Consider the following 144,179-nt stretch of genomic DNA (forward strand, 5'->3'; position numbering starts at 1 on the left):
GTATTTTATTCTGGAAGTTTTAAAGTTTTATGTTTTTAAAATGGGTCTATTGTGCATTTCAAGTACATTTTTTGCATGATGTAAGGTAAGTTGAGGTTAATTTTTTTCCATGTGAATATTCAGTTCTAGTTCCAGTTGTTGAAAAAAATTATCTTTTCTCCATTGAATTACATTATTACCTTTGTTGAAAATCAACTTCCTATGTATTTGGGGGTATAATTTCAAACTCTATTTTGTTTCATTTATTTTTGTCTTTCCTTACAATACCACACTATATTGATCATTATAGCTTTATATTAAGTCTTAAAATTAGGAAGTATAAGTTCTTCAACTTTGTCCTTTTTTTTTTTTGAAGTTAATGTGGTTATAATATGACCTTTGCATTTTTACATGATTGAAAAGAATCAGCTTGTCAATTTATTCAAAATATCCTATTGGGATTTTGACTGGAATTGTGTTGTCACATTTACCCCTAAATATTTTATGTTTTTGAATATTTTTATAAAATGATACAACTTTTAAAATTCCAATTTGATTGTTCATTGCTAGTATGTATACAATTGATTTTTGATATTCTGTGACCTTGCTTATCTGTTTTATTAGCTATTTTATAGGTTCCATATGTAGGATTTTCTATATATTTAATCATGTCATCTATGAATAAATATAGTTTTATATCTTTTTTTTCCAGTATGTGTTCCTTTCATTCATTAGTGTTGCTTTATTGTACTGGCTACAACCTCCAACACACTACTGAATAGAGGTAGTGAGAGATTATTTCTGCCCTGATCCTGATCTTGGAGACAAACTGTTCAGTCTTTCATCATTATGTGTGATGATGTCAGGTATAGATTTTTCGTGGATACCCTTTATCAGATCGAGGTAGTCATTGGTAATTTTCTAGGTCATTGGTAGTTTTTATCAACAAAGGATGTGAGTTTTGCCATATGCTTTTTCTGTGTCTATTGAAATAATAATATAGGCTTTCTTTCAGTCTGTTAATGTGGCAAGTTCATTAATAAATTTTGAGTGTTAAATCACCTTTGCATTTTCAGGGTAAACCCCACTTGGTCATGATGTATTTCTTTTTATGTATAACTTGACTTGATTTGCTATTTGTTAAGAATTTTTTATTCTATGTTATGGAGGATGTTGGTTTGTGGTTTTAATTTCCTGTACTTTTTTCCCTCTGATTTTGGCAATCAGGATAATGGTGGCCTCACAAAATGAGTTGGGAAATATTTCCTCTTTATTTTCTGAAATGTTTCTATGTGGAAAGTTTTTTAAACTACAAATTAAATTTCTTTAATAGATATAAGGATATAATAATTAATTATTCTTGAGTGGGGTTTGATAATTTGTCTTTTTCAAGAAAACATGATCTCTGTGTAAGACCTTGTCCAAGAGCTTATCACTGAACCCTAGAAGTCAAGGAAAAGAGATTTCATCAGAATTAGATACAGCTAAGAGAATGAACAAAATACATTTTAAAAAGTATTGGATTTGACATTTTAAGGTCATTACTAAATTTCCGAATATAGTTTCTGATCTTAACTTTCTGAGATTAACGTGGTGTTTTGTTAGCTGTCCTTTTTAAATTTCTGGACCCTGTTCCTGAAGGTCAAATTAATTTATATACCACATACAAATACCTATGATTATGAACATATTTATTACTTAATGATCATCTTATGGATATAAACATAGGCAGAATATAGGTTAAAAATTAAGGCATATACAAGTTTAGAACAATTAATAACATCAAAATCAGATGCCTTCTCTGTCCAGAAGCCAATGACTCCCCTGTGTCTACAAAGTAAAGCACTTCAGGAATCAAAGCTTTGCCTTTGGAGCTTTCAGTCCCAAAACTCTGCATGTCCCAAACTAGGCATCCACCCTGGGCACACCTATTCCTCCCATCTGCGTGCCCTGGCCTACCCCTCCACTTACACTTTCTTTGATGCATTCACTCAACAAGTATTTAAATGCCTTCTGTTTACCAGGTATGGGGGTTACTATGGAAACTAAAAGGGCTATAGTCCCTGTTCAAGTGCACCTTAACATCCGTGGGAGAAGAAGACATTAAATAATAACATATATAATCATGTAACTGTAGACTGTGTGCAGAGAAAATTGATATAAAAATACAAAGTTTACATGAAAAACAGGCTGGACCCAGATTGGGAGGTTAGAGGAGGTGTCCCTAAATCAAGATCTGAATGGCGTGCAGGATTTAATTTGGTAAAGGGTGAGGGAAGTGTCAGAGGCAGAGAACAATATGAAGAGCCTGGAGGGAGCCTGGGGCAAAGAAAATAAGGACAGAGCAGCCCAGGACGAGATGGTGAGGAAGGTACAAGGCTGATCACGTCAGGGCCTGGGCCAGAATAAGGCTTTTGATTTCCTACAGGAAATCAAAAGCAACTGAAGGGTGTAAGCAGAAGAATGCCACAGTTAGATTTATGTTTTAAAAGATTGTTCTGGGGCAATATTTGTAAATCAAAAAATACTTTTATATGCCAACAGTAAATATAATTTTTAAAAATACAGCATCAAAAACTATCAAATATCTGAAAACAATATGACAAAATATGTATAAAACCACTCTGCAGAAAGCTGTAAAGCATTGGTGATAGACATTTTTAAGTCTCAATACATGTTTATAGATTAGAAAGCCCATTCTACTAAGTGATGTATCTCAAGAATGGAAAAACAAGCACCACACGTACTCACCAGCAAATTGGTATTAACGGATCAACACTTAAGTGGACATATAGGAATACCATTTATCGGGTGTCGGGTGGGTAGGAGGGGGGAGGGGGGAATGGGCCATATAGCTTACCTTAACATTTATACCCCCATAATATGCTGAAATTAAAAAAAATATATTGTAAAGATGGCAAATTTCTCCAAACTAACCTACAGATTTAATGGAATCCTGATAACTTCACACCAAAGGGTATCCAAATGACCAGTAAACCTATAGAAAGGTGCTCAGTCTCATAAATATTCCAGAAAATGCAAATTAGAACCATAGGGAGATCCATACCCTTCTGCAGTGGTACCCTTGATGCCCTGCCAACCCTCTGGCCCACCTCTTCCGGGCTGACCGGAAGTGCAGTAGACAATGGGTGCTACAACTTCCCCACTAAGTGCCTGCAAGTCCAGACTGCTCTGCTCTGGGGCCTTCCCAAGCACCACAGGGTGCTCCGTCCACAGCCTGGAAGTATGGGGGGGTCAATACCCCATGAGGAATTCTCAATCAATACTGGGCAGGAGGCTATGGATAAATGCCTCATCTTCCCCTCCTGTGACAGAAAAGTCCAGAGGTGTGTTCCTCAAGCTGCAGCGCCAACTGTCTCCAGTATCAGTCTGCTCTTTAAGGCACATTACCCACTTGTCTTCCTTCCCTGCCTCAGTTTCCCCACTCCCTCACTTGTTGTTCCCAGGGTCACCTATCCAAGTCTTTGTGTAGGGATCTACTTTGGGAGAACCTAAACCAACACATGCCAGGATGGCCAAAATTCACAGTAACAAAAAAATGTACTAAGGAAGCTGGAGGAACCCTCCTGTACTATTGGTGGGAGTAAGTAGTAAAACAATTTTGGAAAAGTTTGGCATTTTCTACTGAAGTTGAAGATATGCATACCTCGTAACTCCTAGATTACAACCATAGGTACATGAATATTTAGAGCAGATTCTTAGTGATGACTCCAAACCAGGTATAGTCTAAATGGTCATCAACAGTAGAGTGAAACATTTCTCTGCACTGAAATGTGATGTGTTCTTAGAGTGGAATTCACTACTGCTATGAATATGAGTGACCAACCTGGGTGATTCTCATGAAAACAGTGCTAAGTAAAAGAAGCCACATTATAATTGTATGATTCCATCTCCATAAAGTCCAAAGCACAGGCAAAACCAAGCTATGTGCTTGTGGATGTGTACTTAGATAGTAAAGATAAAAAGGAAACTAATTAAGGTGATTTCCCTAAAAATCAAGATAACAGTTACTTCTAAGAGGAAGGAGAAGTTGGTGGTGTTTGGATCAGGGAGGCTCAGGGGGTGCTGGAAATGCTCTTCTTTGCACCTAGATAGTACTTAGGTGGGTGTTTGTTTTATAGGTGGTTATTTATGTTGAGCTGCACATTTGATAATGTAGATGAAATGGATTAATTCCTCAAAAAGTACAAACTAGCCCAACTCACTGAGTATGAAATAGATAATTTGAATAGTCCTATAGCTATTAAGGAAATCTAATTCGTAACTTAAAAACTTAGCAAAGAAGAAATCTGTAGGGCCAGATGATTTCACTAAAAAATTGTACCAAATATTTAAATAACAATTAATACCAATTTTAGACAATATCTTCCTAAAAGCAGAGGGAGAGAAAATTTTCCCAAATCATTCTATGAAGCCAGTATTAACTTCATACAAAAACCAGACAAAGACAGTACAATAAAGAAAACTTCAGACGAATATCTTCATGAACATAGATGCAAAAGTTTTAAAATAAAATATTATTAGCAAGTTGAATTTAGCAATATATGAAAAGAATTATACACCATGATCTGCTGAGATTTCTTCCAGGGATTAAAGATTGGTTCAATATTTGAAAATTGGTCAATGCAATCCACAATATTAATAAATTAAAGAAGAAAAATCATATGATTATATCAATCAGTGTGGGAAAAGCACTTGACAATATCCAACACCTACTCATGATAAAAACTCTCAGCAAAATAGGAGTGGAGGAAAACTTCCTCAATCTAGTAAAGAGAGTTCATTAAAAGAACCTACCACTAACATTGGACTTACTGAAGAAAGACTGAATGCTTTCTCCTAAGATCAAGAACAAGGCAAGGATATCCACTCTCATATCACTATTCAGCGTAAGACTATGCACATCCATACCACAGAATACTAGTTAGTAATAAAAAGGTCAAACCACAGGTAGATGCAACAATTTAGATGGATCTCAAGAACATCATGTTGAGTGAAAAAAGCCAATCTGAAAATTCACAGTCTATGATTTTTATGTATATAACATTCTTGAAAAAACAAAATTATGGAAATATAAAACAGATTAGTGCTTTCAGGGGTTAGAGATGGCAGGGGACAGGAGGTAGGTGTGACTATAGAGTTGCAGCTATAGAGGTAGACTAGAGAGAGAGACCATGAGGGAGATCTCTGTGGAGAGGAAATAATTCTGTATCTTGACTGACTCAGTGGTGGTAGCTACTCATGTCTATACATGTTATAAAATGGCATAGAACTATTTGCACATATGGCATCAATGTTGAATATCTGGTTTTGATATTGTGCTATAGTAACGTAAGATGCATCGGTTGGGGAAGCCAGGTGCAAAATATATGGGTCCTCTCTGTACTGTCTTAAAAAGTTTTCTTTAAAAGGCCACTTTGCATGTGGTACCCAGAAGAGACTGAAAGGGGAAAAAGGTGGAATGGAGCAGGTGCCAGAAAAGGCAATAAGAGATGAATTAGGAAGTTTCCCACAGTGATTCATGAAACTGCAGTCATTCACTCTGACCAGGGGGTAGTGGCAGAAATGGAGAAGAGTGGATGTGAGATATGTTTAGATGGTAACATGGGAAGTATTCCCTTGGTGATGGTTGGATATAGGACGAAGGAGAGGAAGTTGTCAGCAATAACTCCTGGGTTTCTGGATGGCACAAGTACGAGCATGGTGGTGCCACCCAATGGGCCAGAGAACAGGGGAAAGAAAAGATAGATGTAGGGCCTTGAGTATGGAGAGTGAACTAATTTTACACACATCGCGTTTTAGGTGCTTTTGAGACAGCCAAATAGACCCATTGAGTTGGTAGCCTGGAACTCAGGGCTAAGTATTTGGAAGTCCAGAACATTGAAATGGTATGTAAAGCCATTGGATGAGATGGCCTGGAGAAAGAGTGATGAATAGAAGAATTGAGTTCCCAGGGTCCAGTCTTAATAAATGCCAACATTTAGTCGCTGGGCAGAGAAGGACAAGTAGACAAAGGATATTGAGGAGGAGTGGTTAGAGAAATAGGAGAAAAGCCAGAAGTGGATGGTATCAGGGAAGCTGAGGAAAGACAATATTTCAAAGACTGCAACTCACAGCGCCCAATCGTCTGAGCAGCCCAGTTTGATTAGAACTGACAATGGTCTGGGGTTGCATGGTGCAGAGGTTATTGGGGGCCTTACTGGGTGTCTCCCCACCTCCCCGGCAGTAGTAGAGAAGATTAAGGAGCCAGTGGAAGGGGAAACGATGAATATAGCTAATTTATTTAATTTTTCCTGAAATTTGCCTGTGAAGGGATACAGAGAGCTATGAAGGAAGGTTTTTATTTGTTTCTCATTTGTTTGTTTCCAGCTAGAAGAAAAGAGACTTAAAAATGCATAAATGCCAGTGGAAGAGGATTGCAAATGCAGAAGCGAAAGGCTGTGACCCAATGTCTGACACGCTAAGAGGCCACGGGTCCGGGACACACAGGTAGAGACGTGGCAGGTTATTCTTCCCACCTAGAGAGAGACCTCTTCTCCAGCAATGCCAAGATTTTGGTTGCAATGGTCGTTGTGGCAATTGCTTTTAGTCTGTATTCATTTGAATGAATAGTCTTTCTTTAAGTCATAGTTTACTAAAGTTAGACGATGTGTTAGAAATTACCTTGCTCAACTACCTACTTTTACAAATCAGAAAACGTGGGCTTGGAGAGGACGGGATGGTCCCTCCTTCTAGTGATGCGTTGGCCTTGGGTGTAAGTCACTGGGACCCCTTTCATCTTCGAACATCTTATGCAGGTCAGTTAGCTTCTTTGAGCCTAGGTTTGTTTCATGTAAAACATGGACCATAATTGTTTTGGAAAGAAACAATCTAGTTTTTGTTGATAGTACTTTGAAAAAAGACTTTATTTCTCTAGCCCCTAGCCTTTCTGTTTGAAGCTTATAAGCCTTAAAGGTAAAATCGGTCAAGCAACTTGATTACAGTGCAGCAGTGGAAGCACTAATGCTATATGTGAACAATCAGCGTGTGACTGGTGTTTAGGTGTCTATTTGGAAAGGATTGGTAGCTCCCTTTTCCTTGGGTGGACAAGCCCTGGTGCCCAGCACTTTTGCTAAGACTTAGGCCTTCACCCAACTGGCCCCACTAGAATTGGGGCCTCTAGATCCCTCTGCAGGACAGGCGCCTGTTCTGTGCGTGCTGCTGTGCATCTGCTGGGACCAGTGAGGTGGTTCTGCTCTTCTCCTCTTAGATGACACAGAGCTCAGTTTTCTCGAGGATCTACAGGCGAATGAATTCATTCTGTCTTCCCCTTACCTTCTTCATTGTGTTTTGAACCTTGCCTGAAATTTTAAATCTTCTCTATGCTCTTCGCATAAAAATTGTTTTCCTCCTCTTTATTTATTTATCTCTCTGGTCTTTTTTTTTTTCTCTTTGAAACAGAGTCTTGCTCTGTTGCCCGAGCTAGAGTTGAGTGGCGTCATCATAGCTTACTACAGTGTCAAACTCCAGAGATGAAGTGATCCTCCTACCTCAGCCTCCCGAGTAGCTGGGATAAAAGGTGTGCACCACCACACTTGACTAATTTTTAATTTTTTTGTAGAGGTGAGATCTTACTGCATTGTTCAGGCTGATCTCTAACTCCTGGGTTCAAATGAGCCTCCCATCTCAGCCTCCCAAAGTGCTAGAATTACAGGTGTGAGCCACCTTGCCCAGCCTGGTTTTTTGTTTATTTATTTATTTTAGGGATGTTTCCAACATTTACTATGAAATAACTTCAGATTTATAACCAAGTTGTAAAAATAGTCCAAAGAGCTTTCGTAAACTCTTCAACAAATGGAACCATAGTGTAATCGACAGACCTTATTCAAATTTTGCCAGTTGTCGCACTAACATTTTTTACTGTGATTTAGCATCCAAATCAGCATACCCCAAATTGCATTTAGTTTTCACGACTCCAATAGGGGAGTCACTTTTTTCTCGTTCAGGACCTTGACACTTTTGAGAACTGCTTTTCAATTTGAGTTTGCCTCAAGTTGAGTTTCTTTATGGTTAAATGCAGGTTATACATGCTTTTCCCTTTTAAGCACTGGGGTCTTGGGAGTTTGGGAGCTGGTATTCGTGTACTACCCATTTGCCATGATCCTTGGTTCTTTGTGAAAAGCACATTCATTTAGAGAAAAAAGAATTTGCTTCTGGTTTCATATCCGGAGCTATAACATAGCCTTTTATGTAACTAATACAACACTTACAGTTCACCTCCAGTGTGTTCATAGAATAGCTTTGAAGGCACAATGAACTTTAGGTGTTATATTGTTTTAATGTGCTACTTAAAACAGCTGAGTACCTGGGGGTGTCTGTTCTAAATCCCTATCATCAGTCACCCAAAACTAATGCTTAGAACAATTACTGGATCAACCAAAGTTCCTACAGACTAGAATCACCCATCAGTAACTTCACAGCCTGGCAGCTCCATAGGCCACATATGGCAGTAACCAGTCATGGGACACCAGTGAGGGACCAGCTCCCCAGGAGGTCTGCTGAGCATCATCACTAACACCCCCAGAATGAATATGAGAAGAATTTGACAGCAGTCAAAAGGTTCTTTGAAGCTTTTAATTCAAATTCCACATGAAAATGTAACTGGGCCAAGAAACAGAGCATGATTCCCATGTCCCAAGTTGTTACTATGTCACTACAGTCAAGTAGATTACCCCCTCTTTCATTCATTCATTCATTCATTCATTCATGCTAACAACTTACAGAATGTCTTCTATGTGTGTAACTGTGTGTCAGGCACTAGACATCTTACAGTGAGTCAAAACAGACAAGAAATTTATTTGCCAAAAGAGGGAAGGAATAGTGTTCTAGGTGGGAAGGAATAGTGTGAACAAGAGCTGTTTAACAGAAAGAGGCAAGAGCTCTGAAAAAAGACCACGGTAGCTGGATGGCAGAAAAAGGGGCAAGCAGAACAGAAGCGGAAGCTGTGGGGTGGGCAAGTGTGAGACCAAGGAGAGCACCGTAAACATGTTAAGGAGCTTTGTCTCACCTAATAGGACGAGGGAAGCCACCGCTGCATGTTAAGCAGTGCAATGATGGAATCAGATCCTGGGTTTGAAAGACCACTCTATCTACCATCAAGAGAAGAGTTTGGAAGTAGACACAGCGGTTACATGGTGGCTCAGGCAATGAAGGATAGTTATTCTGAAGAGATGGGGGGTGGGGAGGGAATGAGGAAAGCCTTACACATGATAATAGCTTAACCAGGGTGGTGGTTGTAGAGACATAAGGAAGTATATGTATTTGAAGAAAGGTAGTAGTGCTTCCATGGGATCTTGTTCAGCATGCCAGTTTTCAACCACTTACCCTGTGACCTTGAAAACTTACTTTACTTCTTCGTGCTTCAGTTTCCTCATCTGCAAAATGGGGCATAATAATGGTTCCTACTTTATAGCATTGTTGAGAAAATTAAGTTGAGTTAATAGAAGTAAAATATTTAGAAAGGTACCTTGTATATAATAATCACATGTGCTACATACTAAATATATGTGTATGTATATATGTATACATACACACACATACATAAATTTATATGATTACAATTAAGATATTTAAGGAATAAAACTGAAAGGAAAGGGAGAGCTAAGGCAAGGGAGAGGTAGATGTGTATCTGTCAGGCATTTTATTTGCAAGCGATACTGACTCTGTGTTATTTAAGTCGAAAGAAATTGCTAAGAAAGGAATTGGCAGACAGAGTTTCCACTTCCTGCCAAAATGGAGTAATGGAGACCAGATTTTTCCTCCTGCCTGAAACAACTAAAAAATTGGACATAATACATGAAGCAACAGAATTAAAGACATTGGACATTAGGCAATGAAGTATGGCTATTCTTAAGAGATTGGGAAAAATAAGCAAATCCCCAGCTTACTGCCATGAGAGAATTTCTAGATTGCAGTTCAGGGAGGGTGAACCCAGGAGGAACCTGCTGGACACACCAAGTTGAAGAAATGCAGCTCCCAGGGGGTCTGAGGTAGTTTGAGTTTTCAGAGTATAGTACCAGAGAGGAAAGAGCTACACAGAGTGATAACTCTAAAGACATACATAAAGACCCCCTTGAGTAGTCATCTGAGTACTGAACAGCATACATGGGTAAGAAAACTTATTTTTTAAAAAAACATTTTCAATTTGTGATTGGTTGAACCCACTGATACAGAATTTGTGGATATGGATGGCCAACTATACATTATATGGGTTTAATGGTAGATTAAACATTGCAGGAGAAAAGAGTAGTGAGTTTCATGACACATCAATAAAAAGTACCCAAATGAAACTCAGAGATAATAAAAGACTAAAAAGAAAATGAACAGAACATCACTGATGTAAGGGGAAGTTTCAAGCAACAGAATATGTATGTACTTGGAGTCCCTGAAGGAGAGGAGAAAGAAGGGGAAGAGAAAAAATATTTGAAGAAACAATAGCTGAAAGTTTCCCAGATATAATGAAAACCATAAACCCAAACGTCCAAGAAGCTCAGCAAAACCTGCACTGAAATACTGTGCAGTTTTCAGCATAAATGTAAAATACTATTCTTAAAATCCATAAAACTTTGGAACTAAAGTTTTTATGGTCAACATAAGCCTTAGTAGAATAAGCAGTAGTTCCACAGCTGAGAGAGGAGTCAACCCGCTGAGCAAATGGTAGGAGACTCAAGGAGACAGACAGAAGGCCTCGACACCAGATACCAGGTTGTGACGCAACCAGCTGGAGACACCAAGGAGAGAAAGACGGGTAAGTGACACCCTCAAGAATATTCTTTCTCTAGCCATTCCTGTAGCTTTAAAATACAATTAGGACTGCTGCCTTAGCAAAAGCATAATAGTTCATACATTGATACATCTTGTATGTGTATATAACAAATAAGTTGAACAAAGATACTCTTATAGTTGTCATAAAGTATTTTTTATTAATCTGTTTGCATCTGTATGACACATATTACCAATTCAAATCTGGGTAAAATGCTATTGCTTCCAACCTAATTTAATTGCTTGTTCTACATCATTCTACTGCATCATCTTGCTTCCCCATCCTTGAATAACAAAAATAAAACCAAAATGCACAACATTTGATTAATCCAACTGAACTGACTAGATACTTTGAATCCACATATAACTGTCTTTTCCCCTCACTTGTTAGTCATTTTTTGTACTACAATGACCCATATTGAAAATGAAAGCATTTATTCTATAGAGATACACAGATAAAGATCTTACAGTTGCATTTAAAAGGCTATAAAGTCACGTAGCACTTAACGACAGGAATATGTATTTCATAATTTTGTAAACATCATGGAGTGTACTTACCTACATGATATAGCTTATCCACACCTATGCTATATGGTCTAGCCTATTGCTGCTAGGCTAAAAACACATACAGTATGTTACTGTACTGAAGACTATAGGCAATTGTAGCATGATGGTAAATATCTGTGTATCTGAATGTAGAAAAGGTATAGTAAAAATACAACATTATAATCTTATGGGACCACCATCATAAATGTGCATGACTATATATCTAATAACACCTGTAACATAATTATAAACTAATATTAATTACTTTAGGTAATTATTTGCTATGTGTTTTTTAAAGTAAACTTTTAATTCTAGAACAGTTTTAGAATTACAGAAAAATTGTGAAGATTGAACAGAGTAAATACTCCACACCTAGTTTCTCCTGTTGTTAACGCCTTAGCATGGTATGTTTGTTAAAATTAATGAACCAGTATAGATACATTATTATCAACTAAGTTCCATACTTTCGTCAAAGTTTTTAAGCTTTTACCTAATGTCTCTTTCTATTCCAGAATCCCATCCTGGATACCACAATGCGTTAGTTATGTCTCCTTAGGCTTCTCTTGGCTGTGATGGTTTCTTAGACTTCCCATGTTTTTGATGACCTTGATAGTTTTAAAGTTTACTAGTTAAATGTTTTGCAAACAGTCCCTCAGTTGTGGCTTATCAGATGTTTTTATCATGATGAGACTGGGGTAATGGGCTTTGAGGAGAAAAGTCACAGAAGGAAGTGCCATTCTCATCATAACATATTGAAAATACATGTCATCAAACGTGACTTATCACTATGGATGTTGACCTTGCCCCATCCCCCAAGTTAGATGTGCTCTGTGTAATGTGTAGTGTTTACTTTGCTGTGGCCACTCTATGCCACTTATTTTTTCATTTTCTTTGTAATATTTTATTATGAAAGTTTAGCAAAATTGAAGTTTAAGTTTTTTAAATAATGTTTTACATGTGCCCCCAACATAGATCCTACAATTGGTCTTTAACTACACACACTTTTATCACATAACTATCTATCCATTTTTCCATCCATCCCATCAATCCATCTTATTATTATTTTTTTGATTCTGTCATTTGTTTTGGATACAGGCAATTTTGTTCCATAATAGAAGTGAAAGTAGAACTGGACTTGCTGCAAAGAAACAGAGGAAGAGGATCATGCTGAATTGTAGAGTTCAAGTTTTATAGATGTGCAGGCAGGGGCACATTTAAGAAAGTATGGGAGGGTAAAAATTAGCCTGCAATTTAGGAACTGGTGGAAATCCTTTGATATTATGTCTTATGTCTAATATATCACTGCAACCCTGAAAACTGCCAAACAGCTGTATGAAGGATAGCTGGAGGAAGCCATGGGCAAGGCGGGTGTGACTTCAGGGGATTTGAAGGGAATGAAGGAGCATTTGCCAGATTGGGGTGCCAGGAACATGTCTCCAAGAGGATTATGTCAGAAAGGCCCAGAATTACATTCCCATTTCTAAGAACTCATTCCCAGCACTAAATAGGGATTGCTGGGAGACTACGTTTTGTTTATTCATTCCCTAATGCAAAGAACTCTGTAATGAATGTCCTTCTACACTTTCCTCTTCTGTGAGTAGGAGAGCTTCTCCAGGAGAATGCTCTTTGTGTAGTTTGTTAGGGTTGCCATAACAAATTGCCGCAAAGTGGGTGGCTTAAAACAACAAAAATTTATTGTCTTAAAGTTTCTGGAAGCCAGAAGTCTGAGATCGAGGTGTTGGGAGTTGATTCCTTCTGAAGACTATGAGGGAAGGATTTATCCAGGCCTCTCTACTTGGATTGTAGGCGGCCATCTTCTCCATAAGCCTCTTCACATCTTATTCTCTCTGTGGAGAGAGAGAGGGCCCAGTCCTATTAGACTGGGCCCCACCCTAATGATCTCATTTTAACTGGATTGATTTTCTCTGTAAAGACCCTATCTCCAAATAAGGCCACATTCTGAGGTACAGGGTGTCAGGGCTTCAACATATGAATTTGGGGGGTGGGGCACAATTCACCCTATTTATTTATTGAATAATCTTTAAAAGAATTTGGAACTACTATGTACCCCTAGCACATTTTAATACTCACATTTAATAATTTGAATCATAGGTTTAGGCATTTCCAAAGGATAAAATTTCTGGCATTTTGTAATTATATTGTCTTGAAATAAAATGGTTACATCACTCTTTTAAATGTATCCAAAGAAATCTAAATACCATAACAATTTGATTCAATAATCATAATTCATTATTAAAAATGCATTGCATAATTTCCTGTGGAAATTTTATACCTTTATTTTTTCTCATTTTCATTCCAATTCCATCATAGAGTTTTATCCTATTATAATATATTTTTGTGCCAGAAAGTCTCTTTTTGACCACCCTATTATACTTCTCTTTGACAAAATTGTGTATAGAAATTGAAGTTTTAAAATGTTTTATTTTCTCCATAAGGCTATGTTAAAAACTTTCTTCCGGGTTGAGTTATCATAACTATTGTTACTCAATTGGTCAAGATAACAACCTGTACTGTAAAACAATTATTTTATAGCTTATTAAACAGAAAAAGTAAAATTTCATTGAAAATGATTCTCTTAATGATACAAATGGTGCTTCTCCCCCTAGTTAGTTCATGTATCTACTGATGAAAATGAATGCTAGAAAAACACAGACTTCTACATAGATTTTATCCCTCCCTCAGCTTTATAGAAGTAACTTCTGAGAAAACTTATTTATGCTAATAAATAAATGGGAACAAAAGGCATTTCTTTTAGCAATTTCATCCAATTATCTGAATTCCGTCCAAGTTAAATGCCAACCAATCCCTAGTAATTTATTGTCAAAAAATATTTTTAGTGCTGTCTCTGCAAAAAACTCTATTAAGTTCATCTTCAAATTCATGAAAGTATTGAAAACCATCTGACACTAAGAATGTCAATTACCCAATTATAAGAGCTATTCACAGTCTTGATTCTGGGAGGTACACCAAGAAGAGTTTAGCAGGACTTACCAAATAGCTCTTAATTATATCTGTTGTTTTTTCACCTAGAGGGAGCTGTTTATTTAGGATGAGTTGGTATCTCAGTTTGTGTTCCCACAAAAACAGACCCTGAGATGAGGTCTTAGGTTCAAGAAATTTATCTAAGAGGTGATCCCAGAAAGTACAGCTGAGGCAGTGAGGAAAGTGAGACAGAGAAGGGAATAAAACAAAGTGTAAATGAGTTAGTGACTACGTTCTTACTGTGGGCAGCTGAGCCCAATCCCACTTTCCGAGTGTCCTGTAGAATGTACCTCAGAACTGCCGACCAAAGAAGAGAGAGGTTGGAAAGTTGACTTCTGTCTTTCATTACTAGCCCCTGGCACTTCTGGGTTGCTCTATACAAGACTGAGGACCAGAGAGAGAGCGAGTCCTCCTTAAATTTAGAAGTAGACAGCCTTGGGTGCTTAAGATTGGAAGGTACAGTGAACTCAGAGGCAGGCCACTAGGATATGCAGTAGGACATTAATAGTGTCTGAAACAGCTGGAAAATGGAGATATTGTTAATTTTATTACTGTCAGATAAACATTTTTGTCAAATCGCATGTTATTGTGTATTGTAAAATATATTTTCACAAAACTTTGAAACTGTGGATTTACCTCATTTAATTTATTTAAAAAATTCTCTATGTATTGACAAAGCCAGTACCTTTTGTCAAACTTATCAGCAAAATATAACCTTTTATTCTGACAGAAATAGTCTGACTTCATTTACAATTCAAATAAATGTTAATATAAAATTTTAAAATGTCATCAAGTGTTTCCTGAATTTAATTTACATTTACTGTTGAGTAAATATTAAATATTGCTAAAACAACTGAGAAATAAATTTCAGAATGCATACTGTAAAAAGATTAAAATGATGTAGATATGATAGAAGTGATTTATCCACTTTTTAATAAGTTATAAAAATAAAAAATGAATTTAGATACTTGATCTCATTATAAATCTCATTATTTAATTTAGAATAACATTGCTGAGCTAAAATGGTAAGTTATACTTGAACTGAAGTATATGATAAAAAACATTGGTGTGTCTTTGGTAAATATTTGTGTATATATTTATTGTTGGTGTTCTAATTTGGTGAATAATTAAATTAAAACCTAGTATAAATATCATAAATAATAAATATTATTAATTTCTAGACCTTAGGATAAAACTTTCCCTAGTATTTAAAGGAAGAGAAAGCTACCTAATGCTAAAACTCATTAGTCTGGAAGCAAGCATATAATTTTATTTATGTATTGGTTCACAGGAGTAGAAAGCATTAAGAATTTTATAAATAAGTTTAGATGAGGATTAACTTCAATATGAATAGATGTTTAATGATATGCTTTAATAAGGTGGATTTTAACTGCCTTATTGAAGAGCATACACGGATTCAGAAAGAAATTATGAAAGCATTTTATTTGTGGATCTTATCCAACTTACTCTGGGAAATTTGGTAGTTCCAGAAAACACTTCAGGGATGTTTAGAAGAATCAGAGTCACTAATACATATGTCATTGGCTAGTCTTTGCAGCTAAAAATATGTTTGAGGCATAAATACTGAGGATAGCCAAATGGAATTGCCTACACTTAAATACCTGAAAAAAAAAGCCATAAAATTATTCAGAATATTTCACTCATGATTTGCTTTAATGGACTCCCCTCATACCACAATCAATAGAGTTCAATTTTTGACAGTAGAATGTCATCACTTCTGCCCCTCTCTGCCAGGTAACTGAACATCCCTTCTTTATGCAAAACTTAACTCTTCACAGAAATGTGTATCATATAGAAAGGCTAGAACTTCACAGTGTCCTAAGTAATCATTAAAGGAAGCATCTCTTTTTTAGGTTACTCAGAGGTTTTTGAACTCAGGAGCAAAGTAATGAAGTAAGATTTGGATGAACGTGAAAAGTGCTTTTGTGAACATATGCAAGCTTTTAGGCAAATTCAGTGAAATTATCCATGTTCAGGAACCCCTTGGATAGCCCAGCTGTGGGACCACCAGGTTCTCGTATATGTACTTGTTCAGTTTTATAAGTGGTTGTGCCAACTTACACTTCCACCACCTGTATATAAGAATTCCTCTCACTCTAGATCCTTGCCAACATTTGATATCATCAGAGTTTGAAATTTTTGCCAATTTAGTGGGTGAGAAATATTATTTCATAGATTTTACTTTATATTTTCCATATTATTAATGAGTTTAGGCTTACATGTCTGTTGGCTATTTGAGTTTTACTGCAGTGAATTGCTTTTTATATATTTTCCTCATATCTTTTTCCTCATATCTTTTCCTTTCTGGTGTTTTTTTAAATTAAATTTTGAAGTTCTTTATATATTCTATATGTTAATCATTTTTCTGTTTTATATGCTGCAAAGAATATCTCCCAGTCTGTCACTGTCTTATACTTAAATTATGGCATTTTCATCATCACCATCATTAACCTGTCTCATTTTCTTCATCATCCTCATTTTGTCATTATTTTAATACTACTACTAATAACAGTATAATTAAAATATATCAAGTACTTACATTGTGCTAGGTCTGTTTTAAGTATCTTATATGTGTTGTGTCATTTAATTTTCACAACAGCTCTATGAAATAGGTACTTATTATATCCTCATTTTATAGATGAGGAAACTGAGGTGTATAAAGGCCTAAGGAAGGAAATTCATTAAGACTGTTCAGCCAGTAAGTGGCAGAGGCAAGATTTGAACCTAGACACTCTAATTTCAGAGCACTCATCCTTAATCACTGTGCTGTCACATATGGCTTCATCTTCATACAATATATTATAGTCTTCAAATAACTCACGTTGGTTTTGTGGAAATGGTATTGAGTTTTATAGCTAAAAGCTAAAGTCCACTACACTTTGATAATTAAGTTTTCACAATGGGTCATATATTATGCTAGACTTGTGGACTAAAAAGAAAGAGAGAAAAGAAGAAAAAGACACACAGTCTCTGCCCTCAAGGAGCTTACAAAGAAGATAAATAATTACAATACTTAGTGATGAGCATTATATTAATAACGGAACTTACCAAAGGATGCGATTAGAGCTCACAGGAGGGCTCCCAAGCCTGCAATCATGTGTGATGACAAAGATAATCACAACATGTGAATGATTTACATTGAATCTTCAGTGAATAAAACTGCCAAATCTTTCTTACATGTACCTACCTTCCCTCACCTTACTCATTAGTTTGGACCTAAACGTCCTACTTAATCTCCCTGGTCTGCTTTTTGAAGTCTTTTTGGACTCTGATTTGCTCATGGAAAGCTTCCGCCATCATGCCATTTACAGCTCGCTTCGAATATTATTGATGTTATTATTCAAGCCATTGACCTCCTCCAAATTGGTGACCCCTAGGATAGATTTTTCAGACAACTCTACAGGCAACAACCAGGCCCACTGGTCAGCATTCTGAAGGTTGTTCCTCCAATTCCCTATTTGCTTCTGGAACATAGAAGGGTGGTGAGGGTGGGGTGGGGGAGGGATCACGATGAGCAACTCGGGCACCGAGGCGGGGGCATGGGTGGCAGCAGCCACAGCGACTGCTTCTTTTCCTTTTCCTTCTTCATCCTTTACCCCCCAATGAAAGTTGCATAATCTCTTCAAGAAATGAAGCGTTAACGTTTTAGTTGAGCTGAAAACGACAAGATATCACTTAAGCTGCTGGCACCGCAATTTATTCCTTTTTAAAATGGAAAAAGTAAGGCTGGACACTAAAGGAAAAATTTTAATTCCTTGGTATGTTTGGGAGGGCAGAAAGATTACACAATGCCAGAGATTACTTTTATTTTTAAACATTTGTGGTACAGAAGGGGCAAAGTGCATCCAGCAGCGAAACCGGTTGTGACTTCATACCAGGGCAAGTGTTGTTATATCTGGATTTTTCCCATGACGTCATTGCAGCTTGGTTATTTTTAAGCGCATGGGCACAAATATTTATTTCTTGGCTGCTAGTTTTCTGTCTCACCTCAGTTGCTATTTTAGCAATTGTCCTATAAACGGACAGTGCTGTGATCTCCAGGTGCTGGGAAAGGGGGAGGAGAGAGGGCAGAGAGGAGCCTGACAATGACATGACTAAAGACAGGCAGGGAGTCTGCCCTGGGAGCTCTTAGCAGGCAGAGGGTGCAGGGGAGTGAGCAGAAGCAAATCAATGAAAACCCTGGTCCGCAGGATGGGCTCTTTGCCATTTGCAGGATAAGAGTGAGGTTCTATAAAATTATGCACTATAAAAATGCAAAAGTTGCCTTAATGTTTTTACCGACTGGGGGTTTAGTTTTCTGCATGACACTTTCAGTGAAGCCCTGAGAGATCTAAATATTACTTGTTCCCCAGGGCAAAGTGACTCTAATAAATGGCTGCAGATCCCTCTGGAGAAGGCTTACAGGGAGATGCACAGTGTGTGCTATGTTGCAAGTGCCTTCCTCAAGGGGACCTGGCCCTCCCTGAATCATGAGGGTCTGGATTTGTGAGCTGGCTTGGATCTAGAAGCTGGGTGAGCAGCCATGATTTTACATAGTGTGATGACTCACGTCAAGTTTTTAGTTCTCAGACCTGGAGTTTCATTATATTGATTAGAGTTTGGGTGAATTATGGTTCATGCACAGATCTGGCCTGCCACCTGTGTTCGTGTGGCTTATGAACTAAGGATGGCTTTTACATCTTTAAATGGATGGAATAAATCAAAAGGAAAATATGTTTGGTGACAAATGAAAATTTTATAAACAATGTTTATAAACTTTGTTACTCTCATTTGAACTTAGTTACTCTCATTTGGTTACTTGTGGTCTATGAATGATTTTATACTACTATGATGGAGTTAAGTAGACACAACAGAGACTGCATGTGCTTTCATGGCGTATAAGGTGACACTCAGCACACTACAAATTAAGGTGATACAGTTATGACTCAACAGCATGTTGAGAGCCATATATATCATTATACTGTGAAATATTTTCTATTACCAGTTTATACAATCATGTTATGACAAGAAAAAAAATAAGAGAAAATGGACTTCATATGTGTGCTTTTAAAGCACAGTGAAGGGTGGGTTATTTTGTTACCAAATTAAATCGCAAAGCATTGTGTTTATTATGCAATGACACTATGGTTTCCAAGTGGCTCATATGTTAGCCAAGTAAGCAGAGAAAGCCATTAACTAATGGTGAGTTAATTAAACGATGCTTGAACATAACAGCCAAAGAAATGAGTCCAGAGAAAATAAACTTGTTTAGGACTATTAGCATTTCAGCAAGAACAGTCGCTTGAAGAGTTCAGAACATTGAAAGTAACATCAATAGTCAAATTAAAAACATGGCAGATGATTTTGAGTGGCTTTCTTTGGCTCTTTATGAGTTGACAGATGTTTACAATACTGTTCAATTATCTATTCAAGGAATCAATACTTGACTAGTCTGAAGTGGCTAAAGAATTAGCCTCTATGAATAGTCTGTGTGGAACAAATTCAGGTGAGTATATTTTCACAGAAGTTGAGAAAACACTAACCCAATATAACCTGAAGTGGAATCTGCTATGATGTGTTAACACTTGAGGGTAGTAAAAATATATGTGGAGCAGAAAAAGGCTTAGACAAATTTACAGAGCTTATGGAAAATGTAAAAATTTATCTGTAAGTATCTTGTGAAAAATATGTAAATCTATCATGTGTTACTAAACCAGTAGTGTCAATGGTGAACTTCATTTACTTTTGCACATTTAACTATTTCCAGTTTCATGAATTTTTTCTTTACGGTTTAACAGTGGTAAAGTTTTGTTGTAATAAATATTTTGAGTGGAGGGCTGACATTAATTTTTCCTGAAAAACAACTGTTGTAAAGCACTATTCTCAAATACTGAATGCTTTAAATAATGTCTATTAGTGAATTCAACCTAAAATTACAAGGCAAACGACACATGTATGTGAAGTTTAACTACAGTAAAGTTACTTTAACAGCAACTAATGTTTGCATTACAATTAAAGTCAAGCTGTTTTATACAGTTTCTGAGCTGTCAATGGTTAAAATAGGAAGTAAGCTCTCCATTCCCACATAAATTTGTAGTGGATACATTTCCAAGCTCAAACTATGCTTGTAGCAATATTCATCAGACCATAATGCAAGTGTGAGGGGGATTTCCATATTTCAAAATTGATTCAGCTGTACAACTAAGGAACTTCTACTGTCCTTCTACTTGAAAGTGATTAATGTACAATGTAATGACCTGCCAAAAAGCAAGTATAAGAGAAGAATTTAATATAACTCCATAAATTCTTTGTAAGCAATAGATATGCTCAAATAAAATTTTATGCTCCAAATTTGATGTTAATATTTGGCAATAACATCTGTATAAAAAGATAGTTTCAAATATTAGATTAAATGCACAAAAGTTCATTAAAGATCAGCATTCACGGATGATATTGACAAACAATTTTGATGATAGAAAACTGTAAGTTTGAACCCAAATTAAGTGAAATGATATTCCCATTTCCCTCCAAAAATCCTTTTTCCTTATTAGTAGACCTATATTACAAAAAAGTTGTATTCAATTAGTAGTATTATATTTTAAATTCCATTAAGAAAAATTTTGTGGACATTTGTCTTTTATCATATAAATACTTACACATTATCTGCAATTTTGCCTCTTGGCCTGCAAAACCTAAAATTTGGACCTTTATAGGAAAAGTTTGGTAAGTCCTGACATAGATCAAGTAACATTTTCATAGGTAGCCCATCCATTTTATTCCCAGGGACACTGTGATCACCACCAAAGATCATTATAAGTCAAAAACTTTCTAATGACCACTTTATCTCTGTGGCACTTTTCTGTAAATGCATTCCATGTTGTCTTTTGGTGGTAAACACTATGCCACTCAGGGATCTCATATTCCCACTGGAATCTCAATGGCAGCTCCTCACCATGGTATAAGGCCTGCAGAGGACAGCCACCATATCCCTTACAACTAACTACTCAAGAATATTGATACTTCTTTCACCAACGAATTTCTCAACACTTCGTGAAGGAAGTGTCTTTGGGCTACCTTGGGATGTATAGAGTGGGGGCAGGATGTTCAGGTGGCACGTTGTAAATATTCTTTAACATTCATGTATTCCTGAGACTTTGGATTCCATCACATTTCACCAAGGATGCCCAGGCATGCCAATCTCACTAAACATAAGCCACAGTTGAGTCAATCTATCAACCAAGAAAACTGCTAAAGCCACATCCAGCTGCTTGAGATAAAATACTTAATCCAGGATCTCTGGTAAGTGCACCCATATCCATAAGTTTGATAAAATCCAGTCCACTGTTCTAGTCTATCCTTCTTCATTTAACACCCTTGGAGTTCATGCCCACACATATTGTTCAGGTTTCTGCCAATATAAATCAACAGAACTTTCCAACTCTTTTAGCATTTAAGCTGTTTCCTCCTGCATTGGACTTTGTACTTGCCCTCAGGGAGCATGGGGAGAACTGGTCCTAGCCATGGGTATACTGGCAAAAGGAACAGTTGGGATGGGTCTTAACAAGAAAAGTTATTTCCTTCCAAGGCAACTGCTCCGTTATTAAAGTTTATCCAAAAGAGAGAAGGCCAGTCTCTCTAGATATTTGAGGATAAACGTCTGCTGGCAAGGGAGGCTCAAGTGACTCAGGGGTTCAGGATTCTACACTTCATCTGAGTGTACCCAGATGTCCCTATTCCAAGTCTCAGGTTCCTCATCTTTCCCAATTGACTTCCCAAGCTTTCCTTGAGAAACTTGAGAATCTGTGAATTCAACTTCAATTATAACTCGTTGATCTTCACAACTAACTTTTGTGTCTTATTTTTTGCAAGCAAGTAAGAGAAAGAAATGAACTTTCAGGACTGTCCTGGAAGCATCCTGATTATTGAACTATAACTTGAGTTAAGAATTAAAAGATGCAAGCTTATTTTTTCTTTCTGTAAGTCCTCCAGGGCATTCAGAAAAGGCCATCTCATGCTACAGTCCATGTAGGCTTTGTCACTGCCATAATAGTCAGGCGGACCAGTCACTTGGTTCCCCTAAGTCTCTTGTTTTAGTAAGCCCTTCAAAATCAACCACACATGATAATTGGATCGACTGTGATGTCAGTGCATGATGTTGGTTACTAGAATTCTATTTACCATTGTCAGGGTCAGGGAGCTCAGCACTGCTTTCAAGATCAAAGACACAACTGAAGCAACCCCCAAATTCCATTTTTAATGTTCTATTTCCTGAGATCATTTCTGTTATAAATTTCTGTATAAGTGAGTTTCCAGTGAGAAGACAGAAGACATTCTCATTTTTTTTCATAGAGAAATTCAATATAAATAATACTAACTAGAGAATACTATGGAATCACAAAAGTAGCTTCTTTTTTTTTTCCTGAGACAGTCTCACTCTGTCACCATGAGTAGAGTGCAATGGCATCATCATAGCTCACCGTGGCCTGGAACTCCTGGACTCAAGCCATCCTCCTACCTCAGCCTCCTGAGTAGCTGGGACTACAGGTGCCACCACCACGCCCAGCTCAGAAATAGCTTCTATAGGAAGCAGTTACCTTTCCCAGGGCTGAAGGTAAAAAGCCACAAGGTGGCAATTGTTAAAGCAGAGAAGCTTGGAGAGGGGTCCTGTGGATCTTAAAATCAGACCTCTGAGAGGGGGCATCTTTTAGCTAGGGCTGCTGTCTTAGAGCTTGGAGGAAGGGCCCCAGCAATCTGAGTCCTGGACCCCCAAGGACAGGGCACCAGCCTGCCAGAGTTTCTGAGGGGTCATAAGGGTTGGGAAACTACAAACTGGGATCAAATTCAGCTGCTTCATTAGCTGTCACTACCAAGGGGAGGAAGTGAGGCTGGGTGAGGCTGACAGCAATGGTGAGCAAACAAGAAGAGCAAGTCCCTTCTTGTTCTCCAGCCTTCCAGTCTTCCTCATCACCCACTATTGGAAGAGGCACACTTTCAAGGAGCTGGCAAAGCAGGAATGGGATTTGCAGAGTCAGCCCCAGAATCACAAAGCTGAGTACAGAAGCATGAGTTTGAGGCTGAGAGATTAGCTTAATAACTGGCTCACTAATAAAGTGCACTAGGATGAAGTCTTAGCCACTTTTCATTTAGTACACTTATGAGGCATGGTCAGAGCCATGATGGTAATTAAGGATGTAGGGGAGGACATATATTTTCCCTAGGAAAGAAAAAATATTATTGGTTTCCCTATGAAAATATTTCTTTTCAAAGCAGCCTCCATTGAGTTATTCATTTATACTACAAGCATTATTTGCTAGCTCCTGCATTTGTGTAGCATGTGTCAAGATGTACCTGCTAGGTTTATGGTGCTTGCTGCCTGGAGATTCTGCAGATGGAAAAGAAGCCTTATTTCAAGCTAAGTTGAGTTTCCCACTGTGCCCAGTAGCCAATTTGTTTGAAGCCAGCCAGGGTCCTAGGCAATTTTCTTTTACCACGGTCCATTCTACATCACCAGCAGGCTGTGTTAGAGAGAGAGAGAGGCGAAAGAGAAAAAGAAAGAGAAGGAGACATAACTTTAAAAATCTAAAAACATATCATTCTTGCTACTTAATGCCCTTTCACAATCTCCCTGGGATTTAAGGAGAGAGAAGGAAGTTTGAGTCCTTCTCTTTAGGCACTGATTATATAAGGTGAGATGAATTTTCCCACATGGTGTATGGAATCCATCTCTCTGCTTGGCAGTCATACTTCTGCCTTACTTAAGTCTATTTGCATGTAGCTCATCACACAGAGCAGGGTGTAGCTTAGAATAGAATTTTGCCTTTCAGAAGATTCTTTGGGAACTTTTCAGGATAATGATAAAGGAAACAATATGGTTAGCTTGATACCTGCTCACGTTTCTTCTGCAATAAAAATTGAAAGTGAGGGATTGAGAGAAGGGAAGAGACCTGGCTTTCTCTTGGTCATGCTGGAATGCACTGCTGCTTTTCGGTGTTGGGAGTGTTTTAAGATAGTAGACAGCAGGGGCCAGGTGCAGTGGCTCATGCCTATAATCCTACCACTTTGAGAGGCCAAGGCAGGAGAATCACTTGAGGACAAGAGTTCAAGACCAGGCTGAGCAACGGTGAGACCCCATCTCTACAGAAAATAGAAAAATTAGCCAGGTGTGGTGGTGCAAACATGTAGTCCCAGCTACTTGGGAGGCTGAGGCAGGAGAATCACTTGAGCCTAAAAGTTTGAGGCTGCAGTGAGCTAGGATGACACCACTGCTCTGTAGCTGGGGTGACAGAGCAAAACCCTGTCTCAAAAAAATAAAAAAATAGTAAGGAGCAGGGACAAGGCAAATGGACCCTCTGAGGAGGCCATCTTTTATCCTTTACTGCAGTTAATTAACAGCCTAAGGGAGAAAATAAAGGAAACGAGAAATGCTTTAAAAATATATTAATAAAACATAAAACGTAGGCACAGGGCCAGCAGTACTCTCCCTGTAGACAGATGATTATTGTTATTAGTGGTGTTGCATGTGGATCATGCCAATTTGTGAAAGCTCTGGGGGTGGAGTATTTCTTCTACCCTCTCTTCCTATGGGGCTCCGCTATGTCAGCTACTCCCCTCTGTTAACCTGCTTACTAATGCTGTCTTTGTGGTTCTGGTGTGTGTATGTATGTATGTATATGTATATATATATACACACACATACACACAGACACAGACACATATGTGCATATGTATGTGTGTATGTGTGTGCATACTTCTAGGTAGATGTATATATGGTATAGTAAATAGTTCTACAGTGGGCAAATATCCCCAAATAACAAAAAAACCCAGATAATGTTCTTAGTTGAATGTGCTACAAAATGCAATCAAGTTCATGGTTGCCTGTGATTAATGTGAACTAACCCTTATCCCACCTAAAAATGGGAGGGGAGGATTGGGACACCTTAATAGTCACAATTGCTCATTATCTAGCCTATCAAAGAATCACCAATTTTTTTTTTTGCAATCACACAAGAGGAGGTTTATTTCCTGGCTAGCCAGGGTCCAAGCCCCAGAGCACCAACGCAGTGGCCACTCTCGCAGGCAAGGACCTCGACCGGAACTACGGCATGCCTTTATCCCCATGGTGCACAAGCTGCGCACAAGCTGATCACGCATGGATCATGCGTTGACCTTTAAAATGATTGGTTGCCCACTATTGCCTTTTGAAATAATTGGCGGGTTGGTTGCCCTCTATTGCCTGATGGGCCAGTCGCCCGTGCTTCAATGACCTCATCCCATAATTCCCCATACAGCGGCGTAGCGAGCAAGCAATGACCAGAAGCAAAAGTTTGCGGTTAGCTCATTGCCCCACCCAAGTAAATTCCTGACAATTGGAAAAATTCCTCTGCCCTACAAATTCCTCTGCCCTTCCTTTGCCCTACATTCCCCCCTTTCTCTAGGTAGCAGACGAGCACTCCTGCTCGTCCTCAAGGTCTCTTAGGTGCTCTAGTTCTATAGCACTTGACCGTAGCTGTTGATGTTGTTGTTGCAATACTAGCAGCTGGACAGTGTTTATCCGTTCTTTCACAAGAGCTACTAGTCTATTAATTACACACGGCCCGAAAGTAAGGACTAAGATTAGCATAATGAGTGGGCCTAGTAGGGTGGATAGTAGCGTTGTGAACCAGGGGGAACTGTTAAACCAAGACTCAAACCAATCTGCTTGCTGTTCATATTCCGGTTTGCGGCGGGCAAGCCCTTCCCTGACCTTAGCCATAGATTCTCTAACAACTCCTGTATGGTCTGCATAGAAACAACATTCTTCTTTGAGGGCAGCACATAGTCCTCCTTGCTGGGGGAACACTAAATCTAACCCCCTCCGGTTCTGGAGCACTACCTCGGATAGGGAGGTTAGTGACTTTTCTAGGTATGAGATTGAATCTTTTATCTTTGCAATATCTTCATCAACAGCTGCCCTCAGAGTATTAAATCCTCTTTGCTGCATTGCCAGAGAAGAGATACTAGTTCCTGCTCCTATTGCCCCTAAGCCAAAAAGAGTAGCCAGGGTTATGGCTGTGAAGGGCTCTCTTTTTCTTTCAAAAATTAGGTTGGTGACTCTTCGCCCTACTATGCCCTCATACATTGTCTCCTCAGTGTGGTATATTATTTTTGGGAACACTAACACCATTATACAGTAATCTTTAGACCCATGTAAGGTTATGGGGTTGGTGGGGGTTCGGGGCGGTAAGTACAGCTGTAGGTCTCCATCCCAAAAACATTAGACCCACAACAACCAACCCCCACTGCAACCTGTCCATGTTGTCACCCAGTTCAATCCTTAGATGCCACAACCCCAGTCCAAGTCTGTGTCAGCAGTCCTGGGCTGGGCTGTCGCCGCCATGAGGGTCAGTCTGCTCTTCAGAGGAGAATCACCAAATTTTAAGGTTTGAAGGGTTTTTAGAAATCAAATTTTCTAACTTCTTATTTTCACAGATAAGAAAACCGAAGCTTAGACAGGCTGATTTATGTTTCTAAGGCTAGCTAACTGGACAGTATCAGGGCTGGATTGGGAAACAAAGTTTCCCAGTAACTGTATTGTTGCTCACTGTTGCAACTAGAATAAGGTAGACACATTATATATGGGTTCAGATACATTTGAATATGATATTTTTAAAAAATATACTCTCTACACCACACTTATTTTTTTTTTCATGAACAGACATAGGTTCAAAGACCTCTTAAGCTTTTACTCTTATCTTCTTAGACAAAAAGCTTTGTTATTTGTTGAATATCAAACTATACCCTTAATAACCTCACCTGTTTTATCTTTCTATATCCTGCCTCTCAAAAGCTGCTCTGGGAAATTTTCAGGATAATGATGAAGGAAATAATATGGTTAGCTTGACACCTGCTTAAGTTCCCTTTGATAACCCTGTCTAAGGGAAGGCCCCTCAGGAGACAGGGCAGACTCTGAACTGTGAAGGGAAGAACAGGAAGCAAAGAATACACGCAGGAACAGGGTAGATGTGGCAAGAGGAAACTGCAGGGCCTTGGCAGTGATCTCTAGCTCCTGTTGGCCTCTTTTGGAGACCTTTGCTACCTTGCATATTTACCTTTGAAACTTTCTCTGAAATGTTTCTTTTACCAAGAGCAATCGTGTTGTCAATGCATATAATTCTCTCTGACAGCACACAGCTCGTGTTCTTTGTTGGCATTGTTTCCCACAGCTCAAGAACAGCCTCCAGTAGCAGGCATGAGCTCATGTGTCATAATTTCCCATCTCTATTCTGCCTTTCTTAATTTCCACCAGAATCTGCACCATCAATTGTCAAATCACTTATTCGTGTAAATTTGTGTATATTTGTTGCTATCGATTTCCACTTACCTTTGAAAAGAGCACCACCAAAAAAGTTCTGATTTCAAGTTCCTATGCGGCCACTTCTTAACTGTATGACTATGAGCAAATCATGTGACTTCTCAGAAACTTAGTTTCTTGCTCTGCAAAACCAGAAAATGTATATTTGATCTGCTACTCTAATGAGCTAAAATGGGAGGTGCTAGTCATTTTTCAGTAAGTGTGGCAGGCAGAAATCAAAGATGAGCCCCAAGATTTCCACCCCCTGGTATATATACCCTGTATAATCTCCTCCCTTGGAGTGTAGGTGAGACTGCAAGTGAATATGATGGGATTTCACTCCTACAATTAGGTTAGTAATCAGCTGACTATAAGTTAAGCAAGAGGGAGATAATTCTAGTGGGGTATACCTGATCCAGTGAACTCTTAAAGAGGAACTGGACCTTACCCGAAGGGAGAGATGAAACCAGAGAGATACTCCTATAGCTCTGAAGAAGCATAACTTTGCAACAAGTCATAAATATTGCAACTATCTTCATGCAAATACAACACAGCATTGTCAGTTTAGCATGTCAACATGCTAAAGTTGAAGGATGAAGTATTCAGTGTGGATTAGCTGTATCATTTTAAAGTGTGTTGGTTATTGCAGGGACAGGTGTTAGCCAAATTTATCTCTATGAGAACAGATAGTTAAATTTTATGAAGAACAGAATCAGCAATGTGAATTACTGAAAGAAGATTTCTATAGGAATACATCATTTCTGTGTGATACCATGTCAAATCAAAATGATTTGAATATTTCTTTGCAAACTAAGTCTATATATGATATGCGGCAAAAACCCTAACCATTTAAAAAAAAAAAGCTATCTTTTTTCAAACTACCACTTCTTCAAAAAGAAATTTCAGATGAGCCTTTTCCCAAGTTAGCAAAGATCACTGATGAGCAGGATGCTATATGCAAATCATTTGAAGAATATCCAGCGGTTATAGACATATTAATTGTAGAATGCAATGAAAGGTTCACTGACTTTGAGAATTATGACATCACACTCAAATTAGCATTTCAGCCTCACCTAATTGATATCACCAAGGCACCTAAAGAAGTGCAGATAGAATTGATTGAGCTCTCAGTAGACCATATTTTAAAGTCGTTGTTTGATGCTAAGAAAGATCCAATTGAAATACGGAAAAATGCGGTAGGATCCCATGTCTTGGGCAACATGCCCGAAAAATGCTTTCTTGCTTTTCACCCACTTAACTGCTGTGCATCTACATTCTTCTACCTAACCCAAGTCAAGATGCCCTTAGGGTCACAAATGACTGATACCCATCTAGAAGATCAAGTGAAACTATGGACCTCTATGTTGCAACCAAATATTCAAACACTTTCCAACAAAAAGCAGACACAGCAAAGTCATTAAAAATTAGTTGAGTTTAAAATTAACAAGTAGTTTTCATTTTTTGAAATTATTAAGTACATAGTAGTTAGATTTTTACAAAATAATGTACATTTGAAAGTATATCTAATTGAAGTTTCTGGAATATAGACTTATTTGATTACAGCTGAATTATTGTGGACATTCCATCATGAAAAGTTTCCCAGCCCTGAGTTAGGATGTTGTGTGGTGCTTTGCTGAATAGCTTCCCCGGGATAATGACAAGGACTTCATTTAAGTCCCTAAACAAAGGAAATACTGTCAACGTGACCTCAGCAGAAATAGCCGTAAATAGCAAGCTTGGGTAGCAGTTTACCTGTAGTACTTGGAACAGAAATGGTGACCACACCAGAAAGTCAGCTGCCACACGACAGTGGGAGAGGTGGAGTGCATCGGTAGTAAAAGCAGCTGCCGCAAGAAGCCTGCCCACCGACCTCCCGGCATCAGACCCAGACTGGGGAGGGGCACGCCTAGAGAGGACCAGTCTGGAGAGCTTCCCCAAAGGCAGGGCCATATATGTCCTGGAGGAACCTACTGCCCTACATTGATTCAGCTTTAATGGTAACTCACTTAGCACAGGAGAAGGCAGAGTGTGGCCAGGGGACTTGGGAGTATTTCAGTCCTATGTCATACGTGGTCCTTTGAACCTTTTATTTCGGACGCACAGGCTTGGCTAGAAATGAGGGTGGTGTACCAACAGATGCAGCAGAATCAACCTGGCAGTCAGCCCTTTTTAGTTAATAAGAAGTCAGAAAATCTGTGCCTTTATCCCTTCAGTTTGCGTTTATGAACATGGGCTATGATTTAGTGAGACATTAGAACTTTTGAATTTCCTGCAAAAGTGATGTCTCCAGTGAAGGCTAATATAATTTCAGTATTTCAAGGCTCAATAAGATAACAAAACAAAGCTTAAATTATATGCTCTGGTTTATATAAGATGAATATGAATTTTCAATGTATAAATATGTCTATAAGCTATGCACTTCATGTTTAGAAAAATTGATTACTAATTAATACACATGGTTCACTTTATTTAAGTTACTGTAAAGTCAGAGCTGCAACTTTTAAATTAAAGTCTTAAGGTTTTATGACAGAACAAGAGACATTGATACTTGCAATTTCTTTGACTTATTATTGGAACCTGATGTGATTGATACCAGGGACTTCTCTAATGTTGGTTGCATTGGTTAAAATTTCGGTGTGGCCAAGAGAAGGAGGATCATGAAGACAGATTAGGAGCCCTCCTACCTATGAGAGAGCGATGAGTTGGCCAAGAATGAAAATATGAGCAAAACCATGATGTGAACAAGCCAAGCAAAAGCAGTAGCAGCTCTGTATTGAGCATTTATTCATTGCCAACTGCTATGCTGGGATTTATATATATTACATCTTTTATCACAACAAGATGGTTGGTATTATTACCCTCATTTCACAAGTTAACAGTAATCTACCTAAGGCCATACAGTTTGTAAATGGTCGACTGATGATGATGATGATGGTGACGGCAATCACAAGATCTCACCAGGCATCATGCTTTTCTGTTTACAGGATGAGTTAAAATAAATGATTGCATTTGATCCTTATAGTATGTACGTGATATAGATATTGCTGTTATCATTTTCATTGTGTGTATGAGAAAACTTGGACTACAAACTGCTTTCAAAAATAACATATCAAAATAGTAAGTCCAAATTTCTTCTTTGTATTCACTGCAGGAGCACCACCTTTTAGCTGTGTAGCATTAAGCAAGTTACTTAATTTATGTAAGCCTTGTTGCCTTGTATTGACTACTCAGAGTATAAGGAATGAATGCAATGATCATCTTAAATTGTTTAGTATGATTAGGGTTCAATAAATATTTACCATGTCAATATTATTAGTAGAGTTTCCCATTTCCTTGGGCCTTTTCCATGGGATTTATTTTACAAACTATCCAAAAAACTTTATAGAAAGGTGATCTTATCCTTGAAATAGTATCATAGTATAACCAAGAACAAACTGGATTGAAGATGTATTATTTGCTTATGTCTTCTCTGAAAAGAATATTTATTTTCTCTTCAGTATATTGACTTAAGAAATATATAGTTAATGCCCCCTGTGTGCCCTTTATTGTGCAAGACATTGGAGATAGGCCAAGGAACCAAACTTGGTCCCTGTTTTCAAAGAGCTTTCAGTTCAATGGGACAGCCATTTAGGTGGATAGTACCAACACACTATAATGAGTGCATGTTGCTCCAGCTGTTCCACTTCTAAGTATTTTGCCAAGAGGAGAGAAAACATTTATCCTCCAAAGAACTTGTACAAGAATGTCCATAGCAGCTTAATTTATAATGACTCAAACTTAAATTGACCCAAATGTCTAACAAGAAAATGAATAAACAGATTGTAATACAGCCATACATACTGTAAGCAATAAAAAAGATGAAACATGGGTGCAAAATATGGATAAGCCTCAAAAACATCACACCTATGCCAAGGTTAAATAAGCTAGGCAGCCTATGCACAGCCTATGGAATTTATGGGAAATTCTATAACAGACAACATTAATCTATGGTGAAACAAATCAGAACAGAGTTTGTCTTGAGTTGGAGGTGGAACAGGGACTGACTCAGGAGGCTTATGAGGGAGATGTCTGGAGTGATGGAAATATTTCATACCTTGATGAGCAGAAAGGGATGTGAGATAGAATACAAGGATATATGCCTTTGTCAAAACTCATCAAACAAACATTACAATCTGTGCATTTCACTGTATACATATTCAACCTTAATTAAAAAAATCCCTAAGTATTTTGTGTGTTTCTATTATTATAAATAACATTTTTGAACATTTTATTTTCCAAATTTTTGCTATTAATATGAAGCAATACAATTGATTTTTAATATCGATCTTATTTCTCCTGACATTGATAAATTCACCAATTATTCCTAGTAGTTGGGTTTTTAACATATAACTTTCTTTGGATTCTTCATGGTAGACCTCCTTCAATCTTCCATTTCTCCTAACTTTTCTCTTATATTTCCTTTCTTTTGTCTCTATTGTGTTAAAATAATTTCTTTTGATCAGTCTTATAGTTCTCTCTACTTCTGTCCATTCTGCTCTCAAACTCATCTCACTTTCTTTAATTTTTGTTTTTATATTTTTATTTCTAGAAGTTTTACTTATTTCTTTTTTATATTTGCTAGGTTACTTTTTTTTATAATTTCTTGTTTGCTGAAGATATTTTCAATCTTTATCTTTTTAAGCATTGCTATTTTATATCTGGCATCTGATTATTCTCATACTTGAAGTCTTTCAGGGTCTGTTTGTATAGCCTATTATTGCTACTGTTTCTTTCCCATTATAACTTACTTTCTTGTGACTTGGTTACCATTTACTGTGCACTGATCATTGTCTAGGAGACAAGATTTTTGTTGATTTGTCTGACTTAGTTGAAGCTGCCATTCTCTAGACAGTTTTACCTTTGTCTCTGTAAGGCATTTAGTGGCATTACCTCTCTGCAACCAGTTTAAATTAAATTCATGGCTTGAAGTGTTATGAACCACCGATGGGTTTTGAATTTAGGCTGTAAATTCTCAGGAGGCTGGTCTCTGGATAAAACTACTCACAGACAGATTGTATGTGTGTTTGTGTGTGTGTGTTTGTGTTTCTCCTTTACTGAGCATTAAGACCTGCTACCTTGGGACAGTTATTGGAGTGGGTGGGTGGATGGTTTTTACTTTTTTTTTTTTTTTTTTGAGACAGAGTCTCACTCTGTTGCCCAGGCTAGATTGCCATGACATCAGCCTAGCTCACAGCAACCTCAAACTCCTGGGCTCAAGCAATCCTCCTGCCTCAGCCTCCTGAGTAGCTGCGACTACAGGCAAGCACCACCATGCCTGGCTAATTTTTTCTATATATTTTTAGTTGGCCAATTAATTTCTTTCTATTTTTAGTATAGATGGGGTCTTGCTCTTGCTTAGGCTGGTCTCAAACTCCTGAGCTCAAATGATCCTCCCGCTTTGGCCTCCCAGAGTGCTAGGATTGCAGGCATGAGCCACTGTGGTTTTTACTTCTTAAGGGTTTTTCCTTTGGAACTCTAGGTTACTGTAAGGGGGAATTTAATATCAACCTTCCAACCTGGTTGGGTTCTGAGCTCTGACTTCTGACCCTTTAACTCTGTGAGGTCTTCTAAACTGTAATAACTCTCCCAGCATATGTCCTCAGGGCAAAAGCCTTTGGTTGCTTTTCTTGTCTTTCTGCATTCCTGGAGTCTCTTAAACCTTGGTCTGGTAGTTCTTTACAAGGTAGTTCTTTACAATCTTGTCATTTCTTTGATGCTTTTAAGGGGATTAGAATATTATTTTATCCATCATTTTTAGTTAATTTTAGTAAGAGGGTTGACCCAAATAGTCTAGCCCTTTGTGATTAGAAACAGAGGAAAATAAAATTTAGAATATTTTTTCATAGTCTCTTTTTCATAGTGTCTAAGTATAAAAGTAATCCCCCAAATCGATAAGTTTCATTATGTAAAAATTAAAAACAAAATCTGTATGGCAAGAAAGAAAGTAAGGAAGAAAGAACAAGAAAGACAAGAAATCACAAAGAAGACCAGAAAATAGACGTTCAACAAACAGGGGAATGCTTGAAATTCCTATCAAGAAGCTCAAAGTGAAGAGAAAGGAATGGTTTTCTTAATACATTAAGAACTCTATATTCTTATTGATTAATGTATAAAACATTGCCCCCAAATGTAGCAGCTTAGAGCAATGAATATTTATAATCTCAAAGTTTCTGTGAGTCAGGAATCTGAGAGCAGCTTAACTGGGTGGTTGTGGTTCAAGGTCTCTCAGGAAGTTGCAGTGGGGACATCATCCAGGGTTATCGTCATCCCAGGCTCACTGGAGGCTGGAGGACCCTTCTGAGATCATTCCTGCCATAGTTGACAGGAGGCCTCTGCTTCTCATCACTTCCCCCAGGGCAAGTGCTCTAGAGATAGCCACCAAGACGGAAGACGAGTATCTTTTATAAGCTAATCTTAGAGATGACATACCATCACTTCTGCCATACTTTATTGGTCACAGAGACCAGCTGTGCACAAAAGATATAAAAATATTCTCATAGAAAATACACACAAATCAATATACATTAAGATACATCTTAAACATAGAAAGCTGCTCAACATAACTCAAAATAAGAATAATGTAAGCCTAGCACTTTGTTAGGCTGAGGTGGGAGGATCGCTTGAGGCCAGGAGTTCAAGACCAGCCTGAGCAACAGTGAGATTCCATCTTTACAAAAAATAGAAAAATTAGCCAGGCGTGTTGGTGTGAACCTGTCAGTCCCAGCTAACTGGGAGGCTGAGGCAGGAGGATTGCTTGAGCCCAAAAGTTTGAGGCTGCAGTGAGCTATGACACACAGCACTCTAGCCAGGGTGAGAGAGCAAGACTCTGTCTCAGAAGAGAAAAAAGAAAAGAAAAGAAGAGAGGAGAGGAGAGGAACTTAAAACTATATTGCGATACCATTTCTACCCATGATTGGTGAAGATAAAACACAAAGTGATAACTCCCTGTATAGCTGAGGATTTGGGGAAGCACAGCCCTGTATTTTATCAGTGAGTGTAGACTTTGATAAAACCTCTGTGAAGAGTAATTTGGCAATAACTATCAAAACTAAAAATATCCATACCCTTTCATCCAATAATCTCACTTCTAGGAATTTATTCTAAACATATTATGGCACGTGTGCAAAATGATGTCTGTATGAGGATATTTATTGCAGTGTTGACTTGCAATAGCAAAGGGTTGGAAACCATCTGAATTTCCATCAATAGATAACTGATTAAATAAATTATCGTAATATACATGATGAATAATAGAATTCTATGCATCTCTTTAGAAAGAACGAAACAGCTCTCTTTACACTGATTTGGAATTTTCTCCAACATGTACTGAAGATGTGAAAGCAAGGCACCAAACTGCATGTCATCATTTGTGAAAAGAAATATGAATATGCTTGTACAAGAACAGAATATCTGTAGAAGTTCTTCCAAGAGATTGGGCCTTGTAGCTGATTTTGCAGAGGGGAACTGAGTGGCGAGGATAGAGGGGTGTGGGACAGATTTTCTTGTTATGCCTTGACTATTGTACATTTTGAATTCTGTAGTATGAGGATGTATTAACCACTCAAAAATAATTTTAAAAATGTATTTTTAAAAAGGATATTTATAATAACCTGAAATGACGGTGCCTTAAGCTAAGTAGATGTCAACAGAAATAAAGAGAAGTAGAATTGACAGGACACGGTGAATAATTGGATCGGAGAGTGGGAGAAGAAAGAGTTCACAGTGGCATTCAAGTTCTCTTCGCAGGCACATGAGTGGATGGAAGATAGGGAACCTAGGAGCCTCTGACAAGAAAATTTATGTATTAGATAATGTGATTACATTTTATAGAAAAGCCACATTTTTAAAAAGTCAAAGCCAGGCACAGTGGCATGCACCTGTAATACTAGCTACTCAAGAGGTTGAGGCAGGAAGATCCCTTGAGCCTGGGAGTTTGAGATCAGCCTGAGCAACATAGCAAGACTCCATCTAAAAAAAAATAAACAAATGAAATTAATAAAATTTAAAAAAAGTCAAGGCTATTCTTCTCTGTACCATAAGCTTCTTGCAATTAGAGATTATATTTTAAATTTTCCTGTAACTCTTCCAGTACCTAGTATGTCTGACTTGTTATGGATGCCCAATAAATATTTGCTAGATAAATATCTGAAAATCAAATTTCTAAAGTGATGTTTCATCTTTTCAGAAGGTAGATCAAAGATGTGCCTAAAGGCAGAGCGTCAAAGAGATTGAAAATGTGTCTCCTCTTTATTCAAGGGTGAGGGGCACAGGTAGAGAAAAAATGAAGTTCATGTAGCAAATTGCTAATTGGAACAAGGCACAGGACTTTCAAAACACAAGATAATTTGTTTCGATGTCTCTAAACAAAAACAACAACAAAAAGGAAGAGTCAATTTAGCCACCAGAGGGCTCTCATCCTCCCATTTAGTAGTAGGCCTAGACCCAAACATGAGGTAATGAAAAATGCAGTTGAAGACCAGAAGAGAATATATAAATCTGCATTTTATATATTAATATTTAATACATTGATGAATATTAAATACATTTAATAAATATACATTTATATATGTATTATTTCCCCTCTTCCCCCATTAAATTTATAGCACCATTGTAACGACATCCTGCCAAGTGATCTTATTGCAAGATAAGGGGATTGAAAGTCAGCAAATGTGCTTTAAATACTCCAACTTCCAATGTCAAGGAGGGCCTCCTTGTCCTTTATTAACTGCAAAATGAATTTACCTCTAGCGTGCTCTAATGCAAGGGCTGCTTGGGAGACACTCCCATGGGTGGGGTGGGAAGGAGGATGCCACCATGAACGGCTTCCCTTCAGGTAAGCCTGCCAAAGTTGCGTTATTTGTAGAAACTTTAGCTCTTTACATGGGCTTAGAAGGTTCTGAAACATAGATTTCTAGAGTCTATAGTATTTACCATTTTTCATTGTATCCCCTCATTTTTATTCTGTCTGAATTTCAAGTCAGGGAATGGATGTTGGAACATGATGTGGGACCCTCTTGTTGATTTTATGAAGTTGTGCAGACAGTAAAGGGGTTTTCCTCCCATTAACGGCTGCCACCTTCCAGTGCCATCACCAGCTCCTTTGTGCTCTATGATTTAACACCAAATCTGCCAGGCTCACAAATTGTAACCTGTACGTATCCCTCATCGGATCGATTATTTGAGCCTTTGAGTTAAGACAGCAGAGAAGGAATGGATGTTTATTGGAGGCCGACACTGGCTGAATGTTCTTGGTTCGATATTATTATTATCCATCCTCACAGGAGCTCTAACACAAGATAAGTATGGCACTCCCCATTTACGTTATATGAGGAAACCAAGCTCTGAAAGGTTGAATGAGTCACCCAAGATGGAAAATGCTGTGCCAATGGGACTAACTGAACTCAGAGCACCTATAAACCTTGTGTTCTTTGACATTTTAGTAGCATTCATGATGTGAGCATATACCCTGGGCTTTATAGAAAGTATTTGATACCATTCTATCTCTAAACCACTCAGGGGTCTCTTGGGTAGTAGCTCCTTGGAGGTGTTCTGAGGTAGCATGTCCTATGGCCCTGCAGTGTCTGGTGGGGTGTGGGTTAACACTGCAAAGGTGATGCGCCTCCTCAACCCTTCATCATCCGCAGTGTGGGGGAGGGGTGAGGCTCTTGCGGGTCTTCTGCAGTAACGATCATGACCTGGCCATGGCTACTCTTCTCATTCCAGCTACTAATGGCCTCTGAACCTGGAATGCAGGTGAACACAGGTGGGGTTTATGGGCCACCAGACCACTGATGGTGCTCCTTGTTGTGGGCTTTTGATATTGATCACTCATGTTGAGCGTGTGTAAGAATGGCCTTGCTCTAGGAGGAAAGCACAGGGGCCATTGCCCAAAAAGACACATGTTTATGGATTTTCTCTGATACCTTAAGCAATGTCATGTGGGCAGGATGGCGGGTTGGCTGTAAAATCTGTAGTTGTGAAGGGCAGTGGACTTTAGCAGCTCATTCTGGAAGCCACACCCAAGACCGCAGCCTTGGGAGCATCTCAAGGCCCAGGTGAAGATGTGCCCAAGACAAACCTGTGCAGTGCAGACCTTGCAGCCTGGCCTCTGAGGCAGAGAACTTTAAACACTAATTTTAAAACACTAAGTCCACTGTCATGGGTAGAGCTACCTCAAAACTTAATTTTCAAAGTAACACTCACACATTAGGGTTTCCTTTCTGAAATCTGTTCCACTGAATGGATTCATCCTAAGGAGGACAGACTGTTGTTCCCTTGACTGGATGAAGTAGGATTTTGGGAGGCTCTTGAATGAAGAAAGGAGAGAGAGTTTGGCAGGCAGAAGCGAAAGGATTATTATAGTCCTATGAGTCACAGGGCTGCAGGCAGACAACCTGGGGAGGGATGGGCGGGCACAGTGCAGGGCTGGAGGGCAATCCCAGGGAAAGGAGGTGAGGCCAGGGGAGCAAAGGGAGAGGAGTACATCAGTCAGTGACGTCCAGAGAAACAGGACCGGTAGGATGTGCGCATACATGGAAAGAGATTTATTTTAAGGACTTGACTCATGCTTTTATGGAGGCTGGCAAGTCCCGGATCACTCGGGTGGGCGGGCAGGCTGGAGACCCAGGGAAGGCCCCACAGGCCTGGCTCCAGCAGGCTGGGCTCCTCACTAGGTAAGTGCACTGCGGTCGTACGTATACATGAGACAGCGTGACCAGAAAGTTCTGCAGAGCCCTCTGAACCATTCCCAGAGCCAAACACGCTGCCTCAAAGTCCCCTCTGCTGTTGTGCCCAAAGGAACCAGGAAGTCGCTCATGCCACCAAATCTGGGCACTTGCAGGGCTGGGAGGAGGCTCCTGAATACAGCCAGGAAAGAAGGCAGTGGCTCTCCCGGGTGATGGTCAAAACAGCCTGAAGACCTCAGCTGCTGCCGCGTCCAGGGAAAATTAAAGGAGAATTCCCATACAGCAGGATCCAGGTGGCTTCCAACCTTGGCTGCACCCTGGGGTGACCTGGACGTGCTTTTAAAACTTCCAACGCCTAATGTGTAGCGCAGACCGATTCAGAATCTCTGAAGGAGGGATGTGGAACAAGGACTTGGATAAGCTCCCTGGCGACTCCAAGTGGCTCTGCTACATACCCCTCAGCAGCAATTTGTGTTCCCTTTTTCCTTTGAGGTCCCCCTCAGTGTCCATTTAACCCGCTTTCGTGCCTGTTACAGTTGCAGGGGCTCAGGAAAGAGGGTGTTTTTCCACAGTGATAAGGTTTTCCCTCCGCCTGCACCCTTCCCATGTTGCCTCCAAGATTGGAAATGAAAACGTGTAACGTTTTGACCTTGAGGAGACAGAGGACAGATTGATCTTCCAGACATCATGAAGGAAACTGAAGCAAGATTTGGTAAAAGTTGTGTGGTATTTAAAAAAAAAAAATTGGGACTGGTATCAGAGCCAGTCAAAATGAGCTTTGGGCTCTGTTCTTGGGTAATTCTTATTTATTTATTTTTATTTGTATATATTCATGGGGTACAAGTAGGATTTCGCTGCATTGATACATTGTACTGTGGTGAATTCAGGGCCTTCACGTCACAGTGATGCACATTGTACCCACCAAGAACCTCCCGTCATCCTCCCCCTCGCACCCCATCTTCTTGGGTAATTCTTCACTGGGAAAATCCATTAACTTTGCTGAGCCTCAGATTTTTTTTTTTATCCCTAACATTGTGATAATGATGTCTATCCTTCCTAGCTGTGATGAGGTCTAGGGAAAATGAATGGCAAACGCCTGGGCTGTAGTAGGCACTCAGTAGATGGTATAAATTATCGGTGAACTAGGACAGACGCATGGGAAAAATCAAAAGCTGGAATTTGGCATCCAATGACCTCTGACCCTCAGTGCCCTCATGTGTTACATAGGGATAATGTGTTGGGTTGAATGGCGGTCCCTACATCTTCCAATATTCACGTCCACCCGGAACCCCAGAGTGTGTCATTATTTGGAAATAGGGTCTTTGTAGACGTGATTAGTTAAGGATCCTGAAATGGATCATCCTGGACTTAGGATGGACCCTAACTCCAATGACTGATGGATTTATAAGAGAAAGGAGAGGGAGATGTAGACACAGATTTCAGAGTCTCTGTAAGGTGAGAGACACAGTGATGCGCAGGGAGGAGCACTATGTGACGACAAGGCAGACACTGGAGTGATATAGCCACACACCAAGGATTCCTGGGGCCAACAGAAGAAAGGATGCTGCCCTAGAGACTTCAGAGGAAGCAGAGGGCTGCTGACACTTTGATTTTAGATTACCAGCCTCCAGAACTGTGAGAGGATACCTTTCTGTTGTTTTTAAGCCATCTGGTTTGCGGTAGTTTGTTACAGTAGTTCTGGGAAATTAACACAGGTGATAATAATAATAGCTATACTGCTTCTGAGTTATTGCAACTATATTGAATTTATATTGCAAATATAATTAAATTTATTGATAGTAAAGTTTTAGCTAAACGTTAATTTGGATCGTTTAGGTGTTGGGTAAGCAGTCTAGTATGATCATTGTCTGTGCTAGGAGGCACAGCCACTGGCATTTGGAGGGTCTTTCAAGAATGACAAGGTAAGGGATAAAGTTAAATGGCAGGTGTTGAGTGTGGAAGGAGGCAAGGTGAGAGGTAGGAAGTCAACAGCAGAGAGCACTCACCTTGGGCACCTCCACCCACCAACGAGGAGAGAAGGGCTGGCCTCGCTTTGATCTCCAGATCACAAGCATGACATTCGTACACACATGGCTTGGCGTTTCATTGGCTCCCATCTTGGAGATCCCCCCTGAAGCTGTGCTTTCATTCCCATCCCCAATAAGCAACCACAGAGCCAAGATTTACATGTTCCTGATGATTTCATTAAGCTTCCTAGAAGGAAAAGGTAAGTTTTCCTTTATCATTGTTAATATAGTCTTGCAAATAACCCCTGTCTTACTCATGCCCAGGGTCTACAATGGGGGTTCCCAAGTGAATTTAGAGATGTTCATCTATGAGTTGGAAGGACATTTTTCAACAGTTCTTTCCTTTCCCTTCATCTGAGGATACACAGAAATCCACACTGCTGAGTGCGGAAACTATGCCTGAACTGGGGGCCAACAGTTCTTTTGGCCTCTTCCTCTTAGTGTGGTGATATGTGAGGGCAAGATAAAGTCAACGATGACAGGAAGAGTCTAGCCGAGGAAAGCACTGGCAGTGTAGATGCACTCTATTTTACAAGAAAGAGAAGCCATGTGATTTTTAAAAATTGGCAAAGTTGAGTATTAGCACGTACATAAAATGACAACGTAAGTGCATTCTATAATGTAGTTAGAAAAATTCCATACGGGATAAAACATGTCTAGATTGAAAGTCTTCAGAATCACGTACCGGATTCCTGGCAAGGTAAAAGCCATACATTGCATGTTTTCCTACCTCTACGTCATCTAACTTCATCATTAGAATCTTAATAAAATTTAGTGTTGAGTGAAAACAAATCCCTAAAGTGTAACCAAATATATTTGCTCAGGCCAGACTTAAGCCTCAGCGGAAGGTTTTGTAAGCTCATGTAGTGGAAGGGATTTTTCTCTTCTTCCTGTTAGCATCTCAGAGGACCTGAGTCTAGCAGAGCAGCTGCTAACAGAGGAAGCTGGGAAACCCAGGCTTGTTCTGCCTTCCCAAAGGTACTGCAGGATGAAAGAGCAAACCTCCAGCCCCAACGCAAATGGCCAGGCAGATGGACGCCACAGTCCCACCCGCCGGCCACGGCATGCACGTGGCCAGGACATCCACACCGGACTCTCTTTCTGTTTGTTTGTTGGATGAATTAATGAGTTCTATAGTATGGTGGAGTGCAGTGTTGTTCAACTGACTGAATTAAGTCGAAGCCTATTATTATAATTGGATTAAGAAATCCATTATTTCTTAATATCACTATTATTAGATTAAGAAATCAATTTAATAGTCACAACATATTTTAAACAATGAAATAGGAAACCGTATCATAGAAAATGAAGGTGTGTATTGCATATCCTAAAAATGAGTATGATTTTATGAAACTTTTCACAGAAGTATGTGTGTGTGTGTGTGTGTGTGTGTGTGTGTGTGTGTGTGTGTGTATGTCTATGTGTGTTTCTATTGGGCCATGTTGTAAAAGGTGTTTCTGAAGATTGAAAGGCATTGGTGAAGTGGAAACTATTTGGGGCATTTGGATCATATAGGTCTGCCTTTGGATTCCAAAGCCACCATAAGGTACTGAGCATTTTACTTAAATAGTCTGAGCATCAAATATGCATTTAAAGTCTGGTAGATATTATGCACTGTGCTTTGTGTGTGAGGATACGTGGTAGATAGGAGATACTCTTCACCCTCAAAGAAACACACAAGATGCCCTTACTAAGAGTCATCTCTCTTCAACACTTTAGGCTTTCTGTGACTGGTGGACGAGACAGATGTTTGGATAAGGAGGGATCTTGGGAAAGCTCAAAGCTGCCTGTGGGTCTTCAGAAGCCAGTGGGATCCAAATGTTTTTCTTTGCTCTGTGTCCTCTCTTCTGGAGAATGGTGACAACCCAACACTAACTTCTCTCTCGTGACATAGAGCAAAGTTTAAATTCCCACAGTGCCCACCAGATAATCAGGACTTGGGGACAGAGTGGCATGTTGCAGCTGTGTCTTCTCTGTCCACCCCTAACCCCAAGGGCATGGAGAATTCAGTTGGCCTATCGTCTGCTGAGACCACTGGCTCCATTCTGGTGTTCTTGACCCACTAATCAGCTCTCTCGGGGAGCGATGGGCACAGCCAAGACATGCCAATCCATCTCTTGGCAACCCGCATGTTTCGTCCCTGGAGTCTGCAGCTGACCCTTTCCATACCTGTTCCTTCTCTCACAATGTCCCCATTTTCACATTGCCAAGCGTGGCCCTCCCATATTGAGACTTGCTTTCAAATCATTGAATATGCTCATCGATCACTGAACATATATGAGTTTAACGAGTCACTTCTCTCAGAAATATTTACATGCTAGATTTATTTCTCCATATAAAGTGGGAGGCTTCATTTTTGGCAAAACGCTTTTGTGTAAAATAGCAAGACATTTGGGATGGCAGGAAGAGCAGAGGCCCTTCCCATTGCCCCTGAAGATGCCAGCAGGTGAGAGAGTGACGATGTCATGGGTCGTGGGGATGATGATGTTGCACAGTCAGGCTAGACCAGGCCCTGATGACAGCACTTGCCATCTGTCAGGAACGGTGAGCAGGCACCTAAGGTGGAATAAATTCTGATGGCAATAAAATTCGTCTTTGGGGCTCCCCTTCCTGTTTAAGGATCAAGCTCCCTGGCTTGGACCTTCACACCCCATGGGCCCTCCTTTGGACCATCAAGGCCATCTGATCATCCATTTCAGAGCTCCACCTACACGCAGCCATTATTTATCCCCCAGGCCATTCCTCCTCTCCTTCTCCTTTTCATCAAAATTCACCCTGCGTCCCATTCTACTAATGTTCTTGTCGTTGCTAGACCACATGGAACTATAATTTGATCATCACTGTTATTATAATAGGATTCTGGCATATAAGACAGAGAAAGCATCTTAAAGGAAATGACCACTCTAATGTTGAGAATCTCAGCTTTTGGAGATGCCTAGGATGGAAGATACTTGGTGATGATGCCCATACAATTAAGAAGCGTATAAGGAATCCTTGTCAGTCTCTGTGTTCAGCACTGTCCAGTGGTGCAGAGTCAGGCTTTGTTGGGATGCAGACAGTAGACGTGCCCCCGGCCATGGAGTTTGCAATCAAGCAGGGTGGGATGGGGGCCTTGCATGCTGGGCACTCGCATCCACCACCTTAAATCTTCTCATTTAAGTATGGTTGGTATCATCCTCTGACTTTACAGATAAGGAACAGGCTCAGATAAGTATACTATTTTCCCCAGGTTCAGTACAGATAGTGGGTTGTGGAGTCCAAACTTGAACTCGAATCTGGTCTGGTTCTGAAGCTTCTCATCTCTCCAGCTGTGAGACAAAGCAGCACATGCAAGAAGCCCCGTCTCCTTGTTTCTCTGTGCCAGCAGATTTTCACAAAGCCCCTGCCTCTGTGATGGGCAGCTCTCGGAAAGACACTTTGAAGACAAAACAGGATAGAGCACACCGCCCCCCCACGTCTCCCGCCTGAGTCACTATATTCCTTAAAAGATAAATGAACCCAGGCTTCCCCTTTTCCTACAGGTAAAATAACATCTGACCGGGTCAGGGATTACGCCTCTGTAATCTATAACCAGATGTGCTCTTGCACCCAAACCTTGATGCGATTCTGCTTCGATGTAGCTCCCAAGCAAGTTGCATGTGATTTTGCACGGACTGAACCCCGCCACCTACCGGTCTGCCAGCCGCGGGCTGAAATGCTACTGGGCTGGAGCAGGAGGACAAAGCTGCTGCCAGGCTGGGGGCCTCCGTCTCTGGCCCTCAGTAAGACTTCTGAGTACAGCAAACTGTCATTCTTTAAAAGGTTGCCTCTCTTCCTTAGTCGACGCAGCATTCCGTACCGTGGCAGAAGCAGGAGCCGGGCATGTGTGAAGGGGAGAGCGAGGGAACACTGTGCAGCTGGTGGGGACAGCCTGCCAGGGCAGTTTAGAGGGGACAGCGGGCCACACACCCTGGGAGGGGGCAAGACAGAGCTTTTGGGGAGAGCTGGGAAGTGGCATTCCAGTGAGGTCAGAAGCCATGGAGGACAGCTCATTTGTTCCACAGTAGCTGGAAGAAGAGGAGTCTGTGCAGGTGGGGTGATGGATTTAAGCAAAGGCTTGGGAGCAGAAATAAAAATGTGCCGGAAGTTAGAGCTGGGAGAGCTTGCTAAAGGACTGGAAGCTGTTCCTTGTGGGCCACCTTCTCTCTGACCTCATCGTCCAGCTGAGGACGGGAGAGCCCGAAGCAGGAGGGGGTTTCCCTCTAAGGGGACAGCCCAGCAGGCCCGGCCTTCCCCACGTCTCACCGGGAGCCCTGCCTGGGGGGGGGGGCGGGTTGAGGCCACAGCACCTAGGCCGAGGCCTTTGCAGGAAGCAAGGGCCGGGCAGCAGAGGGGTTCTCTCTCCCCGTTTTGGAATCCTGGCCAGTTTCAATTTACATAACACAGCTTAATCCGCAGAAACAGGAGCCACAAGGCAGGTTCTTTCTTCTTTTTTTTTTCCCTCTCTAAGACACGGAAACCTTTATTTTCTCCCTACACCACAAACCGGTGCTGTTAAATAATATTGGATAATTGCACCTGTCGTACTCCCCATATTGTGCTGAGGAAAAATAATTGCTGGTTTTCTGCTTTCCCGTTTAGCTGTGACTCCGTCATTTGACTCGGAGCATGTCATTTTCTCCCATTTTAGACTGTGTACAGTCAAACCGTGTGAAAGGACTCACAGATAGCGGCCCTGCGTGTGTGAGTGGGCGCGGGCCTCATTCAGCAACGATTTCTAATTTATACAGCATTGAAAATCCACAGCTATAAATAAACAGTTCTGACTGGCTTTGCTGCCTACTCAAATGCTTTATTAAAAAAAAAAAAAGACAGCAGCAACTGCATGAGAAAGGAAAACAAGGCCGTCTGGAAGTAGATCCTGGTTGCTGAGTCCAGGCCTGGGAGGGAGGACGCCCCGCCTTGGGAGGGGCCCAGTGCTGGGCCCTCCCGCCCCCCACGTGTGGGCACAACGTGTTTGGGGATCACAGTATATGAAACTGGCTTCCTGTTATGACAAGAATTGCAAGCAGGGAGGTGCAGAGGAGCTGAAAATAGCTTGAGAAGTGCCGGACCCTTTTGGGGGGAGGATGGGGTTAATGTGTTGTTTGGGCAACAAGTCTTCTACCCAAATTCGAAATTGGTTTCACATGTGAGATAGCCACACGGACACATAAGCAAGCGTGGGGACAGGCCGGTCTGTGGGGTGCTGGCGGTGTTGCTCCTCCTTCTGCCTGTAGGAAGGGTAGTTTCCACCAAGTTGGGGTCCCCTGACCGCCTTCTTTTGTCCAGCTTTGCAAGATGTGAATGCCTTTTTGGTTTTCTCTTCTTTCTTTTTTTTTTTTTAAATAAACGCTTTTGGATGCCCAGTTACTGCTTTGCTCTATAATAAAGAGGAAGGAAGGTGAGCTCTAGAATAACTATGTGTGTGGCCTTGGACCTGTCATTTCTCTTCTGTGCACCCAGAGGTGTGCTGGAGCCAGCTCATCCAGGCTCTTGAGGACCAAGTGGTCATGCACATCTCTTCCCAGCTCTGCATTCAGCAACATGTTGGTACCAACATGGTGAGAGTGTTTACACCATGGAAACAGACAAACACTATCAATCAGGGCTTTAATATTTTTTTCTCTAGAGAGTTGGCTGGTAAACATTTCCCAGCATAGCACTGTCAGAAACTCAGTTTGCTTATTTGTAAAATGAAGGCATAATACATTTCCTACTTACAAAGAGCCTGTGAGGCTAAAATGGGTGAGAGTAATTGTAAATTACATGACACTATACCAATACTATTGCTGGTATCATCATTTGGTTTCTAGATTTGTCATTTTCTAACTGTTAAGGGCCTAACACAGCCCTACAGAGGATGCAAATGCTATCTACCTCTTAATGGATGTTTAATCAGCATTCATCACAGGTGTTTGGTTGCTTTTCCTTTCTTAAGCTACAGCAGCACTGAAGACGCACTTGTGTGCTTATGTTTGTGCTTAATGGGAATGGTGCCGAGATATTTCTAGTGTTGGAATAGATACTTCACCGTGGCCAGGCATGCTGCAATCAAGGTTTAATTTGGTCCTAGAGACAGTAAAGCCACAAATAGAAATATGCAGGCTTATCCCAGCCAAGAGCTTACTATGACTCTGAGAAGTATGTAGCCCGAGTCATCTTTGGCGTGTGGAAAAACTTGGGTGATCCCCTGCAGGCTTCCCATTTGGGGTATTTCCACTGTGACAACTGCTTCTGGGCGCCTGCTGGGACCAGGTGCTCGGAGTGGTTAAGAGGCAGCAGCAGGTGTGGGGAAAGAGGTGGTGTTCCCAGCTCAATGTGAAAAAGACTCGAGGCTCATATTAATAGAATAGTGGAAAAGGAGTAGGGCTTGAGCAGGATTTTTGGCACCTGCCCTGGTTGTCCCTTGGACTGCCTTCCCTGGTGAGATATCCTGCCCTCCTCTCCAACCCCTCAAGACCGCTCTTGGGGTCACTTTTTTACCACATCTCTCCTCCATAATGTTAGGTTGGGAAGCCCAGGTACAATTCACTCCAGTGTCCACACCCCAACCCAAATGAGCCTGGTGACATACTGTTAGATCCAAACACATTTACCCACCACTCGACATTTGTCATTTGTGTTCTTTTAAAAATGTGCCTATAAATAAAGGCTAGGAAAAAGCCACTAGGAAAACCAAAACAGGGTTTACGAATTATTGTTCATCATCTGACATTCAGCTTTGTTAAAACATACACTAACTCTGCAACGTGCTCTATGCAAAAGCAATCTATCTCACCAGCCTTCATAATCATGTCACTTGTCAACCAGGGTCTTCTCCAAGTAAAATGTACAATGTTTATTTGATGAATTTATCAGTTTGAATGGAAGAATCTGGCAATGTCACTATGTTCAATGTTTATATCTGCTTGAATGTTTGCTCCCAAGAGAGGCAGATTTCCCAATACTTTTTATAACTTAATTTCTCATTGATCCTGATAATTTCCAGGTAGACAGACAACTTCAGTAGCAGTCATCTCCCTATATTTCTAGATTGTTGAAAAAAATGAATAAACAATCCATGAAAATAACTAGCTTACAAAAATGCTTGGTGGTTGTTTTTTTTTTTTTTGGTTTGTTTTTAAAGAGAAGTTGAAATTATTAAAAATGTGCCAGGACTGGGAGTTAGAAAATCTAGGCGACAAAAGCTGTTGTCTTGGCTCTGACACCAACTAACATTTTAGTCTCATGCAGGTAACTTCTCATCCAGGTCCTCAGCACCTCCTCTGTGATTTGAAGGTTTGAATGACCCTAAATTCTTTTCTCTGTCTCTAAATGTTCTCTAACACCAAGTTTATGTGAGTTTCTTTAGCTATTGGCCAGATTTTAACCAGAGACCATCTTCCATGAAAGTCAGACAAATTCTGAGATGGCAGGAGTTGTTTTTGGTGTGTGCAGTCAACCTTTAAAACCCCAAGAGTTCTCAAGCCGCCTTCCTCATAGTCTTATTAAATTTGAATACCACTCCTTGTCTTATCTACCTTCCTATATTGCTCCACCATCTCCCCCATTCAGGGGGAAAAAAAAAAGATGAGAAAAAGCTCTCGAGATTTCTTCCTTCTTGGTTCTTGGAAAATGGTGTGAAATCACTTCCTCTTTTTCTGTGGCTGCATCATGTCACCTGTAGAAACGAGAGCAGAGAGAGACCTCAGGCTTCAGGGTTTCCCTATTGGGTATTTTTGTTTAGCTAGAGATTCACCCTGACTTGGGGCAGTGGAAAGTCAAGCACAATTTTCCCCAGGTGAGAAGATGTATTTTAAGGAGTTTCGAAAACCAGCTACCACTAGTGCATGGGCAAGAAACAACTCTGCTGCCCTCCTGCCACGCTTGGCTCACAGCTAGCCAGGTACCCAGCGAGGCCGTCTGCCGTCATGCAGCTCTGCATATTGGACAGGAGGCACCTAGCTGTCGCTCTGGGGGGTGGGGGGCAGGTGTTTGCAGGCTGCACTCCATCCATCAGCAAATGTTGAGACTTTGCAGGTGGAGAGGTAGAGACCACATCAAATTAGAGAGGAAACAGAAGAGTGCGTGTTCACCTAATTGGGGTCATTCTATGACCTCTCACCAGATCAATTTATCAGCCTGGGTGGAAAAGCACTGGTATATGGATTAGCTTTTAGTAAGCTCGTTAGAGGGGCATTATTCATTGAAATTATAGCCTTCGATCTCTAGAATGACTTCCGTTCAGCCAACAAGTTGGTACTTCCATGTTTAATGACCATAAATCTTCACGTACGCTCTGAAATTTATAGAATTTGATTAGCTCATTATCCGTTGTGCCTGTTGGCCAAATACTATCAATCCTACTCTGAAAACTTTCCTCAACTCAGCGTCTTCTCTTCCAGTCCAGAAGCGAGAGCCCAGGTAGTTCCGGTATGGTATTGCCACAGCAAACTCATCCTCCTAACTCCGTGGTTCACCCTTCGAACTCGGCCACCTCCATCAATTTGACCCTTAACAGCAAACATTAAGTACCTTCTACTGTTTTGCTGGAACTCCCTTTCTCAGAGGCTACAGTGACTGGTGACGTGAAGTCCCACTGGTGGCCCCTTTACCGTGCTGATTTTCTCCGACTGCCATCTCCTGCTCACACAGTCCTCGTGGCCGTCCTTGTGTTGATGTCCCTCAACATCTTTAAGGCTAGTCCTCTCCCTTCTTCTACTCCTCATCAGTCCAGACTACCCCAGTCCATCCAGCAAAGCCTTAATACTTATTTGGCCAGCCTTATGGGCTTTGTGTCGTTTTCATTGATGTGCCCATCTATTTTCCATTTCTGATGTGAATCTTCTCCTCCCCGGTTAGGTCTTCCCTGCGTTAGGTGTGTAAGTACAATCACCGTCCTTTCTCTTTTCTGCAGTGCGTACTTGGGGCCTTTAACAAATTCTGTCTCAACTAAACAACCAGCTAATTCCCTTATGTCTAAGAGCTTGGTCAATATAAACTTCTCAAATGTGTGCCTTCTACATTCACTCTGAGGGCTCCTAAAATTTTTTTATCCACGTTGTTTACCAAGGCCCAGCCCTCGGGCCCAACTACAATCCTAACCTCTCTCCTTCAACCTTGAGTGCCAGGGATTGGAGATTCTTCTCTCCTTTTCAGAAACTCAGCAGAACGGGAAGGCTGACAGAGAAGCAGCCCAGGAGCAGAAGTGAGGTGTGAAGTTCTGTGGAGGGGGGTGAGCAGGGGGCTCCTTCTGCCGGGTCAGAGTCTCCTTTCTGAAACCAAGTGGTAGGTGACACTAAGAAATCCCCACATACCCACCAGCATGCTAGAGAAGGCACTGTCCCCAAACAGGTCTCCGTGTGAACCTCCCACAGTCACTTTACTCTATAGAGTATGCCATTTTATTCTCACATGGTGTGAATACCTCAGAAATCATGTTGTTATTTTTGGTTCTATCAGGCGGGGACAAGTGATGGGTTCTTAATCTTGTATTCCTACGGAGCTGAGCTGTTTCTGAGCTTCTTTGACTCTTCAGAATTTCTGTCTGACCATAGGGCGCATAGCTGGAGATAGAGGAGCCATTGACCTAGTAATAGTTCGCGTATGTCACCCAAACCAAATGCACACAATACATTTAAAACTCTGATTGGTAAATAATATTGTTTGTTATAATTCTTTTCTTAATTGAGGTGAATTTTTCCCAGTAGAAAATCTCCTAGTTGGCAGCTAGGGAGTTAGGTCCCCCCCCACCCCCTACTTATTTTAGTCCTTTCCCTACACTCTGTCAGATAGTATGAAGGCTAGAGATATTCTAGGCCAAGCATTTAATGTTCATCTGTGCCACATTCAAACATTTGCTACTGAAAGGCAAAGAAACCATTGTTTCAATCAACGTCACTCTGCATACCATTTGTAATTATTTACCTTATTATTCCAATAGTTAGAACACAGGATAAATAAAAACATAGTATTCCCAAAGGTTCACACCTATGCACCTACAACCACAAAAGCTACTGATAGACTTTGAATTGAAAATTTGGAGAACATCTGCCTAGTGTCAGTGGGCTGCCTTGGGGAAGGGCCAGAAGGCCGGTGGCTGGTGGGATGTGAGGTGTTAGAGGAATGGGGTTTGCACATGGATGAGCATAAGTCCACATTGCAGAAGTCCAGAGAAGGGATGAGGCTGAGGGCTGGCTGGAGAAACTCTTCCAGGGAAAGAGGCTAAGGAAGAGAGAGAGAATAATCCAGAATGCACTCTCTTTGAGCTTATGGAGATGAAGTTAGGACAGGAAAAGCAAAAAGGAGATGTGTTTTTGTTATTGACTAAATCAGGGGTCCTCAAACTTTTTAAACAGGGGGCCAGTTCACTGTCGCTCAGACTGTTGGAGAGTGCGCACTGTGGGCCCGGGACAAGTCGGCTGCTAAGCAGGACAGGCAGCAGCGGCAAAAACACCCAGCGGGCCGGATAAATGTCCTTGGCGGGCTGCATGTGGCCCTCGGGCCATAGTTTGAGGATGCCTGGACTAAATGCTGCCCCAATGGGACTATGCTTTAGAAGTACCCGTGGAGTCAGCTATGATACAATTCTTTCATAATGAAATGATCGGGGATAATATGCAAGACAGGAATTAGAAATTATCTAATTTCTTCATGGATAAAACCACGGAGGTAGACTAGAGCAGTGGTCCCTGACTTTTTGGCACCAGGAACTGGTTTCATGGATGACAATTTTCCCACAGACCAGGGTGGGGGTGGGGTGATGGTCCGATGTGGCCATAAATACAGATGAAGCTTCACTCCCTGGCCGCAGCTCACCTCCTGCTGTGCGGCCCAGCCCTGTTCCTAACAGGCCTCCGACTCCTACAGGTCTGCAGACCGGGGTTGGGAACAGCAGGACTAGAGGGCCTCTGGCCAGCTTTCAACACCAAAGTCATCTCTTTAAAAACCTGGTCTGTGGCAAATAATATTAAAGGAAGGTTTTAATGTCTTTCTATCCAAGACACCATCACAAAGGTACTTGGCTGTACTGGAATTTTCAGCTTATAAACTGTCCTTAGGAGCAAAAGGGTCTATGGTCTTGGGCCCTGACAAAGGATAGCCCGACCCCTGGCACCTGGCCCTCCAGAACAGAGGGAAGGGAGTCGGGGCCTAGGGTAAGCCACTGTCTCTGCAGGCCTGGGGGTGCTCACCCCCTTTCCGTGCCTGCTATCTCCTGTGGGTTGGCCTTCTCTTCCTGAAGGACTCGTGCCCTGGCATCAGCAACCTTGTGTCCTGTCACCAAGGGAAAAGAAATGAAAATTAATCACTTACATGGCAGAGAAGGGGCCCTCCGATGGGACACCCTGACTGCCCCTTTCCTCCAGTCGGGGTGGAAGAGAATCTGCCAGGGGCACACCTAGAAGTTCAGACATGGTGGGCCAAGCGTCCAAGGGTCTAGCAACTGCTCCGATCCCCACCCCTGCCACCTGCTTCTGTCATTGTTTGAAACCAATGTTCCACCTAACTCTGAAATTGAATCTTTTTGGTTGGGTGCCTGGTCCCAATAGCTGACTCAGCTTGTTTAACCCTCTGTTCCATGACACATAAAAGCCAGCACAGGGCAGGGAGTCAGACAGTGCCAGGTCTGACAGGGTGGCCCTGTGGACACTCTTGAGAGCTGTTTGAGCCTTAGCATCTTCCTGAAGGACCTTCCCAAGGGCTGCAACAGCATTTGCCTCCCTGACACTCAAAGCCAGTTGTCTGCAGCTATGTGCCCTGGGAGGACCTGGTCACATACTCTCCAGGTTTACATCGGATGCCTGCTGTCATTTCTTCTGACTGCCCTCTGGCTGCCCTCTCATGTTCACCCGCGGGCGTGACACACGAGGAGGGGGCCAGTAAGTGGACATTCAGCAGCTGTGGCCCTCACCGCCAACACCCTTGTCAGTCCGGCAGCTGACTCGGGAGAACCCCACATTGCACGAGGGTGCCTGTAGGCACAATTATCCACACCGGGAGGCGTCCAGAGTCCTGTGGTGTAGACGGCTTGTCCTCAGACCAGCAGCATCGGTATCTCTGGGGCACACATCAGAAGGGCAGAATCCCAAGCTGCGCCCCAGATCCACTGAGTGAGAATCTACATTTTAACAAGATCCCCAGGTTCCCCAAGATTCTGAATTTTCAACAAAATTCAGAGGCCTGCTCAGGTTTGAGAAGCATTGCTTTGTGCCAGTGGCTCTCAACTCTGGCTGCAAATTTAAATTATTGGGAGCTTTAAAAAATGCTCACGTAGGCCGGGTGTGGTGGCTCATGTCTGTAATCCTAGCACTCTGGGAGGCCGAGGTAGGAGGATCGTTTGAGCTCAGGAGTTCAAGACCAGCCTGAGCAAGAGCGAAACACCCTGCCTCTACTAAAAAAATAGAAAGAAATTAGCTGGACAACTAAAAAAATCATATATATATATATATATATATATATATGTATTAAAAAAATTAGCCGGGTGTGGTGGTGCATGCCTGTAGTTCCAGCTGCTTGGGAGGCCAAAGCAGTAGGATCACTTGAGCCCAGGAGTTTGAGGTTGCTGTGAGCTAGGCTGACGCCACGGCACTCTAGCCCTGGCAACAGAGTGAGACTCTGTCTCGACAAAAAATAAAAAATACCCACACCAAGTCACAGTACCCAGAGATACGGATTTAATTGGTCTGGGGGTAGGTCTGGGAATTAGTATTTTTAAAACACCCCTCGTGTTTCCATGATGTGAAACCACCGCTAGAGAGATCTAGCATCTTTAGTGGATCTTAACCGATATTTCGTCTGATATTCTTGACCACTCATGCTTGGCTGGTGACTCCAGTCAGGCCATACTGTGTCTCAGACATTCAGTAGCAGAGATTCTAACAAACTCCAGCTTCGATTAGCCTCACCTCCCATTTCACTGTAAGTTCTGGAGGATATGCATAATCTCTGTCCATGTGCACACATAGTCACTTGCGACAGTCTCTGTCACTCACATGAACATTAACAAATGCACGATGTTAATGAGCCTCCACATGATGATGCCGGCTTATTTGCTCATTGGGACCTAACTGTGGTGGAAAATCCGATATAGCGCTTAAATAAGGAGGCTTATAAGAAGAGCTCTGTGTTGAAAATGGTGATTTCAGTTATGATAAACACAGTGAAAATTTTATTTTTTATCAATGGATGTTTAAAATTCATTGTAGAGTAGCAATTTAAAAATTAACTCATACATTATTGAACTCAGTATAATTGATTTAAAAAGTTATTGTTCTCTATGCTCTAAATAATCAGGTTGTTCTCTATACTTCTTATGTCTTCCAAATTTCAAATAGATCTTTCTTTCTTTCTTTCTTTCTTTCTTTCTTTCTTTCTTTCTTTCTTTCTTTCTTTCTTTCTTTTCCTTCCTTCCCTCCTTCCTTCCTTCCTTCCTTTTTTTCTTTCTTCCTTTTCTTTTCTTTTCTTTCTTTTTAAAATAGATCTGGGAAAGGCATCAAAAATCTTCACCCAGAACTTCAAGGAGCCAAAACCTAGTTAGAATTAGATGTCAACACATATGAGATGTCAACACATTTTTTTTTTCTGGATAATTTCCTTTGATTTGGAATCCTGATATGGGAAGTAATTTTTAGTACTCCATTTTATAAGTGTTTGCTTTCAGAAAGAATTTTGCCTTTGAGACTTTCTTAACCAGTCAACTCCTCCAACAGTAGAAAACACGTGACAAATGCAAGTTGCATGCTTATTTCTCCAGAGTCTCAGCTTCCTCTCAGAAATACACACTCTGGTACTGAACCTTCTGAAACTGTCGGGTTTTTTGGATACACGGACTTATGTTTTCACACCAGTTCATAGATTGGGCGGAAGATGGCACTTCTGCTGTCTCTATTTTGATAGAACAGCACGGTCTGTGGGCGAGTGATGTGGGGGGCTGCCTGTGATCCCTGCCTTCCTTCCATGCAAAATCAGGGCAGAGTTCCCGCACTTCTCCCTGGGGAGGGGAAATAGTCATGGGTATTTTGCAACCTGTCTTTCTGGTAGTTACTTTTCTAACAATAAAAACATATATATATTCTGGGGGTGGGGTGGGGAGAGAGGAAGTGGAGAGAGGATAAAACCTTCCATTTTAAAATCGACTGAAGTTATGATGATTTTTTTTTCTTGTGAAGAAGCAACATGGCTCTACCCACCTATAATTAGAAAGCTTAGCTTACTGACATATTCTCATTGCCCGAGACTCTGAATGAGAAATCCAATCGCAAGTATAGGATGTGATTTTGTCTGGGAGATGCTTTGCTGAAGGTTGAGACGCAGCCTAATGAGGGAGGCACGGGCACTCTCGGGAATGCACTTCTGAGGTTGGAAGAGCTAAGAGGGTCCTCTGGACTCATTCCTTCCAAAAGGAAACTGTGGCATTTTCACAGCTTGTGTCCCTGGAGCCCTCACTCGGGTTGGGGGAAGAACTTGATCTTACTTTTTCATGCTAGGGATGGCAATACTTTTGTCTCTGGGTCTTCCACTTTTTAAACAAGATTAATTTTATCTTTAGAGTTAAGTGAGATATTTTGGGGGGGCAGGAGGGGACATAATTTGATAGGGTCCTTTGAAAAAGTGTCAACTTCCCCGAGGCTTTTCCCTTGCCTGCTTTGGTAGGGCCTCGCTGAGTCCTTTGGACAAAGGCATGAAGCATCATTGCTTTCAGTTTTGGACTAGCTTTTCCTTCTGTTTCCAGGAGAAGCATAGAAAGGGCAAAGAAGAAATGCATTTGTAGGTAGGAGAGAAATACACCAACCCCATTTCCAGTGGTTGAGCTTCTCTACAAGTAGGTAGAGGCTGGCACTAAAGATTTAGCTAAGAATGAAGAAGGCTGCCAGGCCCAGAGGGCTCAGTTTGGCAAGCACAGGATACCCCCAGGTACCCGTCTCAGAGTAGATCCATAGAATCGTGCAGAAAACAAGTCACAATGATAGGACAGGAGGAGAAAAACAAGCTATTTTCTCATCAGGATCAGTGGAGTGCCGGAGCCCAGGCAAGTGAAAAGAAGCCATTGGTGACATTTGTCAATAGCTGAGTTATTCCCACAAGCCTATAGAAATGAGTTTCTTCTGGGTAAATTGACTTGATTCAATAAGACATGCTGTTTTATGGGTTGGGCTGGGCTGGCTTGTTTTACCTAATCCATTAAAATTCAATGTCGGTGAAAGAATATGGGAGAACATAGGACACATTAGCCAAAGGGAGTATGTAAGAACATGAATTTCCCTTTCCCTGAGAGGTGTGGCCTGCTGAGACATTGAACCTGCTAAGATGGCACCCATTTGCTGGCTCTCAGCCAGAGAAGTGGGGTTTGCTTTTTTTTTTTTTTTTTTTTACACCAAGAGTCAAGTGCAGCTTTCAATTAGCTCTTCAAATCTGCTGGGATACGAGGGGCAGAGATGGAGCATTATGGCTCTAATACAATATGCCTGGGATTTAATTGTTGGCCTTCATTTTCACTCATGCATATAGCCATGAAAAGAATGTTAAGCTGGAATGGATGGATTTACAGGGAGGCTCAGATCTTGCTCATGGGAGGCTAGACTATAAGTCATTTCTGTAAACCCAGAGAAGGAAAAGAATCGCTAGGAGAGGAGGCATGATGTCCAAGTAAAACCTAAAAATGCGGTTTGCTGGAAACCAACTGCACTCACTGGAAGGTGCCAAAGTCTGAAATAACTTTTAAAAATTAAATACGGGGAAGATGATGCATCAGCTACAGTTCATAATTGGGTAAGAGTACAGAATCTGAAACCAGGCTTCTGTGCTTCAAATCCGAGCTCTGCCACCTATTAGCTATGTTACCTTCAGCAATGTATTCAACTTTTCTGTCCCTCTTCCTTCATGCATAACGTGGGACCCAAACAGTGTGCACCTTCTAAGGCTGTTGTAAGGATTAAGGGAGTTAACACGTGTAAATTACACAGAACAGTGCCTGGCACGTCGTGATTATTTGACAAGAGTTCAAAGGCTTCTCTCTTTACTGGGGGAAGGCACATGGGAGTGTTCTCAGAAAGCCTTCTTTGAAGCTGGTGATCTCTTTTAACAAGTAGGATAGGCTAGGTTATGCTTCAGAAACAACGTCTAAACTTGGATATACCAGGTTGTCAAAGGAATTCAGATGGAAAAATGAAATTCTGTGCTTCATTAAACTTTCAGAAACCCAAATGTGATCTCTGTCATGTCAAATACTTTAAGTTTGTTAAATGTTTTGTGGAAGAGACAAGGACTAATATTCAGAGCCAGGAGTAGGGGGAGGCACCCAGGCTGTCCAATTTAAGCTTTCATCTCTGTGGATCAAATGACACAATCAACAGCATGAAAAGGCAACCCATGGAATGGGAAACAATATTTGTTAACGTATATCTAATAAAAGGTGAATATCCAGAGTACATTTAAAAAAACTCCCGTATGTCAACAATAAAAACAGCAAAACCCAAACAATCTAATTAAAAATGGACAAACACTTGTATTAATATTCTATAGAGAAGATATGTAAATGGCCAAAACATAAAAAGATGCTCATCACTAATAACTAGGGAAATGCAAATCAGAACCACAATGAGATATTGCCTCACAACCCATTATAAGGGATACTATCAAAAAAATGGAAAATAACAAGTGTAAGCAAGGATATGGAGAAATTGAAACCTTGTGCACTCTTGGTGGGAATGTGAAATGGTGCATCTGCTACAGAAAACTGTATGGCAGTTCCTCAAAAAATTAAAATAGACTTACCATATGATCCAGCAATTTCACTTCTGGGTATACACCAAAAAGAATTAAAAAGAGGGACTTGAAGAGATATTTGTACACCCATGTTCATAGCAGCATTATTCACAATATTCCAAAAGGCAGAAGCAACCCAAATGTCCATTGATGGATGCATAGATAAACAAAATGTGCCATATACACATACATTAAAAAGGAAGGAAATTCTGACTCATGCTACAACATGCATGAAACAACCTTGAGAACATTATACTAAGTGAAATAAGCAAATTACAAAAGGAAAAATGCTATATATGATTCTACTTATATGAGGAACTTCAAGTATCAAATATATAGAGAAAGAAAGCAGAATGGTGGTTGCTGGGTGTTGGCAGCAATGGGGAGTGCTATAGCTCGGATATGGTTTGTTTGTCTCCACCAAACTCATGTTGAAATTTGATGCCTGCTGTGGCTGTGTTGGGAGGTGGGTCCTTGTGGGGGAGTTTGAGTTATGAGGATGGATCCCTCATTGATCGTTTGGTGCTGTTCTTACGGCAGTGAGTTCTCCTGGGAATGGAATACTTCCCATGAGAATGGGTTGTTATAAACCCAGGACGCCCCTGAAGTTTTCCCCTCTTCACATGTGTCCACTTCCCCTTTGACCTTCTCTGCTATGTTATGACGCAGTACGAAAGCCCTGACCAGAAGCCAGCAGCATGCCCTTGAACTTCACAGCCTGCAGAACCATTAGCTAAATAAACCTCTTTTCTTTATAAATTACCCAGTCTCAGGTATTCTTTTATAGCAACACAACATGGACTCAGACAGGGAGTTAGTGTTTAATAGGTACAGAGTTTTGGTTTGGGAAGATGAAAAAGTTCTGGGGACAGATGGTGGTGATGGTTACACAACCATGTGAATGTACTTAATGCCACTGAACTGTACAATTAAACATGATTAAATTTTATGTTATGTGTATTTTACCACTATTTAAAAGAATCTAAGGAGATGCCAGTCATAGTGTCCTACAACTGTAGGGTCAGTCCTTGGTTCCCAGTCCTGGCCTGCTGCTATCACACTGTTCTCCCAAACCTGTCTTGATGCCCCTCCCAGACCATTGAGGACTGGAACACACAATAAGTATCATCATTATTACTAATATTGGAATTCCTTGGGTTGTGCATCTCATGGATGCACTCTATAAGGATGGCCACAGTGCCTCCTGCCTGCATGCTTGGTCTGCACGGCAGGACAGAGACGGTATAAGGGGCAGAAAATAAATATCTTCAAGGAGCTAGGGCTAGGGGTTCAGGGTCACTGAAGAGATCTGAATACCCTCCAAGCCAGTTGCATTACTTGGTTCACTTTGTTTACTTTATATACTTGAAACCAGGCCTTCCTAATTCCCATGCACATTTATGTAAAATACTCTACAACTAAGGACATCCCCCTAGAGCCCTGGAAAGTTCCTGTTTACTTCATTTTTGTTTCCTTCAGCATAAGGCTCATAAAGGAAAGTTCCCAAGGTAAGTTAATGAATCATATTTTCACAGAGAAAGTGCAAAGAAAGTTATGGGCATAGTCACTGGTGATGGGAAGAGTAACAGAGATACAAGCAGATATGAGGTGACACGATAGTCGTTTAATGAAGGGCGCTCAGCAGAGAGGTGTGGGTGAGGGGAGAGCCACGCTGCCAGTTGCCATGATATGAGAGAGAGAGAGAGAATGATGGAAGAAAGAGAGAAAAAGAAAAGAAAGGAGGAAGGGAGGGAGGAAAAAAGGCAGAAAGGAGAGAGGGAGGCAGGGAGGGAGAGAAAGAGGCAGACGGGGACAGTGGGGTGGAGGAGGGCGGGTACTTTGCACTCAACGTGTCCTTCATCTCAGTCACTGTCAGCTCTCCACTCACTGTCACCCCCATGCTCCTTCCTTTTAAATGTTTCTCCAGCTCAGATCCTTCATGTCATCTGGGTTTCTGTCATTGTCTGCTGGCTGTGCTTTCTTGCTCCCTTCCACTCACCTTCCAGACTGCCACCCAGTAATCTTTCCAAAACTGATCACTGTCCCCAGCACTCCTCTGCTTCTGGCAGGTTCCCACGGCTTTACGAAAATATCTCAGCTGCTCACCTCGCCACCCCGCCCTGCGCTGCCCACCTGTCCATGCACAGATCTGTAGTCCATCTGCATTGGACCTCTTTGTTTCTGGAATGAACCAAGCTCTGAGGTTTCTGAGCCTTCACCTGTGCTGTTGCCTCTGCCTGGAACACCTCTGACCTTTCTGTTTCCTGGAACATACTCCTCATTGCTCTGTTTGGGCTGAATCTTACTCATGCATTGAGTCTCAGCTTAAAATTCCATTTTCCATTATGGAAAGATTTCCTGAACATCTGTCCTCTAGCCCCATTCAGTTAGGTGCTTGCGTCAGGTGTCCCCTGCCCTGGAACATGCCTTTGTTTCTTATCTGATTGCTTTTCTCATCAGCATGGAAGCTGCACAAGGGCAGGGACTGTGCCTGTCAATGCACATCAGACCAAATCAGTTCTTTATATTTTTAAGTGACTGGGGTGGCTCTGTTGGACACTGCTGTCTATAGCTGCCTGATCTCCAAGACCACCACAGCTTCTCTTTCCTCTCTCTTTCTCCACCAATCTCAGCTCACCACAAGGGTTCAACTACCTGGATCTCCCCAGCCCCACCTCTCTGGGGACTGCCAGGTCTGAATTGCCAAACGGAAGTTCATCCAGGCAGGTGGTTCTCAATCTTGGCTGAAGATTAGAATTGCCTTGAAGTTCCAATGCCCAGGGCATATCCTGAAACAATTAAACCAGAAATGTATGCAGTAGCCTTCCAAATTATGGTTAATCTCATGCTCACTTTATAAATACTTTGAAGAGGCCAACGATACTGCCCCTCAGTTCAAAGAGCAATTGTCTGCTGCCTTGAGCCGTCCGCTCTATGGGAGCCAGGCTGGATGGGCACTTAATGGCAGCCAAAAGTTAATCTTTCAGAGTCTCCTCATCCCAAATCTGGTAGCATCAAAATGGCTGTCAGGGAATTCATATCTTCCGTATCTTATCAGTAGGGAAATGTGGAAGTCTGTGGGTTAGCGATAAGCAGATAACAGGGTTTTGTGGGCTTTGGCTTATAAAGTGTTAACCCTCACATCACATCTTTCTCACCCAGCAGAATAAATCAAATAAAAAAGGTGGAGAGGAATTGTGAAGCTGGAGTGTCACACAGAGGCCTCACCTGGGTGTTGAAATATCAGCCATGCTGAGCCGTTGGGGTGGCGACTCCTTCATGGCATTTCAAACTGCTGTCCAGCCCCTCCCTGAAACGCCCTCTTCCGGTTTGAAGCTTCCTCTTTCCTTAGGGCCCGTGGGGTTCTTGACTTCCGTGGTTTTCTACCAGCCCATCATTCCTTGCCATTTCTGCTGCCCTCTTTCCCTCCTGCCCTCTAGCAGAAGGGCTTCCCCAGCCACCACTTCCCACTCCTGCCCTCTTCCGTCTCCCCCTCTCTTTCCAGCAGTCTCGGCCCACCCACCACAAGCGTCCACCTGCCTGGGTCTCCCAGCCCCACCTCTCTGGAGACAGCCGGGTCTGAATCGCCAAACGGAAGTTCTTCTAGGCAAGTGTTCTCAACCTTGGCTGAAGGTTAGAATTGCCTTGAAATTCTGATGCCCAAACATATCCTGAACCAATTAAACCAGAATATTTTTGGAATGAGAACTATATATGGGATTTGAAACTGACTTTTGTTTTTTCTTATGCCCCAAACTATTTCCTTTGTAATTTATCTTCATCTACTAATGGAATCATCATCTTTTTAGTCCACTAACTTAAAATTCTTAGAATTGTTCTTAAGTTTTTATTTTCATTTGTCTGGTACCTGTCAACTAATCCACAAACCTATCATGTTTCCCCGAAAATATGACAGGGTCTTATATTTATTTTTTCTCAAGAAGGCACCATAGGGCCTATTTTCAGGGGATGTGTTATTTTCTCCTCAAAGCTTCAGCTGGCAGCACGCATAGGATGGCCTGGACCTGACAGGGGGAGCCGACCTTGTTGGTGGAGCTGCCCCCACCTTTCCGGTCATCTCTGGAATAGTAGCTGTCATGATGGGGCAGATGAGAAGGGCTGCTCGTCTTCTTTACTGCTCCGAGACAAAATGCATTGGTTGTGCAGATACATTGAGTAGCCACGCCCATCACTAGGTCTTATTTTCGGGGTAGGGCTTACATTGTGCAAAAGCTTAGAAATCCTGCTTGGGCTTATTTTATGGGTAGGTCTTATTTTTGGGGAAACACGGTATTCTGCTACTTCAACAATATGTCTCAAGAAGGTCTCTCATGACTGATTATATAGCTTTTACTCTATTCAGACTGTCATTACTTCTAATTTATGTTACAGGCATTTTGGTTGAACAGGAGCTGAGGTTTGGACAGGAAAGATGAGAAGTATAGATAACTCTTTCCTCTCTCAGCCCCCGAACCCCATCCCCCTTCAATTTGTACCCTGGCTGGGCTGAGCCCCAGATGTTGACAATAATGGCATAGCATCCTTGTATTTGTTTCCCAATATTAATTGATATGGGGGCTAGGGAATCCTTCTGTAGAAAATGGGGCTGAGAAGCCAATCTTCACCGACATTCAAAGGTTATAAAACTCTGGCTAACCTGGTCGTGGTGCTCTGGGGAGCTCACCGAAGTGCACTGGTGGGGGTAGGAGGCAGTGTGGATGCCGGGGAGGGCAAGGTGCCTGGTCCTGCCACGCAGCTTCTTCCAGTCCTTGGCAGTTTTTAATGCATTCTCAGGGTAAGATTTATGAGCATGGTTGTAAATGGGGCCTCAATTTAAAGGAATTGTTACGCCTGGGAACTCAAGAAGCTTTGCTGACCTGAACATGTATAGTACAGAAGGAAATAATTTTCTTTCTTGCTTCACAGAAACTGCAATTGGGAAAAAACTTTACAAACATCTCCCCCAAGGCCAGGTGAGAGCCGCATATCTGTGGGACACTTGTTCTGGATGTGCAATACCTTACCCACTAGCAGAGACACCCACAGCACCCGCAGGTTTCTGGTCTACGGAGAGCAGGGTGATGGTGCACTGCGGGCCAGCTGGGACCCTGGCTGTGGCAGGTAGCATTGTTCTAGCTCTACAAATGGAGGGGGCTAATGGGCAACGGCAGTGTTGGCATCAGCAGTGCGTATGGCCCGCTCAACCTTAACACAGTGCCAAGCGGAGATGTTGGGCCAGGGTGGGTAGAATCGTGGCTTTGCCATCTGTGTGGCAGAGCAATGTTCAGAACAGTGTGCAACATGAGCTGTGCAGTGCCCGGCAGGGGAAGGTATGAGCACTCAGTGGATTACTGGAATTCCTTAGGGATGGAGGTGTTGGAAGACTGGATCACCTACAGCCAGGTAGAAGGGTGCTCCAAACACCCGAGCGTGGAATATCACTAGAACTGAAAAATAAATATGAAGAATAAGACTATGATTAAACAAGATAACTTAATACTCTGGCTAATTTTTATTTTTATAATGTTTTATTTTGTGTCCCATCTCTTGTCACTCCAATCCATTTTAAGTGCCATTGTGAAGATCAAATTTGTAAAGCATACTTCTCTGGCCAAGTTACTAACACTTCTCACTCTCACCTCCACCCCACAGAAACAAACAGACAACAGCAACGACGAACGCTCCCATTGTCTGTGCTATGGTACACGACACCACCCATTCCAGTGTGCCACCCGCAAGCGTCCACCAGTGTGGCCGCAGGGCTGTTCCTATCAGCCCCTCACCAATAGGTCCCGCTAAAGAGAATTCCTGACCACTGATCTCGCACGCTCTGCACTCTCTCTGCCTTTGCACTGTGCACCTGCGGGTCACTTTCTCCCAGGTTTTGCGGCTCCCATGCTGCCATTCCTTCAGGGCCCAGACCCGATGCACACCTCCCACGACACCCTTTCTGCACCGCTTGACTGAGGCCACCTCTTCCTTCTCTCTGCACCCGTGACTCTGCGTGTATTTTATGACATCTTTTCACTTTCCATCTTATGTTCTCATAATTCGCATGCAAGGCTCACCTCTGCTTATTAAGTATAAACCCCCTGCAGGCTGGGGCTTGGCCATATACAGCTTTGCTTTTCAGAGGAGGACCACCCTTGTGTTGGGGGAAATATTTGTTCAATAAGAGAATGAATAAAAACCCAGCAGAAGGCACACTCCTATTTTTTTGCTCATCACCACTGCCTCAGAGAGAGCTAGGTGATGTGTTTCGGGGTGAGAGAGAAGGGAGGAGTGAGTGAGCTACCATAGTTATAGGTGACTAATGCTTTCCAAAGGAAATGAAAGATTTGCAGTCATTACTACTTTGCAAAGCTTTATTTTCCTACTTAGGGGCCAGCCCTTCAATTTTGCAATCTGAAAAATAACTAAAAGCAGGCACCACATGTAAGGCAGTCCCCACGGTCTCAGTGGCTATTTTTAGGTCATTGTAACATGGTTTCGGCAGTGAAATGCTTCTCTAGCTCAGAGCTCTTGCCTTTGCTTCTGACTCATGTTTGTTTCTCACGCTCCCGCTGGTCCGAGCCCACGTTCTTTACCTCATTCCTACTATGCCATTTCCCCATGTGACCATCCAAATTGGTACCTTAACAGCTGACCCAGAGCCACTGCCCTAAGACATCTCCATGGATAGCCACAGTGTGTGGAATTTGTTGATGGCCTTCTGTGGGCCCGACGGAGCTGTGCGAGGGTGGAGACGGCAGGTAGCCGGGCCTCGGAGCTGCCCTAACAGGGAACGGGCAGAGATAGGGCAGCTTCCGTCAATATGACAACATAAAATGCTGCCTTCATGTAAGGGTGTGCATTGGATTTGTTCTAGAAAAAGTCAGGTTTAATAAACCAAGTGATGATTTAGTACTGACCATTAATGATAACAAGAACCAGACCTCAAACCACGGCAGCTCCCCACTGGGCACTGGGTCCACCCCGTCACGTTCCTGCTGGTGGGTCCCTGTCCCTGTCCCTTTCTTCCACTCCCTCCCTTACCATGACTTCCATGTGGCTGGGAGCAGCAGTATCAGGCAGGATTTTAGTGTGCAGAGGCTGGGAGATGCTTTCTTGCATGTCCACCCACCCGGCATTTAGCCCGGCGGCTTTACACACACTGGGAGCTGAACAGACACCTGGCCTGTGAGCACCATGGAGAGAAAACTGGATTTGGAAATAAAAGATGTTGTTTTGAGTTGGTTCACGTCCCATTTTGTTCCCCCCAACCTCCACCTCCACCATGTGACCTTGGGCACATCATCTACCTCGCCGGCGTTCCAGTTTTCTAATGCTAGGTGATCTCTAAGTTACTTACCACTGGTCACACTCTCTGGTTTTATTTGTGGATTGATTGATATTGTCATCACTGCCTAAGATTGACTCACCCGAGTTACCACAAATGCCACCAATTGGCCCACCTGTCTTGTTCCCTTTCAGTCTAATTTCCACACTCCAGCCAGAATCATCTTTCTAATTACATTTCTTACATAAGCCATATCATCTCACCCCTCTGCTTTAACATTTACACAGAGAAGCACTGGTTTAAAAGTCTGAGCTCATGGAGTGGATTTATGACCTGGCTTTTCCCCGTCCCCCAACTCAGCCATAGCCTCAGTGCTGCCAGCCCTTTGCAGAGGCTCTTCCCTCTGCCTGAAGGTCTTTTCCATGTCTCTCTTGACTTATTCCTACTCACGCTTTGGGTCGCAGCTTAAATGACTCTTCCCCTTTCGAAGCCAGCCCTGAACATCCCTATGTGTGCTACGGGCTCATCGCCTGCCTCCCACTGCCTGTGAGCACTCTCTTTCCCAGACAGCTGCTGGGGGCAGCAGACTTCTTGACCATCGCTGTACCCTCGGTATCACAGCACAGTGCCCCGCCTGGCACCGATAAATAAGTGAATGGACACAGGATGGGCCCGTACCCATTCCCACCTGGCTGTACCTTCTCCAACCCCCAATTCCCTGCGTCACTGGAACACACACCCAGGTACTGATAAGCCAAGCACCTGGCCCCTACTTCAAGTCCTTAGACAGTCTCCCCTAATAGTAGCAGTGGCCTTAGGTGCTCTTTATCCTCTGGGTCTCCAATGAGGAAAAGAACCAGGGTCAGATATGCAAACTGATGATCAACTCTCAAGTCCTTAGGTAGAAAGCATTAATATGCCAAAGGTGCTAACTTATAAATGAACTCCAGAAATTATACTTGGCAAGAAAGTATGAAGTAAAGTCTGAAAAAAAAAAAAAAAAACTAGAGCATACCAATTCATGTGTATAATCAGCCAGCTTCTTCTTTGCTTCTCTTCAACATACACAACAGAAAAAAATATCTTAATGTGTCTATACTCTTACCCCAGGTCCCAGATACTCTGTCTTTAGACATTTACTCCTTAGAGTTAAGGCAGATACAGCAAATACATGGCATAGATCCTGCTCATGCTATTGAAAGATGTTGCTTAATAATCACACCACATTTTCTTGGTAGGGCCTCAGGATCCTTCTCAACACAGCGCGCCAGACATCAACTACCAGTAGGTCTCCAGCTCAAACCTTGTTCTCTAAAAGTGTCCTTTGTTAAAGAGCAGAAGAGGCCCCAGGGGCTGGAGAACAGTGTAGGGCACTGAAGTCTCGGGTAGAACTATTGGGCAAGTGCTTTCTTCAAGACAGGAGAAGTAAGAAAGCCTTTGGGCACTCGGGGACAGAGGGGTGCGGAAGGATGGGACTAGACACTGCAAAAGGAAGGAAGAGCTAGGGAGGAGCCCGCACCTAAGTTCTGGGCACCACTTTACTTGCTCTAAGACAAACGCTGGTGGAGTCCATGAAACACTTGGGCACTGCTGGAGCCCAAGTCCTTTGGAATGGCTCTTTCTCTTGGCCTCCACCCCTGGCAGAGCACTGTTACTGAATTAAACTCCCCACCCCGCATGGGGACTGAGGGGTTCCACACAAGAATGGCTCATGTGACCTAGAGAAGGAGCATTGATTAGCTTCCAGCCTGCGGGTCCTGTGCTCAGCATGCCTCTTTCAGTAGCAGAGAAACCATGGTGCTGGGTGAGAAGGCTGCCGAGTGGAAAGGAGGTTTCCAAGTCACCAGGTAAAAGGTCAAGCACATTCCCTTGGTTACAGACCACTGGGTGGCATTTCTGAGAGGGAGTGTCGGCAGGTGGTTGAAGGATGAAATCTAGACCAGAGTGATGAAATCATCGCTCACGCAATTGGCCAAATGCCTCTGGTGCCAGATGTTGATGCAAATAAGCTCACAACGACACAGGCAACGGGAGTGGACAGATCTAGCACGCTCCACTCGCCAGATGCCTTCTTAGATGGAATGTATTTAGCCCATTCAGCCGTTCAAACATTTTAATTGCAAATGGAACCAAAGAGCAACACTTTCTTTGGAAAGCAAGATGTGTAGCTTTGCAATGACTAATTCTATGTGAGAGGGAGAGAGGAGCAGTGCCTTGCTCTGTGTGTGTGTGCGGGTACAACTATGTGTCCCTGTGCATGGGAGGTTTCCTTGAGTATTAAAATCAAGCAATAGAAATTCTTCTTACCTAGAGATGTAAAGATAGTCAAATCCCCATTAAACCAAGATAAAGGGACTCTGACAGAACAGTACACTTTGCTGGAAAATATTATTATGCACTTGTCAGGGCCTTGAATGACAAGCCTACGTTGACTTTCTCTGGGCAATTCTTAACTGCTGATGGAAGCAAGGCTGCCCGCAGTCAACAAGGAGAGTCCATTCTTCTCTGACGGACAGTCACGTGCCCTGAGGATGACTCCGGCCAATGAGAAGGGCAGTATGGAAGTGTGCTGGAGAAAAGATGGCAAGTCCTAGCAGCACGGTGGCTTCCCCCTCCGACCCTCCAAGTCCTTACACACTTCCAGGTGAAACTTCCCAAAGCTTGCCCTGGATCATGTTGCTTGGATGCCCAAGGACCTACGGTGGCTCCCTATTGCCTGCCATGCTGGCCCCATCTCCTCTGTCTGGCTACTGAAGCTCTTTGCAATGTGCTATCACCCTCTCTGGTCCTGCTTATTGCTCACTGCTCCCCTCCCCTAAAACACACACACACATGTGCACACACACACACACACACACATGCACACACTCTCCCCTTGCACTAGAACAAGGCTGTTCCTCCACTGCCCTTTGTACTCAGTGTGCGCGCTCCCACTGCCACCCTCTTGCCCGTGCGACCTCGCCCCGTGGGCACTGCCTTCTCTCCCTGTATTCAAAGCCCTGTGTTCTGTGCAGCCAATGCAATCCTCCACGCTGCTGTCTCTGAATTTTCCTCTTGCTCATTTCTCTCACTCAATTCCAGTGCATTTATATTCTGCGCCATGTAGTCTAGCACTTACGGTGCATATTCCTAAGCTCTGGGGGGCCACAGAACACGTCCTACCTCATCTCTGCACTTGGGACCCAGCTTGGTCCCGCTGAGGCCCGCGGGCGTGAGGGGCGTGCACGGGCCTCCCTCTGAAACCCCTGTGTGCTTCCCTCCTTCCCTGCATCACCCCTCTTAGAACCATCTGTTTTCTCAGGTCTCCCAAATCCTCCCAACTAGATTTTAAAAATGACATAATCAAGGAAATAAACCTTTAGGAATAGTGGCATTTTCAGGAGCAAAGACTGGTGGGGCCAGCTCCCCTCTTCATCACGGAAGCTGGCCCGGGAAGGGCCACTGGGGTCTGTGTGCAAGGTCCTTTCATTGACTGAGAACGTTTATAAAGCCCTTCTGCGACCCTCTGTGCTTTTCGGTAACACCTAACAGTGTTGTTATAGTATTTTGTGTTTTTATGGTTCCGCCATCATTCCTCCTTCACCCCTCAGCTCTTGGCTGCCTCTTGCACCCACAGTCTCCTATTCCTGAGCCCCAAGGCAGCTGTGTCAGCACCTCAGCTCCAGCTGTCTCTGGAGCTTGGGGATGTCACCATGCCCCCATGCCTAGCGACGGGGCTGGAGCCCAGGGCACTGGCTGCCAGTCACATAAGTCTCTCGTTTGGAAGGCAGAGGCTTCCTCTCACCCAGCTGAGCGAGCCAGGGCACAGCCAGGAGAAGACGACCATCCTCAGAGGGAGAGAAATGTGACGAGTTTCGGGGGGACAAGGATGGGAGGAGAAGGCCTTATGTATAGGGCATCGCTGGGTGGACGGGCCTCCCAGGGTGCCCTGGTCGAGGCCGCAGCAGGGTGGCACAGAGCAACTGGGTATCTTAAGGGCCCTGGGTGCCCCACATTTTGGTAACAGAACGTGGAGGAACAGCATAGCAGACAAGCTGTAGCTTTGACGTAATTTGATTAAGGTTGGCCCTGAACATACTCACTGGCTAGACAGACAAATGGAAGGACTCGCAGGCCCGCCGTCACACCTTGCACCTGTCTTTGGTCTGATTTCAGGCTGCAGCTTTTGTGTCTCTCCCTCCAATAACAGAACACGGTGTTTCAGGGCACGCAGCTTTGAATCTAACCTCGGGCTGGTCACCGATTCTCTCTGAACTTCAGTTTGCCCAGGTATAAATGGGGACAGTGACTAGCACATACCCCCCTGGGGGTGCAGCAATGGGATGGAGGGAAATACATGTAACATGCTTAGTCCTTGGCCCAGAAGAGCTGCCGGTGATCATTAGCTGCGGTTGTCATTATTATCAGTGTGACTGTCATCCTTCATCTCACTGGTGTGCCCAGGGTGGGGCAAAGGCGTGGGGCTGGGGTAGCCACAGCCTCAGGTCTTGGGTGGACTCTGGCCTGTGGTCCACAAGAGGCTGTGCCATGAGGTAGCAGAGCCCCCGGGGCCATCCCGTGGCCCCTCCCCAGCCCACAGCTGGTGCCCACGTGCCCGGCTAAGGCCCTGGTGGCACTGAGTGACTGCCAGGGCTGTTCTCTTCATCCAGAGGCCCCTCTACAGGCAGGAGGTGGAGCTGTCTGCCCCGAGCAGCCACTCTGCGGCAGCCAGAAAGATCCAACTTCTACTCGAAACCATTACAGGCTCATTATATTGGCCATTGATCTGACAGATTCTATTGACCCTGCCCATGATCAGCAGCTCCCATCCTTTACACTAACGATCGTTTGGGATTCCTGTGGAATAATGCAGTGTGTGCACGTTAGGAGTAAATGAGTGCACGGTGATTAATGCTTTTACAACAAACAACTCAGGAATGCATGAGTGCTCAGCCTGCCCTTTGCAAGTGACATTCAATTGGATTTCCAAATGAATTCTCCCTGATGGCTTCTGGGAAAGGTACTTCAGCGATGTCATTACTGATGGGCCATGTACTGCGGCTTCGTACTCGCTAAAAGGTCTGTGCAAGAAGCACATTTTCCAGTCAGGGCTGGGGGTAGGAACGAGGAGAGGAGAAAACCTGCATACTGTGAGCCTTTTAAATACTGAGCTAGTACAAAGAGCCAAGCGTGACGTAATAAACCTCCTGGTATTTCAAATGTACTGGTCTTTCACCTTGTGTTGACATAAATCATATAACCCTTTTCAGACAGCACAAATTTCCAAAGAAAGAAAAAAATAATTCAGTAAGAGAAAAGTCAAATATGCTTTCTGCTTCCAAAAAAATCTAATAATTAGGCTGGGATTGACACAAATTAGAATGCTGCCAAAAATTACTGAAAACAGTGACTCATTCTGTATTTCAATTAACAGTTTCTCAGTTTCCCTTATAAACAGTGAAGCTGACAAAAATTAATTATCTCAGAGGGGGTAAAATATTTCCTTCCAAAGTAAACAAAACATCACGGGCTGAAACAATAGCATGTGTAAACAGAAGGGATGTAGTGAAGCTATCTTTTCTTGTCACTAAAGTCAACATTTTGGTAGATTTTCCTTTCAGTGTCTCTTTCCAAATGCACTGGCGATATGGACACCATTGTTCTTCTGCCATCTTTTTCTACTCAATTATACCTCCCCTTCCTGTCCTGCATGCAATGCCGACTTTTATCTGAATATCTTGGAGACAGAATGACAAACACAAAATACTGATTTAAGTATTAGTTTAATGATTGCACTTTAGCGTCTCTGGTGGCAAAAGAGCCTTGTAGATAAGTATTACTACTAAAATTTACCCATAGAAAAATTTTGCAAGGTTGCGTGAATGACAACATGGAAAATAATGATAATGACTTGAGCAGAAGTGGCTGCTGCTAACAATTTCCCTGCATACGAGGCTAAATTTGCAATGGGATGCATTTTGCCTGACTCTGGAGAGAGACGCAAGCCTTAGCCACTGAGATAGCGGTGAGCTGACAGGCCCTCATTGCTGTGGTGAAGCTCCCAACGCTGAATCCACGAGGCCAGGCTGGTCACGCCCTTACCCTACTTTTCCTGGGGGGGCTGCAAGCATTTCATTTTCTCCCCTAAAAGAAGTTCAGAGACCTACACATTTTAAAAATCAGATGATAATATTTACGATGTATGATCTCTGCTCCTTTCCTTTATTTTACTTCCCTGCTATTTATCTTCGTGTTGAGTTGACCAAGATCAACAGGCAGCTCCTGTCCTCTCAGATCTGTCACCAAGAGGCTTTTGCTTTCAGGTGTCAATGAGCTCACATCGTATTGCCAACTTCATCTGTGCCTCAGCGCTCTCCTCCTTTCTTCTGTTCAGGCAACATCGGATCTGAGTTTCTGATACTGGCTCTTCCCAAGCTGAGGTCCTTTCCCCACGTCTCTGAGACGATGCCTCTGGTTTGTTTGCGGTGCTGATGGAGAGGTATTTTTGAATAAAGTTTTAGTGTGCTAACAAGATCTCATTTCTGGGTACATTAAGGGAGATTTTTTTTTTTTGCTTATGATATATTAAATATGCCATTTTTTATTTTTTTTTTAAAAATGGAAGGCTTCGCAAAATCTCCTCAGGGACAAATATGGTCAAAATATCAATTAAAACTTAAACATAAATAGAACAGAGATGGAAATGGAGGCAAAACAACACTTAATAGAATGGCATTGTAGCCAGGCCTGTTATTATACTGCTGGATCATGGTCCTTAAGCCTCAAGACTATATGCAGTAAAGACTCGCAGTAATAGTTGTTTTGAAAATTCCAGCAAGGCAATCTCTGGTCTTGATAATACCATCCATTTTTCAGCTAAAACCCATTTATCTCACTTCTCTCCAACTGTCCCACTGACGTTTCTGCCTCTGACTCCCTGCAGGGAGGGACAATGGTGATGGTCTTTGACACATTTGGGGGAACATTTTACATGCAAAAGCAGAGACCATCTGTATTCTCTATGTCCCTTACACTGTTAAACATACAGTTTTGTTTTAAGTAAATCTGGCACGGAAATCCAGAAATGTATGCACAGTATAGAGCTTCCCTCTCTCTGAGACTTTTTAAAAAACTCTTCCACCTATGTTGCTTACAGGAGTCTTTCCAGTCTCAAACACTAAATCTTTAAAGAGAATTGGATTTGTTAAAATTCCCTTTTCCACTTTCTAGGAACTCACGTGCACAGGCCAGACACCACTGTAATTAAAGAGTCGTGTTAAAGCGCCCAGGGAGGATGGGATTGGGGAGATAAACCACCCACAGAAAGAGCCACAGGCTTCGCTTTGAGCCCACTGTCTACCTAGGTGGGCTCACACAGGTTGCCCAGCCTGCAAACAGAAGTTAAAAACCAAGTCTTACTCATGGCAAAGAGGAGTAATGTCTGCAAGTTACTCTGAAATGCACCAAAAACCAGGTGAATTAATGGATGGAAAGGTGGATAGGATTATGATGAAGCAAAGAGTAAACTATTAATAGTTAAGTGGTGGGTGACCCCAGTTTTCACCATAAAATTCTTTCAACCTTGCTTTGTGTTCGAAAATTTTCATAATAAAACATTAGGGGGGAAAGTGAATAGTCCTTACTGACCTGGAAAGAGAAACAAATGCTCCTTTGGGCCAAGGAAGAAAAGCACAGTGTTGTTGATGAGCTCCCCTGTGAACTGAACAGATGGGTAAATGGTAACTTTTAAAATCTTCTGAAGAGGATTTGCAACTGATCTTTTACCTGCTACACTGCTGTCCTTTGGGTTAGTAGGTCATTTAAGCAACATCTCAAAGCATCGTTTGTCTACCAGGAAGCTCGTTGGCTTTGAAGGAATCCAGCCTGGGGGAGGAGTGGCAATTGGGACTTTATCCATTTAAGGGTAAGACAAAAGAAATATATGGGATCTTCAAACCCTATAATCAGGAATGTATCTGCCTCTTCCTGTCCCTGTCCTCTCTCTCCTCACCCCTCCAACAGTTACAAATCCCTTCTTCTTATTGAGCTCCCTCCGGCAAAAGTAACACCCTAGACATCTGCCACAAACTCGGGCTCATTCCTTTACTCCCCATCCAAACTTTATTCACTTGTCTCCCTAAATGCTTCCCTCTTATTCTTCCCTCTTCCCAAATAGCACCTCCCTAACTTTTCTCTATTTTGGTAGATACAATCAGGTACATATTTTGGTACTTGCAATCAGGCAAACCTTCTAAAACAAGTTTTATGTTGCTACTCCCCTGCTCAAAAACCTTCTGTGGCTCCCTATTGCCTCTGTCTATGATCTGTACTCCTTCTCTCATCTCATCTCTTATTTCCCAGAGCATATCAACATGCTTCCTCCCTTCTACTCAAACCAGTCTCCTCCTTATCCTTTTGTTTCAATCTGTTTCCTTCCCTTTTCTAATTTTCTTAAATGTTCTTTAATTTTTTTTTTCTCTTCCAACCAGCCCCACACACCTTTGAGATACCTTAGGAAAGGCCTTTCACCAACATAGGAAGATATAAAAGAAAATTAGGACTCGGGAGAACAGGGAAATGCAAATACACCAACCAGAAGGCTTACTGGGCTGCTGTGGTTGAGACTCAAGGTTAGCAACATGTGTCCAGATAGGGAAAGTAAAAAGAGAGAGATGGAATGTACACATTTAATTTTTGGGGAAATGAAGTTTCCCCCTAGCAACTAGTCCTAAACGAAATTTCCACCATTGCATTTCACATAGGGGCACAAGCCTCACAGCGCAGTGGTCTCGAAGGCACCCGCATAGCAAACTGCTCAGCGTTCTAGCTTCTATAAGCTGGTAACATCTGACGGCAAAATTATAAAATACAATCGAGTGAAGGCGGTTCTGCCTGTCCAGAGGGAACATTATGTGATTATATATAGATAGTCTTCAGTGATCAGAGCAGTGGATGGACCCCAGAAGTACCATTCTCCCCACGGGTGTTTTTGTTTGTTTTTGTTCCATTTGGGAATCAGACACCAGCCAGGAGTTCACTGTTTGTTTAAAGCCTGGCGTGCAGATGCTACCTGCTGTTAATAGCACAGAGATCTAAACGCTTGGAGAAATTAAAAGAGTTAATGGTAATGCTGACACCCTTGTATTGCACATAAGAAGTCTCACCAAGGATACCCTCCCCACAACCCCGCAAGGATGTCCTCCTGCATCTCTGGAAGCCACGTGCCACCTCCTTCTCGGGAGATGCTCACTCTCCTGTCGTCCTGGAGCTCCCTTGCTCTCACTAGACCCTTCAGTGCTTAATGATATTAAGTTTTTTTACACCATCGATTTCATGTATTTTTTTTTCTCTTTCATTCTCAATGAAATTAAAAACCCTTTGAGGGCAAAGCTCTCGTGTCCTGTTTTCTCAGCCTCTGCTTAACAAATGTTTTGGCTGATCTCCTTGTTACCCAGGAGGATCAAGTCCTTAATACGGCCTGTAGAAGCCCTGGTGATCTGGTTACCCGTCCCGCCTGCGGTCCGTGCCCACACCCTAGTTACTCTGCACTCCCACCTGAATGAAGACCACGTTCCCTGGGTCACAGCTGATCCTCCCCTCGCTTGTCCTTTTTGGCCTTCATCTCACCTTGCAAGGGTCAGCGTGGAATCCCGAGGCTCTGGCCCGTGCCCATCTTCATGTGGCCGGAGGCCCCTGACCTCACTTCGGTCATGACATCACACTAGCGCGCTCGCCTAATGCTGGCCAAAGTCTTCCAGAGACGGAAGCAGCTCAAAGCTGAGGGCTGTCACCATGTTCTCTCCAGTGCCTACCGCAGTGCTTAACCTACTCTGGCCACTTAACATCGGCGGCATTAGTGAATGAGGCAGCGGAACAATAAAGTGGGGCAGAAGAGAAGGAAGAGGTCTTCTGCGTAGCCCTGGAAGTGAGCCCAGACCAGCTTCGATGGGCTACAGCAGCCACATGTCGGGCTACATCCTAGATTTTAGGGTTGCAGAATCAATCCCACTTCCAGCTGCTCACCTTTACCCCGTCTCGAAGCTGTGGAAGGCACCCCAAATCCTGGAAATGGGTGTTGGGGGCTATAGGAAAGCCTGTGAGCAAGCGTGACTCCTGGAAACAGCCAGCGGGTGCCCACGCCATGGCAACCAAACTGTAGGCTCAATAAGGGGCACCGCCACACGGAGCCGGCAGCCCTGCAGGAAGGTGGAAGGTACGTAGCCAGCAGGGGCTGTCCTTGGTTCATGTTGGGACTTTCTGCTCTGCGGCCCTCCACTCTGAGATTGGGTCAGGTGGGAAGCACTCTGCCCCCAGGTGTACTTGATATCTTCTCTGCATGTCCTCCCCTTCCTCCATCTGTAACCCACCCTTCCTCCATGCCTCTGTGCCTGGCTCCACATGGTGCACAGGGAGACTTGTTTTCAAGACAGAGACAGATGGGCAGCTCTCTAGAAAGCTGCTCCAAGTTGGAGGAAGGAGACTGTTCTTTTTAAGAAAGAGGAAGACTCGGAAGCAGGAGGCTCTACTCCTGCCTTGGAGGCACGGTGTATCAGGGCACCTGCCCCTCCTTCCCAGTGTCGCATGGCTGTCAGTGAAGGGCTCTGGGTGTGCAAGCAGCTGCTGTCCCTGGGAGGTAGCTATAATTCTGGAAAGCACCGTGTAAGCACAAGCTCTGGGGCAAATTTCCAATCACTCCGTGTGACCAGTCCCATGAGGGACCACTTTCCACACTTTCTCCTGCCTGCCTCCGCCTTCCCTTGCTAATCCGCAGGGTATCTGAAGGGAGTCACCAACTGCCCTGTGATGATGACGGTTGCTCACGGGTGGTTTCCCTAAATGCATGTCATCAGCTGATTCAGGGTTGACTGTGTGTGTGTGTGTGTGTGTGTGTGTGTGTGTTGGGGGCATAGGTGCTCACTGTGGGGGTCTTGCCAGTGGAGAAGAGAATGGCTAATGGCAGGGCCCAAAAGTAAAAGACAAGAAGTTTTCCTAGGAAATGCCTTTATTCAATGTCCATCAAATATCTCAGGAGAGGGAGTTCTGTTGGAGCACTCTAGGCAATTGAAAGGTATAGAAGACACGATCTTTGCACTCAAAGAAATATTGATAAATTTCAACTTATATTTATTGCTACCCTACAGTGCCACCGCAGGGCAGCACATTATCTGCAAGTGTTAGACAGTTGGGTGGAGCCCTTGGGGTCCACAAGAAAAGAGAATGGGTCCTTGCTTAACTCAAAGGGCTACTTTCCTTTTGCAAGGCTCACTCTGTCAAAATCTTTCTGTCCTAAAAGACTCAAGATTTCTCTTAAACAGCTTTCATGGCACTTCAAGTGTGTCTGTTTTTCCCAGAGTGTGCCACTAAATTGTGTTTTGTTATTTCAAAATAAAAGTTAATTTTAATTCCCTTTTATTAAAAACAGATAACTACATATCACAGATTACTTTTCCAATTACAAATTTTTTTTTTTGTCTTTTTGCTGAGAAGCCAAACCAAAACAGAACAAAAACAAAAGGGCTGTCCCTAGGCTATTAAGCTGAAGATGTCCAGTAGGATGGCAGATGTATGAGTTTGGCACTCAGAGATAAACGTAGCTGGAGACAGAGGATTGGGAGCCATCAGAGTGTCGATATGACTTTGTTAAGTGGCAGTAGCTGAGATGACCCACAGACAGTGTGAGAGTGAGAAGAATATTAAAGGATCCGGGAGTAAACACTGGAGAACCACGGCAGTTAAGTCAGAGTTTCTAAACCTCTGCACCACTGACATTTTAGAATAGATAGAAAATTCTCTGTGCCGGGTCCTGTCCTGTGCATTGTAGGATGTTTAGCAGCATCCTTGGTTTCTACCCAGTAGCACACCGCCCCCCCTCCAGTTGTGACAATCAGAACTGTCTCTAGACATTGCCAAATGTCGCCTGGAGAGCACAGCCAATCCCAGTTGAAAATTTCTGGTTTAAATGATACATAGATGAACAGCATTTTGCAGAGACAATTGGACAGGAGTGGTCAGAAAGTCTGGAGGGAGGGAAAGGAAGGGAGAGATATTTCAAGAAAGATGTGGCCCAGTGTTGCAGAGACTATTAAGACTTGACAGAAACGCTGTTAGTGGGCACGCAGGAGCTCGCTCCTTGTGTCCCCAAATTGCCCATCCTTCCTTGCAGGTTGAGGCTTATATTCCTTGTCCAGTCCCGGGGACCTTTGAGGTTCAACCTCCTATTCAAGGCATTCTTGGACGTGGACCTTGGAGCCTGGGCACAGGGGGAAGGTCAGCATGGAGTTGCTCCCCAGAGGCCGTTGCTGTCTTTTCCGCACTCCTGAGGGTGGGCAGACACCCTAACAAGTCTGTCATTGTAAAATCTGGGCCCCTACATGCAGGACAAGTTGGTGACAAGTTCACTTGCTCTGGACCTCTATACTGATGAGAACGCAGCCTGGGGCGTTGGAACAAACTTCCCATGGCCAAGAAACTTGGCTCACTTCCTTATCATGGTTTTATTTTGGAAAACCTAAAACAAAATTTCTCAAAAGGTCACAAAATTCCTTCTCACCACAGGACAATAAAGTGTGGCTTTTAGGAGTTTCTAGACATGTTTGGAGAGAGATGCCAAAAACACACAAGATTTTATTCCTAACCAATTTGTACCAGGAGAGTTCTCCAGAACACGCCTCTGAAATAACTCCGCATATTTTGGCTTCCAAACTCAGAAAAAAAAAAAAATAAAGCACTAGGGTTTTTTGTTTTGTTTTGCTTTCTGTGTGCATGCGTGTGCGCTTTAGTTTTCAAATCTGAATTTTCACTGGTAAAAATCAGTTCCTGCTAAGGGAAGGGAAATTCTGAAATCTCCCCTGCCTTTATGAAGCTTATTTTCTTATTCTTCCCTCAAAATAAGAAGCCTCTTGGTTACTACTGGACTATTAAAATTTTAGCTTTCATGGCAGCCACCATATAACTTGTTCTATTTCTATTTATGAAGTTCCATAGTCACAGATTTACTTTTCACGTACATAACTAATGACCCCCACTACTGGCCTCTGTGCCCACCCCTAGGAACCCTCACTTGGGTGGTATCAAGCACCCCAGGGCCGGTGCTGGCCCAGCAATAAGGAGGAGGAGGGACATCGGCCCTTCGCAGACTTTCACAGGCTAGAAAGAGGCTGTTCTGTTTTCAGCCATTTCTCCTCCTTATTCTCTTGATCACCCCTCTCTCATCAGCTACCTCCATGGTCTTTTCTTCATTTCTCTTCTTAATTTCAGACTCTGCCACCTTCCTTCTCTGAGTCAATGGCTTGACTCATGAATACACAGTTTCCTAATTAGCATCTGACAACGGTGGTGACAGAGGAAAGTGGGAGGCCGAGAGTGACAGCACACATCGGAACAAACGTTACTCTCCTGAAACAAAGTGTATGGAATTACTGAGACTCTATGCAGCTCTTTGGACATAACTCAGGCATTATTAAACCACATATATCAGACATAACAACCAAAAGTCCCATAGATATTTCAAGATACCAGCGAACTCTCTAGAATAGTCCTCATTATAACTCTCTGTACGAAGCAACACTCCAAAGTGTCAAGACAAATAGTGTCTGCCACAGACGCTGGGCAGAGTTGCTAAAGGCTTGCTTTCTGCCTCCAATGTCCCTCGGCCCCAGCACACCCCACTCTGCCCCGATGGAAGAGGAACCCTGGGGTCAGTCAAGGTCATGAAGAAGCTACTAGAGCAAGAGGTGGAACCTTCATTCATTCTCTCATGCAATAATCATTAAGTGCCCACCACATGCCAGGAGTTGTGTGAGGTGCTCAGGATTAAAAGGTAAAAAAGTGTGGTCCCTGCCCGTGTAGACCTTACTGTCTAATGGGTGAGGGTTTGGAAACATATAGATAACAATCATGATACCTGCTGTGAAGGGAAACAAACAGGAATCTCTGTGTCAGAATGCAAGGGAGGGACTTAATTCATGGAAGGCTGTCAAGGAAGGCCATTCTGAGAGGGCCACATCTAAGCCGAGTCCTAAGGGATAAGAAAGAAGCATGGAAGAGCAGGTGTAGAACATTCCGGGCCAGTGGAGCAGCATGTGCAAGGGTCCTGGTGTGGGAAAGAGCTTCAAGAGTTGCAGGAGCAGAGGAAAATCTGGAACGGATAGAACATGGCATGCCAGGGGGAGAGAGGCTCCATGTGAGTCTGTGTTGTCAAGTTTGCTGGGTTTGTTTGGCCATAGGAAGGAATTCAGATTTATTCTAAGTGAAATGGGAAGCCACTGCTGGGAATGAGAAAGGGGAATAATATTTCCAATCTGTTTTGCCGTTGTAGGAAGAAGGTTGAAAATGGAATCAGGAAGACCAGTTTGGAGGTATCGCATGGCTTAGGTGAGAAGTGAATGTAGCCACCAAGATGTTGGCAGTGGAACTGGAATGTGATCAGATTTGCAAGGTAATTCACAGGTAGAATGGACAAGAGTAGCTAACGAATGGACCTGAGAACGGTGGAATGGAGATGGCAAGGCCAATGCTGGTTTCTGTCTTGAGCAACTGGAAAGATGGTAGATGGTTGTTCCATGTCCCAAGATGGAGAAGCCTGGAATAAGTTTGGCAGTGAGAGTATAATATGTTCAGCTCTGCACATGCTGACTTGGGGATGTCTATGATGTGCCTATAGACGGGTCTATAACAGTGAGGTCAGGTAGGCAGTTTGAGATTCAAATCTGGAACTCAAAGGAGATTTAGCACATGGAGAGAGCCAAGGCCACGAGAACGAAATGCTGGGCATTATTGGGGAAAGAGCAGTGGCAGAGAAGAGGGCCCAGAAAGAATACCATCGTTTAGGGGGCAGGGAGAGGAGCCAGGCAGAGACTGAGATAGGAGGAGAACAAAAGGAGTGTAGTAACATAGGAGCCAAGGAAGCAGAGTTCCAGGGAGGGAGAATCCACGGTACCCAGTGCTGCTGAGAGGTGAGTAGGAAGGGGCAAAATCACGAGCCCTGAATTTGGCCATGTGGGGACAAGTGGGGACCAGAGGAATGAGCAGAGTGAGCATGGGGAGATGTTCAGGTCTGGGACAGTGCCCGGGGCTCTGTTCCACTCCGAGAGGCATGCTTGTTTCTTTCCCATGCGGCCTGAATAGCAATGTCTGCCCTGAATGAAACTCCTAATTAGCCAACCTGACTCTCACCCTCAAAAATCCTTGTGAGGATCAGGGCAGGGATCAGAAAAATGAACTTATGACGTGAGGTTGGCCTCTGCTTTGGGTGCTAGGAAGGGGAGTTCTTCTTTCCACATCTGTCCTTTCAACTTCTCGTAAAGCGGCTGCTTCCGAAGACTGCACGCCAGGGAATAGGCTCAGGGATGTGCCCCGGCGGCAGGCTGCCCTTCTGCTTCCGGTGCGGTGGGTCTCAAGCCAAGGGGCAAGAGGACCCAATCTAGTTCACAAGAATAGAGGGATGGGGACACTGGGGGGAAGAAAGACGCCGCCCCGATGTTGGCAGAGTCCCCACCTTGGGGTATGAGGCAGGTAGCACAGGCCTGGGGGACACCTGGGAGTTGGGTTTCTACTAAAACACCTGAGCGGGGGAAATCCCAACTAACAAGTAGGACTCGCATTTCTCCCCTCCTCAGAAGTAGGCCCAGGTGGGTCTGTAGGTTCGCGTGTATAACTCCCAACAGCAAAGTCAACCCGGCAGTCCTGGGTGCCTTAAAGCCCAACCCTGAAACTGTAAAACTATACACACTAAATAAACAGCATGTGCCAGAATATAGAGAAATACAAACTTGTGCTTAATTGTTACACGGCCCAGCATTAGAGGCATGCAATTTGAACACCTCGAGAGATCACAGTATGGTCAAGAGCCTTTTCTTAATTGCCAGAAACCCTACGGGCCTCTCCTTCAGGGACAGCTCCCAGCACCAGAAAGGACAATGCTCTAACAAATGCATCTATAATCACAATTTATTTAATAATATTATTACAGAGAAGCCTGTAGAATAAGTCTTAGGGAACAGAGCTCCTGTCCCCAATAAATGGATAAAACAGAATGGATTACTTAATCATTAGTTTTCTTTCTTTGCTTACGCCTATCCCTTTAAAAGGAGTATTTTAGAAACTTGGCATTTTCTTCTCAAATGTATTCTGACCGCCCGCCACAATACCCTCCCCAAGTCTGACTTTGTTATTAACTGGAATAGCTCAACTTGGGCTTACTTGCATAGAGTGGAGATTTGTGCCTTCAAGAACAGAAGAGATGCTTCCAGCAGAGAGACAACGTAGGACTGCATGAAAGGCTTTTCAGCATAAGCTACTTCCTGTATTAATTGGTTCGAACCTACCCCGCACCACTTCCGGTTCCACTGTGTTCCTAACGGTCAAAATAGCCTCTGACCGTGGATTCAAATTCCCATCAGATTTTTTTTTCTATTCAATATTTCATCTTCTACAGATATGGAAGTCATGCACCCCATGTTTATTATGATAGTAGTTATTCTAGAAATTATAGCATGCTTTTTTAGCTTGGGAATGGCTAACATAAGTCATTGCCTCCAGCCCCTCCCTACTAACAGCCTGAGGGAGCCTTAGAATATTCAATTCCAATCACCTCTCTCCCAATTTACACTATTTTTGTTCAGTATTTTTGTTTTTGATTTTTTAATCACCCCGAGTTGGACAAATTGCTTTGCCATTGCTTTTGGTTGTCCAAACCTCCCTTCTGAGATCATATTTCTTAAGTATAATCTTTAGCATTGCTATCAGAGAGGGTCTGTGGGTGGGAAAGTCTGTTCTGCTGTGTGTGAAAATGCCTTAACTCTGCCCCTGTTTTAAAGACACTTTCAGTGAGTAAACAGTAAGCAGGTTGATGGTTTTCTCCTTCAACACTTTGAAGCTGTTATTCCATCCACTGGCTTCTTTGTTGCTATTGAGAAGTTAGCTATGAGTCTAATCGTAGTTTATTTTTAGGAAATCCATCCTATTAATCTGGCTGCTTTTTGGATTTTTTTTTTTTTTTGTCTAAGGTTTCTGCAGTGTCACACAAGTGGCTCAATGAGAATGGCTTTTGTCCGTCCTTTGGTGTATGTGGGATTTATTTTGTACTTCTTGAATCTGAGGATTAATTGTGCATAAATTCTGGGAAATACTCAGTGCTTATTTCTCCAAATATTGCCTTTACATCACATTACCTCTCCTTCTGTTTTATTTTAGCTTTGGGGGATTTCTATTACTTTCTTGCTGTAAGCAAAGCGTTTAAAAAGCATTTATTGAAACCTTAAAATCTGTACCCCCATAATATGCCAAAATAATAAAAAAAAATGAAAAAAAAAAAGAATATTATTCACAATAAAAAAAAAAAAAAAAAGAGTTCTAAAAAATATTCCATTCACTGTGTTAGGTGTCTTGTCATGAAGGACTTTCTTCAGGCTTCTGTTCCAGCATATGGCCAGAAACGGAAGTCGCTCAGGATCTTGCTTCCTTGGGACGGGTGGCTTCTTCCTCACGTTAAAGGTTGTGGACGTGAATCGGAAGGAAGCGTGAATGTCATGGTCACGTATCAGCGGGGTTCACTCTAGGAAGCAGAAGCCCATCCAGGGGTTCCAACAACAAGGCTTTCGGGGCTAAGGCAGCTGTTGAGAAGGGTAGGAGCGTGGAAATCAAGGAAACTTCTGCTAGAAGTGGGTGGTTCATGGGAGCTTGCCAGGAAGCTGCCGTAAATGTCAAAAGAATCGCCACTATTGATCTCAGCTGCTTTAGCATGAAACGTGGGATTCCCAGGTGCTTGTGCAGAAGCCACTGCTAACCTCGTGTCTACAGACTCCCCGCACATCTGCTTGACACTGACATTAGAGAATAATGGCTTCTTCTCCTCCACATCTCAGCAAATGCCTGTCACTGGCTGACTCTTGCCTGGAACCACATGGAGAAAGGGATTCCAGGAACTGTGTGTGGCTCCAGGATTAGCCCCTGCGATGCAGAGGAGAATGGAGAAGAGGCGATGTGATTCCAAGCTGATAACGATTTGCCATAGGTCATGACGCATCACTGGTAGCACTTCATGTTGCACGTATAGTATTTTATTTGCACCTACCAACAACACTGAGAATTAAGGATGGTAAGCCTGCCTTTGCCTAATTTAAGGAACCAAATACCCAGAGAGGTTTATTAATTTTTCCAAAACCGCACAGCAAGACAATGGCAGAAATGGTACCAGAATTGAGGTTTTCAGGTACTTAAGCCAATTCTTTTCATGAAATCAAAGACAACTTTGTAGAAAATTTCTGAGATCAATCATTTTTGCAACGTGGACATATGGCTAACAAATTGTGCTTCCCCCACCCCAATCTGACTGTTAAGGATCCAGTTTTAACACCTTTATTCCTAGTCATTTATCCCTTTCAACTTTTTAGCTCAAGTAGATGTTTAACAGACGGGAAGGAACATTTATGAAGACAGAATTTCATTCACTGGGTGGTCCATTTCCTGTATCTGGGATGACTGAATTATCTGCATCATTCCCTAAAAGTCACCATATCAAACAAAACAAAACAAAACACACCAAGTGTCATTCCCATTGGATGTACAACTCAATATTCTACAAGAATTGTCAAATATCATTCAACAAATATTTCTTAAGCACCTTTTTTGCTAGGCTTACAATTTCTGTGATCATAATTTAATGCTACTGACTTTGACATTAGGTTAGTGAAGTATTATTTTAAAATATGTCAGTAAAATTATGCATATTAATTAAAATGTTCCCATATATAAGTCTTAAACTAAACTCCCTGTGCCAATTGGAGACAAAAGACCTTTATTAAATACTATTTGATAGGTTAAGTATTTTAATATTTCTGCCAATCATTGCTACAAAAGAATATTCATTGTCGAGCGTGAAATAGGTAAAAAAGGAAATCTCACCGTGTTATTGTCTGTTAGAGTCACACATCCTGAGATAATAGAATAGCAAAAACAGCATTTGCAAACCACAGCCACGGCCACAGCTTACTGTTCCTAATCAGTGGGCCTGTTACCATCAGGGCTTCATTCTATTTCATACTATCGTGATTAGATAGCTGGTTCTTTGCGTGGGGAGGGAGAGTGTGTGCCAACAGACCTGGAGATTTTTTTTTTTTTTGAGACAGATCTCACTTTGTTTTCCAGCCTAGCTCACAGCAACCTCAATCTCCTGGGCTCAAGCGATCCTCCTGCCTCAGCCTCCCGAGTAGCTGGGACTGCAGGCATGCACCACCATGCCCGGCTAATGTTTTATATATATGTTTTTAGTTGGTCAATTAATTTCTTTCTATTTTTGGTAGAGACGGGGTCTCGCTCTTGCTCAGGCTGGTTTCGAACTCCTGACCTTGAGCAATCCACCTGCCTCGGCCTCCCAGAGTGCTAGGATTACAGGCGTGAGCCACCCCGCCCAGCCTAGACCTGGAGATTTTTGTGTTCATGGGGATACTTTCAAGTGGCATCTGGGGCCTTTTGGGTTGTCAGCCACAGTTAGAGGTTTGCAGGTATACACTCAGCACTCAGAGTAGAATCAAATCACTGAGATTAGTGATTCAAGTGAGAATTCACAGAATAATCCCAACCTTGGGCAGATCTTTTGCTCACACTTGTGTAGACTCTGGCAGATGCCTCTGTCTCTCACACAGCTTAACATGCACGAGATGCCTAGAGAAAGAGTTCTCTTCTGCCCCCGTTTCCTCCTTCTCTTTAGCTTTGCACCCGTGTAAAACTTTAGAGGAAATGGATGCATCCAGGGAATATGTGGAAGTGATGGAAGGGACTGAAACTGGGGTAAGCAAGGCTGGAGGTAGGTTGGAAGAATTGGTGAGATTCAGGAAAGAGTTGGCAGAGTGTGGACCTTCTATGAAAACAGACTTGGCTCTCGGATTGGGACAGGGCAATGAAGGACAGAGCTGAGAATTTACACACTCAAGACATGAAGCCTCTGGGGGCTAAGAATCCACGTGAGGAATGTGTGATACCTGGGCAAGTGTAATTCCACCATCAGAAAGCCTACTAGACAATGCCCTGCAGAACTATTCCCCTGGCTGGTAATCTAAGGACCTGGAGGTGGGAGGGATACAGAGGAGTAGGACAAACTCAGATTCCCAGTTAGGCACCGGCGGCTGCTTGGTAGGCCGCAAAGATGATGGCCAAGACGGGGACCAGGAGATGTGGGGGCTGGTTGAGGGCCTGTCAGCGTCTCCTCGTCCAAGGCAAGGCTGGGGCTCCGCAGCCGTCAGAGTGTCTGCCTCTGGGGTTATTAAGCAACTAGAGGCGCGGTGGGAGCTTTTCTGTGCTGGCAGTTTAATCAGGAAGAGGAGTGTCAGATTGAACTTGGCAGAGAAGGCTTCCCCATCCACCCAGCAGGCTGCTCTTGGGCATTCTCACATCTGTCTTGAGATCATGAGACTTTAGCTATTTCCTACCCACTTAGATTTTAATTTTTTTCTTCTCTTGGTGTCTCGGAGTGATTTAGGGTCTTCTGTTATGAGTTTCTCCACCCTGGTCACTCCCCAGCGTCAGGTCATCCTTCCCGCCGGGCGGTACACACGGTTGCCATGGCAGTGAGGGCCGGGTGATTCAAGCAGGAAGGGGACTCGTTGCAAACCCTCAAGGGCGCTGAACAATTCCAATTACTAAAATTCCTGGTAACTTCTCAGAAGACAGCTATGCTTTTTTTTGATCACTAAAAACCTTTGACCATGATTTAGAAATTGGGATGTATTTTCTACTGCTATCCTGTTTAAAAAGCAGCCCGTCAATAAACAACAGAGAATCACTGGATAATGGAATTTTCCACGGGATAATAGAAAAGAAGGCTACTCTCGAGCACAATTGGAAGTTCTTTGAATTGGGATTAAAAGAAGAAAAGAAAAAGGCATACTTTTGTCTTCCTGGTCCCTGCATTCCAGAGTTGAAGAAAGCAAGCACACGAGGGCTTGGCTCTGGTTATGTAAAACCTTAAGTGGACTGTAATCCTGGGGCAGTTTATTATTAGACTCCCTTCTGTTTACCTTCAGATTTCCTGGGGGACAAGGCGGCTTTAGGGTCATTTTTCAGATAACTCTGCTTCCTAATCCCAGTCTAGCTTCTGGTTTTACTGTGGAGTTTTAGGCATTCAACTCATTGGTGTCTCCCACGTACATGCTGCAAGAGATTCCAACCCACCTTGGGATAGGAAGTGAATGGGATAAAACATAAAAAGTGTGTCTAGAAAGTGTTTCGAAACAACGAGACAACCCATAAATAACACCGTAGTGATTGCACCTGAAATAATAGCCGAGCACTGTTCATCGGGGTGCGGGGAATCATTCCATTTTCCTTCCCTCTCAGGGACTGCAGTGGGTGTTCAGCAACACTCTGAACAAGGGTCTTTCGCTCTGTGTGCCGTGGGAGCATCCCTTCATTGGCTTAATTAACGTGCTCTATTAGGGTCACATGAGACGTTATTTCCCAACACCATGTGGTAGTCGCTGTTGCCGCATCTTCTCGGTCTAACGTAGACCTGGTCAGGGGCAGAATACGGCCACAGCAGATTTTAGAACGTCATGGTACAGTAGATGAGATCAGAGTTCAGTGACTTGATGTGAAGTGGTTGCTTCTGAGATTGTGGCTTCAAAAACATTTCACATGTCCTGTGAGGGGCGTCACCTTAAAAATGCGTTGAGATGTCACCCGTGGGGGAAACTGCGGAAAGAGTACCCAGGATGCTATTATTTCTTACACTTCCATGCAAATCTATAACTATCTGAGAATAAAGAGCTTAATGAAAAACGAGTTAAAGAATAGAGTAAAAGAAAAACTATGTGGACAGTAGATGCTGGATATATGTTCATATAAAGATTACGGAGGGAAGAAACTCACTTTCTTTCTGACTGTGGGACGGGGCTTGCCTTGAGCAAAAGATGTTTTAAGCAATCCAGTATTAGAGAAAACACAGGTCTATGACTGAGGATCATATTCTAGATCCAGTTCTGGCACTAACAGGTTCTGCGGTCTTGAGTAAGTTGAATCAACTACTTGAACCTCAGTTTTCTCCTCTGCAAGGTGGGCAGTTTGTAGAGACTGCAGCATTTTAGCTCTATGGATTCCAGGTGGATATTTATGTCTCCAGGAAGCAACACAAGGGAAGGCGAATTAGGGTGAACTGCTGATGTATTAGGGCTAACATCGACTGAGCTCACTGTCAACACAGAAAAGAAACAATTTGCAAATACAACATTCATTGAACCCAAATGGGTATGTGAAGTATGTATTGGAAATAGGTTTTTACTCTTGACTCCTTTTGCCTGGAAAACAGGACTTAATAGAGGAAAAATAAATCTATGGTATCTTTCCAGAGTTCCCATAAAAAAGAAATACAGAGTCTGAAATTAGGGAGAGCTTCTTATTTTAAGTGATTCTACACCGTATGATGGCATCTCCCATGATACTCACCCCCAACCTCAGCATCTTTTACTCTCCAGTCTGATTATAGCACTTAAAGGTAGGGACCATTCCAAGTTCAAAACCTTCCACCCATCTCCTTTGCCTATAGATAAAAACCAAATCATTAGCATTCACACTCTTCAACATTTGACCCCACATGTACATGTCTGTCCTGCTTTTCCTCTCTTTGACACTTCTGCTCTTGCCAAACTGACTGTTCTGGGTTGAATAGTGTCCTCCTCAAAATCACATCCTTCCTGGAATCTCAGAATGTGACCTTATTTGGAAATAGATGCAGATGTAATTAATTAAGATGAGGTCCCACGGGTAGAGTAGAGGGCCTTAAGCCAACCCAACTGGGGTCCTTACAAGAGAGGAGGAGAGACACAGAGGGGCATGCGCACAGGGAAGATGACGTGAAGATGGACACACACGTGCACACACACACACACACACACACACGAGACGACACCATGTGATGACGGAGGCAGACTGGAGTGATGTGTCTATCAGCCAAGGATTGTGGCACCACCAGAAGCTAAGAGAAAGGCATGGAACAGATCCTCCCTGGAGCCCCCTGAGAGCCTCTACTGACACCTTGATTTCAGAGATTTCAGATGTCTGGTCTCCAGAATGGTGAGGGAATCAACATTTCTGTTGATTTAAGCCCCCTAGTCGTACTCTGTCATGGCTCCCTAGGCACCCATACACTGACCTGCTTCCTCACGGTACCCTGAGCCGCCTTGGGCCACTTCTCTGCCTTGGCTCATTGTTCCTCCTGCTTGGACATCACTCGCTGTCTTTTTTATCCATCCTTTGAAAGTCCATTCACATCTCCACCTCGTGCACCGCCCTTCCCAATGCGTGCAGTGGGAGGGGACCTTTCCCTCTAAAAGGAGGCTCATACCACTTGTTGGGGCTTATCCTATGCTTGTTGGTGGCACCTTGTGGCTTGTTGCTTGATTTTTTATTGTTTTCATGATGGGGATCTCGTCACCTACCCTCGGCTAGCCCACATGGTGCCTGGTCCGTGACTAGCACCTTATCAGATGTCAATGAATATTGGTTGTTGGGCTGATTTGTTAGTAGCGGAGACCCAGCACCATTCTTTAAAATAAGAGCCCCCTATGTGTGGCTGCATAAAGCACATAGCCCCCTGGTTTCCTCCAGTCTCTGAGGAAAGTGGCTTTTCAGTACCCACAGAAGCACTTCAGGGCGGAGTGTGGGAGAGCTGAGGGCGTGGGGAGAATTTGGTTTGGCCGTGAAGAGTAACATGTGGTCACAGCCCGTCCGTCCGTCAGTCTGCTCTGTGATGGTTCAGAGGGCGTGCTCGCCACGTCTGGGGCAAAGCCTTCCCTCTCTCGCTTCTCTCTTTCTGATCACTTTGCCCTGCTCACGCTCCAAGTCAGCGTCACAGAGGACAAAACTGAGGCCCATATTCCGTAAGACAGTGTGGAGGAGGGGCGACCCTGCTCACCGGCAGGGAATGAGGTGGGCCAGGCGTGGTGACTCACGCCAAGCGACATTTACAGAGGGAGGCCCATTGCTCACCAGCAAGATGCCAAGCAGAATCTCTTTGTTGGGCCCTTTGCAAGGCTGACACTTAGCCAGCGATTCCCTTTAAGGGATTGGGGCAGGGCAGAGAAGTAGAAGGACAGAAGGAGAGTAGAAGCTTCTGGAAAAACCTAAATAAAGCGCTGACATTATCAATATTTGGGAATGTGCTCTCACCCTTATCAATATTGATCAATATCCTTCCAGATCTGAATCTCCTTCTCTGACCAGCCATCCTGAGCTTTCTCTTTTCTATTACCACACTTGTCACCCGTATCATACAATCACTATCACATTATATGTGTTTATTATTTCATATTTTATATATTACATATCAAGTTACATGTAGTGTATATATGTAGGGCCTTATTGTCTATGGATGGATACTGCAACACTTTTCACAAAGGAAATACTCAGAATACAGCCCATTATTACATGAGCTTAAATAGGTTATTGCCACTTTTATACAACGAAACAAATGGAATCCCTCGTAGCATGGAGTGTCAGACAAGCCTCTCAAAATGAAGGGAATGAAATGCAGAGACTAGATTTGCATTAGTTGGTGTTGTCGTACAGCACGGTGGGCTGAGTCTCGGTCCCCAAAGATGCCCACATCCTAATCCCTGGAACCTGGGGACTTGTCACCTCCATGGCAAATGGGACTTGGAAGATGCAATTAAATTGGGGACCTTGAGAGGGAGCGGTTATCCTGGATTGTCTGGGTGGCCCAGTGTAATCCCAGGGGTCCTTCTAGGAGGGAGGCAGGAAGGGCAGAGGCAGAGAAAAGATGCCGTGGAGACAGACGCCGAGCGGGAGGAGCTGTGATGGCAGAAGCAGAGGTGGGAGTGAGGCGCTTTGAAGACAGAGGCAGGGGCCACGAGCCAGCAAGGCAGGCGGACTGCAGACGGAAGAGGCACGGAAACAGACTCTCCTGTAAGGACTCCAGAAGGAACGCAGCCCTGCTCATCATACCTGGACTTTATCCCTTAACACCCATTGTGAACTTCTGACTTCCGAACTGTAAGATAATAAATTCGCATTGTTTTTAGCCACTAAGCATGTGTTAATTTGTTACAGCAGCAACAAGAAACTGACACACACTTTGCACACCCTTAAGACCGCCCTTGCACAAGTCGCCCGTGAGTTCCACATTGCCAAGGCCAGTGGAAAGGTCTGACTCCAGTCTTCTCACAAGCTCATCTCACCCAACCTCTCAGCAGCTTGGGACATAAAAGACTTCCTCCTTCTGGAACCATTTTTATACTGACTTCCAGGAGACTAAGCTGCCCTGGGCTTCCCTAGAGCTCACTGGCACCTGACTCCTTTGCCGGGTCCTTCTTCTCTTCCTTCCAACCATGGAAGATTTGAGTAGTCTAAGGCTTAGTCCTGGAATGGTTTGTCTAACCACAGCTTTCCCTAGGTGATCTTATTCAATTTAACCTTAAAACCAATCTTTAGGATGAAGACAACCAAATTTATGTCACCAGCCCAGATATCTCCCCTAGTTAATCACACCTTTTCCTTGGGTGATTTCATCCATTTAACTTTAAAACCAATCTTTAGGATGAAGACAACCAAATTTATATCACCAGCCCAGAAATCTCCCCTAGGTGTGTCCAACCTAGGGCATTATGTTAAGCTGCCTATTCCACATCTTGACATCATTGTGAATAAGCATCTCAAACCAATATCCAAATAGAACAATTGATTTTCTTATCCATAATCCTTGTACCTCCCTAGCATCTCTATCTATACTGTTTTCCTATAGCTTAGGCTAAAAATCTTATTTCTTCTTCTTCTTCTTTTTTTTGGGGGGGGGCCATATATATCAAGCATATATGTATACTTTGGGGGGACAAAGTAGGCCTCCCTGAAAAGGTGCTTTTTTCCATCATTTCCATCATTCTCAGAATAAAATCCTAACTGATTACAAATCCTGTGAGGCCTAATCTGAACCCTGGCTACACAGCCTGTCATCTTCTCTCTACTCACTTTGAACTGGCCATACCAGCTTTCTTCCTTTTTCCTAAAGAGCCAGTATTTCCTTGCAGGGGTTTTATACTTGGCTGTTCTGTCTGTCTGGCCAGAGCTTGCCATGGCTATTTCCCTCACTCTGATCAAACTTCTGTTAAATGTCAGAGAGATATTTAACATCATCACAGAGACACCCGAATGGCCCTGCCACCTGTAAACCTGCCTCCTTTCCACAGTCATGTGCACGCACACGCAAAACCCTGTTTTATTGTCAGTGGTAGCACTTTCCCTACCTGGCATGGTATGATTCATTTATTGGTGATTTATTGCTTATGTGTGTATACTCCACAATGCAGGCTTTTTTCGATGGTCTTGTTCATTGCTGCATTCTCAGCTCTTAGAATAGGACCTGGTATACAGCAGGCACTCAATAAATACTTTTAAGCACCTCCTTTTGTTGAAGTCAAACATCTTGCTTATTAATTATTGCATACATTAGCTAGATTCTATATAAATATTAGATTAGGTATGTAATATCTATATTTTAAATTTCTGAAGGTTAGGAAACAAATGTCATCTTTCTCCATAGAGACAAAAACACCACCAAGCACATAATAATGACTTTTTTATGTGTATAATTCTTGATTTTGGCTTTTGATATGAACTCACCATTGGGAATCATCTGGGGGCCTTTTTACCAAGCAAATGCTGAGATATGTCAGGCATTCTTATCTTGAGGTCCATAAATGGAATTTAGAGGGTTTGTGAGCGTCCTAAAATTGTGCACAAAATTTAATAGGTATTTGTGTTTTCCTAGGGGAAAGGTTCATAGATTTGCTCAGATTTACAGGAACTCTATTCCCCAAAGCTTGAAAACCACCAAGCTGCCCAGAGATAGCCAGACAGTGGGTGACGCACGCGCAGGGGCAGGGCCGGGCTCACGTGAGGAATCAGGAAGAGGTGGGAGGAGTTCGGGACGCTAGGGAGGAAGGGTGGTCACCTTACTTACTCCTCAGGCCTCAGGCACTCCTACTTAGCAGCCCGACAATTTCACACCAAGCTTGTGAGCGGAAGAGAAAAATCTGAGAGTGGGTCCGAATTCTGGTGATACACAACATCTTGCATGCTCTAAGGAAGAAACCCAACGATTTGGTTTCACTCCCTGGGTGTTCTGATTCCTCAGCACACTCCTGGCAGAGGGCTCAAAGGCCGTCCAGGTTGCCCAGCCATGCCCTGCATGGGGGTCACAGCCAGGCCAGGACAGACGGGTCACAGACGCCTTCCTGTCCCTTTCCTTCCTTGGCAGTAATCATGTCCCACTGCATGACACTGTCTATGCCACTGCCTTGTATTAGCGTTGACTGTCATTTTATTGTTTCAACTTTGTGTGTGTGTTCTAGACTCAACCAGACGTCAAAACCCTTGCCAAATAGCGATCATGGTGTCACACACAGTAGTACCTAACAATTAGTTTTCAAGTGAATAAATGATAATATATAATAGTAAATAACTAAGTAGCTGTATTTGGTACTTTCTTCAATTTAAAGACCCAGGGAAAGGCCTGTCTCTTAGTAGCAGATTGTTTTGGAACTTACATCAATAGCAAGGCAGGTTTTTAGTTCTAAAACTCTGTGATCATGGATTAAGAGCTAAGGCAATGCATCCTGGCCGGTAATTCTTAAGTTTTACGTGATAATAACTGAGACCCATGTAGTCCTTGCCGGCTGTTAAAGTCTCTGCACACATTCTCAAAAGTCATGTACTATTTCTCACCCATAGACGGGGCTCAGAGGGGGTTCCTTGATCTATTTCACCTCTCATTTGGGGCAACCTAAACACTATAGGTTGATTTACAGAGAAATAAGTTCCCCAGCTCCTTTCAGGTTAGGATCTGATAGTTTTCTCGGTTACTGAGAGTCCTCTTCCTGCTATTTAAATCTGTCTGCTCTGATTCTATCTTTAGTAGGCATTTAGATAAGACCTGAGGAGTTAATGTTTTCTTGGCAAAACCTGGAGGAATACTTTGCTGTTCTTTCCCTTCTTTTGTGAAGAGTGGAGATCTGCTTAGCAATGAAACAGTCAGGCTGATCTGCCTTAGACAAGACACCCTGCCCACGGAGGATGCACTTGTCTCCCTGATGTCACTGCTGGGTCTGAATACATAACAGGGGCAGAAAAATGTCCATTAGAGACACTTGACCATCAGCTTAGAATGGTCTCACTGCAATGACAAGTTCCCAATGAGCCATAAGGGTTGGACTGGGAGGATTCCAAAGGCTTGATTATTCATGAAGCTTCTAGAACCACACTCTGTCCAAGGGGAGAGTGGTATTTCTTAACTTTGACAAACACTACTCATAAAACCCGGGGCAGCATCACAAATGGTAACAGGGAAAATATCACAAAGCTAAGGCAGGAATAGGGGTGTTGGGAAATGCAAGAGACTTTCAGGGCAGCTTGGCACTGGTGGTGCCAGACAATAGTTCTTACACTGTAGGAAGGAAAAAGCAGCTGTCCAGGGACCAGGGTCAGCCCCACATGGAGGTATTGTGACTGCCCAGCATCACTCTGGCTGCCACAGCAGTGGTTTCCCACCAACAATTATATTTGCTCCTTCAGTACTTGGTAAAATGTGGAAAGTGTAAACAAATTGACCCAATAGCAGCCATTACCACGTCAGCTCACACTAGGACTTACAAGGTTGGCAGACAGCATTCCCTGAGGTAATAGGCCAGGAGGATTTAATAGTGAAGACAGAAAATGTCCAGAGTAAGGGACACAGACTGGAAGAGAGGGATGAGATATGATCATAAGGACACTCAATTCGGAGAAGACACCAAAAGGAAGCAGGAAGTTTGGAGACGTTCACATTAGGGACACCCAAAGCCAAATTGCTGATAGCAACATTTTTCCTAGAGATGGCTGTCTTGGGAGTTTCTTCAATTAAATTGAGAGAATCACAGAAACATCTGTGTCTGACTCAGGGCAGGCCTCCCGCTCCTTGTCTCTCCTGTCACCATTGTCTCACCTCCTTTGATCCCTGCCCCTTCTCTCCAAGGGATTGCGGTTACTTGGATGACCAAAGGGCAAGCAGCAGTGTCAAAGAGCAGCTCACAAAGGCCCCCAAATACTTAAGGATCTCTGTTGTACGTGTCTGCCTTGCTAATTAGCTCACGGACGTGATGTACATTATCCAGCTCTTTGCTTCCAAAATTATCAAAAATCCATATGGCTGTTTATTTAGCAAGGTCACAAATATTGGGCATCACCATCATAACTATCTGGAAGAAATCCAACCTTATATCAACATAGGAAATGGAACCCCAAAGAGAGAGGGAGCCTTCAGCCGTTGTAAGAAAACCGCAAGACGAGCTCACAAAGCCTTGAGAAGGTGTTTGATAAATGTATTTGGCCCCAAGTGAAAGACACTTAAAAGACTGCCTTTTTATTATTTTAGTAACATCTAGCTCAGCCAGTTGTTTCAAATCACTTCTCAGAGTTCTGGTCTATTAGCATACAGATGAGAATTCTGGAATTTTTTTTTAAGTAAGAATTCTCACTTTGCCATATTGATCCAGTAAAGTGACATTCTTTTGATTGCCTGGTGAATTATGAAATGAAACCAGACCGAACCACAAGTTCTGGACTCATTGTAGCAAAAGGCAACGCTGAGTGAATTCACCTTGGATTTCAGTCCTAGCTGTGCCATGAGCTTGGTGGCCTCCAGGCAAATCATTTACCCTCTCTGAGCTGTTTGTTTTTCCATTTGTAAAAAGCAGGATTACAGTAGTTATTCAAAGAAGGTTGTGTGAATTAAATGTGCTTATACCTGAGGAATGTGCTTTATACAGTGTAAAGTTCCTTTAAAAAGCAGGAATATTCCCTACATAGGGTCTCAGATTAATATTAATGGGAAATTGGGCAGGTGAGGAGTTTGTCGGATAAGAAGAAGGTGGTAAAATGGGGGTTCCTAGAGACAGACTTATTTTATATAGATTTTTGGTCCTAAACTCTAAATTAGACCAGAACTGGAGTCTACTAGTCAATCAACAATCAGTAACTCACTGAGCACAATATTTAAACTGCAATTAGAGTTTTTTCCTGGGAAGTAAGGCACGTGGCAGGGGCAGAATTACTGGACTGAGTTGCTGTTCCAAGTTGCCATTCCAGGTGAGTTTTAAGACAGTGGAAGAGTTGGCAGGTAGAAGAAAGTCTGTGGGTGAACCCAACGAGCCCTAATATGCTGCTCCCTGGTGTTGGGCCCAATATTGTTTAGTTTTTTTTTAAATGCCATTTGCTTCACAGAATCTGAGACCTCCTTATTAACTCCTACTGTGGAAAGCCATGTGTAAGTACTGAGAAGCTGAGTTGGGACTTTGAACGGTTACTTTGTGCATGTGGCACTAAGGACTCAGTCTCGCTCCTCCAGCAGAGACCTGGACAACCTCATGGCAGCCCTGTGTTGTCCGGGTCACTGGTGTCCAGGTTCCAGTGACCTGTATATCTCAGAACAGTTCTGTTTACTATTTAGCTGCTCAAAAAAACACAAGAGTGTGTGAAAAACCAAATGGAAACGTATCCATGGAAATCGGTGAATACTAATTCCATTTGCGATGCACAGTCCTGACCGGCATTGCTTAAGTAGCTGCTGGTGAGAGCCGTGGCACATTCTTTGGATGTTGGGGTGGACTTTTGTTTTCTTGAGCTTTCTTTATTCCATTTCCAGATCAGAATTTCATGATGTGTCATTTGCAGAGGTCACTTCTCTTTCAGGACTGCAGCCACCAAAACGTTGCCCTCTGGGTGAGCGTCTTCCAGTGACTTCCTAAGCAATGTGGCAGAGACTCCTGCCTGGGTCTCTCCTCTGCTCTCGGTGAACACTCTGCGGTGACAGTACTGGCTTGTGTTCATTCTGTTCCCTCAAGGTGCTCTTTAAATAAACAGTGACAGGACAAAGAGGGAGGAGTAGACTGGATTTTGGGAGTTAATGAGAAGTTTGGAGACATAGATAAGGCACTCTGGGGTTTTCAGTACAGAGGCTATTGGTGTTCTATGTTCACTGTACTTTCCCCTCACTTGCCACCCTTGCACGATTCAGCCGCACTGGAAAGACACCATCCAGGATTTTGGCATAACGAGTTCTTGATTTTAGAGAAAGAGGGTGCAGAATGCCAAAAATACAAACTGGAAAATAAAATGCAAAAATGGCATCATTAAGTTTGTTTTTAATCAGAGCTTCTTAAGATAACCAAGGAAACATAGCTAAATAAAAATACCTATTTTAAAGCTATCATCTATCTATCTATCTATCCATCAAGCTATATATATATATATAAACATTACATTATAGGAATGTAAAACAAAGGAAAAATTGCTTATTGTAGAACTGCTGTATCTGCTCCTTCTAGGGGTCCCTCAATGTGCTAGTAAGTTGGGGATCAATTCTTTGTCATCGTCGTAGGCAGAGAAAATATGGATAAACAGCATTCACAGGCCATTAGTCATTTAATTTAACCACTGACTTCTTTCTCTAAACTTTCACCAGGAATGCTGAAAGCGGGTCCATCCCACCCTCTAAGCAGGTGTGGCAAGAGGAAGCAGGCAGGCTGGAGGTGAGGACGGGAAGTGCCGGGTCCCCAGGACAGTGCACGAGCGGGTAACTGAGAGGTGGGTCTCCACTGCTCAGGACTTTGAACTGATCTCCCTCCTCTTGGGCTCCTTGGCTATCTCATCACAGCATCCGTCCTCTGTGTTACAAAGTGAGTGCAGAGATGGGGGGAAGTCTACAAATCTTCGGCTCTTCCTAGCTTCTGAAATTTCATACGCTCAATTTCTAAGGCTTAAAACATGAACAGACATCATCGTTAATTTAAAAAAAGCAAAAGACAAAAAGAAGTTCTATGGGGGTGGGGGTGGAGGTATCCTACCAGGTAAAACTGGAATGCCAGCACTGCTATTATCTGAGAACTCAGTAGTGTTTGGAGAGTTTCATTTTGCATTCAAGTTTGCAGTCGCAGTGCTATAGGAAGCAGGACAATGACAGGTGGAAGAAGGTAATCATTTCTAATTATTGGCCCTGCTGGGCAGCAGACAGGCTTGATCTCAGTTTGTTTCCATTCTGGCTAATGAATGGAAACGAGAACAATGTCCCAGAAACGTGGACAGCATCGGCACACCAGCTTACTGTTCCTTGCATATGTCTTGCTTCTTCTTGATGTGCATTCATTCAACAACATGAATGGGGTGCCTACTGTGCACCCCACACTAGGCTGCCTTTTCTCCTCAATTGTCTTTTCCATGGGCCAACACAGAAGGTCGCATATCTTTTGTAAAAAAACATTTTTAATTTGATGGTTTTCCACTTGCAGAAGTAGCATATGCCTATGGCAGCAAGTGAAACGCCATGTATAAAAGGGATGGTAAGTCACCTCCCTGCCCAGGTTCTCCGTTCCCATCATCCTGATGGAGCCAAGGCTGTGTCAGCTGTACTGTGATCAAGAAGGCTCCTTCAAACTTCCCCATCAGAGAGCAACAAGGATCTTGTATGAGCCTTCACAAAGGGACAAAAGCTAAGGATGCAGCTGACCGGTCACGTGCCCTGTTTCCTAAAGACACTGGGCAATGGGGTGCAGTTAGATAGGACACTGGTGCAAACACAGTTGCTCTGGGCCCCAGTACTGGGCTCCCAAACAGCCTTGCTGCCCAGGAGAAGGGTCTGTTCATATGCACATGTCCGCTGTATTGCAAACGCATCTTCCTAACCTACTGCGGATACAGGAAAAGCAGTTCTCTGAAGGCATTAGGCCCTTCATACCTCTCCTCCCTTTGATTCTTTTCAGTGCATCATCCAAGCAGGCGACCCCGTAGAAAACGGCCTGTAAGAGCTAAATTCATTACAACAAATGAGGGCATTTTCATTTGCCTTAATTAATACCTTCCTCACTGATGGAAAACTCCATCCCTCTGGGAGCAATGTTGACGCGAGAGGGAGGGCCCTGCCGAGCTGTTTTGGTGGAGAGCCAATTCCTGGGCTGGGCTTCTAGCTCATTGGGTCCTGACCTTGCTTGCAAAAACTGATTGAGTAAATTCGTTTGGGGGATAATAATGTGTACAGTGTTTAGTGTAATGGACTTGAGCTAAAATGGAAACAAAATAAAGAGTCTGCTTAAAAGGAGAATGTAATGAGATAGATACGTTGGTGGCCCAGAGGTGGGAAGAACTAAATAAGCAGCACAAGGACAAAGAGCCAGACGCAGTGGTGGGCACTGCCGGGCATCCTCGGGGAGGAAACGGTAAGAAAAATGCCTCGAGCTGAAATCTCAATAGAGAAGCCCGAACAGGTTCACGAGCACCGTGTGGAGCTCTGAGGGAGGAGCTGATGTATTTCCTTCCTTCCAGGGGGTGCTTGAAGGCCTTACAGAGAGGACCTGGTTGAGGGAGTGATTTGAGTCCACAAGGATAAACCAGACCGTGGGTCTGGTGGGTTACTAAGTCCTGTGAGGTCCCCGAGGCCGGGTGAAAGAGAAGCAGGGTCTTTTTCAAGGAAGGAATATGACACCACGGGCAAACCTTGCCCATTCTTGCTGTTCTGCACACTCCCGTGGCTTCTCATTTAAGGCCTGCTGGGTTGGTTTTGAGTTATGCTCACATCAGAATCCATGCTAATCCTCGAAAGCTCGAGACTGGTGCAAGAGGGGAGTCTGGACTCCGCTTTTAGAGTGTGAGTCAGGCAAGTTCTGGAACCTGGGGGAGCTGGGCTGGTGATTGAGCAAGTCGGCTGTTGGGGAACAATGTGTGAGGTCTGCACTCAGGGAAGGATCTAGCAGAGCTGGCCTTGTGCCTCTGGGCTGAGAAGGTGGGCAGGAGAAGACACAGGGCTGGATCAGAAGACCAGTGGCACCCACTGCCCAGCAGCTTGTGAAAAATGTGGGCCCCCAGCCTCATCCCAGACCATGGAATCAGAATCTTTGGAATTGAGGTCCCAGAGATGGTTTTCTAACAAGCTCTGCAGGTGATCCTTACATAGGTTAAAGTTCTAGAACCACTGGACTAGTCCTAAACTTAGCATTCAGAATCTTACTGACTACCCGAAGCTATAATAGCTGATTTTTATTCAACACTTGATAGGTGCCACACACTGAACTAAGCTTTTAATTCTCATAACAACCTTATTATTAAGCTCCAACCACCACTATATTACAGATGAGGAAACTGAGACACACAGAGATTAATACACTTGCTAAAATTCCATGACAGGTGAAGGCCAAAGCCAGAATTTAAAACCCAGAGTTTTGTTCTTGAGCTAAACTTGAAAAAACTTTTTTTTAAAAAAATTATCAGGTTTCTAAGAATAGCTCTGATAAAGGACTGGGGCAGGTCAGGAGAGAGATAATTCTCTCCAGGTGGGAGATTTAAAAACAACCTCAAGAAATTCCCACCCTGGATTCTCACTTTATAGAGGATCTAGTGGCCTAGGTGTGGGGTTTTTTCCAGTCCTCCTGGGTGACTCTAGTCCTGAGCAGCCGAGGTTGAGACCAGCTGCCTAGAGGAGCTCCCGCCTGGCATTGCAGACCCAGCGGCCCCCAGAGAGGAGGGGCCGGGAGATCTGTGCAGTTGGACCCTCATGGTGGGACGAGATTGCTGGAAAGAGAGAGGGGAGAGGGCGGAAGCAGGAAGTGGGTTGTGGGGCAGGAGGGGAAAGAGGGCAGCAAACGAGGCAAAGAATCATCTGGTGGTCAAAAACCAGGGAGGTCAAGAACCCCATGGGCCCTAAGGAAGGAGAAAGCTTCAAACCGGAAGAGGCGTTTCAGAGAGGGCTTGGGCATAGTTTGAAATGCCAAAAGATGGGGTCGCTGCCCCAGGACTCACCATCTGCACTAGGGTGTGAGAAGTTGCCCCCTCCCCTCCCCGGCAGCAGCCTCGCCCCAGCCCTGGTTTCGCTTCCAGCTGCCCAGGCCACAGCGGCCGCTGCTGTCCTCAGGCAGAGCAGGTGAGGCGGGCAGAGGGAGGCCTGCACTGTCCCCTCAGCACGTGGTGGCGAATCCCGCCTGCGTGTCTGCCAGGCCTTCCCTCTGCGGGGACAGGCCACCTCCACCCAGCATGAGGAGCCCACATGGCCGGCTTTCCTCGGGCGACAGCCTTTCGAGAGTCACCATGAGTCAGGCCCGTCCTTTCCCCTGCTTTTCCCAGTCACACAGCGTGCAGATCGGACTGGAGGAGAAGAACTCGTTACTCAGATCCGCCACACTGCTCCACGCTGCAAACGCGCCAGTCACCCTGCTGCGGCCCCAGCTCTCGGGCCTGTGTCACACACCCTGGCATCACCGTGTGTGAGGGGTGGCCCTGTGGCCGTCGAGTTTGCTCAGCGTTGACAGGTCATTGTCTGTATTGACGAGGGGTATTTATGGAGCCCCCCGCCTAGCCGCTCAGGAGGGAGGTGGGAGTGAGTTGCCCAGAGAAAGGAGCAGGCAAGAGCTGACGGCCGGCAGTAGGAGCCGTGTGGGCTGAGCTGGAGCACTAGGAGGGGGAGCTCTGGGAGGCTTCCAGGAGGACACTAAGGACATGTTTGGATCAGCTCACCCAAACCCGCAGTCTGCTCATTCTCCAAGGACAATGCAAAGCAATGTTTATGAAACATGCACAGAAAGAACAATCGAGGGAGACGCTGTCAGCGGTTATGGGCTGAACTGTGTCCCCCAGAAAAATGCATATTCTGAAGGGTCTTTAAAGACGTAATTAAGTTAAAATTAGGTCCGTTCGGTGGGCCCTAATCCAATCTGATTGGTGTCCTTCTCAGAAGAGATGGGGACACAGACGGGCACAGAGGGACGACTCTGTGAAGACACAGGGGAAGACTGCCATCTACGAGCCACGGGGAGAGGCCGCAGAAGGACCCAACCCTGCCCACGCCTTGATCTCAGGCTTCCCGCCTCCAGAACTGTGAGCAAATAAATTCCTGTTGGCTAAGCCTAGTCTGTGATTCTTTGTTAAGGCCACCCTGGGAAACTACACAGTTGCAGAAAAATATGATAACAACAACTTCTCTTCTTGTAAGAATCTTAAAACAAAATTACTGTCATTTACATTTTTCAAGTATTTTGTCAGCCCAGGAAAGCAGACTTCGTGGCATCTTCTTGTTCAAAGTTTATTTCAGAGCTTCTGCTCCCTGGCTTGTCTGCCCGAATCCTCCTCTAGTTGAGTGCTCTGTGTCTTTTCCTGAGATGCCGGTATTCTAAATTCCTTAGCTGTCTTTCATTTCTGTTGCTAGCCGACAAATTCTCCACCTGCGACAGAGCTGAATTGACATTTTTAAATAACTAATGCAATTTAAGAGACTGTAGCTAAAAGGATATTTCGTTTTTACATTCATGTGCCTTCACAAATCCACAAAAATCTTCAACTTGTGGAAATTTAGCCTTTCTAAGTCATCAAGTTTATTTTCTTGCCGTTAAGCCAGAACCCTCTTAAACTACCCCAGGAAATGAGAATTTCTTCTATTTAAAAAATAATTCCAGAGAGGGAGATTCCGCAAGTTTCCTGAGCAAAACATTACAACTCTTACTGGGTGAGTCAAGTAATCCGACGCCCAACTCAGGACTGTGTGCCTGACTCAGCCCGGCTGGAACTCTTGCTCCTTTCCTTGGAAATGATGCAATGCCCGCTGTGGAAGACGATTCTAGAATGAAGCCGAGAATGGGAGCCGACTGCAATGAGCGCTTTATATAACGGTGGTGGCTGTGATCCGGGCAGGTGGAAGGGAGCCTTTGCCAATCATGTATCTGTGTTCATACGTAATATACCACTTCAACCATCATTCTTGTGCATTTAACTTCCGTAAGAAACTGAGATTAACAAATGACATGAAGAACACAGGAGAGGAAATGGTGTGGAGAACCCAATTGGGAATAATGAGGATAAAACATGAGACCAAGAACATAGCGGGAAGGGCTGGTAAACAGTATGAGAATGCTTGGCCACTGTCGCAGAGCTGATGACAGCAGGACAGCAGCGGGACAGGTGTGGGATAGAGTACCTTGCCGGTGAGATGGGCTTCCCTGAAAAGTGGCTCATGCCGGCTAGGACCATGTTCTTGTCATTTATTCACCCAACCAACATTCCTGGAGTCCTGGTTAGGTACCAAAAATTGTATTAGACATAATGCAAGCCAGAACAGGCTCTATGTTAATGTGTCTTTATTAGGAATAAGGAAAAGAAGTAGGAGAGGAGAAAAAGGAGGAGGAGGAGGAACTTTTTCGGTATATTTACTATTTCACGTGTAGGGCAGTTTTCTTGAGAAACAGAAGCTGAGACTCGAGGTGTGCCGAGGGGTGCTGGCCGAGCCACGCGCTCAGAACGTCCAGGGGAGGGGGGGGGAAGGAGCAGGACTGAGGTGGGGAGGCCAGTGCAGCTCTGTAAGGGCAGAGCTGGCCCTTCAGCTCTTGTCCTGCAGCAAGACCCTTGTACCCCACACCGGCCAGTCTCCCTGGGCGCAGCAGCCCCAGGGAGAGCCCTACGCCCTGGCAAAGGCAGCCGGAGAGGTGGGAGGATCCAGCTGCCTCACTGCAGTATCCATACACATGAAGAAACTGAGGCACAGAGAAGTTAAGTAACTCACTCAATATCACACAGCAAGGGAGCACAGCCAGGGTTCTGTCCTCAGAAGCCAGGCCTTCAATCACTCATTTCCATACCGTGTGTAAAGAACGTACCAAAATGCTGTCATAGTTGCTCAACAAATTATAGATATTTTATTTTGGGTGCTGGTGGTGACTATTTTCATAATTGTATCAGCCCTTATCCCTCCAGCTATCTGAGAACTCTGTGAGGCAGAAGCGGTCAAGTGTGTTTCTGACTCTGGTGAGCTGAAGATTGGCTAAGGGCTGTCCCCGCTTATTGAAGTGGGTGCCATAATATAAATTCAACCCAACTTCTCACTGTTCGCAGGCTGCTTCTTGGAGTTTAAACCAACGAAGGCTGGCTCGGGACCTCTCTTCCCCTGGTCCTGGGTCACCGTCCCCGGGGCCCTGTGTGATGGCATCACCGCTGTCGTCACCATGAAAGCTGGAGGATGATGAGGCCAGAGCTGCCCACGGCTTAGGCAGCTTTACGAAAGGGGCAGGGGAAGGTCATGCCTCTGTTGGCCGAGTAGGGGTGGGGGACACGGGTGGGAGGGGACCAGCCAGAATCCCCCCTGGAGATCCCAGTTATGTGGCACCGCCTCTCGCCATGTTTCAGAAGGAAGTTTCCCTTTGAAAAGAGGAAACCCCAGCAAACCGAATGAACTCTGCTGGCCAAGGTGTCGTGGCTGCACGTCCCGTAGACCCCCACTCCCTGCTCGTATTCCCTGGGGTCAGGGACAGTTCCTGGATGGAAATGGAGTGGATGGACGGGAGGGGACATAACATTTGGGAGCCGACCTTAGCAGCCTGCACTGGGCTCCACACCCGGTTCCTGGGGTTCCCCACTCAGCACTGCTCGCTGTTCTCTGCCGGAGCCTGCAGACTCTGCCTCCAGGACTGCCCCAGGGCCTGTAGGAGGGCTGTGGCTCAGCAGAGATTGTCTTCCAGCTGGGAAGGGGGGGCATGCATCTCAGGGAGGGAGAGGCCAGAGCCACGAGGGGGTGGCTGGCCCTTGCCAGCGTCCATCCCCCACCAACCTCAGTGCTGAGCAAGGATTATTCCACAAAGCCACCATCCCCCGTACCAGCTCCACGTGGAGATGAGATCACTCGAAGTTCACCATCACCCTCCCATCTTCTGTCCCTCGGCCACTGCTTACGCTGTGCTGACACCATTCTGAGCGCTTCCCACCTGCTGGATCATTCATCCCTCTGGCCTGTGATTAGGTACTAGATTTATTTCTACTTAGCAGATGTGAAAATGGAAGGCACAACGAAGTGCCTAGCCCAGGGTCCCAGAGCCAGTAAGCAGTGGGACGAGGTACATCCCAGAGAGCCCAGCCCCAGCTCACGTTGGTGACCAGCTTGTACCCTGCCTTTCCTCCCAGCAGGGGATCAGCTGCCCCGTTGCTGGGGTCAGTAGACGCCCCCATGTGGCTGAGACTCCCATCTCCCCTCTCCTATCTTTACTCTTCTTAGTCAGATATTGGTCACCCTGACCAGTTCTCAGGGGCACCCCAACCACAGATGCCAACCCCAGGAAAGCTGCCCGTGCAGGTCCTGTCTGCTGTCTGTCTAACCTTTGAATCTCCGGGGATAGCTGCAGGGGGTGGGGGGGATGGGGGGCAGCAGAATAGACAATGCTCAGAGTGCTGGCTTGCACCAGGGTGGGCTTTGCTCTGATAAAGGGGACACAGTTGATACTCAGTCAATTAGACATGTAAGCTCTTTTAGAGGAGAAGATGTAAATTTCCTGGTAAGCAGGGCTGGAAACTAACTTCCCCAAGCTGAGTTAAAATAAATGTAAGAGTGGTAGAGCAAGTTGTGAGGCTTCTCTGACTTAATAAATGTGACCATCAACTAATAAATCATGACTCGATGCCCGTTAGACACTAGGAAACACAGCCATCAAGCAGCCCCTGGGACCTCAAGAGCTAGAAATTTGAAGGCCCAATGTGTCACCTTAAGCAACATATTTGAAATCTACCCTCATTTCAATCCTCTGAAATGCACTCAACCCATCTTTTTTGCCGGTTGGGAAACATTTCATTAAGTCACGCTTTCAAGATGACACCTGACAGGGCGCAGAAAGGAAATCACCACAGGAAAGCCCCTCTCGGCTTGTTTACAAAGGCCAGAAGATGTCAGAGGAGATCTGACATTGCTCAGGAATGCAGAAAAAGCCAGCGTCCAGTCAAATCCACAGTCCAAGCTTCGGCGTTATCATGTGGGCGCCCTGTGCCTACCGCTGTGGGGAGCGCAGCTTAGGATGCAGCCTGCTAGGGCTGGCACGGACCTAGGAGACAAAACCCGGGTTTTGAGCCAGGTAGAGTCTGATTGGAATGTTAAGACTCACATGTAGGGGAGAGAGGAAATGAGAAAACAATGACTACACATAAAGAAGCAGAGACAGAGATGCTACAAAAGTCAGAGAAAGAAAAAACAAATTTGGGCTGGAGTTATCCAGCAAAGACTATAAGAAGAGGGGATTTCCGGTGGTCTGTGAAAGAGGCAGTGTGGTGGCGAGAGGTAAGGAGGACTTTCTTTCAAGGGTAGAGAGAATATGGGCAGAGAAGCAAGAGCAAGAATCCCAGGGACCCATAGTGGTGAGACACAGGCCTTTCTGCAGAAGAGACCAGCCTTTCTGGGGAGGGGGGACATGCAGGCTGGGGCATCAGGTGGGCTCTTGAATCAGCAGTTTGGGATTGGGGCCAGAAGGCAGGAGGGAGCCACTGTGGTCTCTTGAGCAGCAAACAACCCTTTTCGAGCCAGGTCATGATATTAAAAACAAGTAAGTAAATAAAAATAAAAAGCAATGCTTTGAGAAGATTAACCTGGAATCTGAGTGGTAGGAGGCTGGATTGGGTAGTAAGAGGATGGTAAAAAATGACGTGGAACCAAGGGAAGACGGATGACCACAGATACTAGCTGCCAGATCATCTCAGACACAAGGCAAAATTTTAGATGAAAAAGAAAAAACAAACAATCACGGACTGGGTGTAATTCCAAGGGAAAGTGCCAGAATGTACAAGAGATACCACGGGAAGAAGTTGCAGAGCAGAACAAGAAGGAGCAAGATACTGGCAGAGGTCAACCCCCAAGAGGCTTGGAGTCCAGTGCAAAGGGTAGGTGGAGCAGTGTGTTTCTCCCTCCCTCACACCTCTGGCAGTCAGCAGGCTCCCGAGCTGCTGGAGAGCCTTTCTACCCTGGTGAGCCCTTAAGCTACTGCTGCCAGTGAGCTGGGAGCTTCTTGAGGACAAAGCACCAGGTTGCCAGCCCCCTTGGGGTGCTTCCAGTCACCACTGACCCCATCAGAGACAACAGGCACCCTACTGCTTCTCTACCCACCATGTATCTTTGTCCTCCCCACAGGGATCCAGCCCCTCACATTTCATCTTGCTCATACCCACACAAACATTTCCCAACTTCAGCCCAGACTGCAGGAGCCACAGGGGGCCAGGGGATCCCGGGAGATCTGCATGACCTCAGAGCCTGGACACTTTGGGTGGGCTGCCTTCTGGACAGAGGGACAGAGATGACTAATGTGCTAGCTTTCCTCCATTCAGGCTCTTTTCCTCCAGTTCCCCCACCCCCTGCCCAGGGCTTCAGAGAGAGAGACACACACACACTTGAGCCAGGGCTCTCAGGAGCTGCTGCTTCCCCTCTGCTGGGGGCTTCCACAAAGAGTGGAGCTCAAACCTTTCTTTTAATGACCTGCAAAGGTGTAAAGAGTGCTCAGACTGTGCGCTCCCTGCTCACTGACCCTCCCCAGTGCTGCTCACCCAGCTGCTCCATCAGATCAGGTTACAGCCATGAAGCGGAGGGACATCAAACCTTCTTGAGCATCCCATAGGCAACTCAGGACAAGTACGCTTGTGCTTGGTCAGGAATTGATCTTTGGGGACCAGGGACAGGCCCACAAGCCAGATCCCATACTCCTAAAACTCAACTGTGTTGCTTTGGGGCACAGAGGGGAGATTGGTGAACTAATCTCAGAAGGTGAGGGAGCCTTCATGGGCAGAACTAAAAAGAGAGCAATGTGTGGGTCCCAACAATAGCACACTCATGGAGCACCCCTTCCCCCACAGGAAGGCTATGCTCTCAGCCCAGGATGGGATCCTGGATAGGGAAGTTCCCAGCCCATAGCACCAGGGTGGAGGAGCTCAGCTAGTTTGAGCATCTGCCTGCTGGCAGATGCCAGAGAGAGACCATGGAGCAGGGGAGGGAGAAGAAAAGTAATACCTAGTCCCAACAGCCAGACTGTGAATTTCAGATGGCCCAACCTCCACTAGCAGACATTCTGGCTGGGTGGGGCCACATTAGCCCCTCTCTGGTGGCTTTCCCCAGAAGGCTGGAACAGAACTTTGACCCCTGCTGAAATAGTTGCCTTACCAGCTTTTGTGGAGCCAGAAGGCAGGCTCACCCAAGCTTCACCCAGACCCTCCCACCCTCACTCTCCCACTCACCTTTGCTATGGTGGAAAATAAGGATTCACCTTGAAGTTCCAGGGCCCCACCCACCACCTAGAGCATTTGAGTGCTTGTCCTGAAGGGCTAGAGATGTTCACAGGTCCCCAAAACAAAATTGCAGCTTGTTTCTTCTGGCAAGTGCCACCTACTGACAGGGAGGTCAATTTTCACAGCCTTTTACAATGTTTACTGACACAGTCATACAGGGTGCAGCTGATTTTTACACACAAGCATCAGCTACCATTTCAAAGATTAAACTGGTATGCAAAACAATTGACACTGTTAAGAAGATCATAGGGCTGGGGAAAGAGAAAGGATCTCAAAGACTTCCATCCTCTCTCATCAAAGAGAGCCAGAAAATCACCCCCCACACATGGCTTACCACTGCTACAGCCTACAAACAACTAGCAACTGATAAAACCACCACAATAAGGATAGTCATAACAAGGCATTGTTCCAGAAACTAGACCTTCCATCAAAGCATCCACAAGGAAAGCCAAAGGTTCTTACCCAACATATGCTACAGATACTCCTTTATGAACGAGAGGATAGAAAACAAAAGCCCCACCTAAACAAATGGCAATCCAAAAATAAGGAGTCACACCTGCTCCAGAAGAGAAGGAATCAGAGAAAGAACACTGGAAATATGAAAAGTCAGAGCTAAAAGACAACCCTAGAAAGAGAACACCAGCTCTCTAGTAATGTATACCAACCAAAATGAAAATACAGAAATGACAGATAAAGAATTCTAAATATGGATTATAAGGAAGCTCAACGAAATCCAAGAAAAAATGGAAAACCAACTTAAGGAAACCAGAAAAAAAATTCAAGAAATGAATGAAAAATTCATTAAAGAGATCAACATATTAAAAAAATAGAACTGAAATGATACAAAATAGAAATAGAAAATAAAAATAGAAATGAAAAATTCATTTAAGGAAATACAAAACACAGTGGAAAGTTTTAAAAATAGACTAGACTAGGCAGAAGAAAGAATCTCAGAGCTTGAAGACAACACTTTTAAATTAACTCAGTGAAAAATAAAGACTAAGAGAAATTAGCAAAGCCTACAAGATATATGGGATAATGTTAAACAGCCAAATATAAGAATCATAGCCATCAATGACAGAGGGTAAAGAAGAAAACACATTAGTGCTAGAAAACCTGTTTGAGGGAATAATTGAGGAAAACTTTCTTGGTCTTGCTAGAGATGTAAATATCCACATACAAGAAGCTCAAGAAACACTTGGGAGATTCATTGCAAAGAGGCAATCATTAAGACACACAGTTACCAGACTTGCCAAAGTAAACACAAAGGAGGAACTCCTACAAGCCATGAGATGAAAATATCAAGTAATTTATAAAGGAAAACCCATCAGGCTAACTTCCAACTTTCCAACAGAGCCCTTCCAAGATAGAAGGGATTGGGGTCCCATCTTCAGTCTTCTTAAACAGAACAACAGCAAGCCTAGAATTTTGTATCCTGAAAAACTAAGTTTCATATATGAGGGAGAAATGAAGACTTTTCCAGACAAGCAAACACTGAGGAAATTTGTCAAGACCAGACCTGCTCTATAGGAAATACTCAGAACTGTATGATACATGGATCAGCACAATAGACACCCAGAAGAGTGAAACCAACCAAAAGCTAAAGCTCAGAGTTCACATAAAACAATAGTACAAGAGGTAAAACAAATCAATAAGATACAACTCAACAGGATGAACAGAATAGCACTGCACATATCAATTCTATCGATCAACATAGATGGCTTGAATGCTACACTCAAGAGACATGGCTTGGCTGAATTGATGAAAAAATACAACCTAAGTGTTTACTATCTCCAGGAAACACATCTAACCCACAAGGACTCATATAGACTCAAGGTGAATGGATGGAAAAAAGACATTCCATACAAATGGGAACCAAAAGAAAGCAGGAATAGCCCTTCACATATCAGATAAAATTGACTTTAAATCAAAAATAGTGAAGAAACACAAAGATGGTCATTAGATTATGGTAAAGGGAACAATTCAACAAGAGAATATAGCAATCCTAAATATTTATGCTTCTAACACAGGAGTGCCCAGATTCATAAAGCAAACCCCATTAGATCTATGCAAAAAGATAAACAGCAACATCATAATTGCCAGGGATATCAGCACCCCACTGACAGAACTAGAAAGATCATCCACGCAGAAAATAATCAAAAAAAGACTGGACTTAAATTGGACTCGAGAAAAAAAGTGTGCCTAAGAGACATTTATAGAACATTTGACCCCAAAACTACTGAATATACATTCTTCTTATCAGCACATGGAATATTCTCCATGATTGATCATATCTTAGAACACAAAACATGTCTCAACAAATTAAAAAAAAATAGAAACCATACCATGTATTTTCTCAGACCACAGTAGAATAAAAGTAGAAATCAATTCCAAGAGAAACACTCAATTCTATACAACGTCATGGAAATTAAACAACCCACTGCTAAACAATGATTGGGTCAATAATGAAATTAAGATGGAAATGAAAAGATTCCTTGAACTGAATGACAAAGGACACAAAAGCTACCAAAATCTATGGCTTCAGTAAAAGCAGCCCAAGGGGGAAAATTCATATCCTTAAATGTCTGCATGAAAAAGGCAGACAGATCACAAATTAACAATCTAATGACATGTCTCAAGGAGCTAGAAAAGGAAGAGCAAACCAAACTCAAAGCCAGCAGAAGAAAAAAAATTAACTAAGGTCCGGGCAGAATGAAATGAAATGGAAAATAAACAAACAAAAATACAAAGGATAAATGAGAAAAAATTGGTTCTTTGAAAAGGTAAACAAACTTGATAGACCTCTTGCTAGATTAACCAGAAATCGAAAAGAACTAAATAAGCTCAATCAGAAATGAAAAAGGAAATATTACAATTTATACAACAGAAATAAAAATGTCATCTGTGAATACTATGAAAATTTCTACACACATAAACTCAAAATCATAGAGGAATTCACAAATTCCTGGAAACACACAACCTCCCAGGACTCAATCAGGAAAAAATACAACTCCTGAAAAGATCGGTAATGAACAATGAGATTCAAACAGTAATAAAAAAATCTTCCAGCAGAAAATGTCCCAGACCACATGGATTCACAGCCAAATTTTTACTAGACCTACAAAGAAGAACTAGTACCCATACTGCAGAAATTATTCCATAACATTAGAAGAAGGGAATCCTCCCCAACTCATTCTACAAAGCCACTATCACCTTTATCCCAGAGCCAGAAAAAGGCACAACAAAAAAAGAAAACTACAGACCAATATCCATTATGAACATAGAAGCAAAACTCCTCAATAAAATACTAGCAAACCAAATGCAACAGCACATCAAAAAAATAATCCACCATAACCAAGTGGGTTTCATCCCAGGGATGCAAGGATGTTTCAACATATGTAAATCAATAAATGTGAGTCACCACATAAAAAGAAGCAAAAACAAAGACCATGTGATCATCAGCATAGATGCAGAAAAAGCATTTGACAAAATCCGGCACCCTTTCATGATAAAAACACTCAACAAACTAGGCATGCATAGAAGGAACATTTCTCAGGATTATAAAAGCCACATATAACAAACACACAGCTAACATCAAACTGAATGGGGAAAAGTTGAAAGCATTCCCACTAAGAACTGGAACAAGACAAGGGTGCCCACTGTCAACACTTCCATTCAACATAGTGCTGAAAGTCCTAGCCAGAACAATCAGACAAGAGAAGGAAATTAAGGGCATCCAAATCAGGAAAGTCAAACTATCGCTTTTTGCTGATGATATGATCTTATATCTAGAAACCCCCCAAAACTCCACCAACAGACTTCTGGAATTGATAAATAAAATTCAGTAAAATCTCAGGTTACAAAATCAATGTACACAAATCAGTAGCATTCCAATACACCAGTAATAGTCAAGCCGAGAATCAAATCAAAAACTAAATACCTTTCATAACAGCTACAAAGAAAATAAAATATCTAGGAATATATTTAACTAAAGAGGTAAAAGGCCTCTACAATAAGGGAAATATGAAACACTAAGGAAAGAAATCGCAGATGACACAAACAGATGGAATGTCATTCTCATGAATCGGTAGAATTAGCATTGTTAAATGTCCATACTACCCAAAGTGATTTACAGATTGAATGCAATCCCCATCCAAAGACCAACATCATATTTCACAGACCTAGAAAACATAATTCTATGCTTCATTTGGAAGCAGAAAAGAGTCTGAATAGCCAAAGCAATCTTAAGAAAAAAGAATAAATCTGGAAGCATTATATTACCTGCATTCAAATAATACTATTATACAAGGCTATAGTAACCAAAGCAGCATGATATTGGCACAAAAATAGACACACAGACCAATGGAATAGAATAGAGAAAAACCCAGACATAAAATCATCCACATACAACCAACAGATCTTTGACAAAGCAAACAACAATATACACTGGGGAAAAGAAGCCCTATTTAATAAATGGTGCTGGGAAAATTGGTTAGTCACATGCAGAAGAATGAAACAGGATTCATATCTTTCGCCACTCACAAAAATTAATTCAAGATGGATAAAGACTTAAATGCAAGGCATAAAACCATAAGAATTCTAGGAGAACATGTTAGAAAAAGTCTTCTATACATTAGCCTAGGCAAAGAATTTATGAAGAAGACTCTAATGGCATCAACAAAAATAAATAAATGGGACTTGATTAAATTAAAAACCTTCTACACAGCTAAGGAAATAATCAATAGAACAAAGAGACAATCTACAGAATGGGAGAAAATATTCACAAGGTGTACATCTGATAAAGGGCTAATAATCAGAATCTACAAATAACTAAAGCAAACCAGCAAGGAAAAAAAAACAACCCCATTAAAAAGCGGGCAAAAGACATGAAGAGAAGCTTTTCAAAAGAAGATAGACAAATGCCCAATAAACATAAGAAAAATGCTCAACATCACTAATTATCAGGGAAATGCAAATTAAAACCACAATGGGATATCACCTTACCCCAGTTAGAATGGCTTTTGTTAAAAAATCCCAAAACAACAGACGCTGGCATGGATACAGAGAGGACAGAATTCTTATGCACTGTTGGTGGGACTGCAAATTAATACAACCTCTATGGAAAACTGTATGGAGATCCCTCAAAGAACTAAAAGTAGATGTAAGATGCTGGGCTATTAGGACAACGGGCACCTTCCAGCTTCTGTTTACTGCTTGCTTGCTAACCGCAAGGCATTATGGGTACATTATGGGATGCAGAAGAGAAAGACAAAAACGCGGAAACCGGAGTCTCTCAGCTAGGACCGGGAACAGGTTGGAGCCTATCAGGGGCAGGATGAAGTAAGAATCACTGTGGGGGCGGATGCGTGATCAGCCTGTAAACAGCTGAGGTATAAAAGGCTCACTAGCACACAAGGGGGGGTCCCTGCCTGAAGAAGAGGCCACTGTGTTGGCACTCTGGAGGCTCGGACCCTAGCTCGAGCTAGACAATAAAGCTCCTTTTGATAATTACAGCCTCAGTGACTCTGTCTCTCTGTCCCGTGGCCCTGGGAATCTCAACTATAACATAGACATACCAATTGATTCAGCAATCCCACTACTGGTAATGTATCCAAAGGAAAAGAAGTAATTGTATCAAAAAGACAGCTGCACTCAAATGTTTAATGCAGCACAATCAACAGTTGCGCAATGCAAAGATGTGGAATCAACCCAAGTGCCCATCAATTCATGAGTGGATTAACCAAATGTATATGTATACTGTGGAATACTACTCAGGCATAAAGAAGGATGAATTAATTCCTTTTGCAACAATTTGGATGGTACTGGAGATTATTATCCTAAGTGAAGTACCTAAATAATGGTAAAACAAACACCACATACACTCGCTATTAAACTGGAATTAACTGATGAGCACACGTGTGCACAGAGGGTAGTAAAACTCAGTGGAAATCAGCAGGAGGGAAGGGGAGGATGGGATGGGCAAAAACCTACCTAACAAGTACAATGAACACTATCTGGATGATGGGCACACTTATAATCCTGACTCAAGCATAACAAAGTTGATACATATAAATAAAAAATTTTATACCCCTATAATATTTTGAAATTTTAAAAAAAAGAGAGCGATGACATAGTCATCCAGGAATAAATTAGTAAGAGCCTGGAGTGGATGGGACAGTAAGATTGGGGAAGAAGGGACAAACCTAGTAAAAGAAAAAACTAATAGAATTTGGTGGCCGATCCTTCAGGGAAGCAAAAATGGGATTAAAATTAGGAAATGGTAGTATCGTTGACAAGGTAAGAATCTTTCCTCACTCTTGGAAAATGAAAGTTCTTAGGTATATAAGTGAGTTAGAATTAAAAAGTCAGGATTAGCTATATATTTATATATATACAGGGAGTCACAGAGCTGGTTTATGGAAGTGGTGATAAATCTATTTTTAGCCAAACTTATTGTAAGTTAGGACATCCATCCTGGAATTGGATTTGATTAGAACATCAATCCTGGCTACGGACGCCCCTCTCTTTTAGTTGTCTGTTTTTAATATAAAGCCAACAGATACAAACCGAAGGTGGTGCTGGTGGTGGTGTGTTTTTGTTGTTGCTATTTTTACTTAGTCCTACAAAAGCATTTTTTGTTTTGTTTTATGTTTGTTTTCTTTTTCCTCATAAAATTCTATGATTGAAACAGTCACCTTGAAATTTTCAAGCACATAGAGCTATGTGCAGGGCTCACATTTTTCAGGCCAAAAGCAAGAAGCCAGCCCCTGGCTGGTGAGGAGGAAGCAGCCTCTCCAGGCCTCTTTGCCCTGAACTTTCAGTTTCTACCTCCTAAGTATTGCGGTGTGCCACTTTTTCTGACCATGCATATTCTCTGCTTGCCAAATGAGGATCATGGTTCCAAAAGATTGGACTACTTTGCCATTTCTGAAATCAGTTGTTTATATGGCAGCCTATATTTCAGACAAAAACCTCAAACATTAATTCACATCCCCAAATGATTCTCCATTTTTAGCTTTTAACTTTGAAAATATTTTTTACATATTCCCCAAATGGTTTATTTTAGATCTGTTCTTCTCCCATTCATTTATACTGCAGAATGTGGTCAGCCAGGTTAGAAAGACAAAAGGGATTAAGTCATAAGATTGGCTTTTAAATAGCTGAAAATGTGTATTTGCCATTCAGTTGGGTGATTTGTCCTTTAAGATGGAGACGGAGCCTATAAAAAATTGAAGTGGGGGCTGAACATGGCAAAATGTGTTTGCTTTTCTTAGATAAATCTGTTAGTCTGTGTGTGCTATAAAATGGCATTATTCCTTCATTGGAAATTACACTTCCTACACAACATACGCCACTCTGCCTTCTCTTCACAGACTTCCCCAGGCAAAGTTCAAAATCCCTCCTGCATTTGTAGTCAATCCCATGGTGAAACCATTAGCTCAGTGCCTCATTTGGGCTCATCTGAGAAGTGTTCCAAGATGAGGTTCTTTTCAAAAGAGCATTTAACAATGAGCCAGCACAAAAATGTAAGTACAGATAACTTCCAAATTGGGTTTCTCAGAGCAAAATGTTAAGAAGAAGCCAAAACTCACAAACAATGAAGAAGGAATACAGATTATGGAATTTTGTATTTAACAAAATCCAAAGATGATATGTGATATTATATGATATGATATTATAGAGAAATAGATTGGCAACTGGAATGGCCATATGGACTTACCACATTAAGGAGAGTCAAATATTTCCACAGTCCCCCCTTTGCAAAGGTTTTGGAACTCTCCTTGTTCTTTCTGCATTGTGAGAGGTAAAAATTGAGGAAAATATACCAGTTCAACACAAGGAAGTGGTATATGCACGTAAAGTCTTCGTCATGGCCAGCGCTGACCAGGGTACCATGAATGTCTTGACTGGTTTCCCTCCGGCGTCCTTCTGTTCGTCACCACTGAAGTCCTACAGCAGGCCCTGCTACACCATTGGTGGGAATTAAATTAGCACAGCCATTATAGAAAACAGTACGAAGGTTTCTCAGAAAATTAAAAATAGAATTACCATATGATGCAGCAATCCCACTATTGGATATATAGCCAAAGGAAAGGAAGTCAATATGTTGAAGAGATATCTGCTCTCCCATGTTCGTCACAGAATTAGTCACAATAGCCAAGATGTGGGAAGATGAGAACCCTAAGTGTTCATCGATGGATGAATGGATAAAGAAAACGTGACGTACACATACACGCCGGAATACTATTCAGTCTTTAAAAAGAAGGGAATTCCGTCATTTGCAACAACATGGATGCACCTGGAGGATAGCATGTTAAGTGAAATAAGCCAGGCACAGGGACAAACATTGCGTGATCTCACTAATATGTGGAATCTGCTAAAGCTGAACTCACTGAAGTGGAGAGTAGAATTGTTACCAAGGACTGGAGAGTGGGCAGTGGGAGTTGGGGCAAGCTGAGCAAAGGATACAAAATTTCAGCTAGACAGGAAGGATAAGTTTAAGTGATTTACTGTCCAACATGGTAACTATAATTAATTTCAATGTATTGCATAGATTTGTTGCCATTGAAAAAAATAATAAGTACGTGAGGTAAGGCATATGTAAATCAGCTTAAGTTAGCTATTGCACAATCTATGCAGATTCCAAAACATCACGTTGTACACCATCAACTTGTACCCCATAAATGTGTACAATTTTTGTTTGGCAATTGAAAAATTAATAATAATAAAAATAGTTTTAGTCGACATTTTATAAATACTTAGTGAGGTCGAATATTTTGGCTATGTACTAATTTTCTTCTTCCTCTGATATAATTTGTTTGTGTGCTTACTCTCCCAATTTTTGTCTTATATATAATCTTGATCCTTGAAAATCCTCAAACATATATTAAAATTTTGTGAGTAATGTTATTTTTTAATTAAAGGGACATTTATTTCACACACAAAAAATAATAATAATAAAAATATCTGTTGAATAAATGAATCTGTGAAAACCAGATATAACTGGCTACTGAGCCTTACTATAAAGCCAGCTCATTCGTCACAAACCTACTATGCTCGAAGTGTTCAGCAGCTAGGTTCTGGGGAGGAGGCAGAACACTAAGATGAGTAAGACAGCCTAAGCCCTGGAGGAGCTCACAGCCAAGCGGCGGCGACAGATATGTAAACAAAAAATTACAGCACGATGTGATAAGTGCTATAATAGAGGTATGCATAAAATACTAATGGAGCCTAAATTATCCTGCACATTATTCTGTCATTCTAAATATACGGAAGATTGAGCTAACGACGAACGCCTTGAGTAAATCATGGGGAACTCCAGACACCATGCAGAAGACAAGGATTAAAGTGATCTCACTGAGTAAAGTAGTCACGGCCACCACTGGCATAGGTAACAGTTTTGCCTGGTGGAGATGTAACCCCTAGGCCAGCCATGGTGGGGGGGTTGAGATTCGAAGAGCAGGGAGTCTGCAAACCTGGGTTCGTGTCTGAGCCTGGACACCCTGCGTGACCCGGGGCTGGTGCGCCCTCAGCCTCACTGGGGCAGTAATTCCCTCGGGTGCGAAACGGGGTGTAGTAGTTTCTATCTCGCCCCCCACAGCCAGGACACCCACTGAACGAAAGGAGCAACTGAGGCCTCCAAGAGGCCAACTGATCCCAGTCCCACAGATCCACACACGTGGCCACACACACCGTGGGGCCAGCCGCAGTGGGGCGCGGACTCTCCACACTCAGGGCTGCAGGAAGCCCAGGAATTAAGGATACCAGGGCACGAAGTCGTTGAGGGGGTGGTGCACAAGTCTGAGGGCGCGTGGTGTCATTTTGCCGCGAGAGAGAGGCGCTCTAGCTGCCGCTGCTAAACAAACTGACCGTGAAATCCCAGTGGAGTGAAGCTTTTTAACCTGCACAAGCCCTTTGCGATGGCTCATTCTCTTTGAAGCCAAGCCACACTCCTGCGGCTCTTACAGGCGCCCCTGCCTTTGCCTGTCCTTGGGTGGACAGTCCCATCGTCAAACTCCCAGCTGAGGGACTGTCTTTTCCTGCGGGAGCCCTAGGTGACGCGGCCAGGGGGACCGTGAGCTCCTCCAGGCGTGTCGAGTCCACCTCTGTTCCCTCAGCGCTACTCGCAGTGGCAGGGAAACTCTACATGCCACTAAAGACTTGCCGTTTGCATTGGCCAATTCTGGCATATTTAATATTTATTTAGGGTTTCCTTACCCTTGAGTTTCCTGGTTGTTACCATGCTTATTACCCAGTGCTGTTTGTATTCCCCCACAACTCCTGCTGCCTCTGAACCCATTGTCACCGTCACTGCCTGCTGATAAAGAACCAACAGGGACCTCTCCCCAGTAAAAGGAGAACAGTTCTGGAAATAATTAAACGTGTGTTTGACGCCCAGCGGAAGCCACGGTGTCGGGGAGACGAGACTCTTCCTCCAGTGAACTTTGCGCCCGGCGAGCCTTGTCCCCTTGCCACGTGCTGTACGTGTGGCTGAGAACGGAGCTACAGGGAAGGGTTTCGACCATCGGGTTATTTCTGCCGCAGCCAAGAGCACTTGTTTTTCTCAGAGGCCACTGCGACTGCCTGCTTTTCAAACACTAGAACTTTCTGTAAAGGCCCCGTCTGAAGTCTGGTAAGGGCCTACGCAGGCTTCCAGCCACCAAACCAAGCCCACTCTGAAAGGCACTGGGACCATTTTATTGTTGCTGTTGTTGTTGGCTTTTTTTTTTTTTTTTCCAGTTTATGACAACTTTCCTGGCCCACCATTCTGCCGGTTGCATGGGGAAAGCTGATTCAGACCTGCCTTCCTCTTTGATCTCCGGCTTGCTTTCTCAGTAGAACAGCGTTCTGTGCTGATCTTCTCAGACTCACTCAGAGGAGCTGAGCTGCTTGTTGGTAGTTTTGAAGGTGTGTTTTTAGTTGGGAGGCCAAAGAACTCTTCCTGTTTATGAGCATGAAATTGACTCCTGTTGTTTTTAAAATTCAGAGCAGGAAAGAACCCTTTGAGGTCGGTTAGTTCAACCTCTTCATCTTTCAGATTCAAAAATTAAGGCTCAGAGAGGTTAAGGGACTTGCCCAGAGTCACACAGCTATTAACAAGAGAGCAGTGACCATAACAGGCCTCTTAACAAACCTTCCAGTGCGTTTTCACTGTTTCTTGAATTGCACATTTTTGTACCCAAGTTTTAGAATTTTCAGGTGAATTTCCCTTGCATAAATTAGTTTGTGTGTCAATTATGTGAGGTCTGATGAAGTTATTAAAGAGAAACTGTCTGCATAGGAATGCTGTTTTTAGACTCTGACAGATTTTGCATGGTTTGCACAAACCCTGGTAATTAGAAATGTGTAAGTTTTCTCAGAAGAGAACTCAGGTATTGTGTGTGGATTTTTATATCCTGAATTAATCATCGAAATTAAGAAACATATTCAATACTAGCCAATCAGCACATTCCAGCTTCAAGCTTTTGAAATCCTCATGTGAATTCCTGCTTTCCTGGGAAATTTATCACAAGAACAGCAGTTAAGCTCTGGTTATTTGGTTTTAGCCATCTATATAGAAATATATATGTCATGTATACTCATATGCATGGACAGCACTTTGCTTTGCTGGTTTTATATCTAATGGTTCTATCATTTGCTGAGAGAGGGATGTTAAAGTCACTTATCATAATTACAGATTAGTCTATTTCTCCTTTCAGCTGTATAGGTTTTTGTTTTATGTATTTTGAGGCTCTATTGTTTGGTATGTACACTTTTGGGACTGCTATGTCTTCCTGGAGGATTGATCCTTATGTTATGTAATGTTCTTCTTTGTCTCTAGTAAGTGTCTTTGCTCAAAGTCTACTTTATATGATATTAATATAGCCTTCTTTTTAAAAAAGTAATCAACCCTTACATAATATTTTTTAAATTCCTTTTACTGTCAACCTATCTCCTTGAAATTAAAATAAATTTCTTGTATACAGCATATAGTTGAGTCATTTTGTTTTGTTTTGTTTTTTATCTACTGTGCCAATATCTGCCTTATAATTGGCATATTTAGGCCATTTACATTTAAGGTAGTTGTTAATACCTTGGGGCTCAAGTCTTCCATTTGTTTTCTCTTTGTTTCCTCTGTTTCTTATGCTTCTCTTTATTTCTAGCCTTTCTGTGTGTTACTTGAACACTTTTTGGGATTCTGTCTTCATTTATTTGTAGTGGTTTTGAATGTAGCTTCTTATGTAGATTTCTTAGTGGTTGCTCTGGTAATGGCAATATACACATGTGACTTATTACAGTCTACTGGCATTGATATTTTATTAATACCACTTCAGATGAAGTATGGACTTCTTACTTCCATTTTAATCACTTTACCATTCTCACTTTTAAATATCATAGTCTTCCCTCTCAGACGGTCTTATATTTTTTGTTATAATTATCAAATATGATTCATAAAACTCATGAGAAAAGTTATTCTATTGTATTTATCATATTTATGCCCTTTACATTGTTATTTCATCTTTCCTGATCTTTAAGTTTCATGTTAATTTCCCTTGCATGAATTATTAAATAGTTTGTGTGACAATTATGTGAAGTCTGATGAAGTTATCAGACCTCTTTTAATGTTGTCATTTATTTTGAATTGATTTCTTTACCTACTTCCTTTAGGTAGGTCTGCTATTAATAAATCCATTATGTTTTCCTTTATCTGAAAATGTCTTTATTTCCCTTGGATTCCTGAAGCATAGTTTTGTAAGACAGAATTCACTGTTGACAGTTCTTCTTTTAACACTTAACAAATGTTGTGCCACTTCCTCTGGCCTCCATGGCTTTAGATGAGAAATGTGTTCCCCTATAGTCAATGTCATTATTCTTGGGCTGCTTTCAAGACTATTTTTTATCTTTAGCTTTTAGAGATAGAGTTTAACTATGGTGTACTGAGGCATGCATTTCTTTGGACTTACCATACTTGGAGATTGTTAAATATCTTAAATCTGTAAGTTTACAACTTTCACTGAATTTGGGAGAGTTTTCAGCCATTATTTGTTCAAATATTTGTTCCCTACCACCCTTTCTGCCCCCTTTCTGGGACTTTAATGACATAAAGTTTTGGTCTTTTGTTATTGTCTCCCAGATCCCTGAGGATCTGTTCATTTTTTCCAGTCTATTTTCTCTCTGTTTATCAGATTGCATAAACTCTATTGCTCTGTCTTTAAGTTCTTTGATTCTGTCCTCTGTTGCCACCACTCTACTATTGAGTTGATACAGTGAGTTTTTATCTTTGTTACTATATCTTTCAGTTCTATAATTTCCATTGGTTCTTCTTTATAACATCCATTTCTTTGTTGATATTTTCTAATGTTCATTTTTTTCAAGAAAATTTGTAATTGCTCATTAAAGCATTTTTATAACTGCCTTAAAATATGTCAGAATAAGTTCAGTATTTGATTAATCTCTGTGTCAGTTCAGTGGATTGTCTTTTTTTCAATAAAGTGTGATTTTCCTGACTCTTGGTATAACTGTTACTTTTCAGCTGTACCCAAAATAACTCCTTTTAACTAAATAAATGTGAGGGCAACTCTGCAATGAGCAATCTGGCAGCATTTTTTTTTTTTTTTGCTTGGACATTTTGTATTTTAGCTATTATCTTAGGAGACTCTGAGTCCTATTTAAATCTTTTATTTTAGCAGTCAATCACCCTGCTTAGGTTTGGCACATGAATCCTGGCCTGACTCTTGTAGGCTATGATTCTTATGACAATTTAATTTTCTGAGCCTTTGTGATGCTATTTTGATCTGCTTTGTTTATCTGGTGCCTCTGAGACTCCCAGGGTGATGACTAAAAATGTCTCTGGACATTACCAAAGTCTACTAGGGGAGAAAACTCCCCCAGTTGAGGACCACTGCTCTCTAGAAAGCAGAGAAATTCAGTGTCCCCAGTGTGGCACAGGGAATGATCCTGTGGAGAGAGATGGAGGGATATTTCCCCAAAGCCTTATGGAGGCACTTTAGGATCTCATCCAGTGTTTTTATGCACCAAGTCCTTTCCCTGGGAAGAGAAAAAGGCTTTATTTGCTTCTTTCTACATCTGCCCACCCTTGCACTCAGGGAAGATGCCGATAATGGCTCCTGTAGTGGAGCAGGATTTGATTTCCTATATAGCCCAGCTCCGAGATTAATCTAGCCCTCGGGAAACAACTGGCCTTTATTAAGGCATTACAACTATCATGAACTCCTTTTAGTATTACATATATATGTACGTATTTATGTTTTGCTTTAAGACATGCTGTCAAAGATCATTATCAGATACATTCTTTTTTGCTTATTAGTTGATTTTCTTCTTTTTACATTGCTGAAATGACATCACATGACCTTTTGAAAGTTTTGCTTTTCTGCCTGGAAACATAGGCCAGTGTTTCATAAAAGCAAGGAAAAGGTTGCTGTGCTTTTAAAAATCCCCTTATCTCAAAAAAGAAAAAAAGGAAAAAAAAAAACCCTGTCAGATTACCCATACTCATTTAGTTTACCATACTCATTTTAGGAGTTGTTTTGGTTAAGCATTTACTGCCGTGTGAATAGAAAGACACCCTCAAACCATATGAAAATAAAATGAAACCGCACAGAACACTTGTTTACAAAATGGCTGAAATGAAGGTCACACCTGTTGGCCTCCATGGCATTTTCTGGCTGCTAAACATATCCGAATGATTGTGTATTTACGATTTATCTGGGATTGCCTCACATTATCTGGTTGGGTGAGGTGTGTGGTCACTGAGCACTTTCCACCAATCTCCTCTGGAATGCTCTTGGGGTTTTGGGCTACTCAGAGTGATTCTAGTTTTGTTTTGTTGGTGACCAAAATAAATCACATACCAATATAAAATAAAATCAGTCTATTTTCTCTCTTACTTTCAACCAAAGTAGATTTCTTTGAGCCGTGGCCTGCTGAGGGTGAGAATGCTCTATTGATGTGAGCTCAAGGGACAAAAAGCACAGCCGATTATCAGCTGGTTAGAGCAACCGTCCCCTGACCCTACATGCCAGTAACTACCCCGTCGTAAACTTTGTCTTGAAAACTGTCAAAACTTCTTTCTGTAATGTTCTGCCTTTTCCCCTTCTCTGTTCACCTTCTCAGATCCAGAGGGAGTCATGTCAAAATGATTTGGAAAAGGCCAGCATAGGGAGTAGATGAAGTGTAGCCATTTGTCTTCAACGCTGCCCCGGAGCCATGAGGCCTCTTTGCCAACAAACTTGCTTGAAGTGCTCGGGGCAGGAGCCGACTTTTTTTCCTATTCTGGAAAACAGTAATGACTCAGCTACCTCCAGCAACAGTGTTCAGGGCTCCTTTGCTTAACAACACCCTTCCCACCATTGTGGTCACATAAAACAGTTTTTAACGTAGTCTTTGGCTTTTTAGTGGAGCTAACGTGAGCGTCCCTGTCTCCGTCAATCTGGTTGTAGCTCTCAAAGCGACCACTCGCTCAGGAGCTAAGACAGCATATGCCGAGTCTAGAAGCCACCGGACTGAGTGGCCAAGTGGGACAGTCTAACCCTCAGCCTGGGCCCTGCTGTTGTTCGAGGTTCTATTGTCTACCACCAGCGACATCATTGTTAGGATGCAAAGAGTCAGAGGACGACTGAGGAAACGTTTACAAGCTGCTAGGTGACCTGAGGGGCTGTCATACTGCTTCCTGTTTTTTGGTGAGGCCACTCACCTGCAGGCAGATGCTGGCTTCTGAATACATGTGGACTCCAAAGTGAATCAAGGCAAAACATTTTCACTCAGCGGCCAAGAGTGAGCTCCTAAGTCAGAGTTCCCTACTTCTAATCCTGGCTTCACTTCTTCCCATCTGTGTGACTATGGAAAAGCTAATGAAACTTTCTGGGCCTCAGTTTCCTCAACTGTGAAATGGGCATGATAATAATACCCATAGCATTGCTATGTGGATTGAAGGAGACAATGCACGTGGCACACTAAGGATAGAGACTATAAGGTCTTAAGTGCTCAGAAGGCGTTAGGTTTTGTGATAGGAAGCACTTGGTGAGCATTTGTCCTCACAGCTACCACCTGGCCAGAGTGCCCTGTGGCCCACAAGTACCCCATTGCTAGGAAATGTGTTTGCAGGAGCAACTTCTGCAGCGTGTCTTCAGCGAACAGCATGGCGGAGGTGCTAAATCTATCACCAGGCTCTCCACTGCTAGCAGCTGGAATTCTTTCCAAAAAAACATTTGGTGGGAACAATTTCCAAGCATATTTCACAGTTGTCTTAAGGCAAACGTTAACTTTTAAACTAAAGAAAAGTCTTTATTCTTGACCTGGGGCTTTCCATTAAGATCGTAATGACTCAGAATTTCCCACTGGGAAACTGTTAAGTTTCTTAGGAATTGAAAAGAGCAACTGAAATTGACCTACAGTCCTAAGTTTATCAATTATCATCACCTCTCTCTTTGAGAGAGAGAGAGGGGTGGTGGCCAGTGTGTGTGTGTACCCCCAAAAGTACACTGGGGGGACAGGTAGGCAAGGGAGGAGGGAGAGAAGAAAAGCAAACACTCAGTGTTGAGTTGGATTTTTGTCTTAAGGAGGAGGCTAAATGGTAATTAGAAGCATCCTCTGGGCAACAGAGAGAAATATGGAAAAATTTAACTGTACTCAATCGTGTATCAAATTTTCAAGCCTCATAAAACTGGTTTTGAATGAATAGCCCAAATATTGTCTAGGTAGAAGTATTTCCTTCTCAAGAAATCAGACACTAGGAGTGACTGTTAGCCAACGACAGAGGAAAATGTACACGGCCCACGTGGACCACACAGAGCCCTGCAAGTCTTGGGAGTTCCTTCTGTTTGAGGAGAGAAGTGGCTCTCATTATCTCAGAGATTGTGGAAAGGGCAGGAAAAAGGGGGTGCTGTAGAAGTCGTTTGGCCCCCCAGTTTCTCTGCCCCTCGCCCCTGCCCCAGCTCAGCAGGGAGACGATGAGAGACTGAGCTGGGGATCATGCTCCAGCCCCACAGAAGAGAGGGTCCCTGCACTCACTCCCAGAGCTCCTGAGAGGCGCTATGTGAGCCCCTCAGTGAGACCCCCTGAGCAGACCAGAGCAGAACACTTCAGCTTCCCAGCCCTGGCTGGGTGCCGCGGACTGAACGTTTGTGTCCCCACCTCTTCCGCCCAGATTCATGTGTTGAAGCCCTCCTCCCCAGTGTGGCTTTGGAGACGGGGCCTTTGGAGTGATTAGGTCATGAGAGTGGAGCTCTCATGATGGGATTAGTGGCCTTATAAGAAGAGTCACCCGAAGTCCTGCTTCCTCTCGCTCTCTGCCAGGGCCAGGAGCAGAGCCCTTCCCAGTAGTCGGATCCCTGGCACCTTGGTCTTGGACTTCCCAGCTTGCAGGATGGTGAGAAGTAAGTTTCTGTTGTTTAAGCCACCCAGTCTGTGGCATCTTTGTTAATAGCAGCCCAAACTAACTAAGATAATGAGTATACCTGCTTCATCTTCCGTCCTTTCCATGTGCTTCTTTAGGTGAGAAGACATTTGTTGACAACGTGAGAAAAGAAGATGGTTGATCCATTTGGCCTGGGTGAAGGTTAGAACTAAGAGCTCCTTCAACAGCTTGAGGAAAGGAGCAGGATAAAGAAGGAAACGGAATTTATCTTTTGAAGAGCTGAAACTGTAATTAGTAGACCTCAACCACTTAAAATTATTTTAAGGTATTATTTTCATTATTTTTAAAAAACAAAGATATCATCTATATGACTAAAAATAGGCACTAATGTATATTAAACATGTGAATGACTTAAGCATGTATCAAGCACTTTACATGCATTCTCTCATTTTTTCTTTCCTACACCAAGTATTATCATGCCATTGTACAATTGAGGAAGTCACAGCTGAGGACATGAGTGGTTAAATAACTGATTCAGGGACACACAGTGAGTAAATGGCAGACCCGGGACTTGGAACCGTTGCTATCTGACTCAAAAACCCATTATCAGATGGGGACTTTTTGTACTATCTTTGCAACTGTTCCATAAATCCAAAATTTTTCCAAAATAAACAGTTTATTAAAAAAGTAAAACCCATTATCTTAATTGCTCCATATGCTATTTCTCCAAATAACTTATAAGAGAGTTTTGCTTTGTATATATACTAAATGTCTTAGAAATCTTGAAAAATAGAATGTTAATGTATTTTCACGTGGGGATCTTTCTAGCATCTATATCCCTAAAGTATTATCTTATACTTCTTCATGTAAAGCACACTTAGAATTGAGCTTGCCACCTGGAAAACTCCCAATACGTGCTAGTTGTCATCATCACTGTTACTGTCTTCATCAATCAGCATTTGCTACATTGTACTTTGAACATCAGTAAACATTGTTAGACTCCCCTCTAGACTATGAATGACTCAAGAGCAAGGATGGAAGTATGTGTTCAACAACATTTTATGAAACAAATAAATCCCTATGCTCACAATTAGATCTTTCAGCAATGAATCTTCAAACAGACAGATGGTTTGTCTCCCTTTCTGTTTCTGATTTGCTTTGCCCTGGGGGAGGAGAGATGTTGGGAAAGTGCTGTCCTCTCGGTGACTCTCGGCCACTTTGTAGCTCCTTCCAACTGACCCCTGGGGTAGATCTGCAGTGGACTTAAAAGTCGCTCATTCCAAAGGTGGTTTTCCTCGTGCCTGGGCTCCTTCAGCTCCAAGTCAATTAGATCCAGCTATCCTCTCTTCCGTGCTGCACGTCAAGGCAAAATCTATAAAAGGGAACAAAATTAGTGTGACCCTCATGCCTTGTGTACACAGTTTAAAAGGGGCCAAATCATCTTTTCTTGCTGTCATGTTAAAAGTCCCTAATGCCATGTCCCCGTTTCCACTAAATGCCAACAACTGTTTATAAATTCCTGGGATCTAAGAAGTTCGAGGGCATAGTCCCAGAAGCCTGATGCATCAGGATCTGCAAACTCTGAAAAACAAAACTTTCCACTGCGGCTTGCTGACCCAGCACGCTCTGTGTGTTCACTGAGGTGGCAGCCCCGTCACATGAGGTTGCTCAACACTTGACGAGGGCGCTGTTTTAAAGGATGTCAGTTCTAGGCTGTTGCAGGAAATACCCTCTAGCTCAGCACTATCCAATAGAACTTTCTGCAGTGATGGAAATTTCTGTCTCTGCACTGTCCAATAAGGTAGTCACCAGCCACATGTAGTCACTGAGCCCTTAAAATGAGGAACTAGGTTTTAAATTCTATCCTATTTTAATTTTTAGAGATTTAAATAGTCCCATGTGGCTACTGGTTACTGTATCGGGCAGTGCAGGTCCAGGTGCCCAGCCAGGTGGTTTACCCAGGACTGAGGGGTTCCTTGGAATGTGGGACTTTCAGGGCTAAAACTGAAACAGTCCTGGGCAAACTAAGGCAGTTGATCACCCTAAAGCGGATCCCTCCCTTTTTAAAATATGTTTGGCCTTAGAGAATTAGACATGTGCTGCTACAGTGTAAATTAAAAGGGAGAGAAATGCAGAGATGTTTAAAGAACTGAGGTTTCCTTCCCAAGTAAAACACAAACAAATATTTTTTTAAATTAATGGATTGATGAGACCTCAGGGTCCATCCTTATAACTGAAGTAGTCTATATAAAACCTCAATAAAAATATAAATATGAAAAACACGAGGCACTCTCCTTAAAATATCTGTAGAAGCCACCAGTAAGTGACTCGACTGTTTTGAATCCCACTGGACAGTGAAAGGCTATTGGTGACGTCACTGAAAAATACTGACTTGAATTTCTGATCCCAGCCACAAGTGTAGTTAAGAACCACTAGATGTTGATTATGGGATATGCTTCTCCTAGAAAAGGCTTCTCGAACCCCTCATCTCATTTACCTGCCAACCAGAGAGCCTGAAACTCACTACTGGAAATGGATTCCTTCAGGATAAGTGTTATCCTCTATCATGAAACACAGATACCTTCTAAGAGTGATCATACATAACATTGATTAGCACCATATTGTAGTGGTTTTTTTTTTTTTAATTTTTGAATTGTTCTCAACTATTAAGGTCCTAAAGGAATAGAATAGAGTAGTGGTCACCAAACATTTGATTATGCATCCTTATCAGTAAAAAAATTTTGAGCTGTGTCCCCAGTATATGCATATTTATTGGTAATTTTTGTCAATCTATGCATCAATAAAGCATGTTTATTTGAAAAAGAATCCTGGTTTACATTTTACTTAGCTTTGCTCTGCTGGTCTCACCTCTCTGGCTCATGTGACTCACGTCAGTGTCCAGATGAAAATACGTATGTACGTCAATAATACTGGTCACCTGAATCACAAGGGCTGTATAAGTAATGGTGTCTTGAGTATCTTTGAGTCACCTAGGAGAGTTAAAAATCATTTTATTTTTGGCATTCTAGCATTTATTATTTAGCTTTTTATCCCTCATATTTTGTTGCCTCCCACTTAATCATTTTTTTGTGTGTCTCTTTTTCCTGTCATTGTGCTATTGAAGGATGGGGGTAGAGCCTACAGCCACAGTTGCTGAGATAAATATGGGACTGAAGTCAAGGCCTTGGGTCTGATTCCTTTATGAGCCAACGTATTTGCAATCTTCTGGAAATGGTTACCAGACTTTCTTGCACATAAGAACTACGGTGAGGGATCTTGTTAAGAAAAAAACAAAACAGGATTCCTGACCCTTCTCCAAGAGATTTTGTTTTTAATAGGTCTGGGGTCAAGAATCAGCATTTGTAATAAGAACCCCCACCCCAGCTCCACACCACATGGGTAGTCCAAGGTCAGGCTGTGCTCAAAGCCCCAGAAGTTTTGGAGAAGTGGGAATTGGTGATCAGCAAAGCGATCTTGGCATTGGGTGAAATGATCCAGACTTTATTACACGGTGCCCGCTGGTTAGATGCACGACCTTTGTCAGAGAACTGATAGAAATAGGGCAGGGGGGAGGGCATGTGGGGGTGTGTGTGTGCAAATGGAACAGTAGGTTTCTATCTGTGAAGATAAATACTTAGAATTGTTTTGCCTTTTCTCTCTTTCAAAGAGGAAGCTTGTTTTAAATGTATCTATTTTTAATAAACTAAATGACACTTCAGAAATTATACCTTTTAAATCTTATACCTCTCCAACAAATAACCTCTAAATTCATGTCTCATTAACAGATGTCCCACTTCTGCCCACTCAAAAAAGAATTGTTTAAATTGGACATCATGGGTCATAGTTCACGATGAGACTTAGGTCAGGTATAAATATTGATCCCACAATAAACGTATAACTGGGTACCAACAGAATACAAGCATCATGTGGCATCCAAATGTACATTTTGCTACTTGCCACTGATGAGTTGTTTAACTTTGGTGGTGGGGGTGGTTGTATAATTTATTTTCTAGAAAGCTCTTAAGCCCCAGCATACAGACCCCAAATACATGAGTCTCCTTCCCAGATAAACATACATGGACCTGTCTACTTTCCAGTGTGAAAACACAGGGCACTGTTCTAAAGCTAGGATCCTAGATACACTCATTAACAAAGAGAATGATAGTTACTGCTGAACTAGAAATAAAGCAATATTTCAAATACAGTTCTTCATAAAGTTATATTGTGATTTTTAAACTTTCACCATTTTTATCTCTTTGTTTTGAAGCATGACTTCGAAAAATCAATAAGCATAATTGGTCAGAAAATTGAATTTATTTCTCTTTGTTTATAGGAATTAAGTTAGCAAACCAGAGTTAATTTAGCGAGCATGTTCGCACTAACCATATTTTGTATGTCCGACACATTGCATATAATTGTGCACCGTGATCACTTTGAAATGCTGCCTACAGCCTGTGTTATGAAAATTCAGAGTTGCAGCAGGGTTTTAGGGAGACTTGCACGATGTGAGAAAAGAGGGTTTCCTGTTCCTTGATTTCATGTGAGTCTGAGGTTCCCCACCCCACTGAGGACCAGCACTTGCCCATGGCCTGTTAGGGACCAGGCCACACAGCAGGAAGTGAGCAGCAGCTGAGCCAGCAAAGCTTCACCTGTATTTACAGCCGCTCCCCATCGCTGGCATCACCGCATAAGCTCCGCCTCCTGTCAGACCAGGGGTGACATTAGATTCTCACAGGAGCCTGAACCCTACTGTAAACTGCGAGTGGGAGGGATCTAGGTTGTACGCTCCTTATGAGACTCTCATGCCTGATGATCTGAGGTGGAACTGAGGCGATGATTCTAGCACTGGGTAGCTGCTGCAAATACAGATTTTCATTAGCAGAGAGGTTTGCCTGCACAATAAATGTAATGCACTTGAATCAACCCGAAAACTTACTCCCCGCCCTCTCCCAGTTTGTGGAAAAATTGTCTTCTCTGAAACCAGTCCCTGGTGCCAAAAATGTTGGGGACCACTGATGTAAGTTGTATCCTCAAGAGTTAATCTACTAAATTTTGCTCATTGAAATCTTGTTAGTTCCCAGGCAAAAGTATTCTGGAGACCATTCTAAATCAAATCCATGGCATTTCTGATTCAAGATCCCTGAGATTTGCGAGCTGAGTTCAATGGGAGGATCTGGCCGGGAGGGCACCCCTAAAACTCACCATATAGACGGTTCACATTTGCTGCCTCGCCCTACTGCTGTCGACTCCTCTCCCACCTCCCCTGCTACTTCCTTCCTTCTGGGGCTGCCATGTAGCCCCCACTAAAACTCACTGCCTCTCTCTTTTGTGCCTTGGGCTGGTTTTCCGTGTTTGCCAGGTGCCTATCGGCTGGGCTCATCCCCCGTGGGTGGAGAAGCTGAAGAACTGGGAAGGCCGTAGCAGGCGGATGCCAGGCTTTGGAGAGTGGCTGATGGAGCAGCTAGTGATTCCCACACAGCTGGAGTGTGGGGTCCCACCCCCTCTCCCAGCTGGGGGGTCACATGCCATCAGAAGACCAGGCACCGCCACATGGATAAATATCTGAGATGCTGGGAAAGCATACAGGTGAGGCTGATCTAAACTCCTCTTAGTTTTGTACTTTCTTGGGGGATAGGAAAAACTTTTCCTGATTGTTAAGAAGAGAATAAAGAATTACGATTGGACTCCTAGCCTTCAAAAGGAAAAAGAGACAGAGGAAAAGGGCATTTTTCTCAACTTCAAGCCACCCAACGTCCCGTGGCTGACTCAGCGAGTGTGCCGATGGCAGGTGCCCCGGATGGCCGCTGCTGATCTGGATAAGTGGGCTGGGCGTGGGCGGCCTGGGTGTCCCCTCAAAGCAGCAAGTGGCAGGGCAAAGCCGGGCTTGCTCTCGTCTGTGCTCCACTGGGTTCTTTGGTCTAGGCCGTCCAGAGAGGGTCCCTCCGCAGCTGAGCCCGTGATGCCACGTGTATTTTACCAGAGGCCTTCGGTAGCAACAGCCCCACTTTGGGTGGCTAACATTCTAGCGACTTCGGTGCCTGAAATTTCAGGCTAGACTAGAGGGAGGGTTTAGAGGGGGGCTTCGGGAAACACAGCCCCTGACACCTGCCTGCTCCGCAAGTTCTTTCTGCAGGTCGAGAAGCCTCGTCCATCATGGCCGGCGCCTAGGGGGCCCAGGAAGCAACGCCACCCTAAGAGTTTGTTAATAAATCCCCACAGTCAAGTTTTTGACAGCAAAAGGCAACAAGACACCCTGGATATGTTTAAGTTGGAGAAAACTAGGAGCGGAAGATAAAAAGGCAATCTGTGGGCAGGGAGTCTCCCCAGCACCCCTCCTCATCTCTGACCAAAGCAGTCAACGGTATGAAACCCGTTGACGTGATTTCACACTGGAACTGTATTTGAGCAGACCTCGGGTGACCATTTATTGGCACACGGAATAAACGTTCAGAAACCCGAGTTGCAGTTCTGGGAAGCTACGCAAATCCACTCCTGCCCACCCACTTCAAACCCCTCACCCTCCGGCCACCGTTCCTCCTCCCACACACCTCACCTTGTGGGGTTCCCTCAGGATGGATGTCTTCCTGAATATTGTCACCATGGCTGGGGACGATGAGGAGCTGAGGTTTCCCTCACTGATGGTGGGAACTCATTTTGGGTCGAGAATGGCTGCCGAGCAGGCCGTCAAAGGTGAGAAAGGTGGGCGGGCGGCAACATACCTGGGGATGGATGGCCGCAGCCAGGACTGCCGGGAAGTGTGGGCGCAGTTGCTGGCAAGAGCCACTTGTGGTTTTTTTATGGTGAGTGGGTGTTCAGAGGCAACTCCCTCCAGAGCTGGCCTCGTCTGGCTGGAGTAGGAATGCGCAGGGATTTGGGGGTGAGGAGGTGTGTTGGGGTGTGTGAGTGTGTGCATGCGCCCGGGCACGTGCTGGGTGCAAGGGCGTGCAAATGCAAACGCCAGGTTTCTGTCTATGAAGCTTAGAACTGGTTTTCCTTTAATGAAACCTCTATTTTACAAGAGGCTACAAGAGCCTTGGGATTTTCTTCCATGAAGCAGCATGATTTAGCAGTGGTTTTCAAACCTTTTTTTTAAGGCACTGGAAGCTTCTTTTTTCCCCAAACAAATCCTGTACTAGAGCCCCAAATTATAAAAGAGATCAAAGTAGAGCTGCCTTGATTGGAGTATATGCTGGCCCCAGAGACCCAAAACCTCTACTAATCCTCCTCTCTACAGCTAGGAAGGCCCCAGGGGAACCACAAAGGCCCCTAAGTTTCCCAGAGTAAAATTAACAAACGTGTGAGTGAGTAGGAAGAGGTCTGGCTTTCAAGTCAGAAATACCCCAGGTTTGAATCCTAACTCTGCTGTTTGTGAGCAGTGAGGCCTTTGGCCATTTATTAACATATCTGCATCTCAGTTTCCTCATCTGTAAAATGGAAATAATAACACTTACATTGCAGAGTAGCTACGAGGACAGGAGAAAATGCATGTAAGGCACAAGACGCCATGTGTGGCATGTAGTCTTTTCACAACTTACTGCTGTGGTGGGTATTTCAAGGAAGCTTTGGGATGTGGGTTGCCTATTGGGTGCCAGGAGAGAAAACAGATGATAGCAAGGAGACTTCTCTTAGCTCAAAACTTTAATGGCTGTTTCTATCCTATTTGGTATCCCTTTCCCAATAGCATCTAAGTACTTTGTTTAGTATCTTCTCATTAAAAACAGGACAATCAAGACAGTGAATAGACAAGCCACAGAATGAGAGAGAATATCTGCCAATTGTACATCTGGCAAGGGGTCACTATATAAATATATATACAAAGAACTCTTATAACTCAATGACAAAACAGCAAAATTACCTGATATAAAAATAAGGAAAGGATTTGAAAAGTTATTTCCCTTAAGGAGATATATAAATGGCCAACAAGCACATGAAAAGACGCTTTACATCCTTAGTCATTAGGGAAATGCAACTCAAACCCACCATGAGACAACACTTCATACTCCCTAGGATAGCAATAATAGTAACAATACTGAAAATAGCAAGTATTGTCAAAGATATGGAGAAATTGAAACCCTCAGTGTGTTGCTGATGAGAATGTAAAACGGAACGACCTCTATGGGAAATGGTTTGGAAGTTCATTAATAAGCTAAACACAGAATTATCGTATGACCCAGCAAGTCTCCTTCTAGGTATTCTACTCAAAAGAATTGAAAACAGGTATTCAAACAAAAACTTGTACACAAATGTTCACACCAGCACTATTCACAATGTCCAAAAGGTAGAAACAACCCAAAATGTCTACTGACTGATGACTGGATAAACTAAATGAGATATCTACATATAATGAAATATTATTTAGCCATAAAAAAGGAATGAAGTACTAAAACATGCTAAATGAAAGAAACCAGACACAAAAGTTTACATATTGTAAATTCCATTTACATGAAATGTCCAGGATGAGCAAATCCAGAGAGACAGAAAACAGATTAGTGGCTGTCGGGGCTCAGGGAAGGTGGGAATGGGGAGTGACAGCTAATGGATACAAGTTTCCTTTTGGGACAATGAAAACATTCTGGAACTAGATGGTGGTGATGGTTGTACGATATCATGAGTGCACTTGATGCCTCTGAACTGCACACTTTGAAACGATTAAAATACACTTTATGTTATGTACATTTTACCATAATTAAAAAAAAAAAGATAGGACAAGTGTCCATCTAGCCAAAATATAGCCTGTGCATTTTTTAAAGCAATTTAAAGGCTTACTTTTCCTTTTTCCTTTGACCTTCTTGCATGGACACGGCACAACGCAGTTCTGAAATGCCGGGGCATTTGTACTATAGAAGTCTCACTCTGGTTTCCTGGGCTCACTTCCCTCTGAGAGTCTAAAGAAGACTGGCCTCGAGAATATGAGTGCCCACTGCTCCCTCAAAGGACAGCTTAAAAGGGAGAACTTCCAAGAGCCCAGCCAAGAGGCTACCGGGACATGGGCAGGCCCCCCAGCTCGCTGGCGTGGGCACAACGCCTCTCAGCCTAGGGGGCTGTGCCTGCATTGCAGGCCTCAGCTTGCCACGGTTCCCAGTTAAGCTCAGAACCCTTTCCCTGGCTCCTCACAAAGGAGGACACGTTGGGAGTGTAGCCTCAGAGATACTTGGGAATTTGAACGTGACCCAGCTCTAGGGCAGGTTTCAGAATCCTATGGGCTGGGGCTGGCTCAGACACCACCCCGTGGCCACTCGTGCTGTTGCTATTATATGTAATTGATGGGGCGATCATCGCAGTCCTTTGCACAGCTTTCATCTGGGAAGTCTTAAAACTCTTCACCTCCCTTCCCTTCCATTCCATCACATCCCTTGTTGCAATGATCATTCCCTCGGAGTTCCAAACTAAACTCCAAAAGCATGCCCCAAAGCAAAACTCTTGGTGAGGCGAACAAACTCCCTTAAACCAAGTCAAGGACACCCCTGGGGGAGGAAGCACCTGCCTGCTCACCTGGACGTCCTTGCTTCACATCTGCCTGTGACACATAAATTATGTGTCCCGTCCTGAGACAGCCTCCTGGGTCCCACGTTCTTCTCTTAGAGAGAGACCTTGATTTGATTGTGTATTTCTGTCTTTAGCTACTTCCTGCTTTATCCTCCAACAGCCTAAATTTAGTTCAACACTTCATTTTTACAGTACAGATTTCCAAGGTGTCGTCAGAAGCAGAAGTAACTCTGAGTGGGAGGCAATGGAGAGGGTTGAGGGGGAAAGGGCCGGTAGGGAGGGGGAGGAGCCCCCTCGTTACCCTGGCTGGTTACGACCCTCCCAGGCTGCCCTCAGACACAAGGCAGATCCGGGTACCTCAGGATTCCTTCCATGCCACTGCAGGGAAGGACAGAGCTGCCTGCAACGGAATAACTAATCAGTCCTGTCCTCTCCTTCCTAATCCATCCAGCAGTCTGGTGTGTTGGCACAACGCACAGCACTTGCTAACCACTCCAGGAAAAGAAAAAAGCCACTCATTCTGATTAGCTGTCAGAACTAATTTTAAGCTGTGTTATTACGTGGTAAAGAGGAAAAAGGAAATCCAAGGAAACTGTACTTAAGGCTAGTGCCTAATCAGGTTTTTTCCCCTTCGTCTCTTTCATACAAAAGCCGCCTGGAATCACTGGTGTGAGCCATTTCTTTCTCCTCTTTAAGTGTTAATTAAATGTGATATTTTAAAATACACACTCCTCTCTCCAGGTGGACCAAACTGAGCCCTTTGTAAGTTGCTCACCGCCCGTGGGTTTCCCCCGAGGCGCTCTACCTTGTCCCTCCTTTCCCCCCGTGGGGCCACAGCTCCAGCAGCAATAAGTATAGAGTAATCATTTCTGCCTGAAATGTTCCTCCTAAAGGGGCTTGCCTTGTTTTGGGGGGCGTGAGTGTGTACCTGAAGGGAAGGCATATCATAACATCAGGCCTCTTTGTCTGCCCTCCCTCTACACACACTGTTCTCCGCGATGCATTGGCAAACACCACACCATTTGCTTTTGTTCCCTTTACAAATATTTTCCACTCCAAGGCCTATTTCTTACTTACCACTGCTGAGTGTTTCGCTCTGGAAAGCAAGAGTTCTAAAGTAGTAGCCTGCGTGAACTCAGCCTGTGTGGTTTTGATTCAGGAAACAGTTACTAAGCTTTTGGTCTGAAACTCCTCAAATCTGGAGCAGCCGATAGTCTCTTGGGTCCTTGAAGACAGCTTGAGTGATAGGGTGGGAGTCGGGGGCAGAGGGGGGACTTGGGAAATCCAATAAAATGTGTCTGTCACATCTTTTCCAATCATGTAATTATCTACTCGAAAAATAATTGCTGAATGTCTATGATGTGTTTGCTACTCCCGGACAAGTTGGGACCACCAAGCTTGACCACTCAATGCAAGTGGGACACTTACTACAATGCACACCTGCGAAAGAAGATCTGGGTACTCTCTAACAAAAGGTGCAGATTTTAGTGGTGTAAGGAACACATATAATGTGATTTATCCAATAGCATAATACAAATTGCATTCACAACAAAATAAATATTTACTTACAAATGTAAGTATCTTATGCTGAGGGTTCTTTCAAGATAGGGAAATGTTAAATGTCTCCAGATTCCTGGACAGGGCTTAAGTGACTTGTGACAATCTTGAGATTTGGCTCTTTAATCGGAGTCTCTAATACAAGCTTTCTATTTGGATTAGATGGCCACTCTTTTGGTTGTTTCATTAATGGAATTCTTAGCATTGGAGGGCAGATGGTGGGTGCACCTTGGATAACTGGACTTGACCAATCTCTGAAATCGTGCCATTTGGTTTCCTGACAACTGCTATGGGAAACTGGGAAGCTGGAAGGTGAGAAGAATCCAGATATATTTTTATTTAAATAATGACACCTAAAAGACAGGCCCTGAGTGACCTGTGCAGCCCGTACTCACAGGGGAAGCTCAGAGGGCAAGGTAATGAAGTCATAGGCAGCTTCCTTCCCTGGTTCCCTTGGGAACTTTGTAGCCCTCTGCTCTCCAGCCCTTCCTCAGCCCCTACAACTAAAATTATCTCGGAAACCAACGCAGCTTTTGTTCAAACAAAAAAAATCAATATTGCTTATATATGAATATCTCTAAGTGTTCAAGCTAAATGGGCTTTCTCAAAAAACACATCAGCTAAGACTCCAGAATTAACAGCAGTAATGAGCCTGTTTTCATTAGGTACCTTCAAAAAGATTCACATAAAAACAATGCTCCTCAACCCACCAATATGTATTGGGCAGATGTCCATCTGCCATAGAGGTTGAGATTATGTTTTATTCAACTTGGAAGAGTTGGGGGGATATAAATCTTGAGATTTATGTCATATGAATAATACAAAGTTGGAAGGAGTTTGCCTTGAGGTTGTACCAGGGACTCATCCAACTCATTAGGTCAGTCTGCGTTTGGGGCCTCAACTGAACTTCCCTTTGGCTAGAGATATAGTTACAGTGTAGAGAAGTACTATTGACCCGTTAAAGTGCACACAAATCACTGGGGTCTTGTTAAAAATGCAGATTCAGTCTGAGGAATGCCCAAGATTCTGCATTTCTAACAAACTTACAGGGAATGCTGGTGGTCCACCAAACACGCTTTGAGTAGCAGGGATGTGATGAATTTACTCTGCTGTAGGTGAGTCCAAAGAAACAGGTTCTGCTGGACTTTGCTCTTACTAAAATTCTGATTTTTCATCTGTAAAATGGCAAGTAATAATATCTATGTCAAAGTATTGTTTTAAGAGTTCCATGAGATAACCAGAAACGCACTTTATAACTCTACACTGGTTGGTAATCTCAAAGCTTTGGAGTCGGTGGCGGGAGGGGGGAGGGGTGGGGGATAGAAAAGTCTTTGCTTGGATTCTCCACAAAGCGTGCACTGGGCGGTTGGTATCCTGTGGGCTTTTCCCAGCAGAACTGAGAAGAGGAAGGCGGGGAGGCCCAGCTTCTCAGTGGCTGACCGTCTCCCTGGCTGCTTCCTTGTGTCTGTGTGGAGGCAGAAGCAAAGGTTAAAACTATTGGCGTGCTGCCACCGGGGCAGGTTGAGACCCCAGACCCCTGCAGGGTGCAACAGCTACCTGTATTGCCTCCTCATTTCTGCAGGAAATCTAAGGATCCATATTTCTCTTTTGCTCCTATTTTTCATTAAAGAGAAAAGATGGAAAATAGAAAAAGTTGCTTTAACTGAGATATTAGAATCAAGGAATTTATGAGACAGATGGAGCAATTCTATCCTAAGATGAAAAGTGACAACTCATATGAAAAGCCTTTGAAATTTAAGGCCCTATTGCTGTGGAGTTTCATTGCTGAAAAAAGATCTCCCTGGCCACATGCTGATCGTGTTGAATCGGTGAGAGTCTTACAATTTTCATCCACATGAAAGTGGCTTGCCTGGGTCTTGGCTGGTTACTCTGGTTAGAGTTGGTGTGAGTGCTGTAGGAAACTGCCTGGGTAAAGGTCAAACAAAAAACACATTTCCTTGAATAATCATTAAACTTCTAAACCAAATTCATACCAAGCCCCTATCGTGTTCTGTGACGATGATTCTCTAAATCCTTTTTTACTTTGGTTTGCTGCCAGAAATGGATGCAGATGCATCAGCTACCTCACAAGGAAAACCTGTTCTCACAAGTTTTATCGCACCACTTGGCAGAGAAAAAGGCTTGGGTAGAGGCTGAGAACTTTCACATAGATCCAGAAAGCTCGGGAATTCAGCCATCTTGACTTACCGCCCACCACTGAAAAGAAACTTAGGCAAACTCTGAGAGCTAGGATCTAAGAGTCCCCTCCTAATCAGGAAAGGAGAAAACTCTGCAAGGTCCAGCTTTCTCTTTAAAGGGAATTCCACAGATTGCCACAAAGCTAGGCCATTTTAGAATTGTTCAGGGTAATGAGGGAGTTCAAAGACCAGTTACCATGGTTTTCTGCCCTCACCTCCCCTGCATCTCTCTCTTGCCAACTTCCACTGGCCCAGGGCGAGTTCCCTTAGCGGAGGGCACCCCTAGGAAAATGCCAGACTGGGGCTAGGAGGGGCAAGGGGTGCTACAGACAAAGGAGGATGAAGATCAGTTATTTTTGTTGGGCCATTCTATGCATTTGGGAGTCTACGAGAAATATGAGAAGGGCTCCCTCTAAGAGTAAACAATGAAGATGATGGAATATGTAACTAGGAATGTACTAAGAATATCTTCACATTACTCACAAGTTAATAATTTCCCTAAGAGTGGGAGTTTCTTGAGGATGTTTGGGATTTATTTTTAAGCCTTTTAGAGCTTTGGAATAACACTCACAGTTTCTTTTTTACTATTTTCTTTTTTATACTCTGAACTAGGTGTTCAGAGATTTCAAAACCCAGGCATTTTAGAAACCACCCACCTTCAACAGATGTAGACAAATTAGTTTAGAAATACACAGGGACCTCTCAAACTCATTACAGAGCTTATTCAGAACATGTGAATTATGCATGTATTCTGTATCTCATTGTCTTCATGGGGTGCTATGTGTTGATTGCCTTACACATCTGAAATGGTAGCACGTTCACTGTATATAACCCTCAGCCATGTCCCCAAGCTATCACTGCTTAAGCTGAGCCACTTTCCACAATTAATGCTGTGGCACGTATAAGTCAAGAGGTGTTTGCTGTGGACCTACTAGGCTGATACCACTGCACTAGGGACTGGAAACAAACTATGCCATAAGAAAATGTGCCGCTCCCTGCCTGGTAAAACAGGCTTCTGAAAAATTATAAAGAGAGAGAAAAACCACTGAGGCATCTGTATCTCAATCAGACCTGCCCATGTTTCCAGGTTACCCAAAGAGACAACAAACTTGCTTACCATTTGTTGATTTCACAGACAATTTTATTCCAGGTGTTAGTGGACCTAAAGGACATGCAAAGATCAATGCAATGTGATTAAATGAGTCTGAATCAATAAAGCCCAGAAAGCATGGCACATAGTAGGAGCATATTAAATGTTAGCTCCTATTATCATCATCATACTTACCATTATTTTTGTCATAAAAGACCTCTAAATCTAGTAGGATAAGTGACACATATTTGTAATAGAATGCAGCAAATACGCAGGTACTATACACAGAAAATATACAATATATCATTGGTACAGATAAAATTCTATAGAAATTCAGAGAAAGAAAAAATAAGTTCAGACTAGGAATAAGAAGTGAAGACATATAATAATAGGGAAGCCCAGTACCCTTATCCTCTCAGTATTATGTGTCTAAGAAGGACATCAAGTAAGATTTTTGCAAGAAAGTATGGTAATTTGCCCTTCAGCACAAGAACTCCAAGTGTTCCTGATTTCCTTAATAATATATTGTGGCTGTATGCACCATTAATTGATTTCAATACTTCTAAGAACTATTTATATCTTCAGTCATGTGATCATTAAATAAGGGGTTCTCCAAGCCTATTGTTTGCCAAATGTCTTTAAGTGGGAGAATTATAGTGCTTAGTTGGTAATTCTGTGGTCACTCTATTTTTATCTTCATGATTTTATAAACTTTTTATCTCTTATCAGCCTTTCTGCAGTCTGAATACAGAATTTTAATATGTCAATAGGTTTTCCTAAAATAACTCATCCATTCTACTTGACTCTGAGTTGCCTTCCAGCAGCGCTCAGTTATCATTTTTAAGGTATGACAACAGAATGGAACACAGAATTTCTCATGTAGACGTACCTTCATTAGGCTCAAGAGTGTGATGATGTTTCAATCCTGTTGCTAAAAACCATACTCTGGTAGCACAAGGTGAGGGATCAGCTCCAGGTTGCCAGAAAACTGTATGTGTCGTTGGTCTTGGAGCATTGCTTGTTATCTAGGTTACAAAAAGAAATAGTGCTCAGTTATAAATTGACGATGGCTTCTTACAAAGTTGCCCCAAAAGAAGTTGGCATGATGCAATTAATCTCTCACGCATCATTTTTACTCTTTGAGCTTAGGACTATATCCACCAAATTATGTACTGGGCCCTTTAGGGGTTACCAGGAAAGCATATGGCAGGCCCCCTGTTCTTGAGAAGTGTAAATCTACCTGAAACGACATGAAACGTAAGAGGACAGCCAACGTCCCGATATAAAACCTGCGATAAATGTTCTGCAGTAAGTTTCAGGCAGAGAAAGAGCTTTGAAGAGTTCAAAGAGGAGAGAGACCAAGGTTGACCAGAAAGAGTAGTTAGGTCAGGAGCACGTTTGTGGGGCTGAGGAGGGCCCTCTCGCTCTACATTGTGGAGCAGAAATGGCCTCTTGCCGTAACCCTTAGTACTCGAGAGCTTTAGAAATAAAAATCCCAAGCGGGCTCCTTGTCTAATGAAGAGCATCCTGTGTGTTCTCACATGTTTTCAAAGGAGGCAGCTATAAAGCACGGAGCTCTGTGGGTGCTTTCATGCACTTCACGTTATTCTTGAGCAGAACCAAATGATCAATCGCCTTTCCCCGAGGAAAAGGTCTGAGCTATCTTGTCAGGGAGGATGAAAGTTGGCTGTCACCCTCATACCTGCCACAAAAAAGAGGGAATTTTTTCTTAGCTGAAAGGGAGCAGGTCTGGTCGTAGCCTCAACATTATTGGACATTTTTTAAAAACTGATATCTGCCCCCTTTTGAGTGCATGCCTTGATGTTGTGGCATGAAGTGATTCGTGGTGCAAGCCCCAGTTTCCCATAATGGTCAAATGTATATTTTCTCTTTTTACAAATTAGCCTGTGCCACAGGGCAAATTAGTCAGAACGACAGAGCCAGGGTCAGGCTGATCCAAGGGCCAGCATCTTGGAGTCTCTTCCACGGGGTGATCTACCAAGGTCTTCTCTGGTCATGGTCACACCGCCCCAGGTTACTGGGAGGTTTTATGACAGAAAAGACATGACCTCTACGCGGAGCATTCATGGAAATTGTCTCCTTTGTTTTTAGTGCAGACAGTGGGCCGTGGGCCTGTCTGTAACCAGCGTGAGCACCCAGACAAAGAAGCCTGCATCAAAGCCTCTCAGAGCCAAGCAGAAGCCTCTCTGTCACTCACTCTGTAGGCTCATTCATCCAACCACCATTAGCTGAGCACCTCTGACCTGCCAAGCACCCCTCTAGAAATCTCCATGCAAAGATGAGCTCTAAGTCTGTGGAGAGAGAGACATGGAAATGCATGATCATAATGCACTATGGGAAAAGCGACAGCAGAATTATAAATAAAGCACTACTGATCTCAGGAAAAGGCACGACTAACTCCGAATGGGATGTGGTGGTCAAGACACCTTTCGAGCTGTATGTTGAAGGATAATTTGGAGTTCAGGTGAAGAAATGGAGGAGGGCCCAGCATGTTTGGGGAATTGCAAATGGTCCTGCACAAATACAGGACAGGGTCTAGGGTGTTGGGTTGGGGACCTGGTGGTGAGTGACGGAGAGAAAGCCAGAAAGACAGGCTGATGGCAAATTTCCAAAGGGGCCTTAGATGTTAGGCTAAGCCTTGGAGTCAAACAGGGACCTTTGGAGGTTTGTCACTAGGAGGACAACATGGTGAAAGAGGTCTCTCTTTTAGACACTTCACCCTGCGGCAAGGGATTAGCAGGCAGTGAGACTTGTGGCAAGAAGAGAGGTATTAGGTCATTATCACTGGAGCTGGAGTGTGAGGGAGAGATGGGGCTCCAGGTTTAAAAGACCAGCCCCAGCAACAAGGGAAAGCCTGCCTGATTCTCACCACCACCGGCAACGTGAGCTGTCTAGGGTTCTTACCCTTCCTTCAGCCAGTCCCTCCAACATTTACTCTTCAAATCTTCATTGGGTAATTACCACGTGAGGACACTTGGAGATACAAAACAGCATCTTTGGAAGAAAAAGACATAGTTTTACCCTCTTGGACTTTAGACTCTAGGGGGCTACATGACAAATCAGCAACTATAATTTACAGGGCTTAATTCACCTGGACCCAAGTTATCTATTACACTTAAATATCCATGACTTAAGGCATGCTAAAATAGTACCTTATGAATCTCCTCTGAGTTGTGTCACTTCTAGCCTTTCACCTACTTTTATAATAACAATATCCCCTTCCAGGGTCTAGAACATTTCTTGGTATTAACACATTGACTGCCATGCTAGAAAAAATAATTTTTTTCCCTGGGGCCACCATGTTTTATTCAAACAACATAATCCTTTCTAATTTGTTATTTTTTTTTTTATTGTTTTCTGTGAGTGAGTTATATACAACGCAATCCACATTTTTAGAATTAAATTGTCAATATTAATCGTAACAGTAAGAACATCAACGAGAAAGATCTTCACGAACCCACAGCACGGTTTTGCTTCACAAGGCTCCGGGATCAAAACTAGCCTGAGTTAAATACAACTCACATGGCAGTCAATGTGTTAAGTAAGTTATTTATTGAATGGAGGAATAAATGCAGAAATGAATGCAAAGAGGAGGTTTCAGCCCCTCCAAGTTACCTGCCCCATGGGCTTTCTGTAGCTGCAGGGCTCCGTCTCTGTGTCTTAGCACACAGGGAGAGATAGTCTAACATAGTGGGAACAGTTCGGGTGCTGGAATCCAGAACACCTACTTTTTTTTTTTTTTTTTTTTGAGACAGAGTCTCACTCTGTTGCCTGGGTTAGAGTGCTGTGGCGTCAGCCTAGCTCACAGCAACCTCAAACTGCTGGGTTCAAGCAATCCTGCTGCCTCAGCCTCCCAAGTAGCTGGGATTACAGGCACAGGCCACCATGCCCGGCTAATTTTTTCTATATGTTTTTACTTGGCCAATTAATTTATTTCTATTTTTAGCAGAGATGGGGTCTTGCTCTTGCCAGGCTGGTTTTGAACTCCTGACCTTGAGTGATCCTCCGGCCTCGGCCTCCCAGAGTGCTAGGATTACAGGCGTGAGCCACCATGCCCAGCCCAGAACACCTACTTTAATACCAACTCCTACACCTGGTTAGCTAGAAGTTAAGCCAGGTCATTAATCTCTCTGAGTCTCAGTTTTCTTATCTTAAAAGTAAAGATAATAAAATTTTCCTTGTAAGGATAATATATAAAGATTTAAAGGACTTAAGCGTAAGAATATGTTCCAGTGTGAGGCACAAAGGAACACAGTTAAGGGTATTATAACTCTTTGGGGTCCACCTGTCTCCTTCCTACCTACAGAGGATTTGAAAGAGCTTCAAAGTAAATCCCTGATCATGCCATTCTTCTACATACAAATTTAAAAGTCTCCCTATTGCCTTTTATCTTAGCATTCGAGGCCTCCCATGATGTAGTCTCAATCTATCTTTCCAATCTCATCTTCCTCTCCTCTTCCGTGCTGATTGCCTTTGACAACTACCACCCCTCCCAGAGCCTCCTGTGCATTGTAAAGAAGCCAGGGATTGCATTTCCCCAAATTCTTTGCTCTATCTTGGCTCAAGGTTAGACTTTGCCAATGTGAGCCATAAGCAAGATTTGGAAGGGAGAAGGAAAGGACCTTATTTTTTGGAGACAGCTGTGGTCTGTGCAGTAGTAGTATGGTTCCCATGGTCAAACATCCATTCACTACCAATGGCAAGTCAGCAGCTGTTTCTCACAAGAATAAGAGTTAATGGCAGAAGAGGGCAGAGCTCTGCATGGAAATCCTAAAGGTATGCATAGTGATTCTCCTGTTGAGGGTTTTGGAGATTCTATATGGCACCTGGGACATTTCATCCGCCACCTGATCTGGCAGCCCAAAGGGCTCAAGTCATATAGCAGCTTATATACCACCCTGGATATGTGTTGCAGGTCCTTCTTTTGTTCTTGACCCATGACAAAACTGGCTGGATCAAAGATAACTTGGAACATAGATGAAAACAGGACACCTATGACATCTGCTGCCTCCAGAGCTCACCAGCTGTTGTGCCTCTTTCTGAATGGTAGGAGGTGCAAGGTGCCATAAACATGGCTTCATCCCAGAGGAAATACCTCAAACCACTTGGCCCCTAGAAACTCCGTCATGGGTTTGGTTTCTACTCTCTGCCATGTGAGAAGTACATCCCAGATAGGGGCCTGGTTCAGCCTGGTTCCAGGAATAAGAAGACATTTGGAGAAGGGGGTCAACCAGAGCTACAGACAACCAACATACCTGTGAGCAGTACATCAATGGTTGTGGTTGTAATCCTCTGAGATGTAGTAGGTATTTGTTATCACAGCAAAAGCTAACCGATGCACCTTCATATACCTTTTATCTCCGCCAAATGTCACTTGTAACCTTACACATGCCCTATTCTTTCCCATTGCCGTTTCTTGATTGGCACATTAAAGTGTTCTTTTCTATCATTTTGTGCCGAAATCCAGTCTTCAATTCAAAAGTCAGTTCTTTCTTTATCCCTCGCTGGAAATAATTTCTCCAGATTTAACACCCAAAGCACTTTAGTTATATCTTCTTTATGGTTCATCACTTCTTATCTTGCACATTATGATTTGTTTGCATGCCTGTCGTAGCTATTGCAGTTGATTTTTCAACACCTACTCCATCTCGAAGGGTTAGTCTAAGGCAAACATTGTAATCCCATATTTTATTAGTGATTTTTTTGCAGTGGTCTTGGAATGAAATCCTGTTCAATGGAAAAACAGGGGAAAGCTTTGGAGAATTTCTAGGAAGAGTTTCCCTGAAGAAAGGAAAGAGAGAAAGAAAGAAACAGAAAAAGAGAGAGAGAGAGAAAAGAGAGAGAGAGAAGCAGGAAAGAGGAAGGAAGGAAGGAAGGAAGGAAGGAAGGAAGGAAGGAAGGAAGGAAGGAAGGAAGGAAGGAAGGAAGG

The 144,179-nt window shown here is 43.1% G+C and overlaps 1 protein-coding gene across 1 annotated transcript; it reads right to left on the reverse strand.

The window, feature by feature from the left end:
• Positions 1-48,076: 48,076 nt before the first annotated feature.
• ADTRP (androgen dependent TFPI regulating protein) lies at positions 48,077-116,363 on the reverse strand. The gene is given in 10 exon segments (XM_076010758.1): positions 48,077-48,111; positions 55,222-55,373; positions 66,927-67,042; positions 95,492-95,544; positions 95,547-95,592; positions 95,951-96,131; positions 97,175-97,208; positions 97,211-97,292; positions 114,263-114,422; positions 116,308-116,363. Coding segments are annotated over 10 exon segments (915 nt in total).
• Positions 116,364-144,179: the final 27,816 nt, after the last annotated feature.

This window comes from Microcebus murinus, chromosome 15, assembly GCF_040939455.1.
Source record: "Microcebus murinus isolate Inina chromosome 15, M.murinus_Inina_mat1.0, whole genome shotgun sequence".
Lineage (NCBI taxonomy): Eukaryota > Metazoa > Chordata > Mammalia > Primates > Cheirogaleidae > Microcebus > Microcebus murinus.